Source organism: Sapajus apella, unplaced genomic scaffold, assembly GCF_009761245.1.
Source record: "Sapajus apella isolate SASKATOON/1434 unplaced genomic scaffold, GSC_monkey_1.0 scaffold90, whole genome shotgun sequence".
In the NCBI taxonomy this organism is placed as follows: domain Eukaryota; kingdom Metazoa; phylum Chordata; class Mammalia; order Primates; family Cebidae; genus Sapajus; species Sapajus apella.
The window spans coordinates 2,445,144-2,574,029 of record NW_022437030.1 but is presented as its reverse complement, the minus strand read 5'-3'; the positions used below and the strand labels follow the sequence as shown (position 1 = coordinate 2,574,029).

Sequence of the window (128,886 nt, the reverse complement as noted above, 5' to 3'; positions counted from 1 at the left end):
GATGTAGGAGAAGTTGTCACCTATGAACCAGAAAATGGGTTCAGCACACACAGAATCTGTCAGAGCCTTGCTTTTGGACTTTCTAGCTTCAAAACTGTGAGAAATAAATGTTGTTTATAAGCTACCTACTTTGTGGTATTTTGTCATAGGCCTAAGTGGATTAAAACAAGGGCTTTGGACCAGAGACATATGCTTATGCAAAGGCCCTGTGGCAGGCGGGAAGCATGACACTAACAGCAGAAGGTGAGGGTGGCTGGAGTACCAGGAGGTAAGAGGCGATGGTACAGAGGTGGGCAGAGGCCAGGCCACACAGGAACTTGGTGGCCACAGGCTCAGCTCAGACTGAGAAGGGAAAGGGAGCAAAAGGAAAACAATAAAGGAATTCAAAGAAAGGGGAGGGAGTGGCATGGCCAGGCTTCTCTTTTTTGCTCGAGTAAACTTCTATTGAAGGAAATTATGTATACAGAAATGTGCTAGAATCACAAATGAAGATATCTAAGTAAACAGTACCCTAAAATCTCCCCTACAGCCGCTGGTAGTTATTACTTCCCTCCAAGGGTACGCATCATCTTATCATCCAATTCAAACTTTTTCTGCCTGTTTTTGAGTTTTATGTAAATGAAATAACATACATGTAGTATTTTCCATCTGGATTTATTAAATTTGCAATCTATTTGTAAGATTTTAGAAATAACAAATTATTTTGTCTTTGTTTATGTGGTAATGTCTTTATTTTACCCTCATTCTTGAAGAAAGATTTTCTGGATCATGGAACTCTTGGTTAACAGTTTTTTCAACACTTTGTATATGTCGTTTCATTGCTTTTAGCCCTCCATTGTTTTATATGGGAAGTCGGCTGTTAATCGTATTGCTATCTCTTGTAGTAATGACATTTTTCTCTTGCTTGTTTCTCTCTTTGTTTCTGTCTTCTGACTGCTTGCTATGATGTGTTTAGGGGTGGATCTCTACATATTTGTCCTACTTGAGGTTTACTGAATATTTTGGATATGTGTTTAATGTTTTTTTTTGAGTCAAATTCTGAAAGTTTTTGGCCATTTTTTTTCCCCATATGTTTTCTGTTCCTTTCTTTCTATTTTCTACTTCTGGCTTTCCCATTATACATCTGTTGGCTTGATGTTGTTCCACTGGCTCCTAAGGTTCTGTTTATTTTTCTTCAATCATTTTTTTTCTCTCTGTTCCTCAGATAGATACTTTCTATCACTCTGTCTTCAAGTTCATGGATCCCTTCCTCTGCCGTATATAATCTGCTATTATAGGTCTTTACATAAAATTTTAATTTAAGTTATGCTTTTCAACACATTTCCATTTCTTTCCTTATCATTTCTATCTCTTTATTTAGAATCTTTCCCTGCTGACTCTTTATTATCATAATTTTATTTAAAAATTTAAACAGTTTTTTGAACATATTTCAAATAGCTATTTGAAACCTTGGTTTGCTAAATACAGAATCTAGGGAAACTCAGAGACAGGTTTTACTATCTGCTATTTTCCTCAGTATGTGTCACACTTTCCTGTTTCTTTGCATATTTTGTAATTTTCTATTGAAAACTTGGCATTGAAAATATTGTGATGGATATGTTAATTGATATATAATGATAAGGTGCTCAAACACCTTAAATGTGTAAAGCCATCTGTGATCTGCTGATGAATCTATGTGTGGGTAGGGGAGCTGTATCAGTTATCTTATTGCTGTTTAATGTTATCCCAAAGTTTAGTGGCTTAAAACAAGAGTATGTTATCACAGTTTTTGTGGGTCAGAAATCTGGGTGTGCCTTAGCTGGGTTCTCTGATTCAGGAAACAATCATTGTGGTGGCTAGGTTGCAGTCATCTGAAGGTTTGAATGGGGAAGGATCCTCTTCCACATACGTCATGTGATTTGTGGCAGGATTGAGTTCCTTGCAGGCCATTGAACAGAAAGCACTACTTCTTTGCTGGCTGTTGGCAGAAGGCCAGCTTTTATTCCCTGTGACATGTGCCTTTTCATAGAATAGCGCATGATATGCAGCTTGCTTCATCAGCACAGCAAGGGGGAAGAACCAGAGACAGAGTGAGAACAAGGCAAAAGTCAGTCTAACCTTGGAAATTACATCCACCATTTTTGCCACATTAGAATATGATTTACTGGAAGCAAGTCACTATGTCAGCTGCACCCAAAAGGAGGGGATTACACAGGGCACTAATACTGAGGGGAGCATTAATGGGAGCCATTTTACAAGCAGCCTACTATAGGAACACATTCAAACTTCAGGACATTTTCATGCTTTCTCTATCTTTTGCTTTCTAGTGGTCTCTTTCTCATCTTCTCTGTGTATCTGTGCAGCCTCAGAGTTGGCCGGCAGAGTCTGGCTAGACTGGGCCCTTGATGGTTTCTGCTGTGCAAGCATGTGGCTTTAGCCAGAAACATTTGCCCAAGTCATGGCAACAACCTCAGTCTAAAGGACCTTTTGGTCCTCCTGCTTTTCTGCCTTGGTAACTTTTACTTAAACCAACATGGCTGCCAAGAGGGGATGTTGCCCAGTGCTCTAAGTTAAGTAAGCTCCCTTTAACCATAGCAGAGAAACTGCCCCTCCTCCCAGTCCACCCCACCCAGAGGAGCCTCCTTACTGACTTAGCTAGGAGCAGGAGATGGGAGCAGCTTTAGGCTAGAATGCCACAGATTCTCACTGTTACTCAGATTTCTGTAGCTCTCAAGCATAAATGTTGCTCTAACTGTTGTGTGCCTTCGGTTGATTTCCAGAGTGCTGCATGATGGTTTTAATCAATTTTGTTGAGCTTTATAGTTGCTTTTGGGGGAGAGGATTTATTGTCTCTTTACTCAGCCATAGACAATGTCCCTCGCTAATGCCCTTTGAATACCCTCTTTGCTATTTGGAAATAAAATTCATGTAAAACTTATTTGCATACATACATTTTTAAAAGATTGCTATAATCCTCTAAACTAATATAAAAAAGAAAATTTTTAAAATACAGTCTCCCTTTGGATGTATTTAATTATTATAATGTCTGGTCACAAGTAAAATAATAATAATTTAGTCATTCCACAATATATCATCATGTTATTTATTATTAGCATATACAGGTTTATTTGCCAATTTAAAAATATTGTAGCAAATTTGGATGATGATTTTCCCCTAAATAGAATCTTAGGATCTCTATTTTTATGTTAACGCTGGTCAGTTGTGTTGACCAAAAACAGAAAACTCTATATTTAAAGAGGTTTATTCTGAGCCAATATGAGTGACCACGGCCCAGGGAACAATCTCAAAAGATCCTCAGAACATGTGCCTGAGGTGGTCAGGTTAGTTTGGTTTTATACGTTTTAGGAAGACAGAAGATATAGGCAAAGGCATAAATCAATACATGTAAGATATATATTGGTTCGACCCAGAAAGGTGGGACATCTTGAAGCAGTGTGGGGTGGTGCTTACAGGTCATAGGTGGATTGAAAGATTTTCTGATTAGCAATAGGTTGAAAGAGTTAAGCTAAAGTGTGGAAGCCAAGGTCCTTGTTATGTAGATGAAGTCTCCAGGTAGCAGGCTTCAGAGAGAATAGATGGTAAATGTCTCTTTGTAGACCTTAAAAGATATCTGACTCTTAGCTAATTTCTTCTAGATCAGGGAAAGGTCTGCTGCATTAATTGAGATTCTTTACAGATGCAAACTTTCCCCTACAAAAGATGGCTTTGTAGGACCATTTCAAAATATGTCAAATAAAAACCTCTTGGCATAAAATAGTTTAATTTCCTTCGGGGTCTGCTATCTGTCATGTGATGCTATATCCGTGTCAGGTTGGAATTTGGTATCTTATTGCTAAAGAATCTGTTCTGTGAAACTTAGAATCTCTATTTTAATGTTAATGCTGGTCAGTTGTGCCTAAACTCCATAAGGGAGAGACTATACTGAGGCGTATTCAGTCTTCCTGTTTGTCAAGTCCAGGAATTCAATTTTCAGGTATTTTTTTTTGTCCCAGAGGGGTCTGTATAGTGAATTAGGGGGACTTAGGATTTTATTTTTGGCTTACAATTGTAATCCGCCCAAATTTCCTAAATGCTCCTTAGGGAATGGTACAACCCCACTGAAAACTAACAGCATAATCAAAACTGTCTAGACTCTATTTCTGCAGGTCTGGTGGGGGGCAAATTCTGTTTTAAAAATTTTCCATGGCTGAAAGTTTATCTTCCAAGACCTATTTTTTTTCCCTGAACATTCATACAAACAAATCAACTTCGAAGGAGAAATATACTTTCCTCAAAGGATATTAACCTTGGGCTGAAAAGCTTTATTACATTTTTTTCTGACTGGAACACCTCAGAGACTGGTCGTGGAAGGGAAACAGAAGTCCCGGTAAGTTTCCCAATGGGAAGGAGAGGCAGAGGGGGTCTGGAGTGGCTTGGCCCAGGGACTGGAAGGCACTATTGATGGGTTCCTGGCATCCTGGGATGAGGGTGTATTTAGAAAGCATCAAAGTCAAACCATGATGTTAGTTATATCTCCAAGAGTAGAAACTTTCTTCCAATGATTTGGGCTCTTTAATCTCTCAGATAACCTCCCATTTCACAAATGGCTGCTAGCATTAAAACTTGAGAAATATCCCTGACTTTTCTTATTTTCCTTTCTTTTTCATTTTCAAATTCAAACTCAAGTAGAAGCTTTTATGGCCCAGTTTCTCCAAGAAACGTTTTCTAATTTTTATCCTGAAATCCTTTCCTTCTACTGAATGCACAATGCATATTGATTAAAAAACAACAACAACAACAAAAAACACAACTTCAGCTGAATTAAATTTAAAAGCATTTAATTGAGCAATGAATGATTTGTGAATCAGGAAGCTTCCCGAGTGAGAGTAGGCTCTGAGACTCCAGCACAGCCGCATGGCAGAAGATTTATGGACAGAAAAAGGAAAGCAACATACAGAAAACAGAAGTGAAATACAGAAACAGCTGGATTGGTTACAGGTTGGTGTTTGCCTTATTTGAATCTGGTTTGAACAGTTGGCTACATTTGATTGGCTGAAACTCAGTAATTGGCACAAGTGTAGGCTACGGTCTGTTTACACCTCCATTTGTTATAGTTCATGATGTACAGAAAAATCTTTAGGCCATAACTTAAAATATGTAAGGAAGCAGCTTTAGGTTAAACTTGACTTGACAATATTGGTATTTATTAATGTCTACCTTATACTTAGTTGCATTGCATCTGTGTTATTATTTGTGAGACTTTAAGAATAAAGACCACACCTGGTTCATTTCCACATCACTTAAGGTGTCAAGCACAGGGTCTACCACATATCAGGTGCTTGACAACTATTCTTTTGCGGTAATAAACAAATAGCAAATCAATGTGTAAATGAATGACTGAATTATTCAAATGAAACATTGAGTAGATAAAACCAGTAAGGGCATCGATCAATGAGTTAAGGTTAGAATGAATCACTCTATCAGTATCTGTACTAGTTACAGCACTTTTACATGCAGAGAACAGGAACCTACTCAAACTAGCCCAAGTAAAAATAGCACTAGGAGAGGACAGGCTATTGCTTAACAGCTCAACACAGTGTTTCTCTGTTGAGAAGGAAAGAAGTTTCCACAAAGACATGGAAGTAATGATGCTGTGTGAAATGGGTTGGAAAGCCCACACCTAAAATTTCCACTAGCAAATTTTGTTGATAATCTTAGAAGACAAGACCTCAGGGTACACAGCTGGGCCTCAGGGTAGTAGAACCAGAAACAGAACAGATGGGAGACAAGGCTGGGAAATCCACGTCCCTCTCATTCCTGTCTGTCTGTCTGTCTAGCTCTTTTGCCTTCTCTCCTTTTATTCTGACTTTCTGCTTCTATCTGTATCACAATCAGGGTCTTCCAGATCATTTTACCTGCCATCTTTTCTTTGCAAGGCATAAGTGCCTACCACCGTAACGGTGAAAAAGAGGTCTAGCATGACTAACTCTGCTTTGCTCCTAATCTCCCTCCTCATGTGGTGATTATCTTTTGCTTAGCTCTGTATGTAGGCCAAGCCAAGTATGGGAGGAATTTTAGCTTATAGTTTACCTTTAAAGCTAGGATGACAATAGCCCCTTCCCAAAACTGACCCCTGAGAAGATAAGGAGGGTGTACACATGAGTAATACTGTTATGTGGAAGATTTGCAGGAGCATTGTGACCTAACCAAGGACAAGGAAAGTTACCCTTGCTGCTGCACAGATGTCTGTAGTCATCAGTCACCTTTTGACCTCCAACCCCTCTTCCTCCTCACTTCCCCTAACACTAAAGGAGCCCCAAATTCCTATGAGCTTCAGATATCTCTAGGACACTAGTCCATCATCTTCTTGGTCTGCTGGCTTTCTCAAATAAAGTTACTTTCCTTGCCCCAAGACCTTGTTTCTTGACTTACTGGCAATTGTGCTGTGAATGGTATGAGCTTTGGACCTGATGGCACCAAAAATTGCATTTTTTCTTGGTTCAAATCCTCCCCCAACACCTCCTGAAAAGAAAGAAATCTAAAGGACTCAGTCCACTCTCTTTGGCTTGGACCTGGTTTTCCTTGGGGCAGCTGTTATACCAATCTTATCAAAAGTAGTGGGGATAGGCAGAGGCTGGCAGGGCGCCGTCACATGGTCTGCTCCCATTCAGCAGTTCTGTGGGTGAGGGAGGGGATAATAAACAGGCACAAATACATCCAGCAAGTGAATGAATGAGTGAATGAACAAGATGTCGGAGCAAATCTCAGGCTCCATCACCCAAGGTTTCTCTTTCTCAAACCTGCAGTAGAGGCCAGCAGCTACATGTTCTAGAAGCCCTTCCCCTGTCTTCACAGAAGCCAGATAGAGGCTTTGTGGAGGGATGGGGTGGGTTATCAAAATTCCACTCTTGCAAATACAAAATATTAGCTCTCTCTTTCACCTTTTAGAGACAGAGTCTTGCTCTGTCATCCAGGTTGGAGTTCAGTGGTGCAACGATAACTCACTGCATTCTTGGACTCCTGGGCTCAGGAGATCTTCCCACCTCATCCTCCTAAGTAGTTGGGTCTACAAGCATGTGCCACCATGCTCAGCTAATTTGTTTACTCCTGGCCTCAAGTGATCCATCCACCTCATCCTTCCAAAGTGCTGGGATTGCAGGCATGAGTAACTGTACTTGGCCTTTCTCTGTTATATTAAAAGACACCAAAGGCCAGGTCCACCAGGCCCCAGATGGTCATCTGGTACTGTTAGGCATGAGTGGGGCAGGAGCAGGCTCTCCCCCCATGCACTACGGATGTTGAGTGATGGTTTGGCAATGATCACATTGCCTCTCTATAAGTGATACATTGGCAGCTGGCAGTAGGGAAAGGATTTCTTGATGGTCCACACTTGTTGCACTAAAGTGTTAACTGAATGCAGGCACCAGGGAGAAGCAACTTCCTGGGCATGTGCATTAAGATAAAATGGTAGAGTGTAACCTTCCAGGGGCACACCACCAGAAAAGGGAAGAAAGCCTCAGATGGGCATGTGTACAACTTCCTAAACATACTGTGTGTGCTCACCTCCCAAGAGTAAGGGGGGACGGTGCACATGGGCAGCCCACCCTAAGGGAAAAATCATGGGAAAAGGGTGCAAGATACTGGAGGTGAGCTATATGAAGACTTTTCATATCTATTTTGCTAGGTAATGGGTCTCAAATTCAAGTGTGAGGCAGGTGACATAGAGGAGTGAAGCTGGCTGAGTATAAGGCAGTAGGGAGTGTGTGGAGTGGAGTAAACTGTCAATCACATGTCCTTCCTAAAAGGGTGGCTGTCGCTTGGTCAGGTGGTTGTGAGCCTGTGGGAAGGTGAGCCCAGTGTGACCAGATCTTTTGATTTTTTTTTTGAGAAGCTAGAAATTTTGATTTTTATGTGACACTAATTGGAAACTGTCTTAGTTCATCCTGTGTTGTTATGAAGGATACCTGAAGCAGAGTAACTTATGAAGAGATTTATTTGGCTCACAGTTCCGCAGGCTGTACAAGAAGCATGTCAGTGGCATCTGCCGGGCTCCTGGTAAGTCCTCAGGAGTGGTGGAAAAAGGGAAAACCAGTATGTCACATGGATGGTGAGAGAAGGAGCAAGACAGAGAGGAGGAATGTGTCAGGCTCTTTTAAACACCTAGCTCTGCGGTGAATCAATAGAGAACTCACTCATTAACTCAGGGGTGCCACCAAACCATTCATAAGGGATCCACCCCCATGACCCAAACACCTTTCACCAGGTGAAACATTGGAAATCACATTTCAACATGACATCTGGAGGGGACAGGTGTCCAAACTGTAACAGAAACAAATTTGAAAACAAATGTTGGCCAAGAGCAATGGCACATGCCTACAGCACCAGCACTTTGGGCGGATGAGGTGGGAGAATTGCTTGAGGCCAGAAGTTTTGAAGGCAGCCTGGGCAACATAGTGAAACCCTTATATCTACAGAAACAAAAAAAGATAAAAAAATTAAAATTAGCTGACTGTGTGATGGTGTGCACCCATAGTCCCAGCTACTCAGGAGGCTGAAGCAGGAGGCTGAACACAGGAGTTCAAGGGTATAGTGAGCTATGATTGTGACACTGCACTCTAGCTGGGCAATGGTGAGACCTGTTTTTTCTTTTAAAAAATATATGCTTATTTAGTTTTTTCTTTGGACAAAACTCGTGATCCTGCTCAGGCCCATAGGTAGTCTTTGCCTTGTTCAACCCTCACCACAGCTAGGAGGCACATCAGGCCAAGTGACCGCAGATGAAATTGAGGCACAGAGACGGGGAGGCTACTTGTTCAAGTCTTCTGCTGCGACTAAGAACAGTCAGGACTTGAACCCAGTTCTCCTGGCCCCCAGTCCAGTGGGGTTCCACAGGAGAAGAGTTCGAGAAACAGGGCTTAGGCAACAGTCATCCCTCAAGGATGAGGGGGCCTTTGAACACATCTTCAGCCCTGGGGTGTGCATGGGGGTGAAATCCACCGGATTTTTCACCTTGATGCTGCACAGTTCCTAAAGATGGGACAGATGTCTTGTTTTTATTTTGTCCTGCTTTTTGCTGTTTTAATATCCAGTATCATTGCAATACACAAAAGCCATCTAAACAATGTACAATCTTATTGGCGAGAAATGGTTTCCCTGTGGCTGGTCTAAGTTCCAGAGAAAAGCCATTGGTGCCCTGTCTCAGCAGGGCATCTCGGGGGGGGGGGTGGCTCTGACTCTTAGAATGCCACATCTGCCCTATTTTCTAGGACATTCCAAGCAAATGTCTCAATTAGGCCGCAGGATGGATGTGCTGTGGAGTGTGCTATGATTTACATATTCAGAGCCCTGCAGCCTCTTTTGCCCTGGAAATGTCCTTCCTTTGCTCAGCAGGGCCCCTGAGGAGGCTATTGGTTTCCCAGGAGGCACAGGCCTTGGGGCTGGATGCCTGTGAGGATGATGCTAAAGACCAGGCAAGTAGCAATGTGCAGCTGTGGAGGTCAGGCTGATCCAGGAGCCAGGGATATGATATGGAGCCCTGTGTCCATTCGCTGGATGACGTTGGGTTTGCTATGTGGCCTCTTTAGTCTTGCCCTCCCACTATGAAGTGAAAAGGACTCGATTAGGGGTTGCAAACTGGTGCAAGTTGTATTAATCTCTTCTAATGCTACTAATAAAGATATACCTGAGATCTGGTAATCTATAAAATGAAGAGATTTAATTGACTCACAGTTCTACATGGCTGAGGATGCCTCACAGTCATGGCAGAACATGAATGAGGAGCAAAGTCACGTCTTACATGGATGGTGGCAGGCAAGAAAGCTGGTGCAGGGGAACTGCCATGTGCAAAACCATCAGATCTTGTGAGACTTAGTCACTACTATGAGAGTAGTATGGGAGAAACTGCTCCCATAATTCAATTATGTCTACCTGGCCCCACCCTTCACACATGGGGATTATTACAAATCAAGCTGAGATTTGGGTGGGGACACAGCCAAACCATATTAATGTGACAGCCCACACATGTCTTTTATTCAGGCTGCAAAGTGTTTTAGAAATCAGGGAATTTCACACACACACACACACACTCAGATTTCTGATTTGTTTAAGTAAATGAATAGTGTTACTGGTATGACTGGGTCTAGGTAGCACCAGTCCCCGTTAGTGGTGGGGGTGCCACCCGCTGCTATAATCCCACCTGGCCAGCTTCACCCATCTATGCAACCTGCTTGTCCTTTGAAGATATTTGAATTTGTTACCCCTGGATTCAGTAATAATCCTACCCACTTTACTGTTACAAAGACAAATTTGTAACTCCCTATCTTTGATTTGGAGAAGTAGAGATTCTTATCCCATTTCATAGGTTTAGAGCCCGAGGCTCCAAGACAGGTGCTCACCCAGGCTGTCAGTTACTATGTGGTGCAGCTACACTCACACCTGCCTGAGCTCAAGCCCCACCAACTTCCAGGCTCTCATTAGGTGGGGGATTTATCCCCAGTGCATACCTGAGCTGACTGAGGCTAAGAGTCCTTCTAGGTCTCATTGTCAGTGAAACCCTGATACTTCACTGCTTGCTGCTGGGAGGAGAAAGGAAGGGCTAAGGGGTTGGGAACACCTGGAAAGTTCTCTGGTGCATCTGTTCTTGCATCCCACAGGGGGAATAGAAGGGAGAGGGTGGCCTTGGGGATGAGGGATTTACAGAGAGGCTGGGCAGGGCAGTAGGCAGAGTGCAGTGCTGGGCATCAGGGGATTCACTGACTCCGTTGCTTTCCCTGTGGCCTCCTGATCACATGACTATAGGGAGGCCAGTTTTTCGTAGACCTCAGCTTCTTCATCTGTAAAATGGCACTAACATCAGCCTTGCTTCTTTTGTGGAGGTGCTCATGAGACAACTGAGGGCTTTGCAAAGTTGCAGAAAGTCAGGTCACATGACAGCATCATGACCATAGCGTCAGAGTTAAGGCACAGGCTCTGTAGGCAGATCCACCATGTGCCAACTGTGTGACCTCAGGCAGCTTGCTTAACCTCTCGGGTCTAAGTTTTGTGTTCTGTAAAATAAAGTCAATAATAATCCCTATTCTGAGCAACTGCGAGCATCCAATGAGATATCTCTATCATGTGCCAGGCACACAGTAAATGCTTCATATGAGCCTATGATGACCAAGGGTGGGAGTAATGCTAAAATCCACAGAATGATGGCTCTGAAAAGGCCAGACCAGGGAGCCAGTGAAGGAGGATAAGCACAGAAACAGCTTCAGCAAAGTCCAGGCAATGGCCTCACCCTGGTTCCTCCTCCTGCAGGTCATCAGCACTACAGCTGGAGCAGTGAGGCAAGAATCCAGGAGGAGGTGCTTTGGGGCTGGGCGCAGGCTCTTGGAGGGTTTGTCCTGCTGGGGACAATGACTCAGGGCCCGTTTCCCTCTGTTGCACTCTCCTAGAGAAAGCCCAGCCTGGTAGCCTACAAGTCAAGCCCAGTGGGTAACAGAGGGTGGCTGACCCCAGATTCTGGGTGACTTGGTCAAGCAGGGGCGATTTAGTCTGGCCACCTTAAGCTAGTCCTGCTTCATACTAGTGGCCTGATTGACAAGTCCCAGCCTGGTTATAATCAATGTAATTTAAATAGTAACAACCCCCCACCTTCTACTGCCCTCAGGGGAGTGGTCACTTACAGTGCACACTGCAGGAAGGGATGCTGGTGGCTGGCTTTCTGTTTTGCAGGATACCACCCTGCAGAACCAGTTTTGCAATTCTCTCCTTGAAAAGAGAGAGCCCTGGGTGTGAAGTTTTTGTGCATAGCGGTGGGAGAGGAGGCTGAGCTGACCCCTGCTCATAGGTGTCCCAGTTTTCTGGTCGTTTGACCCTAGGATATGAGTGTTGGGTTGAGGGTGAGGGTTAGGACTGGGATTCAGGCTGCCAGGCCCTGGAGGAAACATCTAGGGTGTGATGCGGGGCTGATACTGGTTCTCGAGTGCTGGGGTCTTATCCGCTGCCAGGCGCTGGGCTAGACGTTTCCATGTATTTTCTTATTTAATTATCCCAATGAACTGGCCAAAGAGGTGTTATACCCCCCACGTGATAGCTGGACAAATCAAGTGTCAAGGGGCTGAAGTTGCTGGCTGAGGTCCCACCTCAGTGGCAGGGAGTGGGGTCCCCATTCCTCTCTCTTGCTTCTCAGGAAACTGGAATTCTTTTCCTCATTGCGTAGATGAAGAGACTGCAGCTCAGCTCGGGAAGAGAAGCAACAGTCCCACAGCCAATCAGTGGAGTCAAGAATTTCACCCACCCCCAGGCTCGAATCCACAGCTCTTTCTAGTTAGCCCAGTGGGGAAGGCTTTCATGGTGGAACTGCCGGCCCCTTGAAAAGCGTCACACAGGTGTTTGGTCACTTCTTGTGCCAAGAGGCGTCTCCTCTACGCAGTCCTGCAAAGGACAGGCCAGCTTCTCTGTCCCCTGGCAGGGGCCATTGGAGTGTAACAGGCATGTGTATGGACTCAGGGGCAAGGTCACTGGGATTTGAATCCCAGCTCTGCCACTGGGCATCTCTGACAAGTACAGAAATAGCAACAACAAAACCCTCTCTGCCTCCCTCTCCTCCTCTATAAAATGGGGTAAAACAATATTACAAATCTCATAGATCACTGTTTAGAGTTCTAAAATCAGGCTATAGGTGTGAAGTGCTTACAGCAGTGCCTGGCCTCTGAAATTGCCAGCCGCCATTGTTCTGGTGCATGTGAACAGCGGTGTGGGGCTGTTGGGAGAACATGGGGGGCTGGGTTCCCATCCTTGAGCCCCCTCCACTCCCTGGGTCTGAGTTTCCCTGCTGCTGCTCAGTTTCTTAGCACCCACTCGCCTCCAGGTCCGAGTCTGGGATTTTGATGCCCCAGAGGGGTGTCTCAGTGACCCAATGTAAGCATTCATCTTTTGAGTGCATGGGACACACAGCATCACATGGGCCTCCCTCTGTAGCTCATGTGCCCATGTGCTCAGCTCCCCCTAGCATTCTTATGGCTGAACTTATTTCACCTCCTCCCTCTCACCTTTGTCGTCAAAGCATCACTGAAACCCTGTGGGTGCCAGGCCCTGCACCAGGGATAGATGCTGTCCTGCAGGAACTCTCATCCAGAGGTGGTTTTGCCCCCTCCAACCTCCAGCGGACAGTTAGCAATGTCGGAAACATGTGTGGCTTGGTGGGTGCTACTGGCATCTGTGGAGGTCTGCTAACTTAGAACGCAACCTGGAGGAAGCTCCTACCTGACTTTTTGTGCTGCCCCAGCCCTCCCTACCCCAAGGACCTGTGGCTGTCAGTCCCCAGCTTTCTTCACCTAGAAAGATCACCTGGTACAGGGGAGCCTAAGCCACAGCTCACATTTCTGGCCCTTCCTTTCTTTCCTGTGAAGAAGCGTCTCTCTGCTTTGCAAGTTAACAGTGTTGTTAACATTTCCCACATGCTTACTGTGTTCAAAACCTTTACATGGAGTAGTCCTCATCACCACCGTGGGAGGCAGGTGTTATGATTAATCCCAATTTTGCAGGTAAGATAATTGAGGAAGAGAGGTTAAACTCTTGCCTGTGGTCACACAGGCAATAGGAGAGCTGTGGTGTGCACTCCAGCCAGGGCTGCTGCTAAACACCCCACCAGGCATGAGACTGCCTCCAGGACAAAGAATTACTCAGCCAAAAATGTCCGTAGTGCTGAAGTTGGGAAATTCTAGTCTGTTGGACAACACAGACACGTGGCAAAATGGTTAAATTAAATGTGAGGAGGCTATGGCAGAAATAGGGACAGGATTATTTCGAGGTCCAGAAGTGGGGGGAACAACCGCATCAGAGGGAAGCAAAGGCAGTGGCCGTGGGGGAAGTGACAACATCCCTGTCTCCTCTGTGTCTGTGATATGTTCCCCAGCTTCAGTTGACTTGTCAAGCCTGCAAATACAGCCCTCCTGACAGTTCAAGCCCCATCTGCCCTGGTAATTTCATTTGTACCCCTGGATCCAGCCATGCCTGAAGCCTTGTACTCTCTGGTCGGTGCCTCTAGGTGCCTTTATTTCTTAGACTTGTTTGAGTTTAGTTCTAATAAATAGATAAGCGTTATATTAGAAACACACTCACAGATCTTGGGCAGAGTTTGCCTCTTCCCGACGTGCCTGATGGCTCCAACTCATAGCTGCTCTCTTCCTCCTCCTTATAGTGCATTATTTATCCTATGGTTTGTGGCTTCTGTTAGCGGCAGCTGCCATCCCTGCAGCATCAAAATACCCCAGCATCAATGGAGCGATTGAAGTGTTCCATCAGCCCGGACTAGGGGAGCCACGATCAGATGTGGTTCGTGGAACAGCTGCCCGTGCAGGGCTGGCAGTTAATTAAAAGCCCCACGCACTTAGTGATTAACTAATCACAGCATGGTGGCAGTCGGCGACGAGGCGGTGACTTCTCTGCTGGAGTCAGCTGAGAAGCTCCAAATGTCTGCCTTCCGGCGGCCAGTAGCAGCAGGGGGCTTTGGGAGCCCTAGTGTAGGCGTCCCAGCAGTTTACGGAGCAGATTCCCAGCTGTGCCTCTTGTTTAAAGCTTAGGGGAGAAAGAGTGAAAGGAGACTCTGGTGGGAGGAGGAAGGCGTGGCGATCACTGCAAGGGCTGGGCAGGGTGGGGCTGGAGAGGAAAGGAGGGGGTGCTGTCAGCATTTGGAGACACTCTGCAGGCAGAGGCTGAGCCTGATGAGATGTCAGGATGGTGGCAAGGAGGGAGGCAGTTGGCTGTAGGTCCTGGGCAGGGTCTCGGGTTGAGCTCAGGGTTGGGAGAGAGGACACAGGACTCTTTAACTCAGGGCAGTGTGGTCCAAAGGTTAAAGGTGTGCTAGAACCAGACTGCCGGAGCGCACACCGCGGCTCTGCCTCTTACTGCCCGTATGACCGTGGACAGTTTTTAACCTGTCTTGCTCAGTTTCCTTGCCTGCAAAATTTGGGTTAATAATAACACCTAGTTCTCAGGTGGTGGTGCAGATTAATCCACATAAAGATTTTGAACACCATAAGCATGTGGGAAATAGTAACGACGCTATTAGCTTGCAAAGCAGAGAGACGCTTCTGCCCAGGAAAGAAAGGAAGGGCCATAAGCCTGAGCCGTAATTTTGGTTCCAATGTCCCAGGGGCTCCTTTCAGATGAAGGAAGCTGGGGACTCAGAGCTATGGGACCTTGAGGCACCGAGGGCTGGGGTGTCAGAAAGGAGGGTGGGAGCTGCCCCCATGTTGCATTCTAGGCAGAGCTGCAGGGAGCTGCTCAGGGGCTTTGTCCCCACGGAAGACCCTGGGCTGGTGCCCCTGGAGCCATGTGGCGTAGGCAGCTGGCTGCCCCTTTCCCACTCTGTCCTGCCCTCAAGCCCAGTTCCCTGGCTCCTGATTCTGATCAAGCATCACCCTACATGACTGGGAGTAGCTGTGACTTCAGCATCATGAGTGCTGCCTCCAATTCTCCAGGGTCCAACAGGAAAAGTTCATACAAGGCTTGTGCCCCTGTGGCCTGCTGAGTGTGAACTCCTCCAAGTCTCCTTTTCATGGGCCTGGCTGGGCCATCGGGCAGGCACTGGGGTCGCAAGCCTCAGCCACTGGCCCTGACTCACCTGGACCAGACATTTGTTGGAAGGAGCTGGACTAGCTCTTGGAGCAGCAGGAAAAGTGGAAATCTGGGTGTTGGGAAGCCTGAGCTGAGGGTGGAGCCACGTGCCATCTGCCTCCGCTCACTGTGCCATCTGTGTGTCCCTCTGATCGACTTTTGGTGGGGAACAGAGCTGACCAGCTGGGCTGCTGCTCACAGGACACCCCTCTGCCAAGGGAGGGCAGGACCCTTGACAAGGGACTCAGAGTGTATCCCATGAGGAGGGATGATTCCCCAAAGCAGGATTGGGGTGCCAGCATCAGAAGAGGGAAGTGGATACTGAGGCGTCCCCTCCACTGAGCTGCGTCCAGGATTCTGGGAGGGGCACGTGGTGGGGCCCAGAGCCCAGGAAGATGCCCTCCCTCTACCCTCTGAAGGGCCGGGTCACAGCAGGGCAGCGGTCAGCAGGGGCATGCCCCTTCTCGCCCTTGCTGTGTCTACCACCAAGGGCCCGTGTATCTGGAACATTTTTCACATTCTGAAGAATGTTGAAGGTGGGTGGACACAGTGTCCTGCAGTCAGAAGACGAGGAACGACACCACCACTCTCAGTGCTGCGTGACCTTGGCAAGCTCTCTGAAGTCTCTGAACCCTTGTCTCCTCCCTGGGAATAAGGTGGCAGTGTAGACAGGGAGTGCTTTGACAAGTGTGAAGTGCGTGGGTTTGGTGACACCTTAGGAGGGAGTTGCTGGTGTCGGCCCCACTCCCCACACTGTCCTCCCTCTCCTCCCTTTCCGGCCCTTCGCCCTGGGGGCAGGACCTTGTCCCTGCATTCCTGCTGAGGAGGCTGCTCTGGGAGCTGCCCCAGCACTTTGTCACTTCTCTGTCGCCCAGTGAGGAGACCTGGCTGAGAAGTCAGCAGAACTGGTGGCACACAGGGTGCCTGCAGGCAGAGGCCAGGTGGCTGTGGGTGAGGGTGTGGGGGCATCCGGGGAACGGCTGATGTGATGATGGCATTGGTGCAGGGTGCTGCAGGCAGCAGCCAGTGGCTGCGGGTGAGGGTGTGGGGGCATCCAGGGAACGGCTGATGTGATGATGGCATTGGAGGGCGGGCAGGTCCTCGCCACCTCAGACAAGCTGGTCCCCACAGCCTTGGTGCTGCACAGAGGACATTCAGGGCATGTTCCCTATAGAAGAGTCTGAAGGATGAATCTTTCAGCCAGAATTGCTGGAAATAAATACATGCCCTGGGCTCAGAGACCGTCACTGATTTGGTGAGGAGCTGTAGGTTTTAAAGACTGGTCACTCACTAGATCACACAAATAAGTACCTTGCCTTAATCACTTTGGGCTGTCACAAAAATGCCATAGGCAAAGTGGCTTACACAACAAGCATTTCTCACAGTTCTAGAGGCTGGAAGTCTGAGATCAGGGTGTCAGAGTGGGCGCTTCTGGTAAGGGCTGGCTCCCTGGGGTGCAGACTGCCACCTTCCCTCTGTGTCCTCACCTGGCAGAGGGCAGAGAGAGGACGAACACTCTCTGTATCTCTTTTTATAAGGACGCTAATCCCACTCACCAGGGCTCCACACTCATGACTTCATCCCCTTCCACAGCCCCCACTTCCTAATCACATCGTGCGGTTAGGCTTTCAACACGGATTTCTGGGGGGACAAACATTCAGTCCATGACATGCCTCTACACTTGACATAAAGTGTTCATGTCTACTTTCTCATTTGGCTTTATCTGCATTTCACAGGTGAGAAACTTAAAGCCAGCGAGGCCAAGAGATTTGCCCCGAGCACACAGCAGTGGCTTAGTGGGGGTTGGTCCATAGCCGACCCTCAGCTGTGCTGGACACCATGTGGCTTATGAAAGACCAGCTAGGGAGGGGAGGGAAGTCTTAGAATGGGCTTCCAGAAATCCACCCATGGAGGACTTGTGTGAAAGTGAGTCACTGGGAAGGGTTCAGGGAAGACCAGCAGGGACTGGAGAATGATCTACATGAGAAAAACGGCTTGTCCTGTGGAGAGGGAGGCCAGGGTGGCTGCTGTTACGGGGCTTATGGCCTTGTGTCCTGCTGGGACCCAAAACTCAAACAAGAGAGCAGGTTGGTGGTCAAGCGGGCCCGAGCCCCCTTTATCCTGGGCTCCACGGCCCTCAGTACATGGCTTCTTCCGATGTGACAGCACGTGCACCAGCTATAACACCTGCCTTCCCAGCCAGCAGGAATGAGGGAGGGAGAGGAAAGGGGGCACCACTCCTCATAAGGACACTTCCCTGAAGCTGTACATGATGTTTTGACTTTTGGGTTTTTGGCCAGATATAAGTTCGCGGGCACCCACATCTAGCAAAGGAAGCTAGGAAATGTGAGCTGTGTCCCCTCCAGTTTGTGTCTAGCTAGAAAACGTGGGTTCTGTTAGTGACGGAGGAAAAGAGATGGATGAAGGGGCACAAGTAGCAGCCATTGTCACACCGGAGAATGCAAAAATTGGACTTGACGCAGTTCGATTTCCCCATTTCCACTGTGTTTGCCCAGAACTTTCTCTGTGGGGTCCATGTGGAGCCCATCTTCAAAAGGGCTGGGTGCAGCTGGACTCTAGAAGCTCTGGGTCCACTGAGGGCCTGTCCAGTGGCGTCAGTCTCCCTGTGAAGGAGCAGCAAAGGATGGTGGTGTAGACAGAGCTCCCTGGAAGCTTCTTAGGGGTGGGCAGCAGGGGAGCTGTACCAGACTAAGCCCCTAGCTGGGAGCTTGGCTCTTGAGTTCCTGGTTCACCTCTAGTTTGGTAGGTGGCCTTGGGCAGACCTCTTAACCTCTCACATCCCTCAGGCTCAGCCCCATCCTCTGTAAAATGAAGACGATATGGGGAATTCAGGGCTGGACAGGAAGCTCTCAACTCATGCATAACATTCAAGGAGGCACCAAAAAACTCAATAATGAAGATTAATAATCAAAAGGAAGAAATCATGCAGTATTTTTTATTGTGGCAAAGTATACATGACATACAATTAGCCATTATACCATTTTAAAGTGCACAGTTGAGTGGCAGTAAGTACATTTCTGCTGCTGTACGGCCGTCACCAGCACCCTTCTCTACAGCTCTTTCCCTTCCCCGTTACCCAAAACTCTGAGCTCCCCCTTCTCCCCAGTAACCACCATTCGACTTGCTGTTTCTATGACTTGTACAAGTCTAGGTACCTCATAACAGTGGAATCATACAGGATTTGTCTTTTCGTGACTGGTTGATTTCATTTAGCATAATGTCCTCAAGGCTCAGCTGGGTTGTTGCCTGTGTAAGAACGTCCTTCTTTACAAAACTGCATATTACTCCGTTGTATGGATAGACCACCTTCTGTTGATCTCTTCATCCGATGATGGGTACTTAGGCTGTTGACCCTTCTTGGCTGTCATGAATAACAAACACTGCCAGGAGCATAGGTGAATGAGTATCTGTTTGAATGCTCACTTTCCTTAATGCAATATTTTTTAAAAAATCAAAATTTATGCCAAAAATCCACAATGAATAAAATATCATTTTTTGAGAAAGAGTATTGCTTTGTCACCCCAAAGAGATGAAAACCAATTCAGTCCCCAAACCAGAACTGCCCCTTTAGTCATTGAACACTTGGTCTGCTCCTACCGCGTGCTAGGCACCGAGAGGGTGGCAATGAAGGCTGTTAGGAGAGGAGTCGACTGTGGCCCTGACTTTAAGACGCTTGACAGAAAAGGAGTTTTGCTCATTCATCAGGAATTGAGGTGGGTGGGGAAATGTGGTGTGCAGGAAGGCAAACCCGGGGGGTCGAGAAGCCAGCTTGGTGCATCCTTGGCCGTGTGAGATTCGTGAGTGGGATGGATGGTAGGTGTTTGTGTAATGTATGTGTATTAGTGTATATGCACATTTATGAGTGTGTTTGCATGTGTAAATGTGTGAGTGTGTGTGAGAATCTACATGTGCGTGTGTGCCAGTGTGTGATTGTGTGTGTGTTCACATGTGCGAGAATGTGCAGGTGTGTGAGTAATTGTGTGTGGGCATGTGTATGAGTGTGAGTGTAGGTGTGTGCGCACAAGTGTGTGTGCATTGTGTCTGTATGTTTGTGTGTGCATTGTGTGTGCGTGTGAGCGTGTATGTGTGCCTGTATGTATGTATGAGTGTGCGCACGTCCATGTGTGGATGTGTAGGCGTGTGTGTGCATGTGCATGTGCATGTGTATATGTGCGTCGGGGGTGGGGATGCTGGTTGAGGAAGGGCCACGCTTGGCTTGGGCTGCGTTAGAGGAGACCGAGCGGCTCCAAGGCATGGACCTTGCCTGCTATCTTGAGATCGACCAGCAGATGGCGGAATTGCAACGGGAAAGTCCGGGACCGCTGGTGCTGGGGAGGCGGAGAAGGGAAGGAACGAGAGGGAGGAGGCAGAGCATCTGAATCTGTTGGAGCTGCCATGACAAAGTACCATAGACTCGGGGGCGTAAGCAACAGAAATTTATTTATCACAATTCTGGAGGCTAGAAATCAAGACCAAGATACCGGTGAAGCAAGGCAAAGCAGTTGCCTCGGAGGCGTCTTCTGGGGCGTGTGGGCAGGTGCTGCCTGGCTGTGGTGGTCCCTGCATGGAGAGCGACGACTCTTCCTTTTCTCATAAGGAACCCAGTCCCATCGGATCAACCTCATTTAACCTCAGTCCCCTCCTAATGACCCTGTCTCCAAACACAGTCACATTGGGGGTTAAGAATGCATTCGTGAGGGATGCAAACATTCAGTCTATACCATGGAGTGGGAGAAAGAGACGGGGAGAGAGGGAGATGGGAAGGAGAGGAGAGGGAAGAGAAGGTGGGGCAGAGCCCTTGGCAGTGGTGCAGGTCCGGTCACCCGTGTGGGCAGCCTGGCCATGACTCCACTGTGACGCTGAGAAGCTCCTTCTCCCTTTGGCAGCTCATCCTCACCTCTAAAGGAGGTGATGGCCTACCTGCACCTGCTGAAGTAGAAACAAACTTGCAGAGAGCAGCTCTCAGGTGTGTCCCCGCTTTTACACCGAGTGACGCAGCAGCGTGGAGGGGGCACTGCCACTGTCTCCACCTGCAGATGAGATTGGGGAAGTGAAGCGGCTGTCCAGGGCCCCACAGCCTCATGTGGTCTAAGCGGTAGGGCGGGAGCTCTGAGGGAGTGGAAGATACAATACAGACCCAAAGGAAGCTCAGAACTCCTTGGCACAGCCCATGTTGACAAGCTGGGTCCCCAATGAGGGCCTTTGCTGAGGCCTGAGAAAGGGCTGGCTTGACGGGTGCCCCTTGCAGTGAGCACAGGCCCTGGAAGCCGGCCCAGAGATGGAGGGTGCAAGAAAACACTCCCGGACACACAGTTGCTGGACAAAGCTGCCTGAGATGGGGGCCTCTATCCAGCTTGGGTGGGCTGGTGGAGAAGCCCTTCTAGCACTTAGCTTTCACTGTTGGGGTGTGCAGGGCTGAACCAGGGAGAACAGTCTACTCCTCCTCTCTTGGAGACACACGAGGGATGCCTAAATCTAATAAGTTAATCTAGACTCCTAGAAACAAGATTAAATTTTCAAATAAAGGCAGGCTCTGACAGCTAAGGCATAAATCTTTTATTTAAAATAGAGACTAAACCCATTCAAATGCGATCAGCAATGACAGATGCAGATATAAACAAGCTCTGATGGAATAGATGTGGTGCGGGTTTGTCCGCTCCTGGTGACAGATTGCCAAGGGTGACCTTAAGGACAGTGTATGATTATCAACTGACAGTGGCACCTCTGCATCCATTTCCATGGGGCTTGCTGGCCCAAGGTGGTGCCGGGAGCAAGGAAAGTGTCCTAAGGAAATTGCCCATGTGGTGTGAAGGAGCCCGCCGTGGACGTCTTGGTCCCGCTCTTGCCTTGGATGTCTTGGTCAGCTGCCACAAGAGGGTAGGGGAGAGAGGTTCACCACGTTTGGAGGTTCCTGGAGCACCAGCAGAGGAGCTGGAGCTGTGGGGAGCTGTCAGGATCAGGTGGGATGTGTAAAGGCAACAGGAGCCACGAGGCAGCATTTCCTGGAGCTGCCAGGGCAGAGGGTAAAAGGACAAAACCCAGATGGGCCATCTAATAATGCTTTGGTTGTTTATGGTGGATACTTCCAAGTGCCAGACATTGTGTTCCCTGCATGATCTCATTCAAGCCTCACATCAAGCCCTTTTTACAGATGGTGGGCTGAGGCTCAGAAGGGTTAAGTGCTATGCCCAGAGGTGCATAGCCACTCAGCAACAGAGCTGAGACTCAGCGCCCAGCTGCTGGTTCCAGTGTGCACGCTCCTCCCTCTAACACTCCAGGGCTCCCAGGCATCAAGACACACCAGCGACCGTGTTTGTTCTAACTCAGACCTAGTGATGTCTCCTAAATATCGCCCCCTTTTGGAAGTGTTCAGATGCTTGCTGCCAGAATGCTTCACAACGGCACAAACTCAAAGTCACCACCATGAACACACATCCCGTGAGGACAAGGGTTCGATAGCCCATGAATCCGCCTTCAGGAAATGTGTAATAAGATGCTGCAAACCAAATGAAACTCCCGCAGAAACAAGGCTTTTATTAGGTAAGTCTGGGAAACATTGCCTATGCTAATCCCTTCTAGAGTGTCACAAAGCACGTTAGAATATTAAAGGCTCTGAAAAGTCCTGCAGAAAAAAGAATCCCTTCAAATTTCCCCAACTAATTTGAACATGAACGTGTTTTTGTTTCCCTCACTGGGCATCATATCATATCAACCTGTATTCCAAACGTTGATCTGAGACTTTCATCTCAAGTTGGCCTGTTGCTTCCTGCTTCTTCAGAATGCGTAATACGGCACATAACATTTCACCTTAAAACCTTGAAGCTATTTACAGATGCCCAGAGGAGCCAAAATTGATGTTGGTGGTTCTCAATCTCTTTAGAATAAGTCTCCCTGAGTAATTTCATGAAAGTTGTGGATGTTTTCCTGTGGGGAATGGAGAGGTACTCACGTAGGTGTAGACTGATAAATTCAGATTCAGGTGTTCCTGGGTTACCCTGAAGCCATGAACCCCTGATTCAAGTCACTGTCAGCTAATGTCCTTGATGCCATTGACAGCCAAGCACTGCGCCCTGCCAGAGTGGGGTTGGGGCAAGCCTGTGGGGGCAGGGTCACTGAGAGGGTCTGAGCAAAGGGGTCAAATCCACTCCTGGCCTTCAGACAAAGGAAAGCAGGAGAGCAATGGCAATCACACATGTTCAGTGGATTGGCACCTTCCAGCGGCCCGTGGTGTAGGCCGAGGAGGTTGAGCCAGTTGGCGAGCAGAGACCCCCATGAAGGTCTGAAAGACCAACCCACATCCTGTGAGGGCCTCAGGGCTCCCATGCCTTTCTAAGCCCTCCACAGCCTAGTGCATATTCTGCTACTGATGCTGGCCTGGCAACCATTCCCTGCTCCCTTCTTCTAGGAAGAGCACCCCAGTTGTCCTTGGGGCACCACCATGCCCACATCTAGCTAATGTGCATTACATGAACTGGACCTAATTCTGGACTCAGGGGTGGGCTCATGACTCAGGCCTGGACAATCAGAAGATGCCACCTTTTTGGTCACAGTGGTTGGTTCAGGGATAGGAATGGGACCAAGCCAGGACAATGAATGCCAGAGGATACATTGTGGGATTTTACTGAGAAAGAGAAGTTATTCTGGAGCTGTTTATAAAAAGATGTATCTGGAGCTACTGGTGGCCACCTTGATCCATGAGAGGAGCCTGCCTGAAATGGTCAGAGGTGGGAGAGAGACTGGGTTTCCTGATGAGACTGTTGGTGTCTGCATTCAGCTGTACCTGACAGTGGCGCACTTAAAGGAATCAGTACGTTTCCTTTCTTGCTTAAGACCATGTGAGCTGGATTCCTGTCACTAGCAGCTGAAATAATCCTAATAAACACATTCCCAGGCCTGTGCCAGGTGGCTGAATTAGAATCTCCATAATGTAAAATACACCTGTCTTTCTGGGGAATCTCATGATCTAACAGCTCTCACTTCAAAAAATGTCCTCTGACTTTCTACCACGGAGCATGCAAGAAGTCCAGTTGGAAAATCCAAGATTATCCACAGGTAGGGGTGGCTCAGGCTGAATGCATCCAGCAAGCCCAGGAGTCAAGGTATTTTATGTGATTCGTTCTTAATCTATTCCTGCTCTTAAACTCTCAGATGGAACTCACACTTTCTGATTGTGGCAACTTCTCAGCTCTGACAGGAGGGAGACACAGTTCTGTAGTTCTGTGTTCAGTAAGACCCATTTCCTCATCTTTCTGCACTCCCAGCCCTCCATGTATGAGCTGAAGTGATGTGTGCCAATTTCAGGCTTAACTCGTACAAATCTCCCTGGGTTTACTGAGTCATGATTTTTTCCTCTGGCTTGACACAGATAAATACAGTGACCTTAGAAGCCACGTCAGAGGTGGCAGGACAACAAGGAGCAGGGTGCCTGGGTGCCCCGTGACAACTGCCAGGCAAGCCTTGTGACAGGCAAAAATCTTTGTTTGGGGCTTTACACAAGTCAGAAAAAATATCTACTGTATTAAACCACTGATTTAGGGGTTTGTCTGTGATCGTTGTCTCCTTAACAGTGAAGTTTTATGAATTCCAGATAACTTTCTTACCTATTGATTCATCTGTGCCTTTTACAAACTCTGGGTGGCAGTCTGAGAATGGCACTTTACAGATGACAGTGTTTGTCCTGCACATCCTTGGTGGGACACTAGAAAATGGTTCTAAACAGAACTTGGTTTGATGCAGAGGTAAAAAGATGACCATGATGTGTCCTTCCTGAGCTCTGGCTCCTCCCTCATCATTCAGGTCATTTGGTGGATACATCTCTTCCCTGGAACTCAGCACCCGTCTTCCCACCGTCGCTGCCCCATCCCACCTACAGGAAAGACTGAGGGCTCTGCCTCTGTCCGCAGTGCTGAAATGGGTGATATTTAAAGAGCAGTGTAGCTGAATGGGCTGGGATTTAAACACTAGACAGAACTGGGCTTTCTGTCTAAACATATGTTCCCTTGGGTGGTCTTTCCACCTCTCTAAACGTTATTTTTTTGGTCTGTAGAAAGAGAATGTTGTACCTTCTTCATGGGGTGGTTCTGAACATCAAATAATGTAGAGAAACTATTGATGTAGTTGTGTTGTTTTCCATCCTCTGTCCTCCTTTTTTTATATTGAACTTCCTCCTCCTCTCTACCAAAAGTATCCTTCAAGGGCTAGACCTCTCATTCCCAAAGATTTGAGTGAATTAAGAGAAAAAGCAAACAGTCTCTAGAGAGATTGTCTCTCATGAATCTAGCTGCGATAGACTACAGGGGGCTATAGGATATCCTAAGAGTTTAAAGGGAATCTGAAGCTTGAGGAAAATATGGGTTTCTTTGTTCCTCGGGTTCTCATTCTTTTGTAAAATGATGGGTAGTGGGTGGTGGCTTAGGGGCTTTCAACCCTGCAGAATGAGAACATCTTTTAGTATTCTTGCAACCCATTGATCCCCATCTTTGTAAAAATTTTGTCAGTAAAACACACTGCACTTATTAAAGAATAACAAATTCATTTCCTCAATTTTATTAATAAAAGACATTTAGAAATGATTGTGCAATAAAAACAGTATTAAGCTTCCCAGTTTAATGAGGTGGCTGATGCTTTAGTTAGTCTGTGTGGCCTCATTATCAGCTAATGCATGGATTCCCTTAGGTTTTCTGAATTTTTGCCAAGAATTCACAGGCCCCAATGCTACTCCTGTGAACCTCAGCACAGGAATCATTACTTCAGGGGGCTCTCAGGATCCTTCCAGTTTTGACCTAATCCTGTTGAACTCTGATGTACTAAGAGGGGCGGAATGGAACCACAGGGATCTCCCCTGGTACACAGTTTAATCCACACCTGGGAGATGGAATTCATCATCCCCATGACTGCCTTCACAGTGAATGGAGGATCTGGAGTAGTAAGAGGCTGAGTGTGTATGTGTGGCTGGAGAGTTAGTTTATTAATGAAAGATATGACAGCCAAGGGAAATAATCATTTGGCCCCATTTCTGTCCACACACACTCTCCCAGTTGCACATGGCATAGGAAGCCCATTTGAAATCAGAAGGATGCTTGGTGGGCACAAAACTGGAGTTAGGGAGTTATCTGGATGGTCTTAATGACATTATCTGCAAACTATGATGACTGTTGGGATCCAACTTACCAGAGTTAGATCCATTCAAGCCCATTGAGGAACTAAGACCCCACTGTGGCCCAAATAATGCTGGAAGCAATGTGCTAACACTGCCTCTGGGCTCTGAGATGCTCAGGCTGCAGCCCTTGTTACCTGCGTTCTGGTTCAGTGACAGCTGAGTCTGCTCCCGCAGTGGGATGGGCATCTTGGGCTGGTCTTCCCACACTGGCACAGGGGACAGCAAGCCCCTTCTTCATGCTGCCAGCCTCCTCTTAGGATAGCTTGTCAGTTTGCTTTTGCCTCACAAGTGCCACCCTCAAGTTTGGATGACAGCTATGGACAACTAAACTGTATCAGTCCTGGTGCAGTGAGAGAGGTCAGGTGTTTACAGCAAAGGGCTGATCAAGCATGTTCATCCCATCCCCATCCAAGGAGTAGAGGAGGTCGCTGTGAGAGAAGTGAGGATCCGGGGAGGGGACATCAAAGCTGACTCAGAGGGTACTGCCTGTTGCCAGCAGGCGACGTCTGCATCTGAAGCTCAGGTTCTCTTGCCATGCCCTGGACCTTCAGCAAGGAATTTTTTCATGCTGCCTCATTTCACAAAGGATATGCGATAGTTTATACAAGGAACACACAAAACAGGACAAAGCAAATAGGTGAGTAAACCAGGGTGGGAATAAATTAAGAGTCTTCTGCAATGGACTGAAAATTTGGGTCTGAGCCTCCCAGTAGCCAAAGCATAGAAGAAAACATGATTGGTCCCAGAATGACAATGCAGTGAGGTAGAGGATTACATGGAGCCTTAATGTGGACACATGGAGAAAAGCTCCTGACTTGGCCAAGAAGGCTCAGGAAGGCTCCCTGGAGGAGGCGATACCCAAACAAGATGCTATCTCTTTCAGGGATCTTTGGCACAAAAATAATTGACTTCTAATGGGTTGGACAGAGCCTGAAGGCCAGAGCTGCCTAATTAGTGGCCCCACCCTAGTGAGAAATTTTCAGTTTACTAATTGTATTAATTATCTATTGATGTCTGACAAATCACCCCAAAACTTAATGGCTCCAAAAAAGAAAATGAACATTTGTGATCTCACACTGTTTCTGTGGGTCAGGAATTCAGGAGCTTAGCTGGGCAGTTCTGGCTCAGACTCCTTCATGAGCTTGCACCTGGGGTGAGGGGATCTGCCTCCAAGCTGCCTCATTCACAGAGCAGGTAAGTTAATGCTGGCTGTGGGTAGGAGGTCTCAGGTGCTCACTGTTCAGACTTCTCCATGGGGCTGCTGGAGTGTCCTCATGACATGACAGCAGCCCTGCCCCAGAGCGAGTGACCCAAGAGAATCAGGTGAAAGTCACAGCATCTTTCAGGACCTATCCTTGGAAGTCACATTCTGCCATCCCCCCAATATCCTATTAGTACATAGATCAACCCTATTCAGGTTAAATAGCAGGCATGAATACCAGGAAGAAGGGATCATGGAGGTCATCTTGGAGGCTGGTATAATTAAAGTGTTAATAATAATAAATGATAAAGATAATAACCACAGCCAATATGCAGTGGGAGTCTAGGCCTTGATCTGACTCTCAGAGAAGGATCTGATGTGTATGATTCTCATTGAATCCTCTCAGTGACTTATGGTTTGGGTACTGTTATCAACCCTACAATATAGAGGGGAAATGATGGCTCAGAGAGGTTTTGTGAGTGGCCCAAGATCACACAGCAAATAAGTGGTGAAGTCTGAATTTGAACTGATGTTTTTATGAGTCCAGAGCCCATTCGTTTGACTACAACCCTATTCTCCCTCCCTAAGGTACCTTTCCTTTCAAGTCTAGAGGCACAGTTCGTCTAGACCTCTCTCTCTTCAGAAAGCCAAGCCAGAGGGCCTTGGGAACTGGAGCAGGAGAAGCCACTTTCCTAGGCAGGCTGGTCCTGAGCGTAGCTTTGCAGGCCTTGGCAAGGCAGAGGATTTACTCATCTTCTGAGGAAGACTCAGGCTTTGCTTCTTCCCTGACTTGTGAGCTGTGTAGGTGAAGGGCATGTCTGACATTTTCAGTTACTTCTTTTCATGATCAGTATAGCTGCTGCAGAGAAATGAACTTGGTTCATGTTTTCCCAGCTGCTGGGACCCCACCTTCCTGCAGCCTGATGGCTGTCATGGCCCAGGTGCTCAGCAGACGCAGGACAAAACTGCCCAGGCTCAGACTCAGGAACTCCCAGGAGGGTCGAAGCTAACGGGGCCACATGGGGTCCACGGAGGCCACTTAACTTTAAATCCGCTCTGAAGACCCCACTCTCCTCTCCAACTCCCACCCCCAGCCCTTGGCCCAGGTTTTCCCCAGGGAACTTGCCCCACCACCATCCTAACCCGCTGACCCCCAGAGAAGGCACATCTCTCCCTGCCTCAGGGGGTCAGCGCCTCCTGTGTCCTCCCAGGCCCCACCTCCTCTCATCTCTCCACTGAGAATGAATGCTCCCTCCTTGCTATGCACATTGTGTGGTCTTGTTCTGTCCTCTACTTTGACCCCCTTTACTTTCAGCTGTACTTATCTGCAGACTTTTTTCTTTTAAAAAACAAAGGGTCATGGTTCTTATCTGGAGGAACCGTAGAGCCCTCCTCATCTTCTTTTTGCGTGGCTCAGTACATTTCTTGTCTCTACCCAATGATCTGTTAAGATGAGAATGTTAACTTATCTGAGTGGGAGTATGGCAATATCACCCCGATATAAAGGTGCTGGCCTTCTGAGATGCACTTAGAATAAAACCCCAAATCCTTGCCATGGCTGTCAAGGCACTGCAGGGTTTGGCCCCAGCCCACCGTGATCCCACCTTCCATCACTCTCGCTCTGGCCCACTGAGCTTTAGCCACACAGCTGTGACCCTGACCCTGCTCCTGCCCAGAGCCTTTGCCCTGCTGCTCCCTCTGCCAGAGCACACACCCTGCTTCTCTGCAGGCTGGCTCCTCCCCGCCACTTGCATCCAGCTCAGCCCTCCCTGACTTCTCCGTCTTGCTCCACACTGCCCAGCATCTCTTCATTGTAGTATCCCACTGTATTTTCCTCACTGCATTTATCAATTTCAGAAATCACTCTTTTAAAAATGAATTTCACTTTATTATCTTTTTTTTTTCTTTTAGAGATAGGATCTCATTCATTCTCCCAGGCTAAATGCAGTGGCATGATCATAGCTCATCATCCTCGAGTTCCTGGGCTCAAGTGGTCCTCCCACCTCAGCCTCCAGAATAGCTGGGACTATAGGCACAGACCACCATGCCTGGCTAATTTATTTCTAATTTGTTTTTTGTAGAGACAGGATCTTGCTATGTTGCCCAGGTTGGCCTTGAACTCCTGAGCTCAAGAGATCCTCCTGCCTTGGCCTCTCAAAGTGCTAGGATTACAGGCATGAGCCATCATGCCTGGTCTGTTATCTTTATCCACCCGCAGGACATAAGCTCTACATGGACTGGGATCTTGCCCGTCTTGCTGGCTGCTGTGTCCTTGGAGCCTCAAAGAGTGCAGGGCATGTGGGAAGTTCTTACTTCATGTTTGCTGAATGAATAACAAGTGGTTGCACACAAAGTAGTCACATGCAAACCTCTGTCTTTCCCCTGTTTGAGAAGTCTCCATCCTAGCCTCTAGTGTCTTGCCTTTACCATGGAACACATAGTGAATGAAATGAATTAAAGAGTCACTTACCCAGTAGGGTGTCTTCTTTTTAAGGAGACAGACCAAATCATGTGTTTCTCCAACCCCTTAGCATCTTGAAGGGCCACTGCTGAAAGCGCTTGTTGAATTGAATACAATCCTTTGAAACTGCTGTATCACCAACTTTCGTAATTGAAGCAAAGGGGCCTGTCTGGTCCTTCTAACGTAACTTGTTGGGGAAGCTAACACCTGGAGTTCTCATTCTCAGGTGTGGGTTCCGGATCCTGTGAGTGCAAAGGCCACACCTTACACAGCAGATGTGTTGATGGAAAACGGGGCGCATCTGCCTAAGATGCAGGTGTCAGAGGAGCGGCACAATATCCTTCTGACACTTGAAAATTGTGAATTTGAAAGGTTCCTTCTCACTTGTCAGCTGTCCAGGCCTCCCCTGCAAAGATGGATTCCTCGCCCTCTGAGGCTGAACGCCCCACTGCCCCAGGACCAGCCAGCAGACACCGTTAAGATCCCACAGTGGGCACAGCAGCTCAGGTGTCCTGGGCATTCGAGTCTTAGTGTTTTATCAGGATTATTTCAGTTACAAGTGATTTTTAAAAGGGATTATACCACTTTGAGCAATGAAAATATGTTGGGTAGAAGCTGCTTCTGGCATAGCTGGATTGAAGGGAGAAACTGGATCAATTTCTGTTTAGTTTATTCTTCTTATGGGGAGAAGCTCGCTGTGGGGCAAGGTGGCCTCTGAAATCTTCAGATTCACTTGTTTAATTGTCCAGTCACTATACACTCACTCCATTCTAGCCATTCATTTTATTTCCCCCTGAGATGGAGTCTTGCTCTGTCTCCTAGGCTGGAGTGCAGTGGTGTGACCTCGGCTCACTGTCACCTCCACCTCCCGAGTTCAAGCGATTCTCCTGCCTCAGCCTCCCAAGTAGCTGGGACTATAGGCACGTGCCACCACTCCCTGCTAATTTTTGTATTTTTAGTAGAGATGGGGTTTCACCATGTTGGCCAGGCTGGTCTTGAACTCCTGACCTCAAGTGATCCATCCACCTCCCCCTCTCAAAGTGCTGGAAGCAGCCACTCCCGGCCTCCAGCCATTCCTTTTATTTCTAGTCCTCAAGTAAACCAGGCACACTGCTGCCTTAGGATGTTTGCACTGGCTAGTCCATGTGCCTGGAAATTCCTAACACCGCCCCCCCCCCCGCATTGCTGCTCTCCTCATTCCCTGACCTGCACAGCTTTGCTTGCATTTACCTTCTCAGTGAGGCTGATCCTGACCCTCCTATTTAAAATTAGAACTCCTCAGCCCACCCAGTCCTTCTTACCATGCTCACTTTCCACTCCCTCATAGCAATTGTTACCTTTTTTTTTCTTTTGAGGTGATTTCTTGCTTTTATTGCCCAGGCTGGAGTGCAACGGTACAACTTCGGCTCATTGCAACCTCTCCCTCCTGGGTTCAAGCGATTCTCCTGCCTCAGTCTCCTGAGTAGCTGGAATTACAGGTGCCTGCCACCACGCCTGGCTAATTTTTTGTATTTTTAGTGGAGATGGGGTTTCACCATGTTTGCCAGGCTGATCTCAATCTCCTGACCTCAGGTGATCCACCAGCATCGGTCTCCCAAAGTGCTGGGATTACAGGCGTGAGCCACTGCCCCCAGCTGCCACAATGACTGCTTTCTAACATTCTCCATGTGGCACTTTTAATTATCTCTATTGCCCTATCACCCACTAGAGTGTCTGTTGTGTTTACTGATGTATCCCAAGAACCTGAAGGGCCCTGTCACATAGTAGTTGCTCAATTTGTTAGTAGAATGAATGAAACAGAAGGAAATTAATTTAACCTCCAGACATTGGAAATTCAGCAGTGAACAAAAAGTACCTCCTACTCCAAAACCTCCATGCTTTTGGACCTTACTTTCTGGTGGGAATGGAAGACAATAAATGAGATTTTAAAGAAGCACTACATATAGGGCGTTGCTGGTGGCAGTGGGGGCTGGGCAGAAAACACAGCAGATACACAGTCGAGATGAGCCCAGTCCCTGCTGTACGCCAAGAACCCAGCGAGGATGGAGACCGCTCTTCTTCTGTCATTTTAAGTTTATTCTTTTTGGAAGCAGCAGAGGACAAGCACACTGCTAATGATGGTAATAAAGCTTCTCCCAGATTTGTTGACAAGTTGCGTTGGCTTTATTTTCATTCCCTTCTCAATTTGGGAGTGGGTATGGGCGGCCTTCTGCCAACCCACCATTGTCTTGCCATTTCCCACTCTCATAATTTAAATGAAGAAATATGCAGATTGGCTGGGAGCTGCTGGTGTTTGGAAACCCCGCTTGGAGCCAGCTGCTGCGTGGAGAAGAAGCAACCCAGACCAATAAGCGGGTATTGATTTGCATTGGCATTAATGTCTTTTTGTATTGACACAAGTATCTTATCAAAATTTACCTGGGGGGAAACATCCATCTTCATATTGACATAAAATAGAAGATACTGCAGGGTGGGAATTCTATCTCTATAGTATAGACCTCTGCATACAATTGCATAATCAATATTTCATCATCAAATTATGATCGGGCTTTCAATGTTTTGCAGAGGACCTGGAGATGAGTCATAAAGTGCAATAATAATACTGAAATGCAAAGGCTTTTTTTTCCATTTTAATAAGAGTTGGGGACATTCTACGTAGGCAGCAGAACATGTAGGCAGCAGAAAAGACCCACCTAGCTGCAGGAGAGATATGGTGGAAGCGTTTGTAGACGAGAAGCTGCCTACACGTTACCATTGCTAGAGAATTAACGATATGAATTAGTATAGTTATTGTTCAGCCACATTGCTGTGCCCCACCTGAATCCTCTCTGATCCCTTCCATTGCTTCACTGTACCAGTGCCTTCAGTGGTCGGCAGGTGCCGCTCTTGGGGAAGTGCTTGGGTGATTAAGTCCCCTGGGGGCAGCGCTTAGCCAGAGACTGAGGAGCGGGGGATTAGGAAAGCCCAGCTCCCTTGCCTCCAGGACAATGCTGAGGAGTCATTGACATCCCAGAGTTCCCCTGGGGATCAGGTGGAAGCTACTCCCAGGGGGCTTTGTTTGGATGACTGATTCCCTGTGCTTGGCTCCCTGGCCTCCTTGTCCCATTTCTGCTACTCTGTTATTGTCCCCTGGGAGCATTTCCTTAACACAACACATGTACCTGAAGCCTTGTCGCCCACTGAACATGCACCATTCATTCTTCAAATGTTTATTGGCTCTCTACCATGTGCCACGAACTGTGGTCAGAGCTAGGGATGGAGCAGTAAGAGAAGCAGGCATGGCTCACATCTCTGTGTTCATTTTGGTGCTTTTGGCTATAAAAAGAGAGGAATTAAACAGTATCTTATCATCTCACATTGGCGGGAAGTCGGAGGGCTCTGTTGCTAGAGCTGCTCAGTGGTGTCATTAGGGTCCTTGTTCTTTCCATCACTCTGTTGGCTGTGTTGGAGGTTTGTTTAGTCTTCAGGCTGGGCTTGAATGGCTGTAGCACTTCCAGGCACCACATCCAGTCAGGTTTCCTCTTGACCTGGTAGTCGGGGTAGTTTCTCCTGAGGCTCACGGGGGTCTTGAGTGGGACTGAGATTGTGTTGGGAGGAAGAGGGGAACTTTGTCCTGGGCTTTCTCCATCACCCTGCCCTTTTGGTCTCCTTTGTGGCACTGCCGTTGGGCTACAATCAGGCATGCATTCCTCTGTGAGATTTCGTCTGTCTCCCTTACTACCTGGTAACTCCCTGAGGGTGGAAGCCCTGACTGTTCTGCTCAGCAGCGGTGACTATGCCCATGATTATAATTAGCACAATGCCATGCAGTTAATGATGCTCAATAAATACTTGATGAATAAATGGTTGGTAATATAAAGGGAATGAATGCATGAATGAATGAATGTGTGCGGTTTAAAGAGAAGATGTGAAGAAAAGGTGGGAGTGGAGCTGTTCTGTGACAATGGCGGCAGCAAGGGGCCCCTCCTTTCCAAGGCAGCCCGAGGATAAAACAGGAGGGGTCTTCCTTCTTCCCAAGGCAGCAAGGGTGGCAGCTCTGGGTCAGAGAGACCAAGGCTCATGCTTTGGCTCTGAGGCCAGCTGTGTGGCTTCAGGGGTGACTCCTCCTCTCTGAGCTTGCCATCTTCTCTAGAGATATTGTGAGAATTCAGTCATTGGACAGTTTGTTGAGCACCTATTGTGTAAAGATGCTGGAGTGCATGTAGGAAAAGCGCAGGGCGTTGTAGAAATAGTTATGGGATCCAGCTGCACGCTACAGGGTCGGTGCTTAAGCTGAGGTCTGAAGGATGCACAGGCATCAGCAGGTGACTGGGGTGGAAACGAGGGGACGGGAAGAAAGCAGGCCCTGAGGCTCTGAGCCGGGAGCCAGGCTTGTGTGAGGAAAATGAGGCCTGAGCTTAGGGCGAGAAGGCGGCAGTGGCATGAGAGGAGGCAGCGAGGCCAGCTGGGCCAGACCGAGGAGGCTGTGGAGGCCACAGCACACCTTCTACTGTGTGGTTCTTTAAAAAAATATATTTAATTTAATTTAATTTATTATTTTATTTTATGTTTTAGATAAAGTCTTGCTCTGTCACCCAAGCTGGAGTGCAGTGGCACAATCCTAGCTCACTGCAGCCTTGAACTCCTGGGCTCTAGTGATCCTCCCACCTCTGCCTCCTGAGTAGCCGGGACTACAGGCACACCCACCACACATGGTGCTGTACCTTACTCCATGTAGTGGGCACTACAGAAGGGAATGGCAGCTGATGAGATTCAGCTGTTAAATGGAGGAGACACTCAGCCACGTGGGACCACGAAAGGGGCTGCTGCGCTTTCCCAGCAAGAGTCGAAGTGGCTTGAACTGGTGCAGCAGCAATGGTGAAGGAGAGGGATGGGCCGATTTGAGAGATGCTGTGAGGCAGATCTGGTAAGCCAAGGAGAGTCAGAGATCCTGTCCTTGCTGGCTTCAAGGACACTTGTTCTCGCCTGCTCGCTGAAAAGTACGAACCAGGTCCCCCCCATCAAGGAGGATAAACCCAAGGGTTTGCAGAGGGAAGCTTTCTTTCACTCTGAGTCCAGGGTATGAGAGGAGAATCAGGTGTAATGCAGTTAAGAAATACCATGTAATCAATCACACTAGCTCAAATAAAATGCAATGTCCAAACGCGTTGCCTAGCATTTTTCCACATCAAACGGAGACCCAGGTGAATCACCAGCATCGCTAGAATATTATTTGAAGCTGGAAAGGGGATCCTCATTTTTGGTGGATGGAAAGGTTGGTGGGGGGCAAATATAAGAAGTGTTTAGGGGTCTAAGTTCTAGAAAAACTAACGCACTTGTGAGAAGGGGCTGTAATGCCATCAAAAGTGTATAGGATTTGGAGTTGGAAGGCCTGCCTTTGAATCCCACACACATTAGCTGTGTGACCTTGGCAGGTCACTTAGCCTCTCTGATTCTTTTCCTCATCTAGAAAAGGGAGCTGATCACAGTTGCTTCAGAGGCTACTGTGGAAATAAAAGGAAATAATGATAGTGAAAGTGCTTTGTCAACTGCAAAACAATATCAAATATTGGGGATTATTAAGAAAGTATTTTTTAAGCAAAAAAGTCTAATTGGGTGATATTATTGAATTGATGTTAATTGTGGAGTGTTAGGAGAATGTCTTTATCCTTAAGAGAAGCATGTTGAAATATTAGGAGGGAAATGTCAAAATGTTTTAAACATTCAAATGGTTTGGAATAAAACAAAATTGTACAGCTCAATGAATGAGCTGTCTACCTATCTGTTTATATCTATATTTTAAAAAATGTGGCAAAACATTAACCACTGGTTAATCTAGGGAAAGGTAGTAGTGTTTTTTAAGCTATTTTTAACGTTTCAGTAGACTTGAAAACTTTCATAACAAAAATCAGAGGGAAAATCACTTCCAGGTGGGCAGCAGGTCTAAATCTGGAGGCAAAAAAATGCCTCAGAAGGTGACAAAGGGCAGTGTCTTCATGGCCTTGGTAAAGGTGGCATTTGGTAGGCAGGAAACACCCAGCCTCTCCCCCGGCCCTCCCGTCATCTTCTCCTCATTCCTCCCTTTGGCTGAAGTCAATGATAAGTCCAAAGGCAGAGCCCAGTGATGAAATACAGGATTGGCCTTCAAAAGCATGGAGCCGGGAAGAGGTAAAGAAGGACAGAGGATGGACCTGAAGGGATAACTAGAGAAAATCCTCTCCTTTTGTGGGACATGGCGGACGGAAGTTCAAATGCCAGATAATCATTTTTCCCAGCCTCCCAATGCAAACCCGGCTATGCCTTCTCCTGTAAAGTCTGTGGCTGGATCTGGCAAGTCTTTTCCTTTCTAACTAGGGAACAATGCATGATGAGAAGCTGTCCTTCCTTCCCTGATTTTGAATATTATGGTGTGAGGATATGATGCCAGGAGCTGCTGCAGCCACTCTGCCACCAAGAGGATGGCAGAGCAGCCACCAAGAGCCCTGACATCGTTGAGCAACAGGGCCAACGCTGGACCACCTGCTGCTAGACTTTCTGATATGTGAGAAAAAGTCTCTGGTGCTGGGGTTCCCTTGTGGTTGGGTGTCTTGTCTTTTGCTGCCACTAACATCTTAGTCACAGGCGAAGTATCTTCTCTGCCTCTTTTCCCTTGGTCACACCCTTTCCCCAACATGCTAGATTTTCTGCTGTGATAGTAATGAGAAAAAAAACCAGCAACAATGAAGGCAAGGAATGGGAGCCAGACACAGTGGCTCACACCTGTAATTCTAGCACTTTGGGAGGCAGAGATGGGCGGATTGAATCACTTGAGTCCGGGAGTTCAAGATCAGCCTGGGCAACATGTCAAAGCCCCGTTTCTACAAAAAATGCAAAAATTAGACAGTGTGGTGGCATGCACCTGTAGTCCTAGCTACTTGGGAGGCTGAGGTGGGAGGTGTGGGAGGTGGGAGGATTGCTTCAGCCCGGGAGGTGGAGGCTGCAGTGAGGTGAGATTGCACCACTGCAGTCCAGCCTGGGAATGGGCCCTGAGGAACAGAAAAGCCCTGAGGTGCCATCTATCATATCAGAGGTGGGAAATGCAGAAGCACACATCACGGTTTGCATTTCTATACAGGGTGCCGAGCTGACGGATGGAGGAGGCAAGTCTTCCCTTCTGGAGTACCTGCCGCAGTGTTCGCCCAGACCCCTGGATCCCTAGCATCAGCTCTGCGCACCCATCTTGCAGCTTCTAAGTGCTGTGCTGCTAAGAGCTCCCCACCCAGGACCTCAGGGGCTGCTCTTTATTGGGCTCTGGAGCCGCATCACTCTTACCAGGAGCGCTGGTAGCCGATGACTAACCCATGTAGAGAAAAATGCCTCATAGCTCCTTTGCCCAGGCTGCAATAACTCTGAAGGATAATTTATGCTGCAAAGCCCCTCATGGGATCAGGCTGAGGCTGGGGTTTCAGCCCAGTTGCTTCTCCACCCTCTTACTCATCTGTCTTGGGAGAGCTCTGTAGAAGATGCAGTGTAAAGTCACGTGCAGTGGCAAACAAAAGACTTCATGGGGCCTTTGCCCTGAGATCCTTGGCCATGGCACCCTGATCCCGGCATAAATCACCCAAAATCCCTCTGCAGGCTCTCCTGTAAGGCAGAGCTTACAAAGCCCACCACTGTCTGACTCTTTCAAGGATTTACTTCATTTGCAAGTGGCTTTTCCCAACACAATGTCATTAACTTCTGGAGAGACCTGAAAGCCGGCGTTTATGTGAAAGTGAAGTCTAAGTCCTCAGACTCCCTGTCCTGCTCAGTGCCTTTTCTGCAGGGCAGAGACAGCCAGGAAGCTGACAGCAGAAAGGGGACATTTGCCTGGACACATACTTATTTACCCTCTCCCACTAAACCTTCTACTTTTGCAATGAAGTCTTTGCCCTCTGCTGACCCCAGGACCTGTCAAGACCTTGAGCTTGGTAGAGTGTGCTGCCAACACTGCTTCTCTTATTACCCATTTCAGTCACTAATCTGGGGCTACATCGATGGTTCCCAACCATGGCTGCAGTTCAGATTCACCTGAGAGCTTTTCCAAAATACACCGCCCCTCCTTCCCAGGAATCTCTGGCATAGGTATGAGATCCTAGTAGGTATGAGAGAAAGGAAAATAAGAGAATCTGCCTGGTAACCATCAAGGGGAAGGAATTAACATGTTCTCTAAAACCATGTTAAAAGGTCAGAGCCCAGCACAGTGGTGCATACTTGTAATCTTAGCACTTTGGGAGGCTGAAGCAGGAGAATCACTTAAGCCCAGGAGCTCGAGGCTGCAGTGAGTTGAAGTCATGCCACTGTACTCCGGCCTGGGCGACAGAGTGAGACCCACGCCGCTGTACTCCGGCCTGGGCGGCAGAGTGAGACCCACGCCGCTGTACTCCGGCCTGGGCGACAGAGTGAGATGCTCAGGCATCAGTCTTATTCTAGCACCCCAGGTGACTTCAATGAGCAGCAAGGGCTGAGAACTGCTGCTTCACAGAAGGGAGCATGTCCTGGGGGAGCCAGGGAGGTCTTCTGAGACCCGATCCTGTTGTTTAACTTCATTTCCCAACAAAGGGCTGCTAGATCCTCCTGCAGTTCTCAAGTCATCCTTGTGTTTTGTAAAATACTGCTTTCTTTAAAAATGTAAGGATGTGGTGCCTCTGAAACTGTGAACATTTCTGAAGATCATCATTAACTCTTGGTAACTGTAAAATCCAAGGAGGCAGAAGCAGAGGGACAGGTATCTGGAGATATGGGTGGCTGCTGCTCCCAGCATCAAAGGCACTCATCTGCATTCATCCTGTAGGTGGAAGCTGCTGCTCCCCCGTGGAGGGCCGTAGAATGTGCTGGAGTAAGTGTGGCTGAAGTGTGCAGTTACGCACTCTGTGTACAGACTTTCACAGAGCATGTTAAGTTTTGCAAAGTGCTTACTAGATCACAAACTTTGCTTAAAAAAAAAAAATCAGAGTTTATCACTTGACAAAAGATGTAATTTTCTGCCACACACTCAGAAGTACCACTCAGTAATAATTTGGTCCTTACAAAATTATCATTTTCCTGTTATTTTCACCTGTGTTCAAGCAAGGGAAGGAGCAAAGTTTGATCTTCAAATGAATAATATAAACATCAATTAATTACCCAGAAAGATTTGCTTTTTTTTTTTTTTTCCCAATCTAAACCTTTTAATGCCCACCTTCAAAGGCAGAGGGTATCTGAGGGAGAGAGTTTCACATCAACTTTACTGTTCCACTTCAGGAAATTCTGACTATTATTTTTCAGAAAGGGTCTTGCTCTATTGCTTAGGCTGGAGTACAGTGGTGGGATCATGGCTCACTGCAGCTTTGATCTCCTGGGAGTAAGTGATCCTCCTGCCTCAACCTCCCAAAGTGCTAGGATTACAGCATAAACCACTGTGCTGGGCTCTGCCCTCTTAACGTAGTCTTAGAGAACATGTTAATTCCTTCCCCCGATAGTTACCAGGAAGATTCTCTTATTTTCTTTTCTCTCATACCTGCTGGTTAGGAAAGACATTATCTTTCCATTAAATTCTTTATTTGACTTAGTATACAACATCCCATTTTGGGTATATATAGAATACTAAGATTATTTGTTTGACCTCACACAGGAAAAATAAACATTTAATGAATGGTATTTGCCATTTCTAGTCAGGTTTTTTTTGAGGGTGGTGATGACTAGATGCAGCATTTATCTACTGCTTAATACCAGGTCACTTAGCTTCCTGATCCCTACAAAGATTTTGTTCTGAGTAGCGATTATGCACTGAAGAGAAGTATCACCACTTCCAGCCCACACACCTGCCACGCAGCTTGACCTTTGCCCATTGGTCTGTGGTTTTCTTACTTGTGTACCATCCTTCTGCTCCAGCAGGGGTCTCAGCCCTGACTGCCCATGGATAGCACTTGGGGCTTAAAAAAGACGGGTGTGCCAGCCCTAGGCCCAAAAATTCTGATTCCATTGGCTTAGGACAGGGCTTAGGCACAGGTATATTATAGCAGACCCCCAAGGAAGTCTAATGTGCAGGTGCTTTTGGAAGCACAGTTGTTGACTGTCAGGTCTTCCTGATAGCTGCCAACGTTGTGTCCTCTGCCTGGTATCCCTAGCACCTGCGATGGAGTCTGGTACAGGACAGAGACTCATGAGTCTGCTGTGCATGATGCACCAACTGTATCTGGAATGAATTTGGAATCCTGGTATCCTTACGCCACAGTATCACCCTCTTCTGATGCATTCGTCAGATGCTGTGAATTAAGCAAGAAGCCAGAATGTCAATTCGAAAGAAGCAGGACTGCTGGAACACGAGTTCGCCATGGTTTGCCCTGGGCCCATGTTCCATTACCTGTTAATATTCAAAGACAATGCCATAGCATTTAGTCAGTAAAAACAAAAAAGGAAAAAAAAAAACAAGTCAGTATACTGAAAAGGAATATTAAGTTATTCAGAAACGCATGGCAATGGATTGCAGACATGTGAAGCAAAATCAGTGCTACCTAATTCCTCCAGAGAATGCTGTGCAGAACAAACATCCCTTTCTTCCATGTGGCTTAAAAAAATAGCTACCTAAAGAAAAAATTTTAAAATAGCTGAATACAAAAGCAGAAACCCAACTCTCAATTTTTCATTTTATTTTTGGCTAGTTGTCTGATAGATTGATCCACTCATTCATTCATTCAATTTGGGCATACTGAACCTCTTTATACCAGGCACTGTTCCCCATGATGGGATACTGCAGTGAGCTCAAGTGACCTGTGCCTGGTCACATGGAACTCACATTAAAACGTGGAAGGTAGGTAAGAAACAAGAAAGCAGACAGCACAGAATTCAGGCAATGAGGGTGGTGAGGATCAAATCACAGGGGCCAGGGAACAGGTGCAGCCCTGGCAGTCATGGAGGGCCTCTGTGATGTGGCCTGGGAGCTTAGTTCTGGATTTCTGAGGGTAGGAGATAGCAAATGCATGGGTGCAGAGGCAGGAACGAGCTGGAAATGTGAGCAACAGAAAGTCTAGGGGCCAGTACTTGGCAGGAGAAGGAGGAGTGGTAGGAAATGGGACGCAAGGGCTGGGCGGCACGGGGTTCTGCATGCCATGGGAAGGGCTATGCATGGAGATAGTAAAAATGGCAAATGATGCCATCAGTTTTCACCTTAACAGAAGTGCTATCACAAGAGAGGTCTGTAATAGGAAATGGGCTGAGTAAATTTTCTAGCCCTGGGAAGCCATTCCATTATTGGATCAAGCCTCACAAAATCACTTGAGTAAAAAAATAATTGCAAGAATTTTCTTTTCTTCCTGAGTGTTGAGACGAGAGAGGGGGCTGTGGAGTCAATTCTTCTCCCAGATGTCCATATAGCCTTTTAATTTTATTTTTCTTTTATTAGACAGAGTTCCAGTCTATCACCCAGGCTGGAGTGCAGTGGCACGATCTCGGCTCACTGCAGCCTCCATGTCCTGGGCTCAAGCATTCCTCCCACCTCAGCCTCCTGCGTAGCTGGGACTACGGGCGTGCACCACCACGCCCGGCTAATTTTTGTATTTTTGTAGAGACGGGGTTCACCACGTTGTCCAGGCTGGTTTCAAACTCCTGGGCTCAAGTGATTTTCCCACCTAGGCCTCCCAAAGTGCTGAGAATACAGTCAGGAGCCACTGTGCTTGACGCCCCCTGTCTTTTTATGGTCTTCATTAATACCTCTGTTCAAATGTCATTTCCCCAAAGAGACCTTCTCTGCTTTTTGTGGTCTTCAAGGTCTCTACTACTACAATATATTACACTGCATATCTATTTGTTCATTTCATACTTCCCCCTCCCTACTGGAATGTAAATCCCTGAGGTCAAGGGCTTCATTTATTTTATTTTCTGCTGTACTCAGTACAATTCTTGTACTCAGCACATGGTAAGTGCTCAACAAATATCCGTCGAATGAATTAGTTTGAATAAATGCCATTGGGTTTTGCTGCATTTACTTGGGCACAAAGGACTTGGGAAAGCCCTTGTGTTGCGATGCTTCTGTTTCCCAAGCAATTCGTGTCCTTTCTAATCTTTCTGCCTTAATCACTTTAAATGTACCGACAAGCACAATTGACCAATTAATAGCGCTTATGCTCTTGTTACATCATTTGTAATCCATGATGCTCCTTCTATTCGTAATGGCCTTTCAATTTTTCATGACTCAAAATGGACGACATGCATAATGAATACAAATAGCAAATTGATTAAATGTAATGCATATTCTACTGCTTGCTGGGCTTATGCCTGTTATTAATGACAGAAATCCTGCAAATTCTCATGAAAACACCGATGACATACAGCCTTTAATGCAAGATGTTGGAGCACTAGGGGTCCTAAATTTTCCTAATTACTGAGCAACAGCAGACATTATTTTCCCAGATGGCAACCTTTGTAAATAAGAACATCAGCATGGCTGCTTTGTCCAAGTTCTTTTTGCTGAGCACAAAACCCATCATGCAACACATTTTTACTTCATTAGACTATTTGTGTTGTGTTTCAAACAAAAATACACTTGAGAGATTGCCTTATGAGCAAAGTATAAAGGATGCCACTTGTGCAAAATCAAATTTATTGTCTGCTCAGGGATTGCATGTTTTTTTGGAATCCTAATACACCATGATACGGATGCCACATAGCTTCAGTTTGTGCACTGAGCATTAATGCGTCACAAAAATGATAACACAAAACAAGAAAGAAGACATAATGCAATGGACACTATGGTAAAGGACATGCTTTGAAAAGACCCGCCTGGCTAAATGTGCAGTCTTGGTTTCAGATTGCCAAAGAATGAGCTGGTTTACAATAAAAGGCTGTGTGAACAAGTTCTTTCCCCATTAGTGGGAAACTTCTGGGAAGCAGGCGTTTTCTTTGACACGCTGGGGCACAAGATGACTGGTTTACCTAGGCTGGCGCTGGAAAACAACGAGCTCTTGTTTGATGGGTCTATTAAGAGGGAATGAAGTGGACAGGAGCATTTATCGAGACCCACCCATGCTCAGAAAGTAACGTTCACAGCATGCTGACCACTGCTCCTGCACTCTTCCTCCTAAAGCACAAATGGGCCACTCTGCAGAAGATAGGTGGGGTGAGAGAATGGGCAGCTGTGATCCTGGTCCACTTCCCTAGCAGCTCCTCTGATGAGACCTTGACAGGTCTGCCTCCATGACAAATCAGGGTCTGAGTCAGCGGAATTCCAAACCTGGGAAAAGCAGAGCTCTGCCAGAATGCATGCTGCCAGTTTGGGGCCCAGCGTAGTTTTGATGATACCTGGGTCTAGACTTAGTAGATTCCCTCTACCTCTGAAAGTGCGCACATTGTCTGGGGTTGGAAACTCCAGAAGTGACCCTGAACAAGTGAGTGGTATATCGAGAGACACAGAGAGCCTGGGTAGTGAGGGAGAAGTGAGACAGAGAAGGAAAGGTGGCCACACAACATAGGATGCATTATTAAGTGAGCTACCACAGCTGGTGACAGCAGTTGAATCTCACAGGGTAACTCTGGAAAACTGCAAAGTATGTGGCTTGGAATTACTTTAGCCAAGTGGTGAGGGAGTTCGGGTATTTATACCCATATAACCAACAGCCATTGCTTAAGAGTGCCCCCAGAGAGATATGAATTCCTAGGCACTTTCACCTTTCCATGCCTATGGACAAAGTGGGTTCCAGGAGCCTAGGGGCCATATGTCTGACAAAGATGCAGTGGATATGGGTGGAGCGCCCATAGAGACTGCTCCAAAGTCACCCAAGGACTTAGGGACCCTTCCAGCATATATAAAACCCATGCCCCCACCCTAAACTTCTGAAGGCATCACCATTACTCAAGATCAAAATGTCCGATTAATGTACATCGTGTATTAAGTACACTTTTGAATGTGATTTGAAAGGGGAATGACATTAGCAGGCTCTACCTGCTGAATTTTCCACTCTATGGAGATGGCAAGACAGACTTCCTGCTAACATTGAGGAAATGCACATGCCCTCCTCCCCTACTGTCATATGTCTATGTGAGAGAATAAAGAATTCACAACTAGTTGTAAAAAAAGAAACTAGGAAGAGAAACACTGACTATAGAGTAAGAGAAAGCAACAGCACTGGCAGAGAGACAGACAGAAAGGAATGAGAATTTTATTTGCTGAAATTGGAAAAAAACACAAAAATTCTTGGTACCTTTAAACATGTTCCCTAGATGAAGCCTGAAGTACTGTGCGGGAACTTTCTCATTGTCATATGGAATCTGGTTGTCTGACGGCCTCATTTTGTATGGAATTCATCTTGTAAAGCCAAAGAATTCCTTAGCATCTTCACTTCTTTTGATACTTTAGTTGCAAAAATCCTTTCTTAGTGCATAACAATGATGATAATTAGAATTTATTTCATGCTTACTATGTGTGAATTGTTTTGTATGTATTAACTCATTTAATACAATAAACCTATGGTTATCTATTAGTTTCCCCACTTCACAGGGAAAAAAGCTGAGGCTCAGAGAGGTTCAATGACTAGCCCAATATCACTCAGCAAGTGGAGGTAGGATTTAAATCCAGAGGGTCTGATTGCAGAACCCACAATTTTTACGTCTCCATATTTTCTTTCTTTCATGTACCCTAATCACTTACCTTGATAGGCACATGTTTTTACAAACACAAATCCTTTAATTTTTTCTATCCCAGGGATGTGATGGCTTGACATTTTACACCGCGGTAAGTGCAATATTTGCACATGAGCAACATCCTAAAACAGCTCATTCAAGGAGCAGAGAGGCCTCGCTTTCCCAAGGACGGCAACTGGTTTTTCCGCCGCATGCCCAGGTCTCTCAATAGCAAAGCCTTGCGAGTTTTATTTCACATCCGTCTTAGAATCACCTGCTCTCTAAATCTAGGGAAACTCACTGTGGGCTACAGGAAATCAATTTTGTTTGCTTCTCTTGGCTATCAGATGAGTCTACTCAACCACTGGACTCCATAATGAGTAAAAATATGAAACATGCAAAGGGCACTCTATTCTTGTTTGTTAGCTTTTTACTAAATAAAAGAAGGAAGTCTGATCATAGATAGAGCCAGTGCTTAGAAAGCACTTAAGTGATTGTTTATATTCACATTTATTATGGTGTGATCTGAGTCTAAAAAATAATCGACTTTTTTTTTCCAGCAAGGCTTATAAATACACACCCAGAGAGGCTTCCCATTCTCCTAAACATCTTTCCAGGTGGAGATGAGAGGGAAAGAGCTCATGCCTGACAGTGCTAAAAGCCTATGGTTTGCTTCTCCATGATGTATCTATTACAGTGTAAGTGTGTATATGGTTTAAGTACATATGCACAGAAATGCTATCTGCTAAATTTGAAAGAAAGATGGCTTTCCCACTTCTAACACTTAAGAACTCAGAAAAGAGAATGCTTTAAGAGGCAGCAAAATCCACGACTACACACAGATAAAAGACTCTCTTATTTTTCTAAGTATTTAGAGAATTAGTCTACAGAAGGACTACAACAGGAACTACCAAAGTGAGATGGGATAAAATGATAAAAGTGCACCTAGGGAACCGTTTCATATGCAAGAGTGTATGTGGAGTGTGTGTATGTGTCCCCATTTACACACATACTAGAGAATGAATAATTTTAAGCAAAAGCATTTAAGAATTTTATCATCCTGTCTTGATTTATTCTTTCCACATGTTCATGTTCAGTGATAACAGCAGCTTTGAAAGTGTCAGAACCAGATCAGTCAGGAGGATTCATTTAGGAATTGTGACCGGTCACAATGTGCCTTTATTTAGCCAACCCTCATAATAAGTGATTTCTATTACACGGGGCTGCTGTGTGATGAGGTGGAGAGCACGTAACTGAGGCTCTCTAGTCAGACACCCGCAGAGCCTGTGCCATCCACACGCTCACCACAGCGCCTGCCCCGGCATGGGGGAGCAGGTGGAGGGATGAGCAGTAAGTATTTCAAATGCCCTTTTGGTTTGCGGCCTGTCAAGTCTCCTGATTCTGGACAGGACTGGGCTGTACTGAAAATTACTCTAATTATGAGATGTGAATTTTTGATGCATCATTGTTTCTATAAACTCCTTGTGAGCCTATCTAACCTCAAACACCCAGCTAGAAACAAATACATGGAGATGATAAGAGATTGTGCACAGAAGTCTCTCAAAGATGGCATTAAACATACTAAAACTATTAAGTAAATAATGCCCCTGTAAATTTCAAAGAGTGATTAGCTGAGTCTTATATTTACAAAATACAGTCAACCATCTACTGCTGACTAAGCTTTCTTAACTTCTTAATAATCTGGACAATGAGATGCTAGGACATTAATAGTAACCCAGAGAGATTGATGAGAAATTGAAAATTCTGCAAACACAAATAAAAAAGACAGATAAGCTTAAAAATGGAAATGAATGCTAAATCAAATGTCTGTCTCTAACAAGTTGACAAATTCTGCAAGTCACAGATGCTCATAATTGGAACACTATAGAAAATAAGGATGTTAAATTAGAAAAGAACTCAATAAGGTTAGAAAACATATTTATGGTATTAAAGTGTCCTGGGTAATAGACAACATGAGATAAGAGGAGATCTTGGGCCAGGCACGTGGCTCATGTCTGCAATCCCAGCACGTTGGGAGGCCGAGGTGGGTGGATCGCCTGAGCTTAGGAGTTCATGACCAGCCTGGCGAACATGCAGAAACATCATTTCTACTAAAAAAATACAAAAGTTAGCTGGGTGTGGTGGTGGGTGCCTGTAATCTCAGCTACTTGGTAAGTTGATGCAGGAGAATCATTTGAACTTGGGAGGCAGAGGTTGCAGTGAGCCAAGATTATGCCACTGCACTCCAGCCTGGGTGACAGAGTGGATCTCCGTCTCAAAAAAAAAAAAAAAAAAAAAAAGATCTTGAACATCATGATGGGAAAAATCTCTAGAATCAACTTGGTGGTGAGGAAGGGGACGTTCAGAGATGGAATTTAAGGTTGAATCATGGACAACCGAAAGTTTAGACTGAAGGAAAAATAAAGGTACCAAGTGCAAAACCTTGCTAAAATCGACCCTGTGAGAAAAGTAGCAAAGCCTTGCAAGTTTTATCTCATACCCATTGAGGCGTCACTGTTTTGTAGAAGATCTTGAAGGAAAACTAGAAGTGTTCTTTATCCCCTCAATATTCAACTGATTTCCAAAAATGCAAGCTATTAAAGTATGACATAACTTCATAAAGAGTGTAATTTTTACTTCTTGGGAAAGTCAGAAGAATTAAATGCAGAAAGATTTATAAAATAACACTTTAGTTTTATTTTATTCAATTTCACTATATTTTATTTTGCTTAAACTAATGCTTATATAACACTTACCATGAATATCATGCACCATTTAAAACACTTTGTAAACATTAACCAATTTAATCTTCTTAATGACCCTAGAATGTACTATTATTAAGCCCTTTTACACAGGGAAAGACACCCTTGGAGAGATTTAGTGACTTGCTCAAGACCACACAGCCAGTAAAAGGTGGAGCTGTACACAGTCCATCGGGCTCCACAGTATTTGGAATCACTACGCAATGCTGCCTTTATAAGTAAAGGAATCAACAAGTGACATATTCTGATGATCTTGCTCTAATTTCTCAGCTTCTAAAACTTTGAAAGATTGAGAGAACATATGATACAATTGTACACTCTTTAGAACAGGAGAAAAATTGAGGAAATTTGAACTTAAAATATACCTATTTGTATTTATAATTATATATGGAACCTTAAGGTTCCTTTAAAAGATTAAATTGGTATTTCACATACACCCTAAACAAGAGAATAGATGGATTGGAAACATACATCTTTCTGTTATTCCACAATAACTTTTACATTGAGATCAGGTTAGAAAATGACCAGGATAAATGGCCAAGAACAAAATTCCCCCAAATGTTGCATATACATTCTACCAGAAAATGTGTGACAACATTTTTAAGAAGTGTTTCCTGCCACAAAGGCTGAAGAGGGTGCTAATGTTAACATTAAAAGCTGCAGCCTGAAAAGAATAATGTCCTGAAGGGTAAATTGCATTTCCCTACAAAGGTTTTAATTAAAAAGCACTCTTACCTTCAGTCTTGACTCTTTTAACTTGCAATTTTACCAATAAGACAATAATAGTATTAACTCACTAATCCAGTCAACAAACATTTATAGAGCTTCAATTTAGCACTGAGACTATCCCAAAGTGAATGAGACACAGTTCTCACTTCTCAAAAAGTCCATTTAGAGAATATAAACTTGGACAAATAATTAACAAAACCATGAACTAAGTGTTAGAGGCTACAATGCCAGAAGCAGCAGCATTTTTTAAAAAAATGTACAATGTGCTTGTGGGTCAATACAGTGGAATGAGCACATGTATTATTTCTTATCCTATCTAAAACCCCACTAAAATGAGAGTAAATGCCAAATTTCCACCTCTGGCCAAAATGGAGTAATAGGAACTTGATTTATCCTCCCACCTAACCTCCCTCCCCGCATCCCAGGACAAAATATATGAAACAAAAGTACACAATACACCGGACATCAGCCAACACTCAGTGATCCTTGAGAGAAGGGAAGTAAATGAGATGGGCCTGGTGATTTTTGAGCTTCCTGCCTGGAGAGAAGTTCCAGTCTACAGCATGAGAGGGCAAATGCAGGCAGAGCCCAGTGGACTCCTCATGTTGAGTAGATGAAGCTGAGTCTGAGGAGACCGAGGCAGCTGGAGTTTACAGAGAAGAGTACTGGAGTTGACAGTGCTTCACAGAGAGAAAACACTAGGACTTTCTCCCTGGGCATGGTGGCTCACCTGTAATCCCAGCACTTTAGGAGGCTGAGGAAGGTGGATCACTTGAGGTTAGGAGTTCGAGATCAGCCTGGGCCAACATGGAGAAACCCCATCTCTCTCTCTCTCTCTCTCTCTCTCTCTATATATATATATATATATATATATATATATATATAAATACAAAACAAGTAGCCAGGCATGGTGGCATGCACCTATAGTCCCAGCTACTTGGGACGCTGAAGCAGGAGAATTGCTTGAACCTGGGAGGATGAGGTTGCAGTGAGTCGAGATCATGCCACTGCACTCCAGCCTGGGTGAAAATAAAAATAAAAATAAATAAAGATAGTCCTTCTTGAGTGTTCAGCAGAATACTGAAAAGCGTATGTATGCATGTGAGTAAACTACCTAAGGCCAGGTGGAAACCCGCACAAAAGGACTGAATAACAGTGCCTGCTACTCACATAGACCCAGAATTGGGAAACCTTAAGATTCTCGACATACACAGAGCAGTTTGCCTCTATTGTAGGGGATAATAACACCTAAACCAAGCATTGCTTTGGTATCACCTAACAAATCTTAAAAGTGAGGACAAAGGATAAAACTGTTTCTAAGCAATGAGATTGTGTCTCAGATCAAAGCTTGAGAATATTGATAGGAATATAAAAATGTCAGGTACCAACACAGTAAAATATACAATATCTGGTACCCAGTCAATAATTAACCAGCATACAAAAAGCAGGAAAATAGGACCGTGAGAGGATATCTTATCAATCAATCAAAATGGACCCCCAATTAACACAGAATTAGCAGCTATTATAACTGCATTTCAAATGTTCAAAAAGTTAAGTAGATACATGGAAGATATTTCTAAAGGCTAAAATAAAAGTTCTGGAGGTGAAAATTACAATGTCTAAAATAAAAATTACATTGGATGGGAATGATGACAAATTAGAGACTGCAGAAAACAAGATTAGTGAACTTGAGGACATGGCTATAAAATATTTAAAATGAAAGACAAAGGGAAAGAGAATTTATAAAATGAGTAGAGCATCAGTGAGCTGTGGGCTAACTTCAAGTAGTCTATACTTAGGAAATTGGAGTCCCCGAAACAAAGGGCAGGAAAGAAAAAACTTAGAAGGCATAATGGATATAAAATGTCCAAATGTGATAGAAAGAATAAAACCAGAGATCCACGAAATTCAATAAACTCCAAGTGCAAGAAATATACAGAAAATTAAAGCAATGTACATCATAATCAACTTGCTCAAAACAAGTCATGAACAGAAAATCTTAAAAATAGCTTCAGATAAGGTACATTATATAGAGAGAATCAAGGCAGGGATTATTGTATAATATATTTCTAGACAGAAATAATGCATGTGAGAAGATAATGATGCAACATTTTTAAAATACTGAATGGAAAAAACTGTCAAACTAAAATTTTATATTTAGTAAAAGATCTTTTAAAAATAAAGGGGAAATAAAGACTTTTTCAGACATACAAAAGCTAAGAGAATTCATCACTGTCAGATTTTGCCATAAAATTAAAAAAAATTCTTTAAGGATTATGAAAATAATACCAGATGGAAACAGAAATCTATACAAAGGATGAAGAGTATTGGAAATGGGTATGTGTGTACATATGTGTATGTATACGCATGTACATATATATACAGATGTGTGTGTGTATGTTTTACTTCTAACTTAAAAAATTGCTTTAAGAGACAATTAACTTTATTTATTCTTACTGTACTTTAGGTTCTGGGGTACATGTGCAGATCATGCAGGATTGCTGTATAGGTACACACATGGCATTGTGGTTTGCTGCCTCCATCCCCCTGTCACCTACATCTGGCATTTCTCCCCGTGTTATCCCTCCCTGACCTCCTTACCCCCCTCCCCAATGTCCCTCCCTTGGACCCCACCAACAGACCCCAGGGTGTGATGCTCCCCTCCCTGTGTCCATGTGTTCTTATTTTTTAACACCTGCCTATGAGTGAGAACATGTGGTGTTTGATTTTCTGTTCTTGTGTCAGTTTGCTGAGAATGATGGTTTCCAGATTCATCCATGTCCCTACAAAGGACAGGAACTCATCGTTCTTTATAGCTGCATACTATTCCATGGTGTATATGTGCCACACTTTCCTTGTCCAGTCTATCGTCGATGGGCATTTGGGTTGGTTCCAGGTCTTTGCTATTGTAAACAGTGCCACAGTGAACATACGTGTGCATGTGTCTTTATAATAGAATGATTTATAATCCTTTGGATATATACCCAGTAATGGGATTGCTGGGTAAAATGGAATTTCTATTTCTAGGTCGTTGAGGAAGCACCACACTGTCTTCCACAATGGTTGAACTAATTTACACTCCCACCAACTGTGTAAAAGTGTTCCAATTTCTCCACATCCTCTCCAGCATCTGTTGTCTACAGATTTTTTAATGATTGCCATTCTAACTGGCATGAGGTGGTATCTCAACGTGGTTTTGATTTCCATTTCTCTAATTATCAGTGGTGATGAGCATTTTTTCATGTTTGTTGGCCTCATATATGTCTTCTTTTGAAAAGTGTCTGTTTATATCCTTCACCCACTTTTGGATGGGTTTGTTTGTTTTTTTCTTTTAAATCTGTTTTAGTTCTTTGTAGATTCTGAATATTAGCCCTTTGTCAGATGGGTAGATTGCAAAAATTTTTTCCCATTCTGTTGGTTGCCAGCTCACTCTAATGATTGTTTCTTTTGCCGTACAGAAACTCTGGAGTTTAATTAAGTCCCATTTGTCTATTTTGGCTTTTGTTGCCAATGCTTTTGGTGTTTTAGTCATGAAGTCCTTGCCTATGCCTAATGTCCTGAATGCTTTTGCCTAGGTTTTTTTCCAGTGTTTGACAATTAACTTTAAATAAAAATAATATCACAATGTGGGGTTTATAAAATCTGCAGAGGTTAAATATTTTCCAATAATTTCAAAAAAGATTGGGAGGGGAAAAATGAAAATATACTATTGCAAAATTATTACACTATATGTGAGCATAAAATCACTTGAAGGTAAACTGTGATAAACTAAATATATGTACTGTAAGTCCTAAAGTAATAACTAAAATACAACCAACGAGGAACACAAAAAGGAACTGTAAAAACTGTTCATTTAATCCAAAATCAGGCAGGAAAAGAGAGAGAGAGAGAGAAAAAAAGAAGAGATGGGACAAAACCCTCCCACAAAAATTAGCATGTAAGCCTAATTACATCACATATCACATGAAATATAAATGGTCTAAATTACCCAATTAAAAAGAAGAGATTGTCAAATTGGATTAAAAAGCAAGACTCAACTATATGTTACCTACGTGAAACACATTTCAAGTGTGATGGCACAAACAGGTTAAAAGTAAAAGGATGAAAAAATATATACTATGCTTGACACCAATCAAGGAAAGCTATAGTAACATCAAACAAAAGAGGTTTCAGATCAAAAAGTATTACCTGGGATGAAAAATATCATTTCACAATGATAAGGAGTCACTTCATCAAGAAGACATAAATAATCACAAATCATGTGTATGCACCTACTAACAAAGCTTCAGTAGACATGAAATAGAAACTGGTATAACTAAAAGAACAAACATGCAAATCCAAAAATATAGTCAGATTTTCTTTTTTTTTTCTATTTATTTTTCCATTTATTTATTTTATTGCATTTTAGGTTTTGGGGTACATGTGAAGAACATGCAAGATTGTTGCATAGGTACACATATGGCAGTGTGATTTGCTGCCTTCCTCCCCATCACCTACATCTGGAATCTCTCCCCTTTCTATCTCTCCCCAACTCCCCACCCCGCACCGTCCCTCCCCTATTTTCCCCCAACTGACCCCAGTGTGTAGTGCTCCCCTCCCTGTGTCCACGTGTTCTCATTGTATAGTCAGATTTTCAAAACTTCTGTCTCAATAATATATAGAACAAATAGAATGAAAATCAATAAGAAAATAGAAGATCTGAGCAACATCATCAAGTAATTTTTAAAACGAACATTTATAGAGCATTTCACTCCAAAAACAGCAGAATACACATTCTTTTCAATAACACATGGACATCTATAACAATAGATCATACAGTGGTCCATAAGTCTTTTTAAATTGAAAATGATTAAAGTCACAAAAATGTATTATCTGACCACAGTGGAATTAATTTAAAAATGTCAAAAGAAAGATCTCTGGAAAATCCTCAAATATTTGGAAACAAAACAACATACTTCTAGATAACTCATGGATCAAAGATGAATTCAAAAGGGAATTTAGGAATTATTTTGAACCAAATGAAAATCAAAATACAATATATCAAAATTTGGAGGATGTCACTAAAACAGTTTTTAGGGGAAATTTTATACTACCAGCTTATATTAGAAAAGATAAAGAGTCTTAGTGTTTCCCTTAAAAAACTGTAAAAAAAAAAAAGAGCAAATCAAACTTTAAGTAGAAGGAAATAATGAAGATAGGAACAGAAAACAATGACATAGAAAAAAGAAAAAAATAGAAAAAAATTGATGAAACAAAAAGCTGGTTCTTTGAGAAGAGCAATAAAATTGATAAACCTTTAGCCAGATGTTGTTGGAAGGAGGGTTGGCAAGATAGCCAAAAAAGAACAACTCTGGTGTGCAGTTCCCAGAGAGTGGGATGCAGAAGGCCGATGATCTCTGCATTTCCAACTGAGGTACCTGGTTCATCTCACTGGGACTGGTTAGACAGTCACTGCAGCCCAAGGAGGGCAAGCTGAAGCAGGGTGGGGTGTTGCCTCACCCAAGAAGCACAAGGGGCTGGGGAACTCCCTCTCCTAGCCAAGGGAAGCCATTAGGGACTTTTCCTGGCACTCTGGCACTTGGGCTCAGATACTGTGCTTTTTCCATGGTCTTCACAACCCACAGACCAGGAGATTCTCTCTGGTGCCTATAACACCAGCACCTGGGGTTTCCAGCTCAAAACTGGGTGACCATTTGGGAAGAAACTGAGCTAGCTGCAGCAGTCTTTTTTTTTTTTTTTCCATACTCCAGTGGTGCCTGGAATACCCGCAAGACAAAACAGCTCATTCCCATGAAAAAGGGGGCTGAAACCAGGGAGCCAAGTGATCTGGCTCAGCGGGTCCCACCCCCACGAAGACCAGCAAGCTAAGATGCACTGGCTTGAAATTCTTGTAGCCAGCATAGCAGTCTGAGCTCAACCTGGGACAGTCGAGATTGTGGGGAGGGGTGTCTGCCATTGCTGAGGCTCCAGCAGGCGGTTTTAACCTAGTCTCTGTAAACAAAGTCACTGGGAAGTTTACATAGTGGCTGGGCAGAGCCCATACCAGCTCAGCGAGGCCTTTGCCGGCAGACTTTGTCTTTAGACTCCCTTCTCTCTGGGCAGGGCATCTCTGAAAAAAGGCAGAAGCCCATCAGGGACTTATAAATAAAGCCCTCACCTTCCTGGGACAGAGCACCTGGGAAAAGGCGCGGTTGTGGGTACAACTACAGCAGACTTAAAAGTCCCTGCCTGCCAGCTCTGAAGGAAGCAGACGATCTTCCAGCACAGCATTACATCTCTGATAAGGGACAGATTGCCTCCTCAAGTGGCTCCCTGACCCCTGTGTAACCTGATTGGGTATACCTCCCAGCAGGGACTGACAGACACCTCATACAGGAGAGCTGTTGCTAGTCTGGGGCAGGTATTCTTCTGGGACAAAGCTACCAGAAGAAGGAACAGGCAGCAATCTTTGCTGTTCTACTGCCCCTGCTGGTGATTTCTAGGCAAGCAGGGTCTGGAGTGGACCTCCAGCAAACTCTGGCAGATCTGCAGAAGAGGAGACTGACTAACAAACAAATAAATAGTTTCAATGTCAACAGAAAGGACATCTCCTCAGAGACCCCATCCAAAGGTCACCAACTTCAGAGATGAAAGGTAGATATACCCATGAAGAGGGGAAGAACAAGCACAAAAAGGCTGAAATCTCAAAAAATCTGGACACCCTTCTCCTCCAAGGGATCACAGCTCCTTACCAGCAAGGGAACAAACTGGATGGAGAATGAGTATCAAACTGACAGAAGCAGACTTCTGAAGGTGGGTAATAACAAACTTCTCTGAGCTAAAGGAGCATGTTCTAACACAATGCAAGGAAGCTAAGAACCTTGAAAAAAGGTTAGATGAAATGCTAATTACAATAATGAGCATAAAGAAGAACATAAACAACTTGATGGAGCTGAAAAACACAGCATAAGAACTTCCTGAAGCATACAGAAGTTTCAATAGCCAAATCAATCAAGTGGAAGAAAGGATATCAGAGATTGAAGATCAACTCAATGAAATGAAGCAAGAAGGCAAGATTAGAGAAAAATAGAGTGAAAAGAAATGAACAAAGCCTCCAAGAAATATGGGATTATGTGAAAAGACCAAATCTACGTTTGATCATTGTACCTGAAAGTGACAGGAAGAATGAAACCAAGCTGGAAAATACTCTTCAGAATATTATCCAGGGGAACTTCCCCAACCTAGCAAGGTATGCCAACTTAGCAAAGCAGGCCAACATTCAAATTCAGGAAATACAGAGAACACCACAAAGATACTCCTCAAGAAGAGCAACCCCAAGACACATAATCATCAGATTCACCAGGGTTGAAATGAAGGAAAAAGTGCTAGGGGCAGCCATAGAGAAAGGTTGGGTCCCACAAAGGGAAGCCCATCAGACTCACAGCGGATCTCTCAGCAGAAACCCTATAGCTAGAAGAGAGTGGGAGCCAATATTCAACATTCTCAAGGAAAAGAATTTTCAACCCAGAATTTCAAACCTAGCCAAACTAAGCTTCATAAGTGAAGGAGAAATAAAATCATTTATGGACAAGCAAACGCTGAGAGATTTTGTCACCACCAGGCCTACTGTATAAGAGCTCCTGAAGGAAGCACTAAACATGGAAAGGAAAACCAGTACCAGCCACCACAAAAATAAACCAAATTGTAAAAACCATCGACACAATGAAAAAACTTCATCAATGAATGGGCAAAACAACCAGGTAGCATCAAAATGGCAGGATCAAATTCACACATAACAATATTAACCTTAAATGTAAATGGGCTAAGTGCTCCAATTAAAAGACACAGACTGGCAAATTGGATAGAGTCAACACCCATCGATGTGCTGTATTCAGGAGACCCATCTCACGTGCAAAGACACACACATAGGCTCAAAATAAAGGGATGCAGGAAGATTTACCAAGCAAATGGAAAACAAACAAACAAACAAACAAAAAAACAACAAAATAAAAACCAAAAAAAAAACCAAAAAAACCAGGAGTTGCAATCCTAGTCTCTGATAAAAGAGACTTTAAACCAACAAACATCAAAAGAGACAAAGAAGGGCATTACATAATGGTAAAGGGATCAATGTAACAAGAAGAGCTAACTATCCTAAATATATATGCACCCAATACAGGAGCACCCAGATACATAAAGCAAGCTCTTAATGACCTACAAAGAGACTTAGACTCCCACACAATAATAGTGGGAGACTTTAACACCCCACTGTCAATGTTAGATCAACAAGACAGAAAATTAACAAAGATATGTAGGACTTGAACTCAGATTCTGGACCAAGCAGACCTAATAGACATCTACAGAACTCTCCACCCCAAATTAACAGAATATACATTTTTCTCACCATCACATTGCACTTATTCTAAAACCGACCACATAATTGGAAGTAAAACACTCCTCAGCAAATGCCAGCAAATGCAAAAGAACGGAAATCATAACAAATAGTCTCTCAGACCACAGTGCAATCAAATTAGAACTCAGGATTAAGAAACTCATTCAAAACTGCACAACTACATGGAAACTGAACAACCTGCTCCTAAATGACTTCTGGAAAAATAATGAAATGAAGGTAGAAATAAATATGTTCTTTGAAACCAATGAGAATGAAGACAAAACATACCAGAACCTCTGGGAAACATTTAAAGCAATGTGTAGAGGGAAATTTATAGCACTAAATGCCCACAAGAGAAACGAGGAAAGATCTAAAATCAACACCCTAATGTCACAATTAAAAGAACTAGAGGAGCAAGATCAAAGAAATTTAAAAGCTAGTGGAAGACAAAAAATAACTAAGATCAGAGCAGAACTGAAGAAGATAGAGACATAAAAAACCCTTCAAAAAATCAATGAATCCAGGAGCTGGTTTTTTGAAAATATCAACAAAACAGACCACTAGCCAGACTAATAAAGAAGAAAAGAGAGAAGAATCAAATAGATACAATAAAAAATGATAAAGGGGATACCACTACCAAACCCACAGATATACAAACTACCATCAGAGAATACTATAAATACATCTATGCAAATAAGCCAATAAATCTAGAAGAAATGGATAAATTCCTGAACACCTACACCATCCCAAGACTAAAACAGGAAGAAGTCAAAAGTCTGAATAGATCAATAACAAGGTCTTAAATTGAGGCAGCAACTAATAGCCTACCAACAAAAAAATGTCCAAGACCAGACGTGTTCACAGCCGAATTCTCCCAGAGGTACAAAGAGGAGTTGGTACAATTCCTTCTGAAAATATTCCAAGTAATACAAAAGAGGGAATCCTCCCTAACTCATTTTATGAGACCAATATCATCCTGATACCAAAACCTGGCAGAGACACAACTAAAGAAGAAAACTTCAGACCAATATCCATGATAAACATTGATGTTAAAATTCTCAATAAAATACTGGCAAAACGAATCCAACAGCACATCAAAAACTTATCCATCACAATCAAATCGGCTTCATCCCTGGGATACAAGGCTGGTTCAACATACACAAATCAATAAACATAAACCATCACATAAATAGAACCAGACAAAAACCACATGATTATCTCAATAGATGCAGAGAAGGTCTTTGACAAAATTCAGCAGGCTTTATGCTAAAAACTCTCAATAAACTAGGTATTGATGGAACATATCTCAAAATAAGAGCTATTTATGACAAACCCACAGCCAATATCATTCTGAATGGAAAAACGCTGGAAGCATTCCCTTTAAACACTGGCCCAAGACAAGGATGCCCTCTCTCACCACTCCTGTTCAATATAATATTGGAAGTTCTGGCCAGGGAAGTCAGGCAAAGAAAAGAATTAAAGCATATTCAATTAGGAAAAGAGGAAGTCAAATTGTCTCTATTTGCAGATGACATGATTGTATATTTAGAAGACCCCATCATCTCAGCCCAAAATCTCCTTAAGATGATAAGCAACTTCAGCAAAGTATTAGGATACAAAATCAATGTGCAAAAATCACAAGCATTTCTGCACACCAATAACAGACAAACAGAGAGTGAAATAATGAGTGAATTCTTGATAACAATTACTTTAAAGAAAATAAAACACCTAGGAATACAACTAACAAGGGATGTGAAGGATCTTTTCAAGACTAACTACAAGCCACTGCTCAAAGAAATAAGAGAGGACACAAACAGATGGAAAAATATTCCACGCTCATGGTTAGGAAGAATCGATATTGTGAAAATGGCCATACTGCCCAAAGTAATTTATAGATTCAATGCTATCCCCATCAAGCTACCATTGACTTTCTTCACAGACCTTAAATTTCATATGGAACCAAAAAAGAGCTTGCATAGCCAAGACAATCCTAAGCAAAAATCAAAACAAAACAAGAAAAAACAAAGCTGGAAGCATCATGCTACCTGACTTCAAACTACACTACAAAGCTACAGCAATCAAGACAGTATTTACTTGTACCAAAACAGAGATATAGACCAATGGAACAGAACAGAGGCCTCAGAAGTAATGCCACATATCTACATCATCTGATCTTTGACAAACCTGAAGAAAACAAGCAATGGGGAAATTTCCCTATTTAATAAATGGTGTTGGGAAAACTGGCTAGCCATGTGCAGAAAGCTGAAACTGGATCCCTTCCTTACAACTTCTACAAAAGTTAGCTCCAGATGGCTTAAAGATTTAATTATAAGACTTAACACCATAAAAACCCTAGAAGAATACCTAGGCAATGCCGTTCAGGACAGAGGCATGAGCAATGACTTCATGACTGAAACAGCAAAAGCAATGGCAATAAAAGCCAAAATAGACAAATAGGGTCTAATTAAACTAAAGAGCTTCTACACAGTAAAAGAAACTATCATTAGAGTGAACCAGCAACTATCAGAATGGGAAAAAAATTTTTGCAATCTACCCATCTGACAAAGGGCTAACCCAGAATCTACAAAGAACTTAAACAAATTTACATGGAAAAAACCAACAGCCCCATCAAAAAGTAGGTGAAGGATATGAACAGACACTTCTTAAAAGAAGACATTTATGTAGCCAACAAACATATGAAAAAAAACTCATCATCACTGGTCATTAGAGAAATGCATAACAAAACCACACCGAGATACCATCTTATGCCAGTTAGAATGGCAATCATTAAAAAATCTGGAGACAACAGATGCTGGAGATGATGTGGAGAAATAGGAACACTGGGTGGTGAGAGTGTAAATTAGTTCAACCATTGTGGAAGACACTGTGGTGATTCCTCAAGGATCTAGAACTAGAAATATCATTTGACCCAGCAATCCCATTATTGGGAATATACCCAAATAATTAGAAATCATTCTAGTGGAAAGACACACGTATGTTTATTGTGACACTGATCACAATAGCAAAGACTTGGAACCAATCCAAATGTCCATCAATAATAGACTGGATAAAGAAAATGTGGCACATATACACCATAGAATACTATGCAGCCATAAAAAAGGATGAGTTCATGTCCTTTGCAGGGACATGGATAAAGCTGGAAATCATCATTCTCAGCAAACTGACACAAGAACAGAAAACTCATAAGTGGGTGTTGAACAATGAGAACACGTGGACACAGGGAGAGTAACATCACACACCAGGGCCTGTTGGGGGATGGGAGGGCTAGGGGAGAGACAGCAGGGGGTGGGGGGATAGGGGAGGGATAGCATTAGGAGAAATAGGTAATGTAGATGATGGGGCAATGGATGCTGCAAACCACCAAGGCACATGTATACCTGTGTAACAAACCTGCACGTTCTTCACATGTACTCCCAAACTTAAAGTATAATAATAATAATAAAAAAACCTTTAGCCAGACTTATCAGGAAAAAAAAGGGAGAAGACAGAAACTGCTAACAGCAGAACTGAAAGAAGTGGAATCACTCTACTGTTCCCAGATGCTGAAAATATAAAAACGGGGATGTTGTGAAGAATTTATGCCAACGAATTCAAGAACTTAAATGAACAAATTCCTTGAAAGACATAAATTACCAAAGTTTACTCAAGAAGAAATAGATAACCTAATAGCCCTTTATCTGTTAATAAAATTGAGTTTGTAATAATAATAATAAAAAAAACCTTTTCCAAAAAAGAAAACTCCAGGCCAAATAGCTTCAGAGGAGAATTATTTCAAGTATTGAAGAAGAAATAATACCAATTCTACACAACTGTTACATGAAATTGGAAAGGAAGGAATATTTTCCAATTTATTCTGTGAGGTCAGCATTGCCATAATACTAAAACTGGACAAAGACATTATAAGCAAAGAAGACAGACTAATATCCTCATGAACCTAGAAAAATTCTAAACACAATTTTAGCAAATTGAATCCAACAATATGCAAAAAATAATATATCATGAACAAGTAGAGTTTATCTCAGAAATGCAAAATTGGTTTAACACTCAAAAATCAATCAGTGATCAATATAATCCACTATATTGCTAAACTCTAAAATACAACCATATGATCATCTTAATAGATGCAGAAAAGGCATCAGAACAAACCCAACATACCTTCCTGGAACAGCTCTCAATAAAGCTGGAATTAAAGGGAACATCTTCAATATTACAAAGGGCATATAAAAAAAATACAGCTAATATACTCAAGTGGCATAATACTCAAGACTGAATACTTATTACTTAAGCCCAAATTTCCCTCCCTAGGATCAGAAACAAGACAAGGATGTCTGCTCTCAACACTTCTATTCAATAATGCACCAGAATTCCTAGCCAGTGGAATAAGTTAAGTAAAATAAATAAAAGGCCAGATTGTAAAAGAAGAAATAAAGTTTTGTTTATTTACATATGACATGATTGTCAACATAGAAAATCCAATGAAGTGTACAAAAATGCTATAATAAATGAGTTTAACAAGGTGCAGGATACAAGATTATTCTATAAACGTTAGTTGTATTTCTATATGTTAAAATGAATAATCAGAAAATGAAATTTTAAAAAAGATACCATTTGCAACAGTGGCAAAATACATGAAATACTAAGAAATTACAGGAAATAACTGAGTTGGCATCTTTATAAAAATCCAAGCTACTTGGGCATAAAATCTTATATATTATTGTGAAATTTCAGAATCACAAAAATAAAGACCCTGAAAGTTTCCACAGGATTAAACAGATCACCTATAAAGAACTGAGAATCAGACTGACAAGAGACTTTTCAATGGCGAAAACATAATGAAGCTAGAGGAAAAGGTTAGGATAGTAATATTAATTATCATCTGACACAGTAAAAATTTGATATTGTTTTAAGGTGGCAAACTGCCAAATAAAGGCATATTATTCATACATGTGGAGCCAACCACCAGAAGGTCTATCAATAGAATGGGTTAAAACTGGCTGCCTTTGGGAGTACAATGAGAGGAGAAAAAAGATGGGGTAGGAAATAAATTTAATGGACAATCATTTAATGACCCTATTAGTATTCCTTGGTTGTTTTTTAACTATATGTATGATTTCAATGTGTTTTAAAAAAACACAGTAGGTGCTTGGTAACATCAGAGTCCAAAACAAAAGAAATGGACCCTTGAGTAACATGGCTGCACTTTACATATGGCCATGACTGTGTACATTACAGCTAGTATCTTGCTGTTTTCTTCCCAATATAAGCTTCAATTCCTCTGGATTCATTGTGCTGTCTCCCTCCTGCCACTTACCCATCTCTGTCTCTCTTTGTCTCCCTCTCTCATGGTAACAAAAAGCCTTGTTGCTCTGTGACTCTGATGGAACAGTGCTTACGTGTGAAGCCAAATGGCATGGAGACAGATGGCCTGGCAAAGTATGTGCCCTGAATACACAGATGATGACCTCGTACCAACAAAAACACGCAGGCACCCAAAGTTCTGTATGTTTCATTCATTCTAAGTTGATGCGTGATTTTAATCAGTAGGGCCCTGAGTCTCATAAAAAAAAGTTATGCCTTTTTCAACCTCTTTCAATTCTATTTATATCAAGGAGGAAAATCTTAGTTTGGTAGGCTTTTAAACAAGAACTCTTGTTAAAAGATTTCATTCTCAGACCTCTGGCTCAGAGTATTTCGCTAATATTTCATTGTTGTATTTGTGTTTACTTTCATGGTTACTGTCTATTTTATATATGACAAGTGAAACTGGTTTTCCATCTATGGCTAGTGACAAAGGTTAAATGTATCCTTTTAAATAAATTTGCAAACAATAAGTAGGTAGTTTAAGAAGAATATTAAGCAAACAATAGCATAGGAGGCAAGTTGTTACAGTAACATTTGTCAAGATGGTTTGCAAATAACTGAAGTTTGGGGAACACCAAACTGGTAAAAGCCCTGTCCTGGTTGAACTTTTTCAAAATTTGTTTTTATTTATTTTATATGTGTATATTGTGGGGTGCGAGTGCAGATTGCTTACGTGTGTGTAGTGTGTAGTGGTGAAGTCTGAGCTCTGGTGTACCCATCACCCGAACTGACTTACCTTCTTCATACGGCTCCTGGCAGGACTGTGAAACAGGAAGGGAAGAATGTCCTCATTTAGGTTGGACACTGGCAGCATTTTCTGGGCGAGAAGCTCTGCATTTGCTCATGGTTTTTAATAATCTCCCAATTAAATGCAAGTGTTTTGAGATATCTCCCAATTTGAAGTGCACGATAAAACCTAGAATACAGCCTTGGGAGTTGTGGGCCCATAGTTTCTGAAAAGTAGATGGCAGGGAAACTGCTGAACTGTTTCTTTTCCTTCCCAATTATTAAAAAAAAAAAAAAAAAAAAAAACCACCAAAAAAAGTCAAAATGAAAAAACCCTCCCACATTTAATGAATGTGCTCACCCTCTCCACATATATGTTGCCCCAAACTTCAAGCCTTCAATCCACATAAATTTGTGAAAGAAAAGATTCAGATCAAAGCTGTTTTATCATCCCAGGCTGCTGAAAATGGATTTTAGTAGCTATTACCACACCCTCCCCACATGAGGCTCCCCTACAACTGAGGGATGGACAGCAAGGAGTCAGCACTGAGTCTCAGCTCCAAACCTCAAATGAATCCGGTTATTTCTCTAATAATAAGTTTAAAGTGATAACTGCAGCATATTTACAAGGAAATTTGGAGGGAAAAAAAGAATAAGATTGAAAAACATAAATCTAGGTCAAAAACAATGGTGACAAAAGACACCATAAATAAATTGAAAAGACAGGCCATAGTCTGGAAGGCTAACATATGGAACACATACATACAGTGTGTATATGTATATATATATATGTGTGTGTGTGTGTGTGTGTATGTATTCATATGTATATGTGTGTGTATGTGTATATACACACGCATATGCACATAACTCCTACAAATTAATTCGACACTAGAAAAATGGTCAAAGTGTTTGAATAAGCAAATAATAGGGAGGAAACACCAATAGCCAATAAACATACGACAAGTGGTTCAATCTCAGTAAGAAGAGAAATGTACATTAACTCCATTTTGGAGAGCCATTTGACTCTATCTAAAATGTGCATATTCTGTAACCCAGAAATTCCATCTTTAGTATAAACCTAGAGAGGCATTCATGTGCATAAGAAGTCACGCACCACAGTGGCATTTTTAATAGTGAAAAACTGGAACTCAATTGCCCCTGAATAGGAGAAAAGCTACATAAATTACAGCACAGGCACAACATGAAATGTTATGAAACAATGAAAACAATGAAGTAGATCTATATGAATTGACCTGGAAAGATCTTAAAGAAATATTGGTAAAAAGCCAGCTACAGACACATTCGATGTTATACCTATACAGGGGAAAAAGCCTTTTTAAAACAATGCTATCTAGTTGCTTAGTGCTATAGATTCACGCTACTGTGCTTAAATGTATAAAAAATATTTCAGAAGATTCAGGCTAAACTGGCAATTGTTACTGGGAGGGATGAGGATCTTAGGGAGAGGAGGGAGTATAGGAACTTGTATGGTGGTAGGGGTCCAAGGTGATTTTTAACTTATCTGTAATGCTTTGATTTTTTCAAGGAGTTGATATTTATGTATTACTTGAGTAATTTAAATAATACTTGAGTAATTTATATAATGCAACAAAAAGTTGATTAAAAAAACCAACATTAATGATCTAAGAAGGACTGAGAGAAGGGGACAGAGAAGTTAGCCCAGCAGCATAGGGTCTGTTACTGTTTGTTAGTTTACTGAAATTCGCGAGAACATGAGTTGTCATAAATTCATCATGTGGAAGGCCATTCACGATGGGGTCCCCTCCTATTTGTAAGTGAATTGCCTCTGTGGCTGTCCAAGGCTCACAGGCTCCTGGGGCCCATCCCTTCCTCAACAGGAAAAAGGGCTGAGACCTCACTAATAAGACTCAAAGCTACAGTCTAAGAACCCTTGGTCAGAAGAAACTCAAGAAGAAAATAATACATATGCAGTGTAAAGGAATCTTTGTCTGCTTCTTTATTAAATTGTTATATCCACATATTGCACTTTAGCAGCCAAAATGAAGCTCCCTAATGTGGTCTCATGGCAATAATACTGTAAAACAACACAAAATGGCAATAACTCACCAGTTTCTCAAGGTGGAGGTCTGAAATTGACAATGCTTTTCTCAAAAACCACAACTTGGTAAAAGGCACAGCTATTAGAAAACAGATTCTCTTCCTAAATGTCTTGAAATTCATGTCCTTTTTAATTGCCCAGAATTCATGTCACTTGTGTGAAAAAGCTATAAACATACACAATCATAAAAACACACTTAGACATCCTGAACAAAATCAATGCCATATTATTTTAGTTTATTATTCCTTGTAGAATTCACTGGTCTTCCTACTTTGATATTTATTTATACCAAAGAAGCAAAAGAACATAAATGCCACACTTGGGACAGCACTAATGCTAGAATTGAGTAGAATACATATAGCTTCTACCTTAATTTAAAAAACTAAAGCAGTCTTTACGAATCAACCTCACATAATATAGGACAAAGCTGAAGGTCACTGTATTATTCATTTAAAAAGGCACTGATAAGGATTAAAATTAAGGTTCATGAGGTTTGAAGGACTGTTAGCTTGCAAAAAATGGCTTCTTCCTTCCTAACAGGGGATGATAGAGGGGGCGTGAGGGGGGGTTGATGATAAATAGTATAAAAAAGGATATACTTTTTTCTACCCCTCCGGGCTTTGTTATTCATCTCTTATTGGAACCTCTAAGCTCTTTATTCAAGAGGTCCTCTGCTATTCACAACTTTGCTGCTCTTATGAAAAATTAATGATTGCTTTCTCTTCAACAGAAAACTGCCTTATTTTGCAGAAGATTAACAAAGAGGATGCAGTGCAGAAGTGACTCCCTCAGCAGGAGAAGCTTCTCTCACACCAACCCATTTATGGCTGGGGGAAAATACCCTGTTAGTTCAAGGATAGCAAATAAATAGACGCTGTGTAGCCTGGTACAGATGGTAGAACAAGGACTACATCCGTCACAAAAGGGATGTGCCAATGAAAACAGCCTGCCCCCAACAGCAGGCTGACCCCACGCCCTGCTCGCTGACTCCTTTATGCCAGCACCGAGTGCCACGCTGCGTTTGCAAGCTATTGTTCAGCAGGCGGATTTTCTGCTGGGGGTTAACAGGTGAGAGCAGTGATCCCATATGCAACAGCAAGAGCAAAATAGAGAGGATGCTTTTAGTTAAGCTGCCACTGCTCAGCAAACACTTCTGAAAATATCACAGCTCAATATTGCATCATACACGAATGGAAGGGCTGCAGGGTAGGGGAGGGGTGTTTGTTTCAAAATGATTTACCAAGGTAAGGAAAGAGTGCAGAAATGTAAACATAAAATAATGTGGCTTATGTTCGGTCCTACGTATGTATCGGTTTTCATTTTAACATCTAGTTGTGGCCATCAAAGTAATTTCTGGTGAAATTCCACTTTCACTATTTAAAGTCCCACGTTGTTACATCATTTCACATTTTAATTTCATTCAGTCTTTAATGATCACATCTCCCCTAGAGTCCCTAAAGCCAGAGAGGTTATATTAATTAATAGTTTATTAGTAAGGGACCAGGCCTGAAACTCAGCTCTTCCCACTCTGAGCCCAGCACTCCCGGGAAGCTGTGAAAGGGCATTCACACGCCCTGATCCTGGCATCCAGCTAGCCAGGAGCTGCGGGCAGAACACATGAAAAATGCTTGGAAAAAACAAAGGGCCCCTTTCCCTCACACCTGTTAAAATCGCTATTATTAAAAAAGATGGAAGACAAGTGTTTCTCCATGGCTGTGGAGAAAAGGGAACCCTTGTACACTGTTGGTAGGAATGTAAATTAGCACAGCCATAATGGAAAGCAATGTGGAGGTTTCTCAGAAAACTAAAAATAGAACTACCATAGGGCTCAGCAATCCCACTTCTACGTAGAGATTCAAAGGAACTGAACTCAGTGAGCCACAGAGACATTTGCACTTCCGTGTTCACTGCAGAATTCACAGTGCTGTTATGGAAGCAACGAAGGTGTTCATTATTGAATGAATGTATAAAGACAACGTGTGTACACAATGGAATACTATTCAGCCTTCAAAAAGAAGGAAATTCTGTCATTTTAGACAACAGAGATGAACTTGGAGAACATTACACTAAATGAAATAAGATGGACACAGAAGGACAAATGCTGCATGATCGCACTTGTGATTCTCACATGTGGAATCTAAAACATCAAGCTCACAGAAGCAGAGAGTACAATGGTGGTTCCCAGAAGCTGGGAAAGGGGGTTGGAGAGGAAATGGCGAGAGATGAGGGTGAAAAATTTTAGTTAGACAGGAGAAATAAGCTTTAGTGATCTATTGCACAGAATGGTGACTATAATAAATAGTAATGCACTGTATATTTCAAAATTGTTAAAAGAGGAGATTTTAAGTATTGTCACCACAAAAGATAAGTATATGAGGTGATGGACTTTTTAGCATGATTTGATCAATCATTCCACATTGGACATATATATCAAAATATCACATTGCACCCTATAAATATATAATTATTATTTATCCATTAAAACAAAGAATGAAGGCGGCACCCACCTGACGCTAAGCACCTAGAAATGACTGAATTTCACCAACATGTGTTTGGCATGGACACAGCCTTGGCCCTCACAGAGCTTCATGGACTCCTGGGGCAGGCGGAGTCAAACACATTGTCACCTAGATAACTTTACCATCACACTTGTGATGGGCCAGACTTTTGGAGTTGTGGTTGAAGGATATATCTTTTGTGAGTTTTTCTGGTGTTTTTAACTTGTATTTTAAGTGTTTGTAGTAAGAAAGCACTGAACTTGAGTGGCTGAAAGTGTGTGAGGGAGAATCTGTAAAAGATAGTTTTGTGGCCAGGTGTGGTGGCTCATGCTTGTAATCCCAGCACTTTGGGAGGCCAAGGCAGGCAGATCACGAGGTCAAGAGTTCGAGACCATCCTGGCCAACACGGTGAAACCCCATCTCTACTAAAAATACAAAAATTAGCTGGGTGTGGTGGCAGGCACCTGTAGTCCCAGCTACTCAGGAGGCTGAGGCAGGAGAATCGCTTGAACCTGGGAGGCAGAGATTGCAGTGAGCCGAGATTGTGCCATGGCACTCCAGCCTGGCTACAGAGCAAGACTTTGTCTCAAAAAAAAAAAAAAAGATAGTTTTGTATTGATCAGTTGTGCTCGGCACTGTCTGTAATTCATCTATTTTTTGGTGTCACTAATGGCATATGAAACGACAGTTAGAGACGTCAGCTGTTCTTTGACTTGAATATACTTTCCAGAGAGCACTAAATCTACACTGTTTCTCCTCATTTGTAAGAATCTTAAGGTAGTTGAGGGACAATGACTGCTGGCCTTGTAGTGTGTTTTCTCTATGCCAAGCACTGCTGCAGGACCCTCTGATGTGTTACCACTCAGTTCATCTTCACAGCAGTCCATAACACTTGCAATGCTATTTTATAGATAGTCCATTTTGCAGATTAAGAAACTAAGAAACAAAAAAGTAAAGTGGCTTGCCTAAGGTTTCCAGCTAATAGTTGGGAAGGCTGGGATTCAAAGCTGGTAGACTGCCTCTAGTCTGCTATGATTTCTGTCTAAAGACAGATGATATCTAAAATAATTTTTAAACATATGAAATCATTTTCAGCATAATTATAGATAGCAGATCCAAATAACTAGAAAAATCCAGGAAAAAGAGCCATGAATATACGCTGTCAAAGAGTGTGCAAAGAAGAGAAAAATCAATTTTTGCTTTATAAGCTATTACAAAGATTTTACCACTGTCAACATTTTATTGTTAGATATCAAAAAATCATTACCCCCACAACAAAACATTCACAATGATATAAAAATGGACTTTGCTCCTTAAGGAAATGCTATAAATATGCACAAGAAAACGTTTTTCTCTGAGAAATGGCAATCGGCCAATAATTCAGCATGTCACACACGAGTCTCCTCTCTTTTCCTAGAATTTAACACATGACAATTTAACAAGGCTTGTAATCAGTTCAACAAGAATGAGAAAAGAAATTTTAGAAGCCACTATTAAATCTAAAATTTAAAACTTCTACCTGACAAAATAAATCGTAAAAAGGTTAAAAGACAAGCTGTACATAGGGAGTAAATATTTCCAACATGCTCGGTAAGAGGTGACTGCTAACCAGAAATGATAAAGAACTCCTACAAATCAGTAAGATGAGCAACTCAAAAGAAAGCAGCATAATGAATAGGTTCAAGGATTTCACTGAAAAGGAAATTCAAATGGCCAATGAACATGGAAGGATGTTGAACTTCACTAGCAAATAGGGAAACTCAAAATAGAACCACAATAAACTACTTACTTCAGATGGGCAAAATTTTTAAGTTGTTTGGTATCAGATGTTGGTGTAAGTGTGGGGAAATGAGTGTGTTCATACGCTGCTGGTGGGTGTCTACACCATAGCCAAGCTGGAAGTGCTTCAGGAGTACCTAGTAATATCGAAGAGGGGCGAAGTCTATAATCTTAACATTATCTGCACAGAGAAATATTTGCACAGACGCACTGGGGGATATGTACAAGGACATTCACTGCAACATAATTGGAAATAATGAAAAACTGACGCAACCTAAATAACCGCCAGCAAGAAATGAATAAACTGTGGTGTGTTCCTAGAAATTAATAATTATAGAATGACTTCTAGATGTAAATCTATCAAAATACACACAGCTCAAAAATGACAAGTGGAAAGACGCTGCACAACACGCAGTGTGATATCATGTATAGAAATTTTTTTAAAAAATTCCCACATCAACAATATTATGTGCTTTTAAGTATATGTGAATATACATGTAAAAGTTTACAAAATGCACTGAAAGCATACACACCAAGTTCAGAATAATATCTATTTTTTGAGAATAAGGAGAGTTACTGTGATTAAAGTGATAGACAAGGTGGGGAGGATTAAGTCAATAATATGGTTTTTTTTTAAAAAAAGGGGAGAATTAATTCACATAATTTAAAAAATAGTATATACATAGGAAAAAAGACTGACTCAAATATGACAGTGATTAATTCCTGTTGGTGAAGATTTCTTGGATTATTCTTTCCTCTTCTTTTTAAAAAAGTTTTATACATTTTAAATTTTCCAAAATAAAAAAAATACAATAAAAAATCAATAGAAATAGAACTTGTAAATTTCAGCTAAATCTGCAATGTCATGCGCTACCTCTTATGATTAGATTTTCTTTATTTTTATCTACACACCTATGCCCTTACGTAAGGACAAATTAGAGTCAGAACACTTTGGTCGTCCTCCATTTCTTTCAATAAAAAGGAACATAATGTATTTGGATAACTGTTTTTGATCTGACAGTGCTTTGAAATTAGAGAGGCATATGTTTCATAGATTATGGATGGCACCATTTAGAAGACTTCAAATTCATGGGTGGTAGCCAGAATCCCATAAAGATGTTGTATCTTTGGATTTAAATAACAGTTGCAACTAAGAGTTAAATAACTCTGTGCCATTCTTCTAGTCATATCTAAAAAGCACAATAATATAGTGGTTTAGAGCTGAGCTGTTTAATACAGTCACAATGTGTTCTCATTTAAATTGAAATGAATTAAAACTAAATACAATTTAAACTGAGTTCGTGGCTGACAATGTGTTCTCATTTAAATTGAAATGAATTAAACTAAATACAATTAAAAACAGAGTTCATGGTCAGGCACAGTAGCTCACACCTGTACTTCCAGCACTTTAGAAGGCTGAGGAGGGCTGATAAACTTGACATTGGGAGTTCAAGACCAGCCTGGCCAACATGGTGAAACCCTGTCTCTACTAAAAATACACACACACACAAAGAAAAAAAATAGCTGAGTATGGTGGTGCATATCTGTAATCTCAGCTACTTGGGAGGCTGAGGCATGAGAATCACTTGAGCCAGGGAGGCAGAGGTTGCAGTGAGCTAAGATAGTGCCACTGCACTCCAGCCTGGGCAACAGAGCAAGATTTTGTTTAAAAAAAAAAAAAAAAAGTCCTCAGTTGAACTAGCCATATGTCAAATCCTCAATAGCTATTTGTGGCTAGAGGTGACCATATTGGACAGCATAGATACAGAACATTTCCTTCATCACTGAAAGTTCTATTGGATAGCACTGGCTTAAAGCCTGGACTCTAGAGCCAAGCTCCCTGGATCCTGGTCCCAACTCTACCACTTGTGAACTACCTGGTTGCAAGCAATTTTCAAACCTATCTGTGTCTCAATGGCTTCATTTCTAACATCAGGAAAATTGTGAAACCATCCTCACTGGGTTGTTGTAGGGATTAAAGGACTTAATTGACATATACAAAGCTTATATTAACATAATAAACATCATATAAACCACAAGCGCTGATTATATCTGTCAGGTGTCTACCTGATGGAAGGAAGTACCATACGACCCTCATCATCTCTTACTTTCAGGGCCATCGACACATGGCAGAGGAAGAAGCAATGCTCTAGTCATGGTGAGAAGATCCTTGCTCTTCTGGGCCTGATGGCTGCTGTACTGAGAACAAACCACAGGGCCCAGAGCAGGGGAGATACAGACAATGGTGAGGAGGCCACTGTGATAATCTTAGCAGGAGGTGATGTCCCTGGGTCATGATGGTGGCAGTTAGGCAGTGAGAAGGGGTCAGGTTTTGGAGTTGAAGTTATATCCTGACAGACCAGCTGTGGCATATGAGAGAGAGGAGTGAGAATCTGCAGGCTATCTATACAATGCTTGTTCGCTGTCCTTATTTAGTACTTAGAGCCAGAAGCCCAATACAAAGACTTGCATTTGTCACCATGAGGTCGTTGCCAGGATATACCGAGTAAGAATGACACAGAGGAGAAAAGTATGTCAACACATTTTCTTATATAAAAAGCGAAATGATAAATCATATATTTAAACGGTTACTTACAGGAAAAGAGGGGGAAGTGAGGGGATGCTAGATCTTGAATACCTCATTTTGTGGTTTTGACTTTGCAATCATGTAAATATTTTTATAATGACAAAATTAAATTGTTTAAAAAGAAATTCTTAAAAATTTAAAGAAAAATAAAGCAAGTGAACCCAACTATATAAACAGTTGGTGGTATAGCTACACACAGAGGACCTATTCTAAGTAATTCTATAACACAATAATTTGACTGTACATCCTTGGTGGGGTAGATCTGAAAGACAAAGAGAAAAAAATTGAACTCTTTTCTCTAGCCATATTGTTATCACAATTTTTGTATAATTACTCTGAGGCTGATTGTGTGTCATGTGGGATGTAGCAAATCAGTAATTACATTGAAGTTATTTACAATCAGGATTTTCAGCATAGGAGAAGGGATATATTTACAGGTGTGATGTCCATGAAGTAAAGTAAAAACAAGGTTGTCCTGAATTAGAATTGGACATATCAGATTGGATTAATCTTTTTGTTTAAAAATTTGTGTTTTGTCCACTGTAAATAATAACCAGCCCAGAAGCAATGAGCACACTTACTGCTCAGAATGTGGTCTCTAAATAACATTTCCCATTAAAGGAATCAGGAATCCTAAGAGAAATGGCTGAATCCCAGTCTGGGGTGGGATATATACAAGATGAACCTGGAACATACCAGAAAGCAAGGAAGCTATCAAAGACAATTAGGGCCATGTCAGAAATAGTCCAGAGCTGACTTGATTGGGTTCCCACTGGTCAAAGACTGAACAATTTAAATATTAATAAATATAATAACTGCAATCACCATATAAAACATATTTGACACACAAACTCTTAATAATATTAATTATAAAATTAACAAGTACACATTCATTCACCACCTTTGGAAGATGCCAGGAAACACCTCATTATTTGAAAACTGGTATGTACAGGGAAAAATAAATTACATATCCTACCTATTCTGTCTGAACTATACCCCAAGGTAGCCAAATGGAGGAAGAGGAAAATTTTATCTTTACAGAACATTTAAGTAGACAAATGAGAAAAATAGTAATATTTATTACAGGTTGCTGTTTTTACAAAATGTAATTAATGAACATATATAGGCAATAATCATCAATAGCTGTTAATGTCACAAAAATAAAGATTACAAGACATTATGAACTTTCTGATGGAGATATAAAGTACTATGAAACAACCTTGCTGTCCCCTTCCAAAGGCAACCAAACAAGGAAACCCCTGTGTCTGATAAAGCGAATTCACAGGAAATAGAGGAGACACAGGAACAGGTTAACAGCACCGTAAAGAAGCAATCAGAGAATTTCTGACACCTTATAAAATAAACATCCAGGTTTCTTTAACACAGTAACAATGCTAATAACAACAACAAAAATAGGAAAATGAGTGAGGGAGAAAGAGGGAAGGGCAAAGAGGGGAGAGGAGGAGCAGGGGAGATATGATGGGGGATTAAAACAGACTTAAGGAACATAGCAATGAATCAATATACACGGACAATTTAGATCCCAATTCAAACAAACAAACAAACAACAAAAAATAAAATAATTGGAAAAAAGAAGACAAGGAGGAAACTGTAAACACTAAATGTATACCTGGTGATATGAAGCTATATTATTAATTTTTCATTTGTTCTTTCTTCATTAATATTTTTAAGAGCGGCATTATATGCGTTTTGTTTTTTTTTTGTTTTTGAGATGGAGTCCCACTCTGTCACCCAGGCTGGACTGCAGTGGCGCAATCTTGGCTCACTGCAACCTTTGCCTCCTGGGTTCAAGAGATTCTTCTGCCTCAACCTTTCAAGTAGCTGGGATTACAAGCACCCACCACCATGCCTGACTAATTTTTTGTATTTTTGAGTAGAGATGAGGTTTGACCATGTTGGCCAGGCTGGTCTCAAACTCCTGACCTCAGGTGATCCACCTGCCTTGGCCTCCCAAAGTGCTGGGATTACAGGGGTGAGCCACCCGGCCCAGCCTATGGTTATGTTTTTTAAAGAGTCTTTTTATTTTTGAGATGGGGCTGGAATATTTACAGATGAAATTATGAAATGTCTTGGACTTGTTTCCAAATAATCCACTATGTGTGTAAGGGTGGGCAGGGGGAAGAAGCAGGTAAGAGTATAAAGAAAAAAAATCAGCTCAGGAGTTGATAGTTATTGAGGTTGGATAATGGTATGTAAATATTTTTCCTTATAATTTTGTTCCTGCTGTGGTAACTGCCTATTCTGATTAGGATTCCTCCTGGATCCCTCCCCTCCTCTCACCCCCACATCCAATCCTTTGGCAGGTCCAGAAAACTCAACATTTAGAGCATGTCCTAGGTCTTCTCTACTCCCTTCTCCCAGCTGCTATCCTAGTCTCAGCTGGACCATATCAGTAACCTCTAACCAGACTTCCTGCCCCATTCCTGTCACAAGGAACAAAGCAAGTGTAAAGAGAATAACTTCATTTGAACTTGAAGGGTGAGAAGTTTGCCAAATCATCTGAGGTGGAGGCATTCCAGGCAAGGGGACATGGTGGTGTCTATCAGCACCACGTGGTTGGTGTGGAGAAGGCAAGCAGCTCCCTGTGACTAGAGTTCAAGAAGCAATGAGACATAAGGCTGGAGAGCAAGACACGGGATGAGGGACACAATGCCTTGAATGCCATGTTATGTTTCGCTGTTAATCCAAGGACAATAGCCAGTCATTGGGGAATTATCTACAGAAACTGACGTGGTAAGATTTGCACATTCAAGAAAGAACTCTTGGGACAATTCAGGGGAGGTTGGGCTGGAGGTTCCTAAATTTGGAACTCAGAGGCCAATTAGGAGATTACTGCAATCCTTCAGGCGAGACAAAATAAGTGACTGCACTAGCATGATGGCAGCAGGAATGGAGAGGTGGGCAAGGTATTTGTTGGGCAAATCGGTGGGATTTGGTGGTTGTTAGGCTGTGCAGTCAGCAAGCAAGGAATCTAGCTCTTGATGGGTTGTAGAGTCATTAACTGGGGTACTGCAATGAGAAAGAGATCAGAGTTTTCAGGGGAAGGCATATAATGAGTTAAGTATTGCATATGTTGGTTGGTAGGAAATCCAAGCGGAGGTGTCCAGCAGGCAGCTGAGTATTTGAGTCAGGCTGAGGAAGAGGATCTACATGACAAACATTTATTTTTATACACGGCATGTAGTCCAAAGGAAGATATTAAAAGAAACTGATTTTAGCAAATTCCACAGCAAAACTGCAACAACAAAAAAGCAATTTTAAATAGCAAGTGTGGAAGCACTTGAATAGTTTTAAAAGTAGGCACCTGAGCTAGTGTTTTAACAATCTTTCAACTTTCTTCTCACCTTCTTTACTCTGTTCCTACTTTCTGTTCCCTCCCTTCCCTCTTTCCCCTCTTTACGCATTTTATATTTTATTATTTTACATTTCATTTGTGATTTTATTTACTTTTAAGAGCTGAAGTCTCATTCTGTTACCCAGGCTGGAGTGCAGTGTTTTGATCAAAGCTCACTGCAGCCAAGTGCTCCTGGGCTTAAGTGATCCTCCCGCCTCAGCCTCCCAAATAGCTGGGACCACGACAGGCTATCTTTCGTATTTTCTGTAGAAACAGGGCCTTGCTATGTTGCCCAGGCTGGTCTTGAACTACTGGCCTCAAGTGATCCTCTTGCCTTGGCCTCCCAAAGTGCTGGGATTAAAGGCATGAGCCACCATACCTGATCTCTTTCTATATTTTAAGATAATATTTATGAAAGAGCTTACCATATACCAGATGTGGTGCAGCAGACATAACGATGAATAAAAACTGGATCCAAATACAATGGATTTGGCATATGCCCTCACGGACCTCAGTCTTATAGGAAAGACAGATATTAAACAAATGCTCAAAAATAATTGCTTAATTATCAACTGTTGGAAATCTTAAGGACAGGTGCATGGCTAAGCTATTCACACACAAGGGACCTTAAAGAAGGTTTCACTCATATAGTATTGATTTAACAGAGAATGATGAATAGGAAATTTTACTAATTGAAGGGGACTGGAAGAGCCTTCCAGGTAGACTTAGCATGTGCAAGAGCCCAGGGGCAGGGGAAAGCAACGAAGAACTGGAAGAAGGCCAGTGGGACTGGGGGGTCAGAGACAAAGGGGAACTTAATATAAATGAGTTAGAGAGGCAAGTGGGGTCAGCCCATGCAAGACCTTCTAGGCTCTAGGAAAAGTGTTGTCTTTCTTGAATGGTAAATAGGAAGCTATTGAACAATTTTAAGTAAGGAGTGATACGATCAGATTTGCATTTTAAAAATGTAACTCTGTTGTGTAAAGGACTGATGGGAGGCCTTCAGAATGGATGATGGGAAACCAACTGCAGTAACCTAGGAGAGATGACAGATTCATTCCACAGTGTGTGTGTGTGTGTGTGTGTGTGAGAGAGAGAGAGAGAGAGAGAGAGACAGAGAGAGAGAGAGTGAGAGTGTGTGTGTGTGTGTGTGTGTGTGTGTGTGTGTGTGTGTGTGTGGTTTCAGATGGAGTCTTTCTCTGTTGTCCAGGCTGGAGTGCAGTGGTGCGATCTTGGCTCATTGCAACCTCTGCCTCCCTGTTTTATGCAATTCACCACCTCAGCCTCCCGAGTAGCTGGGATTACAGGCATGTGCCACCATACCCAGCTAATTTTTTGTATTTTTGGTAGGGATGGGGTTTCACCATCTTGGCCAGGCTGGTCTTGAATTCCTGACCTCGTGATCCACCCGCCTCGGCCCCGCAAACTGCTGTGATTACAGGTGTGTGTCACCATGTCAGGCTGTATGTGTGCATGTGTGTTTAAGGAGGTAACATCTGTGGTGAATAGGCTATGGGTGAAAGAGACGGCTGCCAAGCGTGGGCATTTGTATTTGTCCAGCATGGATATTTGCCATAGTTGTAATGAAGACAGAGGTTTAGGGTCTTGTAGGAAAGCTACGGAAAAGAAGGATGGAGGAACTCAGTCAAATGGCTATTTGTGTCATCCTGGAACAACTTCCTTGCCCTCCAGGAACTTAGAATCTGCTCAGATGAGCCTAGTACACAAAAGCCAGCTCATTAACAGTACTTGTGATCAGATGAGTACAGGCTATAATGAGGGATACTGACACCATGTGATCTAGGAGTCAAGCGAAGAGAAGAGCCAGGGTGGGCCAGGTCAGGGAGTTCTTCCTGAAGGACAAAGCACAGAAAAGCAGCTTTCAAAATCCTTGCAACACATCCCTAAAATCCATATAGAAAACTGTGTTTGGTGTAACACTGGAAACAAGCATTTCTTATGCTCACATTAAATATCAATTATATTCATTTCATGACACTGTAACAAAAGCATATATATTCTGCTCTTGGCAAAGAATTGATGTCTACACATGTCAAAAATCATGCCTAGAAATTTCAGATATTTATTATTAGTTGATTCTTTCACTTTTTTTTTAAAATAAGACAGCAAGTTCCTATTTTAGAAGGAGAGTGGTAAATCAGAAATGTACAATTAATATTTAAGTAAACAGAAGTGGCTCTGGAGTCCCCTGCAAGTGGCTGTCGTGGGACGCCACCCAAGTTTACAGCTTTGCAAATGGGTTTTGTTCTCCCAGAGTGAGACATGGTGTACTTTCTGTCTTGGGCTTGAAGACCCACCGGCTGCCTGGACCTTGAAGGAGAAGTAAATACTGTTCCAAGACCACATCCTCAGCAATCCCTGAGGACACACTTGTAATCATGCAGTTAGAAAAATCTTTTTCTGCCATATTGTTAATATTGAGGGGGGACCAAGGGAAGTGGGCACACAGAAAGGGTGACTTTTGCCCTTTGCGGTGTACTTCTCCATCATTTGCATCTTAAAAATAATTCTATTATTGTAATTTTTAAAAAGGAAAAATGAATATTCTTTTACTTAAATAACACAGGATTACAATTCTCCCGGTTGAGGTTTATGAGAAAACAATCAGTTCCATATTCTGTAAAGGAACCCATCATCCATGCAAAGACAAAGGATGAAGCTTTCTCTTCAGTATGCTTTTTCAAAGTAAATGGTTATTTTAGCACAAGTTACCAGATGTTTTGAAAGGATCAGGGGTTATAGTGCCTGAATCCTTGGGGAGACCTACAGCTGCTAGTAATTGTATGGGGTTCAACTTTATGACCATTCTTCTATATGCCTTATTTAGGAGGGTAGCTATTAATGAAGAGGAGGCAGAGATGAGCAGCAGGGAATCTCGTGTGCTGACACAAATCCTGGAGAATTTCTACATGGAGACTTACAAAGAGAGATTCTTGACACTGTGTTTGTGCAGGTCACATGTCACATCCTCTTTTCCCAAGCCCAGGAAGGAAAAACATGAAATTTTGGCTAGCATTTGCTAACCGTTAATGGTACAAATTGTTGAACCATACGATAGAGCATCCTAAATAGCAAATGAGGCGGGAAATAGCAGCTTGTTAAATTCAATAGGAGGACACTTTAAGATCACATCGATCTTGTGGGCTCAGGTTCTTAATATGTGAAGTGACATCCCCAAAGGAGATATTGAATAAAATGAATAGAAAAATGTTGGTGACATATTGATAAAGTCTCATAGGCAGCTTGTCTTCTACTTGTTCCTCCAGATCCACTCTCTGCCCTTCTTCAACATGCTCTGTGCTCATTTAGAGGACTAGGGGCTCCCTGGCCCTCTGGCTTCCACACAGGGCTTTTGAAAAGCCCCAGCAGGGGACCATGGGGAAAGAAGGAAGAATTGGAGTACTTAACTCCCGACTGAGGAGTTGCCCAGGCTGGCTGTGTCTTTCTAATGCAGTCTTGGCTCCTGCCAGGGACCTCTTCATACACAAAACCTTGTGTTTGTCTCCAGGTCTGATAACCACCCTTACCCTTGCCTCTTCAGGCCTGGGGTGGTAAAAGCTCTCCAGTGCTACTGGCCCTGGAGTGCATCTGTTCCTGGTGGCTTCCCTGCATCCTGCCCATCCTTTGTAAATGTTCCCTTTATTCAATTATCCTCCAGTCACTCAATTTGAGTATGCCATGGTTTTCCTGCTAAGTCTCAGGCATACCATCAAAGGAAGCTCTTAACCAGGGTTCTGGTGTGCTGAAAGAAAGTTCTAGTGGACATCTGTCATTCTTTTTGCATCTTCTGTCACCCCAGCCCCCCATCTGCAGCGCCACCCAGTAACTGAGCTGAATCTGGGGATTTCCCACCTCATGAGTATGTTTGTATGTATGAATTTATCAGTGGGGTGGGGACAGGATCTCACTCTGTTGCCCAGGCTGGAGTGCAGTGGCACCATCACAGCTCACTACAGCCTCTACCTTCTGGGCTCAAGTGATCCTGCTTCAGCCTCCCCAGTAGCTCAGATCACAGGTGCATACCACCATGCCTGGATAATTTTTGTACTTTTTTCTTTCAGTAGAAATGGGGTCTCACTGTGTTGTCCATGCTGGTCTTGAAGTCCTGGCCTTAAGTGATCCCCTTGCTTCGACCTCCCAAAGTGCTAAGTGCCGGGATTACAGGTGTGAGCCACTATGGCCATGCCCAGTACCTCATGAGTCTTGATGAGGGGCAGAGACCAACAACTCCACAGAAGCCAGATGCCTGCTTTACCAGCCTCCCTTGCAGCTAGGGCTCAGACATGTGATACAGGCTCAGTCAATCAGATAGTGTTGACTCTTGGCATGACATGCGGTGAGGAGGGGCTGCAGGGAATCCATTTGGGCTGGGGTGGCAGCTGCACTGGGAGCCACATTCCTACTCAGAGGGAGCAGCAGAGTCTGGCATGAAGCTTGGGCTATGGGAGGTACAGCTAGAGTCTGCACCCAGCAGCAGTGGGAGAATGGGTTCTCTGTGGAGGGTCTTTGTATTGCTCCTTCCTCTGGGGCCACCAACATCTGTCTCCACGAACCTCTCAGAGCCTGTGGGCAACTCAACAGCCTTGAATTCTTTCTCTTCCTGCCTTAATGAACTAAGGTTGTTTTACTACTTGAAACAAAGAGCCATGCCTGATATAAAAACCAAGCCACATCTTTTTGACCCAAAGATTCTGGCATCCTCAAATATTCACCTCATTTTGAGTTAAAAATAAATCCATGTTTGAGCATCTACTCTGTTTCAGTTACTGTGCCAGGTGTTACAAAGCTAACTAAGAGTGACAAGTAAATAACTATCATCGCCATGATAAACAGAGAATGGAATCTTGGTTTTAGAAATACAAATACAAAATGATTAATTCTGCCTGGAAGGGGCTGGAACATTTCAAAGAGGTAGTGAGCTGGGCCAACGGAAGAGCATAGGCAAGGAATAGTGGTGTGAAATTGCCTGGCGTGTTGAGAGAAGAAAGATGGGCTCAGAAGGATTGCAGTAGGGCAGAGAAGGGGGTCACTGGAGGTGAGGCTGGGAAAGTGAGCCAAGGCTCGAATGCAAACTGAACTTCATTTTCTGTGCAAGCAGGAGAAGCTACTGACATGGGTTTGGAAAATGGATTGAAGGTGGGGGTGGGGGAGAATGGAGGCAAGAAACCCTCTCTCAAGAGGCTATAGCCACAGACAAAGCCATGAGATTGAAAAGGAAGGCAGATATTTGAGAAATATTTAAAGAGATCTGAGGGGTTGCTGCCCTGCGGGTGTGGAGAGCCGAGGAGAATTCAAAGATGGTCCTGAAGTCCCAGCTGGAAGAAGCAGGTGGTGGCAATGTTTCTAATAGAGGCAACTCATCACATAGCACAGGTTTGGGGTGGAGAGAGAAAAATGGCATGGGCTTTAGGCATGCCCAGATCTTTCCTCATCTTAGGCATTTACTAATACATGCATTTTCTAAGCTGATACCTTGCATTTATTGCTAGGTTGGAACATATAATTCTTTGGAAGGGCTAAAAGTCAGTTCTTTACATTCTCTCCATATGAACCTTCTATCCACACTAGGCTGGATCCACTTATTTAGTCCACTGCCAGTACCGCACTAGAACCTGGGCAGTCACTGGACTTCAGGAACAATGCTAGCCCTCTCTCTGTTCTGTCTGCTGTTGACTATCCCTGTTCCATTCCTGACCCTGATTTCTCCTGCCACGCTCAATTTTTTGAGAGCTGATGGCAAGCCATGGCTTCCCAAAACATTATTTTTAGGTCAACTTGTAAATTTCAAGAACATATTTGGCTCCGCTTCCTGTGATACTAAGCCTACTTCTTGACAGCATTTGCCTTTGTTGTAAATAGCAAAGTTCTTCTAGTTGAAGTGTGTGGATGTGGCATCTGATGACATCTTTAGTTTGGATTCTAAAAAGGCACTACCACTGTGCATTTGGCTAAAGGGAACACATTTTACCCATGAATGCCTTCCATTTACAAATGCTCAGCTAGCACACAAAGCAGAGGCAATGCAATAAGTACTATCCTACAATGTTACTCATTTCTGAAAGCACAAAATGATGACTGGTAAAGCTTTGGAGATGTTTTCTGGAAACCAAATAGAGGAACAGCTTTGTTATTCCACACCTACAACGTCAGAAGAGGCAGTCTTTTATTCATGTTTGAACATGCTTCCTTCTTGAACAATCATCTATAAAGTGATATGATTCTCTACTAGACCAGGAGCAATTTGAGGACAGAATCAGTTTCTAATCCATATTCTAAATCCACACTACCTGGCACAATGCATGTTACATGTTAGGGTCAAATAAGAGTTGGTTGAATCGATCAATAATACACAATAAGGGAATTCATAAAGAGAGGGGAGTAATTCCCTCAGCTTCAATCACTGGGCAAGTGGAATTGCTTGGGTACTGGTAGTGCCTGAGACAGAGCTGGCAACTATTGCATTGCGATGCAAACATTTCAAATGAACGGGAAACTAGACTCACGGATAAGCAGTGTAGTCATCAAGGCAACACCATCTTGGAGGTTTTTCTGAAGTTATAACCATGCTACATAAGCAATAAATTATGAAGGCTGAGCATGTGAATAAAATTTAATGTTGTCATAAATTTTACAGCAAAGTTAATCTGACATATTTAATGACATACATATCATTAGTGTGCAGCATTGTAATCAGACATTGATAATGAGCAGTTCACACCAGTGACTGTAAGTGTCTTTACTTGTGTTCAGCCAAACCAACTGCTTGGTATTATTTTCTCCCTTCTTAGTCATTAGTTTCCATACCTACAATAACCATCAGTGGTGCATTCAAGCTCCCCGAATACCAGCCTGTTGCAGGTAGCAGAGAGCTGCACTATAAGCCCAGGCTGCTCCCAAGAGCCACTCCATCTGCACTTGGGCCCCACGAAGGTGAAGGAATGCAATCATTGGAAGGATGGAGAATGTTCTCTGTATCACTGACAAGCTGGAAGGAGTGGAGGGCAAGAGTCCACCTGGTTCAAGCGGAGAGATGGAAAGAGCGAGAGAGCCTGGGCTGAGAAGGCCATTGCTCAAAAAAGGCAGCTTCAAATGCCAAATCTACAGCAATTGTATAGCCCAAACATCTCTGAGCAATAGGTCTCTGGTACTTTGGATGTCTAGACCAACAATTCCCAGTTCATTATTCTCAGGGAAGAAGCCAAGATATCCAGAGACTCTCATTCTGCTATTAAATTCTAATCTAAATTAGATTAAAAGGATTAGGCAAAACAGCCTTGGCGAAATCAGGAAGGCACATTCACACTAAAGTGAAAATGACTCACAGCTCTTTTGCTATTTTTGGGGTGGGGAGGTGCTTTAGAACATAAGGGGAACTAAAGAATATTCCTGTTAAATACAAGGCCGAGAAAAGGGAAACTAGGGGTGACCAAGACAAATCATCTCTTTTACCTTTGGTTGGCCCTGCCTATTACAGCTCCGGGGGTGAGGTGGGAACAAAAAGATGCTGTGTATTGAAGCATCTTATGCCATTCCTGCTGTAGTGGGGTGTAGTTTAGAGGGGTCACTGATCAAGCAGAGACCCACAGAGTGTTTTGTTCCAAGCTAGAAACAGAAATGTATAAAATACATCCTTTCCAGCAGCAGGAGAGAACCGAGCAGTGGTAGTGGAGACCTACACAAAACAGAAAAGAGGACCATGAGAGGTAGAGTAGCAAGACCCTACATCCCAGTGCCACTGCTCATGACTGTAATTTTGGGTAGGTCACTTAGAGTCTCTGGACTTCAGTTTTGCCATCGGTGAAATGGGGATAATACTATCCATCACAAAACTGGTTATGAGGCTCATCATGTAGGGCATGCCTGGGATGATGTATTGCTAATGGTTAAGAACACAGCTTCCAGGATCTGACTGAACAGGCTGAAATCCCTGCTCAACACGTTCCAGCAAGGCCCTGGGCGATCTATTTAACTTTTGTTTTCTCACCTGTAGGCCGAGACAAAAGTACTTACTTTATAAGATTATCCCAATGATTAGTTGTAATAATGCATGCAGAGAATAAAGCATGGTACTTGTTATTTGTTAGACTAGCTATTAAAATGTGTAAAATATAGAGTACTATATGGATTTTAGGATATTACAAAGACTCTTTTGATTGCCGCAATAGTTCTGGGCCCTTTCAGAAGGCTAAAGGCAGAATTTGTATATGTAAATGTGGTGTGCTAGTCTCTGCTCTGGATACAGAGGGCTTACTCTGTTATTAAACTTGCTTAGTAAATGTTGAACTGTCATGAGGCCTAACATTTAGTTCTAGTTACTAGATAAAACATCTGCTTTGAATAGTATTTGAATTGCCAGGTTCCAGGTTATTCTGGTTGACAAACTCTTCTTCGTATTTTACAAAGAGGCTAAAACCGGTATGCTATCACAGAATTGATGTGCCATTTTCAAGGTGTATTAAACCATGATTCACGATAACATTGCTCCTATTGGCAACAAATTCGGAGCAAACTGGACTTTATTTGGTGAAGAAACACTGAGTGGAAGAGAAAGGACATCATTTTAGGTATTTTCATTTTCAAATTACTGTGGTTTAAACCTGTTCAGCCATCATCACCCATCTTTGGTCTGCTAAATAAAGGATTCAGTACATTTCTCATTTACAGAAATTTTTTTAACAAAAGAAAACTGAATTTGATGGCCAAATCAACATTAAACATTATACACTTAAAAAACCACAGGCAAAGACACAAACATGATGGCACTAACTTTTGTTACAGTATGCTTACCTGTGGTCTCCTTTCAGCCATGTTCTTTCATGTTAAGCTTCCAACATAATGTGAAAATGAAGCTGATACATTTTGCAAAGCAAAGCATACCTTTCAAAATACTATACATCTCAAATTAACATTGTTACAGAGTCTTAAAATTTAATAAGTTCATTAGTTTAAAAGTTTGGATGTCTGAACCCTTCTATCCCAAAACAAGATCTCTGACAGACTTCCATAGCAGTGTAATACCAAGGTCACATGATCCTTTCTAAAATTACAAACATGAATACACCATATGAGGATAAACTCCATCTTTTTGAAAACATTCAGGAAAATGAGGTTAGTATTTATAAAATGAAACTGTCTTTGGGTGATATCCTAAGACATGTCAAGCCAATCAGCTTGTAACTGTAAAAAAAATATTGGTAGTAACAAAAGTTGAGTGGGAGAGGAACTTTCTGTTAAGTGATGGGAAAGAAACAGTAATGCCATATCTCAATAAAATGAGATTTAAAAATATTTAAAATACTAAATCACCGAACTGACAAAGAAATATAAATCATTCAGAAATAAACTCATTAGGTCATCAAATCCTGTTAAATCTCCAATTGGGAAGATGCAAGGTGTACAATCCATACATTTAAACTCATGGGCTCCCTTTGCACACTGTCAATTTACTCCTTAGCATGTTATTAATACACATTTTCCAAAGGATGTATTAGTAAATTGTACATATCTACTTCTTGGCACCATCATACAACATATGCACTCTTCTCATAGTTAAAACATGTGGATGGTTTGAAAATTAGAAAAATAACTGCCTATTATTATGTCATGGGCAGGCTTAAGGCACATGAATTTTATCTTCATACAAAAGATTAAAATCTAGATATTAAAAAGTAGTGCAGTATCAGTGACGCATTACCCCTCAGTTCTCAAAATGTCACATCACAAAAATATCCCGTAATTGCTTGTAGTTTATTCCTTGGCTTTCCTCTTTTTTCTCTGCATCTTTGTAACAATTTTTTAAAAGTGGAAATATAATTGTTGGCAATGCTAACAGCTGCAGAAATGATTACAAGGTGTGGAAAAGCCTAACGGGAACGTCAAGAATCTGTTTTTGGCAGTAAAACATATGGAACATCATTCAGGACAAGAGAGAAGATGAGAAAAAGGAGAGGGGTTTATCATCTTTAAGAATTTTCAAACTAAACCTCATTGCTTAAGAGGAAAAAAAGATTCCATATTTAAAGTTAAGTCACAGCTAACTACTAGCTAAAGCCTGATATCACCATCATTAGAGTCAGTGGAAATGTCTTTTTGAAGGATGGTGTTGCAGGAGAATCTGGACAGGTTTTTAGAGCCAGAAGATAGAAAACAATTCTACCTCTGTCAGTTGAAAGACCTTAGGCAAATCAGTTTACCTCTGCTAGATTACATGCCAAAGTTTGGACATTCAAAAATGTGATATTAATAACCACATGAGAGTCGCATGTTGAGGTGAATACGTATTTGTTGCTGAAAGATATGTTGGTTCTTAAAAAGACCACACTCTGCAAATGTAGGCTATTGTTTTTTGTCAGTTGTCAAATTCTATCCAGCTATATACACCTGTGTGGCCTCCTAATGGTGTCTTTCCAATGGTTAAAGGTTTATCAATAAGACAGTTTTTCTAATGGAATTAACCTGATCCTTTTCTTAAACATGTAACCTTGAGTTCACCTCACAAAAAGATACTTTGATTAGAGCAATGTACATAATAAAGGTTACCTGATTTCTTAAACACTACACATCATTCACAAAAAAGAGAACTGCTTTTGAAAGGAATGTATTTGCACTGAAAAGAAAAGTTTACTACTTCTAATTGTGAATGATTTATTGGTGAAAGCAAAGTAACAGCCTGTCTGAGAGGCACTTCTATGAGCTTCCTCACGTGTGATTTGCAAGGCTGAAAAAGAGGGAAAAATGCCTCGATGGTACCAGTGTTGATGGTACCAATGGTACCAAAACTACAAAGCAGGTTTCAAAAACCATGCTCATAACCAAGGACAATAATAAAGCAATACGTTGACATATATTCTACAAATTTTCCTCCATAAATAGTTTTTGCATTTTATAATTTCTGTGAATGCATCCTATAATAATTTTGCATCTTGCTTTTTTTTTTTACATTTAATATCAAATAGATTTTTAAAGGGCATTTGAAAGTTAAATACATATGGAAACATACATCAAATGGAAAAATGCAGTGGGTGATGGAGATATCATGAAGCGCCCCAAATATTTCTCATCTCATTGAACAGAAACAAACATGTTCTCATTTAGAATGAGTGGGAGTAAACAGATTTAGGCCTCTATATTTAACTTCTAGGCAAAACAGGTAGTCCCATCTAGCAACAATATTATGGGGAACAAAAGAAAAAAATAACTCTCTAAATTTGCAGTAGGGTTTTTTCTTTTGGAAGTTCCAAATCCCATCTATTATCAGCTCCATGCTTCAGGCCGAAAATGGATCTCCCTGAAGCAGTGACAGAATTTTTGCCAAGTGACTAGGATATATACACCATTTTATTTGCACAGTGAGACATATGCTCTAAAGAAAACTGGTTCAAAACAGGCAAGTGGGTTTCTACAGAATAAATGAGAGCCCTATCAATGGTTTCCTCTTCAGGGCTTTGTGTCTGCGCTTGCGTGGTGGCTCTTTGTTTCATCTATGGGTAATGGCGCCACACAGTTTTCATAATTCCTTACTCTAATGAACTGCTTTAAATTTGTTTTTGGTATTCCAGAGAGTCCTAACTTCAGCTTCTGGGCAATGCTGAGGAGGCACCCTATATTCTAGACTTACCTTTTGCAAGGTGTACTCTCAGCATTGTGGACGTTTTCCATGGGAGAATATTCTATTTAAAGAACTACTGTCCAAGCATAAAATAAAAAATCATCTATGAAGATGCAGGAGACTCGGAAAACTTTCAGTTATGTTTGCACAAGCACAATGTCAGAGCCTCCTTTCCCCACTCCACAGGGGGGTCAGGAAGAGAGTACTCACCTGTGAGAAAAGACATACAGAAGAATTCATGTAGTCATGGGAGCAAGGGCATGGTAGATCCTTCAAAAAGGATGTGTCAGACACTTCATGAGCCCAAGTGTGCTGTAGGGTCTGACGGGCAAGATGCTGGTTCACTGATGTAAAGGAGAGAGGGAAAAAGCTTCAACTAACTAGAAAAACAGTCTCTATGCATGCTATTTTTGATTTCAAACAAAGGTATCAATTCCTTCTCTCAGGGAGTACATTTTAAAATAGGACATATTTTAAAAAAATATTTAAAGGGCACATTAAAATTAAAAACTTTTCAAAAGACATAAAAGGTATGAATTTTCCTTAATCCTTGAGGAAAAGTTTCTTTTCTCATCCATGTAAATCATTGATTTTGTTTTCTTTATCTCCCCTGTTAATCTACATTGGAAAAATAAACTTTTTCTACACTAAGAGCAAGGAAACCACTCTCAGTTGACAAAATGTACTAATGCAACACAATGATTACCTTCACCTTTAATTTATAGGCAGCCAAATTCAAAATCCCTAAAGTGGCTTAAACTTAAAAAATGGCAATGACAACCTAAAAGGTATAATGTTGATTGGAACAGAGATTTAATTGGAAAATTGATAATTTTCCATTTTCAATTAAATCGCTAGATAGAAATTTAAAAAATTAAAAATCATATTTAAGAAAAGCCAAATATTGAGTTGTGAGGTATCTTTTTAAGGATGCTTCAGCAGAAAAAAACAAAGGCATTCACAATTGTGTAGCAGCCTGAATTAGGTGGGTACCCTGACCAAGGAGAAGGGGGATGATCTGGCTTTAGTATTCCAATGATAAAGTTTATAATGAGAATAACATGTTGCTATGAAATCTGGTCTCTTCCTCAGATGCCTTCCATAGAGGGCAGGAAGCTTTGTCAGTTTTGTTTGCTGATGATGCCTGATTCCGCCAACAAATAATATCTGTCACATGGTAGGTAGTCAATATACATTTGCTGAATATATATAGAAAAAAAAAAGAAATGTATGGTACGTTTGTGAAGCTGTGCCAACTATGTGTACATTGCTATTGAGGTACACGAAGAGTCTTTGTTTTAAATTTGAGAATGAGGGCTTTCAGTGGACTATATCTATAAAAATAAATGACAGACATTATTGTCTGGAATTTTGTACAGCAAGAGAAGAAAAACCACCAGCAAAGAGCCAACTCATCTGATAGGCCTGGATCAAGCATGTAGCCGTGGAGAACACCCTTGGGACTCTAACTCCGGCACTCCTGTGAACTGGGTACCTGGGCAGGAGGACAGTAGCAGCACTCATGAACTGGGCAGCATCTGTCAGTGAGGGCTGATTGCATGGATTCTCTCATCCCAGCCTTATAATCAGCCCATCAGGTAGATACATTTTCTGACTTTGCTGATAAGAAAACTATGCACAGAGTTATACAGCTTAACAAAGGGCTCTCAACTGATGAGCACTAACATGGGATTTTAGCCTTTATTTGCATCTGGTCTTAGAGCCAATACCCAAGAATCACTGCACTGAATGCCTTGTCTCAGAGAAACTTACACTTCCTGGGCCTCAGTCTTTAAAAGGTGAGCAGTTACTTAATAAAAATTAAGGATCAATGATTAAGGTTCAAGGCACTCCAGAATTCTGGTCTTTATTGAAAAGGCTATGGAAGCCTCACGTTAATAATACCCATCATCTTGATATTCTTGGTTCATTAAATATTGGAAACCAACTTCATAGTAATTGAGGTCAGAAAAAAGTACTCAGGACATTTTAAAATGTGGTGACAAAGCCGTAGATACATTTCAACGTACCCGTAATTACTTAAAACTGTTACAGCATGCAGTATGTTACCACAACAGCCAAAGAAATACTAATTCACTCAGCCTGTTTTTCTAGACCAGTAAACACTAGGATTAAATAGATATTTTCATTGAATTTATTCTAGCTTTCATTGCCATTTATAGATAGCTTACTTGTCAAAGATTACTTTCTAATTGTTTTATGTTTCCTAACTAGCCTGTAATACTTTGGTAAGGACCTCAAACAATAGTAGACAGTAGGCGTAAAATAGATGGTTACCCTGCATGTATAACTAAAAGGATGCCTCGTAAGTATCTATATCTTGAAATCTACTTTATTGTGTCTTGCTTTCAATCTGTGACTTTAAAATCTAGAAATCACCTATTTTATGTAATAACAATAAAATCCTTCTTTGTTGTAAACATGCACAAATAAAGTTTACAAGCTTAAAAAATTAAATAGGAACACTTTTACACTGTTCGTGGGAGTGTAAATTAGTTCAACCATTGTGGAAGACAGTGTGGCGATTCCTCAAGGACCTGGAAACAGAAATTCCTTTTGACCCAGCAATCCCATTACTGGGTATATATCCAAAGGATTATACTATTATAAGGACACATGCACATGTATGTTCATTGCAGCACCGTTTACAATAGCAAAGACTTGGAACCAACCCAAATGCTCAATGATGATAAACTGGACAGTGAAAATGTGGCACATATACACCATGGAATACTGTGCAGCCATAAAAAAAGATGAGTTTGTGTCCTTTGTAGGGACATGGATGAACCTGGAAACCATCATTCTCAGCAAACGGATGCAAGAACAACAAGAACAGAAAATCAAACACCGCGTGTTCTCACTCGTAGGCGGGTGTTGAACAATGAGAGCACATAGACACAGGGAGGGGAGCATCACACACTGGGATCTGTTGGGGGGACTAGGGGATGGACAGCGGGGGTAGGGAGTTGGGGAGGGATAACATGGGGAGTAATGCCAGATACAGGTGATGGGGATGGAGGCAGCAAACCACATTGCCATGTATGTGCCTATGCAACAATCCTGCATGTTCTTCACATGTACCCCAGAACCTAAATTAAATAGCAGTAATTGTCAAGCTTTCCAATAGTGAAACACATTTTGGTAAGGTTTTCATTTTACAAAAACTCAAAATGGCTTTATGAGTTCCCAAAATAATATGGCATTCCTTCAAAATATTAGCACATTCTTGTACTGTAAGAGCACAGAATAAAATTTACTTGGAGATTGAGCATTTGCTTAAGAAATACTGCTTTTAGTATTTTTACTTTAGTATTATGAAAGCTACAATTTACTTTAATATTATGAAAGCTATAATTACATTCAGATTTATTAACTATTCCAGTAGTTAATTTTTAAAACTTATGATGAAGTTTTGTTTAAAATATATAACTTTGGTAATATGAAAAGCTGAATTTGTAATAAAGAAGAGTTTGCATTTCTGATTTTTTTCTGATACACCAGTGATGAAATAACTATTGGTTCCACAGATGACAAAATGTCTCAAATCTGTTGGTTCTGAAGGTGAAGCGAGATTTTGTACTGATACTGTGTTCCCTGAGATGCCAGGAGGAAAAGGAATTAAACTCACATAGCTCAAATGGAGAGGTTTTAATGAAGGGACAACCTACAGAGGTGTTGGCAGGATCAGGGGGAATCAACAAGAGATGCTTAGAACCCGCAACTGGCAAACCTCCCCATGAAGATGGAGAGCGAGGAAGGAGTGTTACTGGAGTGAGAGCTTGAGCCCAGGGGAGGAGGATGGGCCATGGAGCAGGAGGCACTATCCTGAAAGAAGAATCCTCTGCCAGAGACTTTTCAGGGTCATTTCTTCACACTCTCTGCAGGGAAGCAGAGAGACAGCAGGAATAAATATCCTAACCTTGCTCTCTTCTCTCTGCTGGTGCCTTCCATTGGCCAAATCCACCCAGAGGCCAGTTGGTGGCAATTAGCTTCCAGGGGCAAGAGGAGGGAAGAGGAGGGCAGAGACTGGCTCAGGGGTGGGGGAGCACGCACATTAGGGGGCTCAGTTGTTCAAGTACCTGTCACTGAGGCCTGATGTGGGTGGGAAGACCAAGCTCCTCTGACCTAATTTCTAGAAATCTACTAGAAATAACATTTGGGGATATTTTCCACTTAATGAATTAAAAAAAAAAAAATCCCCTCTCTTAGCCCCATTTCCCATGCATTTTCCTCCCTTCAAGCTGTGTTTAAATTCCTTCTTTCATTTTCCTTCTGGTAACAAAGAAGTCTGTGGTTCAAAAGACTTTTCTCTAAGACTCCATCCTGTTAGTTCTCTGAGCTGTGGGAAGTACTTATACAATTGCCAGTGAATACAAGATCCAGGAAATTTCCTTAAGATCCCTAACAAAATTGCTGATAACCTGCCCCACATGTTAATCCAGCCACTCATGGATGACAACACTTACCATTTCTTTGATAAATGCCAAAAGCATTTCAAGTATATACCTGAAATATTTGTTTAAATGCTTTCTAACCTATTAATTCTATATATGTGTATGTGTCCGTTTTGTATACCTTCTGATTATAGGACAAATGTAAATAAATCCAAAGAATAATCAAAGCTACCATTTTCAAGAAGCTGTCTTTGTAGAACTAGAAGAGTCTTAAATAGGCTTTTCAGGTATGCATCTCTTCTTATCGCTAAACACCAAGTCCTGCAGGCCAGGCATCGTGTGGGTCATCTTTACAGTGGGCACAGGTCCTAAATCAGCGTCGGGTACATTGCAGGCACTCCATAAATGTTTGCTGAATTGGCTAAACCTTGGTTTGTCCCCATAATCAACCACTGCAAACAGCACACAGATAATTACTTCTTGGAAAGATTCCAACTAGTGTTTGATGTTACCTATGTGGTTTTCTCTCAAGAGCAGCTCTGTAGGATTACATTATTTTCTGTTTTTTTTTTCTTTGACCTTAATGTCATCTACTTCAATAACAGCTTCATACAAAATTTCTACCAGCACATACCACAGCAGATTCAAGGCCTTGTTTTAAAAATGGTGCCAGTAGCTCTTAATTTAGAATATATATAGTCTCTCCTGAACATGGGCTAAGAAAATGCATAACTTGGTAATAACAGAAGACCTGAAGACACTTTAAATATATTGTTTCATTTCTATAAGATAAAAAAAATTTAAGAATCAAGATGTTATCAACAGACCAGTCCTTAATTAAAAAGTAAAACTGCATTTTCCTACATCTTATAAAAGTGTTCAATTACAAACTATTTTGAAATGTAACTTTTAAAAATGTAAACAGCAAAAATGTTGTATTTAAAATGAATTTGAACAGGCAAAAAAAAAAGAAAAAAAAGATATACCCAGAAGATAAAGGTTTTGGTGAAAGTTAAAATACGATTTCATATTTGGACAACTTAGAATAATTCCTGCATTTTATAGTCTAGTTTAGGCATTGATTTGAAATAACCTTGAACCTTGAAATCCTAAATCTAACACTCTTCAGAACAAAGTAGCCTTTCTTTTCTGCTTTATGAGCAAATGTACTAAATACTAGGGAATGGTACTGTCTGGGCTTTTGAAACAAGACTGAAAGAGATGAAATCCTGTTTGATGTGTATAAACATTAGAGAATCCATTTTGAATTAATAAAAGGATAAATTTGTTCTATATCCTGTGAGAAAATGGTTCCCTTTTCCTGAAAATGTTCTCTCATTCCAACAACAGAGGGTTGGTTTTTTCCAGGGTGTGGTGTGGAGAGCGGGGGGTGGACAGAGTTGCCACGAATATGGCATCTATCAAGACGGCTGTTATATTCATTTCTCAAAATGCACTGTGGTAGGAAATTTAGAACGCAGTGAGAGAAAATAAACCTTTGACTTCAAAATAGGAGGCCACATTTAAAGCAGCAGGTAAAGTATAAACAGTAAGAGTATAAATTCTTTATCTGCAATCTTACAGTTCCCTAAATCTCTGTAACACATCACTTTAAAAGCCTCAGAGAAGTGGTTCTATAATTATTTGCCAATAATTCAACCCCTCAAAAGCCTTAGCAAGTTAAACCTTATAGTCTTACATTTTAGAAATGACCCAGCTTGATCCTTTTATTCTTCAGAATCTCTCTCTCAAATTTTCATTTGTTTTTCATTAATTGGTGAATAATGAGAAATTTTAGGTACCTTTCCACAAAGAAATGAAATTTTCACCTTACCAGGAACCTAACAAATGAAGAGATAGAAATCAATTCCAACAGAATATTACCAAAGAAATCTTTTAGAATAGACTGTTACAATTATTTATTTATATTTATCTGGCTCTACTGTTTGAGGTACATTTACACTTCAAAGCTAAACCTCAAATAACATCATAGTGATGTTTAGCTGTGGTCTTGAAGACCGAAAAAAATCATGACAAACACACATCTATTGTCTTGACTACTGTATCTGTCTTCATCACCATTCTGATAGTCTGCAGTGCATTGCAGCTCACCCTTTGGAAAGGACTAAAGGAGACATCTGTTGGTTCCACTTGCTCGACATCCCTCCCCTAATTTTCCTTCGGAGAACCCCTTTATTCTAGACCATGTGAAGCTAATGCCAAACCCCATTCCAGGGGATGCACCTGAATCCAACTTTGGTCATCTAAATAGTCTCTTCTCCATGTTCAGAGAAGAGCAAGTGACTTAAACTGCCCTCGTAAGAACAGACCTGGGACTTCTGCTGCAAATATTGAAGAATACGTATTCTTTTTTCTTTCTAGGACTAAGCTGGTAGTACGTTCTACGATGCTATCATATGTAAACAACTTGTCTGAGAATGAAGCCACAACTGTGAAACTGATCCTGGTAACCTTGATTGATAGATCCAGACCTACCTTAAATGGCAGGACCTAACTTGAGGCTTTTTGCATCAACCAAATAAAGTCCTTAAGCCAGTTTGAGTTGGTTTTGTCACTAGCAGCTAGCTAAAAGAATTCGGACTCTAACAATGTGACAATAGCAAAAATGAACATGACTGCTTTTGAGGTTTCTAATGGATTTTCCTTCCTATATACAGAATTTCATTTAATCCTCACAATTCAGAAAAGCACATGTCTATTAACATTAAATTAACATTCATTATTTTGAACACATACTATGTGGACAAGGGACAGGGAAAGCCAAGGGAGTAATCAATGTGAAATCTCACTTATATAGGAAGGAAGTGGAAGTTACTCACGGCGCTCAACAGATATCAACAAATGAAAGAATAAACAGTGTATGGGAGAGCCAGGAGGTGATACTTCACCAATTCCTGGATGAAAACTTAGGAGATGATGAACTCTGAACAGGCGGCCTAATGAGAATGGCTCAAGCAACAGGACACAGAAAGGGAGTTAGGTTAGACATGGAGTTCTAGAGTTTTCACCTCTGCGTGGGTGCAGCTGTTGTCCGTGGGGTAGGGAAAAAGGCAGGGAGGGAGGAGACTGTGAGTCAGTGAAACAGGGCCCTTAGAATGACAAGTCTGAACCAGAGAGGCTAAGACTGAAAATACGAGATGGGTAACCACTGGCATAGAGATGGCAGTTCAGGCTTGGGCATTAACCACCAGAGCCTCAGCATGAAAAGAAGAGGGAGAGGCTGGCCACCACCTCCCTCTGGGTAATCGTAACCCTGCTTATGAGCTCCTGAAAACAGATTCTTTCACTGACCCCATCTCTTGCTCTTGATTGCAACCCAGCATTCAGGAGGCACCCAGTAAATACCTTGGAGTGATGGACAACGCAGCACTAGGGCACTAAGACCCCAGGGCGCCAGGGGCTGGTTCTACAAGGGTGTCCCTCACGGTCCCCTTCAGCGCGCGCGGCCAGAGCTGCCAGTCTTGGCCGCTACCCAGGATGCGGTCTCATTATTCAGCTCTCACCTCTTAAATTAGTTCATGCTCTCACATTAGGTGTAATCACAGCTGGCAATGCTTTCTGGGGATGTCTCAGAAAAATCTGAGTTGAAAAAATATTTTTGTGTCATTTTAATTTAAAGTAAAGTAGAATTGCTGCTTCTTCCCCGCCCCTTCCTTTCCTCCGGGTCCATCCATCGACAGGGCAGGGCTCACAACGGAGGCAGGGGACGGAGGAGAGATTTCCTCCATATAATTCCTTAAACAGCTATAATGAAGTCTCAAAAAACCAAAAGAGATCTAGAAGCATAGACTTGGCTGCTGGCGATCCCAAAGCTGGGGGACAGCGTACCCTGGGAATGGCCATCCGGGCCAGACGCGAACCCCTAGGGCGAGGGCAGGAGCGCTCTGCCTGTGTCTCGCGTCTCTACAGCTCCCGAGGCTGTGCTGGCTTCGCTGAGCACGCCAGGTTCAAGGTCGCCCGGCGGGCACCCAAGCGCCTAGAGCCGGTGGGCAGCGTTCCAGCCGGCCTCAGTCTGGGGTCCGGAGCCGCATTTCTGCTTTGTACTTGACAGACAGGTCCGCCCGCCCTCCCGTTGCCAGGTTATCCGCCAGCGTTCACCCTTCAGGGCTACCTCTCCCGCACCCGGGCTGGAACGCCTGGAGCGCGCCCTTCCTCTCCCAATCTCCGCAGCTCTCCACTCTCCCCGAAACTTGGCAAAGCTGCATTTTGACTTTCACGTTTTTGACTAGGTGTGTGTAGTTCCAAGTCCATGCGTGGGACGAAAATCCACTTAGGGTAAAAATTATTCTCGAAAAATTGCCCATAAATCTCAGGATCTGGTGTCTACACTCAAGAAAAGGCTGTGCAGGTACGTGCGCATAAAGCGCGCCTTAAGGGTGCACAGTAAATAAAAAGTATAAATGCAAAATGTAAATTTTAAGTGCAAAATAGAAAAGCAGTACTTGTTACCGCCCCGCAAGCTGGATTTTAAGGGGCACGAAGGCTAGGCTCGGTTGCTTTTGCTCAGCCCCGCGTCCTCAGCGCCCAGCTCAGTAGCCGGTACTCCGTACCGGTTCAGTGATCTCTCCTGAATAAGTGAACAAATGAAGAAATGAATGACCGCTGGATCTGACTCCCGCGGCCTGCGGGGCAGTTGCTGCGGGAGGCGGGAGAGAGTGACAGGCCAAGTTCCACCGTCGCGGCCGCCGGCTGGGGCAGGGGGAGCGGAGACGCCTGGCGCCCCGGCTCCGCACCGAGTCCCTGCGGCGAATGCCAGGCCGGCAGCTTCTGGGCACCACGTGCGCCCACCCGGAGCCGCGCAGGCCCCGCCCCGCCGCGCGCGCACGCGCCCAGCAGCCCGGCCGTCGCTACCCTGCGCTAGGCTCGCCCCCCGCGCCGGCTGCCCTCGCGCCCGCGCCCGCTGGGGGGCGCTCCTCTCCCACCCGGCTCGCCCACACGCGGGCGGGCGCCTAGCAGCCCTCAGCGATTCCACTCCCGACCCGGGCGCGCGCCGCCTCCTACCTGAGGGCCGACGAGGGGGGCGGGCAAGAGGGCCGAGGGGGCGGAACAGGATCGAGGCGCCAGGCGGGAGGCGAGAAAGCTAGCGGCCACGGCGGACCCTCCGGGAGCGGACGCGGGCGCGCGCCCGCGCTCCCCGCCCGCGCTCCCTTCGTCGACTCCAGGCCAGAGCCCAACCCTGCTGCCGCGCGCCGCCCGCCTCGCCGCGCCTAATAACAACGGCTCCCGGGGTCAGGTGGCCGCGCGCGGACAGCGCCACTATTGGCTCGGTGGGGAGCGCGGGGCGTCAGGATTGGCTGCGGGGCGTGACCACTGCCGGGGCGGGGGCGGGGCCTCGGAGGGAGGCAGGCCAGAAGGCGGCGGGGGCGGGGCCAGGCCGCGGTCCGCTCCTTTGTGCCCGGCGCGCGCTCTCCGCCCGCTCCGGCTGCGGCGCTGGCTGCATCAATAATTCAGAGCGGTGGTGGCGGCGGCAGCGGCGGGTGCGGGCAGGAGGCGGCGGCAGCAGCGGGACCGAGCAGCAGCGGCTATGCATCCAAGTGCGGCTGGGCAGCCGCGGTACCCCTGAGGCCCGGGCGGGGCTCCGGGAACACAGCGCGAAGGGGACGCTCGTCCCGGAGTGCGAGGAAGAGCAGTAGCGTCCAGAGCGGCGGCGGCGGAGCTGCGCACGGAGCCGAGGAGGGGGCTTCGGAGCGGGACTGGGGCTGGGGGGCGGCTGGCGCAAGCAGCCCCGGGGTGGGGGGCGGGGTGGGCGCCGGCGGCGAGATGCTGGGCGTCGTGGAGCTGCTGCTGCTGGGGGCTGCGTGGCTGGCGGGCCCGGCCCGCGGGCAGAATGAGACGGAGCCCATCGTGCTGGAAGGCAAGTGCCTGGTGGTATGCGACTCCAACCCCACGTCGGACCCCACGGGCACAGCCCTGGGCATCTCTGTGCGCTCCGGCAGCGCCAAGGTGGCTTTCTCTGCCATCAGGAGCACCAATCACGAGCCGTCCGAGATGAGTAATCGCACCATGATCATCTACTTCGACCAGGTGAGTGCTCCGTCCTCCCGCTGTGTGCAGATTGGGCTGATTAGGGAGGGGTGGCTGGAAGACCGATGCCCGGTCCTCTCCAAGGGCTCTGCAGAGGCGCGGGGACGACAGTCCGGGACCGATTCCTGCCCGCTCCCCTTCGTTCCTGTCTCGTTGTAGGTGCTAGTGAACATTGGGAACAACTTTGATTCAGAACGCAGCACTTTCATCGCCCCGCGCAAAGGGATCTACAGTTTTAACTTCCACGTGGTAAAAGTCTACAACAGACAGACCATCCAGGTCAGCTGCTGCCTCGGGTTGGGCCCTGGCCCCGTAGGGGGTAACTGGCCGCAGGGGTGCTCGGGCTGTCCGGAGGTGGGAGGCAGGAGTGGCGGCTGCATGTGCTTCGGGCTGCTTGGAGGGACAAATAGCTGGGCCTCTCAGTTCTGCGGCTTCAGCTGCCCTCTACTTTCCTTGTCTCTGGCTCTTGGGATCCAGCCCTATAACCCCCAGAGGCAGAATTTTCTGCCTCCGCCTTCTGGGCCCCTCCGAAGGGTTCCTGGATTGCAGGGACTTCTTTGTAACCGCTGTTGTTAGCGCCCCATACAGCTGCCACTTAGGGAACCTTCCCGGATTCCCGGGGAAGTACCGTCGACTGTACCCCCTATCCCTTGCCCCAGCTCAGAAGCCAAAGAGGCTGCTAGTGTACTTGTCTTCAGCACCACGGACAGGGCACCTGTTTTCCCCGACTTGCCCCCAATTCTCACCCCATGCTGATTCTGGGTTTGAGCTAGCAGCATTTGGCCCTGGAGGGTGAGGGATGGAGAGAAGAGGGAGGGAGGGGGCGTTAGTGCCACTCTCTCCCGGCTCCAGCCTTGTCCCAGTAAGCACTCGCCTGCTCTCCAGGTACCTAAAGGTGTCCAGGTTTCCCTTGGGCGCTGAGAGAAGCGGGACACACAGCTGGGGAGAGGGCGCGGGCCCTTGGCTGACGCTGCCACCACAAGGGCAAAACCAGACAGTAGCGGGCGCGCTGGATGGGGGCGGGAATTGAGCCCCTGCTTTGGAGAGGAAATACGGAATGCCGCCGAGAGCGAAATTTCTAATCAGAAAATCACAGTGTCTTCTCCACCGCGTCCTGATAACTGGGACCAGGAGGGATCAGGGGCTTTTTGTTTATTCATTTTTGTTTTTCCGGGAGCGCTGGAGGGACCCCGAGTTGCTGGGTGTTTTTGTTTGTTGTTTGTTTTTTGAGGCTGAGGGGAAACAGGAGAGAGGTCAAAGGTCTCAGGGCGCTAGAGCCACCTCACAGGTTTATTAAATTGGATCACAGAGCACAGTCGAGATTCGCTTGGAGCGCTCATTCGAGAATCTGGAATAAGAGCAACTCCCGTTTTGGGAACAGACCCTTACTCTCACCCAGGTGTTAGGTCTTTCGCCCCACTGGTGCCTCAGCAGTAAGCTGCAAAGCCCCCTTTCCTCCTTTCGTCCCCCGACCCTCCGTGCTTCCAGGCCTTACAGGATGTCAGCCGAGTGCGGGGAGGTTCGCTCCACCGCAGCTTCGGTGCCTACCTAGGTTGCGCCTCTGAAGCGGGCCTTTCTCTTTCTCAGGTGAGCCTCATGCTAAACGGGTGGCCGGTGATTTCAGCCTTCGCTGGTGACCAGGACGTGACACGGGAGGCCGCCAGCAACGGAGTCCTAATCCAAATGGAGAAAGGCGACCGAGCATACCTCAAGCTAGAGCGGGGAAACTTGATGGGGGGCTGGAAGTACTCGACCTTCTCTGGATTCCTCGTGTTTCCTCTCTGACTGGCTCAGCCGGAAGGGAGGCAGGGAGAGGGCGAAGGCAGGAAGGGGAGTGAGAAAGAGGCTGAAATTAAGAGGGCGAGAAAACAACACGACTTGAAACTTCTTACACGTTCCCTAACTGTATCTGGGTGAAAAGGTGCAAGCCCAGCGGTGGGACAACTTTGTCCCTTTCCTTATTAGGAGAAATAAATTCCGCTTAGCTCTGTGCACTCCCATTTCCAAAAATAAACTCGCCTCCCCATGCCAGTTGCAGTAATCAAGAAAGAGACTGCCTTGTCATTGTTTCTTATCCCTAACTTCATGTTCCCTGCAAATTATTTGAAGAAACTGTATTTCACTACAGATTCTGAAATCTTTCTCCCTAACCCCCTCTGAATTCTTCTACCTACTGAAATCTAATATATTCCCCGCCCCCAACCTTTTTTTCCGTTTGGAGAGGGAGTTTTTTCTTTACTTATTTTTTATTTGGATGGGGGAGGTAGTTTTAATTTGACAAGTGTTGCTCTTCTTAAAACACCGCTCAAGTTAATTAGCTGAAGATACTTTGAATCCTCGGCTACTTGTTAGCAGAGAAAGGACTCACCCTTAGTGGTGACTGGTTTAAAAAATACGAATATATATCATTTGTACACGAAGAACTCTTCCCAGTGGAAACTGGCTGTGTTTCCGTATTTCTATGTCCTATTCGGAGTGATCGTGAAATCTAAGGCTGCTTGATGTTCTGATGCTTGTCAATGCCGTCGTGCTCTGTGGCTCCATGAAACGCCAAGGAGCTTCTTCCGGACGCTTCCTCTTCCTCTGTAACATACGTGTGAATAGCCAAGATTTAATTTTGCTTTAATCCAATAAAGTCGAAGTGGGACTTTTATTTTTCGGAAATGGCTTTCTAAACTCCGCATCTTCTCCAGCTGCGAGGTTGGGGGTCGGGGGTGCCAGAGGGCGAGGTTCCGAGGGGCAGGAGACTTCGGGGAACGCAACAAGAGAAAGGCCTGGGCGCGAGGGCTTCGTCTCAGAGCTGCCGCCGGCCCGGGAGCTAAGTTTGATTTTTTTCTTTGCGTTCCAAATGCATCAGGAATAGTCCCAGCTTGAGAACCCAAACCATCTTGCCTGGACCGGCAGACTCCACACGCCTCCTGTCCCCGGATGCCTCCTACAGCGTCTGCCCTGCAGTTCCCGAAGCAGCGAAGCCGCGTAAGTTTTATACACCGCCTCTGAATCCGGAGTCCACCCGCCGCATACTCTGGCGCCCAGGACCTATGATTCCGCGCATTCACAGGACTTTATTCAAGAGGTTCGTCCAGGAGTCTTGATTGTATCGGAACATAATGTGAAAGCAAAATTGAAATAAACGACTTCGTTTTAAGTCTGGAAGCCTGACCCAGTTGCTTCGGCAGCGGGGAGGTCGGGAGCCGGAGCAGCCTAGAGCGAAGGGCCGGGAGCTGGGAACCGCAGCCGGGTGGGTCCCTGCAGTTGTGGTTCCTTTAAGAGAAACTTTTTCCTGGCCCAATATTTAAAAATGAATTTAATTTTCTCTAGGGGCGTGGGGAGAAGGGAGAGTTAATAATAAAAAAATAAGCAACGTTTCTCGGATGGATTTATCCCAGTGGCTCCTTCGAGTTAGAAATTCACGGAGCACAGGGCCTCTGTTGAAACCCGGGATCTGTTGAAACCCGGGCTCGTTCTTCTGCGCGTGCAATCGGGAGAGACTCCGAGCAGCTCTAGCGGGCGCCCTCGTAACCCAGTGGCCCCGGGTCCTCTCCTATCTCTGGAAGGGACTTCGCCAGTGAGGAGTGGACCCGGGTACTTTTCTGTTTCGGCCCAATAGTTTCCCTTCTATCCTGTCAGGCCCCAGGGAAGTGGGAATGAGAAAGAATAAGGGGCCTTAAAGGGATTTAAAAGAAAAACTGTGATTTTAATGAAGAGACGTGCTTTCTCTGCACTCTCCTGGTTGGGAGGGAGAGGTTGGAGACAGTTGGAGCCTTTGGCAACAAAACTAGCTCGACCCAGCAGCTCTGCTGGTGCAGAGTCAGCCCTCCTGGCACGTGGAGACCCTACGATCAGTAGGGTGAGTGTAGGCGCGAAGCTCTGGGGTCCTACAGGTTGGAGAGGCACTGCTCAAGGAAGCTGTCCCTGAAGGCTTTGGTGCTCGCTGGGCTGCAGGTGGGTGGGTCACCTCTCTTCCCTAGGGTGAGAACCACCACGGTTCTGGTCTCCATGACTTCCTGTTCTGTGGGACCACCAGGCTCTGTGTGGGTGGAGTGACTTTGGCAAGTCCACTCTCAGGCCCTAAATTTGCCTATCCATATCAAGACAGGGAGAAATCTAAACATCTCCTCCTGCTCTGTGGATCCAGCCCTCCTCTACTCCCAGACCAGGAGTCTGCAGATTCTTTTGCCTGGGTGAGTCCCGGCTGCAGTCTGTGGTTAGTGGCTGCTGAGTGGCAGCTCCTGAGTGCTAGGCCTCTGGCTGGGTGCAGGCCAGGGGAAACCTGTGCATCCCGGAACTGGGGCTCACTCCTGATCCCCAGCTCTGGAGCCTGGAAGGTGAGTACAGTGGGAGAAAATTGTCCCCAAGTTGGAAGGAAAGGGGTTGATTTTCCTTTGATTCTGCTGTAGCTAAGCAGACCTCCTTCCTGGGAAAGGATTCCTGCCTCCCACAATGTCCAGACTTGGTAGTGGAGACCCTTCTTAATTGAGTTCTAGACTCCCTCTTCTTTCTCCACCTGCTGACTCCTTCCCTTGCCATCAGGATGACTTCATTTGCCATTGTTGTCTTTATGCCTCCACACCTGCTACTCTGATTGAAGTTCAAGCATCCCTTCTCTCCTCCACTTTGCAAAATCCTATCCTGCTGAGGACCCAAGAAGCCCAGCTGAAAGGCTACCTCCTCTGGGAAGATGTTCTGTCCACCCAGCACAAGCATTGCTTCCCTGAGTTTCAACACCCCTTTTACATCTTCCAACCAGGTCTTGTTTCATGCTGGTTGGGAAGGGAGACATCTGGGGCTGGGCTTGTCTTTTACTCTGCGTGGGTTCCGCGGGGCAGAGACAGCCCACACAGCACTTAGGTGCTAACGTGGCGAGTTGCCCCAGAGGGCTTTTGGAAGATGCGGGGCTCCATATCTCCCCAACTGCCCTTACCATCAGGCCTGAACCTCCCAGTGGCCTGAGTGGGGCTGTGGATAGCTCTCACCAGGGACCTGGAGGTTCAAGGCCTTAGGGGGATGGAAAAGGAGGGGCACTAGGTAGAGACTCCCTTCCTGCCCCCAGTCAGAGGTTAGGGAGGGGACCGATTCTGAAACCCACACCTCACAGTGGCATTCTGTCATGCTTAGAATCCTTTGGGCCCTTACGGATCGCGGCCCCACCTCTTGCTTTCATCTAAAATAAAATTATACAGATCAGAGCCTGTAGGGGTTCCAAGGCCACTTCCTCATTCAGCCTTACCCTGGTTCCAAAGGCTCCTCCCCAGCTCAGGTCATCTTGGTCACCTCCTCCTAGAAGCCTTCCATGCCTTTCTTCTCCAGCCTCCCTCTTCGGAGTGCGGCCTCTATTACCAGCCTGCCTCCTCCCTCCCCGCACCCCGCCAGTTCTCCCAGGGGCAGAGGCTATGTCTTACTCTGTGCAGCATTTCCGGCACCCAGCCAGGCTTAAAGGTACGGTGAGAGGAACTCAGGGAGGCTTCTAGGACCCAACGACCCCAGACCTGGCTACTCCGCCCGGTTCCCCACACCGCGCTAAGCGCGAGGGAGCCGCGCAGGCGAGAAGTCGAGGGTGATCGCTGTGGTCTCTGCTGTCTGCGTAGCAGCGCCGGGATGCGCTGGGCCCCGCGCTGGCCCCCCAGCTCGCTTGCTCCCCAGCTGCTGCTTCCACCACTAGCCGAGCTGGGAGCGCGCCTTCCAAGCTGCTCTGGAGCGCTAATGCTCAGAGCCCAGGCGCATCCGCTCCTAATGAGAACATAATTACCCAGATGGAGAGGGAACCTCACCCCGTTCCCTAATTGTTGCCTTAATGGAGTGGTGGTAGGGGATGGTGCGGGGCGGAGGGAAGGCGTGGGACTCTGTCACAGGTTGTAGGTTGGGTCTTGGGCCGCGCGGACCCAGTGGAAGACGAAAGACCCTACGCTGCGGACGTGTGCCCTGCACGTGGCCTCTGGCTTCATATGAGACCTTAGAATACTCTTCCCGAATCTAAGCCTTACTTCAGGGGACTTTCACAAATGCGAGAGGGGGAAGACGTTTGTGTTACTTCCAGGCGATCTTACTTTTCGGATCAGCGTCGGTGAGTCTAAGTATTCCTCCTGGTGTCCAGCCACCCACCTTCTGCAGGTGCTGGGCCTAGTCACCTCCACAGGCTTTCAAACAAAACATTGAAACCTAATATTGACTCTGGGTGAGGAAGTTGGGGAGGGGAGCAGTGGTGCCCTGGAACCCAAGGTCAAACAGACGGAAAACTCAGGCACGTCCGTTTGAGCTAATTCCGGGGGAAAAAAAGAAAAAAGAAAAAAAAAAAAAAGAAAGAAAAAGCGGAGACTGGGTGGGATTGCCCAGGGGCAATTACAAAGGTCTCTCAATCTCTTTGCACAGCCAATACATAGACACTCCCGGTGATCCTCAGCGTCCTCGCATTTCAAATGGGAACAATAATGCCTTTACAACAGAGTAATTGTGAGGACTGTGCTAAAAAGTCCAGAAAGTGATCATCACTGCCTGACACACAGTAGGTGCTGAATAAATGGAGCAACACTAAGGAGCAATTGATACCTGGCATATCCCAGTCACAGAAATAGGATATACAGGAGCATCTGGGCAGATTCCCAGCTGCATCAAACAGATGTGAAAACTGAAACCAGAGAGCAAGGGAACCTGAATGGGGAAAGTAGGAAAAGGACCCTGTGTTCTTTCTTGTTCCTGCACACTATCCTATCCTCATCCACGTCAACCACAATAACAGGAGATTTTACCCCTTAAATGACTTTCCTCTTCATCCCTTTGCTTTTATATTTGCATTGACCACTGTAGATGAATGTTCTCTGCGTGTTTGTGGGCTCTCCCATCAAGGACTCTATTGGCATGCCTGTGTCCCTGTTGGGGGTGAGCCCTCCAGAGTAAGAACTGCATCTTCCTCATCTTGCCTGTCCCTGTGCCTCCTACTCAGTGCCTGGCACAGAGCAGGTGTCCTGCAATTGTGTCATGAGCTAACCCAAATTGTGCCTGGCACAGTTGCTGCATATGAACACGGCCAATGAAAGTGCCCTTCAGGGGGCTTCCTGAACCTCTCAGTCCCTCCTGTCTCCCCATCCCTCTACATCAGTAGCAGGAACAATGCTGAAATGGAAGTGCTCCCAGACCTTGGGCAGAGAGGGAAACCTTTCTAGGTACCTGAACTTGCTTTGATCTCTTCTTCCCATTTCACTCTGAGCCCAAACTGTCCCCAGCAAGTCCCAGTTGTGATCCTGAGAAGGCAGTGAGTAGGGACAATGAGAAATAGGCCAGGATCAGATGTATGGGTTGGCGTTTGGATTTGTTGCTATGTTTTCTCACTGGGAAAATGCTTTGCTGTGCATCGATGAGGCTGCCTGCACTTCAGGAGACAGTGAGGAAACACAGCGCTGCTGATGTCAGGAAGGAGAGCCTTGTGAAAAAACGGAGGTCTTCAGGTCATGTGGCCATAGCCCAGAGCCTAGGGAGATCTTTGTTCATCTTGCTAAGCTCTGAAGACTTCAAGGAGGGGGGTGTAGGGTGAGGGATCAGGGTGATTCATCTGAGCAGACTCCAACCTGACCTCAGTGCTCTGTTTGAGCTCTGTATAACCCTTCCTATACCCTGTATTTCATTGGCAAAGCCCTCCCTGACCCTTACTCATCAGTTTGTCCTCTGCTGATCACCTGAATTCTCCTATTCAGATCACGCCCGACCACATCTCTGCTGCATGCTAAGCTCCAAGAGGATCAGACCCTTATCTGCAGGCTCCCCACAGTGTGCCCAGTGCCTGGCGCAGTGCCAGGAGTAGTAAATGCTCTTTCAGTGTTCCTTGAATACATGAGAAAGTGAGCACATGACTGTGTGGACAGATGGATGGAGGGATTCCTGGTTGCATTGTGAGTACATCTGCCTGGCCCACCAGACTGGGTACTCCACAAAGTATCTGTTTTCTCTGCCTTGTTTATAGTTGTGTCCCCAGTGCGTAGCACACTGTTTAGAATACAGTCAGTATGAAAAGTGTTTCTTGAATGAATGAATGAGGAATTACATGTATAATACTTTGGAAGTGTGACTCATGGGATTCTGAGATTCTAGGGTGCAGGCTTGGCACTCTGCTCCTCTGTAAATCCTCGCTGTTCCCCTGAATGTTTATTTTGGAATGGAATTGCATTGTACCTGTTGTCTGGAGTCAAGCCTATAGTACCAGTTGATTTGTATGCTGTTTGTCCCTATGCCCAACATACTGTGAGCGCCTTAGAGGGCAGGGCTCATATTTTATTTTCCTTAAAGAAGAGGGATACTCTCCTTTCCCCACCAGCATTTAATAATGGGATTCAGTATTGGTTGATTAGTTGTTTAATCCAGGATCAAGCTGTTCAGCCTATGGCGATGAGTGGTCATTGCAGCCTTAGTGATGGTGGTAGGTGACAAAGATCACAGGATGCTAACCAGCAGGGTTTCCCATGGTACTGGCACACTGGCCAGATGTAAACAGTAGCCATACAGGGTCTTGACCAGTGAGGGGGCTGGTAATTCCTTGTTCATGGATGGCCATAAGGTCACTGGGTTTTTGTTCTAGCTGGAAGCAGAATGGACTCTGAAATCCCATCACAGCTTTGGGTTCTGCTGCAGATCATGGAGTGGAATGGGCTCAGGTGGTTTCTTCTAAAGAAAATCTAAGACTCACCCACCACTCTCCATTTCTCAGACCCAGTGTCCAGCTGGGAGTTCAGCCCAACAAAGGGTTCTCTGGAACACTCTGCGAGCTGCAGCAACTTGCTTACTCAGGTGAGGCTCAAGAGCCTTTTCTTCCGTCATCAGAAATTACTGCACACTTTCAGGGAAACTTTCAAAGAGGGAAGAGGGAATTACTAACAAAGGAGAGGTAACTGGGCATTTTCTTCCTCCTCATTTACAAGGCAGCTGTGTGCTCTGCCCAGATCTTATATTGGAAAGACTCTCCTTTGTATTCTGAGAGACTCAAAAATAAACTCCCCAATGTGTACTTCTGCTGAGAAGTTCAGATGATTTTATAATGACTGAGGGGCTCCAGATATGGCATTAAAACACAGTCAATGAGGAGCCTGCTATTTTACTAACTCATCTTGATCAAAGTTGGTCAATTTAGGTCTCAGCAATGTTCCAAATGCTCTCTCTCTTTCTCTCTTTTCAGAGTTCATTTCAGGTAGATGGATTATTTACTTATTCTGAAGGTGCTGAGGGAGAGGGCATGTTAACAATACCAATTGAGCTGTGGGTGCGAACTCACGGTTCATCCTCATGTGGCATCTGGGTGTCTGGTGTGTTTTCTTCCTCCACATCTGAGCTTTTGATGCTTCCCAAGTGGGGACTTACTTGGGAGGTTCGGCAGCATGTGGGCCTCAATGATCCCCTGCATCAAAGTGAGTGACAGTGGTGCTCTTTGAGGCTGTGAAGCTTGCAGCTGTTTTTCTTGATTGTATAAATATGTCCCTGTCTCTGTCATGAAAAGTTGGGATCCAGGCTGAGAGCAGAAACAAGTCTGTTCTCCTAGGAGTGACACTATACAGCATCGAGGGGCCCATGTTAATTGGAAGTCTATGCAATGCAAGACTCCACAGACAGCATTGAGGGTCTTTGTGTCTGCATTTCCAGCTTAACATTGTCACTAGCATCCTGCCTTATAGCCCCAGCCCATAGAAAAAGCCATTGGTGGCTAGCTCTTAGAGATCTAATGGGAGTCGTCTTTGTTTCTTTGGAGGAGGTGGGTGGGGACATAGAGTCTTGTTCTGTTACCCATGCTGTAGTGCAGTGTCTTGATCTTGGCTCACTGCAGCCTCCGCCTCCTGAGTTCCAACGATCCTCCTGCCTCAGCCTCCCCAGTAGCTGGGACTACAGGCATGTGCCACCACGCCTGGCTAATACACACACACACACACACACACACACACACACACACACACACACACACGTAGTTTAGTACAGATGAGGTTTCACTGTGTTGGCTAGGCTAGTCTCAAACTCCTGACCTCAAGTGATCTGCCTGCCTCAAACAACTGGGATTACATGCATGAGCCTGACTGTGAGTCTTGTTTGGACTCTTCTTAACCCATTTTTTCCTCACTTGCCAGAGTGAGCTTCTCAAAATGGAAACGAAGCCAAGTGACTCTTCTGCATAAAACTATCCAGTGTGAACCAAAACTCCTTATAGTAGCCTCCACGACTTCCATCATGGGGCCTCTGCTGTCCTCTGAGACCTCATCCTCTATTGTTTTTCTCTATTGCAAAGTAGCTCATTCTGGATTTCTGTTAGTTCCTAGAATATGCCAAGCTGTGTCCTGTCCCAGAACATTTGCATCTGTTGATACTTCATGGACAAGAGATACTCTTCCATTTCCCACTTACTGCTGTGGCCATTTCCTTCTCTGCTTTTGTATCTGAGCTACAAAGTCATCTTTGTAGTGAGGATCCATCCTGATCACTCTGTCTAATATTAAGACACCTCTTCTACCAGCTGAGCTCTATCATACTGCCCTGCTTCATTTTCATTATAGTAGTTATGACCCTGGGAAACGCTCATTTATCTGTTCACTTGTTTACTGCCTCTCTCCCTCCCTGGGGACAGGAACCTTGCTGTCTTGGGCCTTAATGTATTCCCAGTGGTTGGAAGACAGTTTAGAATAGTAAGGGCTTGATTCGTGTATGAATGATGGAATGACAAACCAGCCATCCAGTCCTGATTCCCAGAGCTCAGAGCTTCTGCTCCATCAAAGCAGAGTTATCTCCTCATTAGTCCCTCTCCTCGGGAGCTCAGGAGGAGCTGAGGTCCATGGGAGCCATTAAGTGTGTCACCAAGAAGTGCGCCAGGAGCTGTGAGCTCAAGGATGGGGCTGGTAAACTGGTCTCTTAGCCACATGCCCAATAAATGGGTCTTTTGCTTGTTAATATCTGCTGTTAAAATTGCATAATTCAGCTCAAGCATGTGATTGAGCTAGGGAAAACTGAAGTTAGCTGTGAATTATTGAATTTTTTTCTTGCAGAAGTTATTCTGCAACAGACAAGCAGGAAATAAGGAGAACAAGGAGCAGAGGGACTTTGGTCTGGGGCAGAGGTGAAAAGCAGCCTGGATGTCATTCCTGGAACGGTTGCTCAACACGGAGCAGAAGTGGGTGATGAGGTGAGGACTCAGGGATGAGAGTGAGGCCTGAAGAGTCATGCACCAGGCAGAGGCAGCTTCTTGACTCTCCCTAAGATGGGAGAAGGGAGCAGTGGGGGCAGAAATAGCAGCAATGCGAGTCTAAAGCTGCTGAGAAAAGATATTTATCCTCACACTGTAAAATAGCCACCACAGAAATACACAGGTGGTCTGAAGTTGTCAATCAAAACATTGGTTCCACAATGCTGACCTCAGAATCACTGCATGCCTGCCCAGAAACAGCTCTGCTCTGCAGGTCTTGTAGAAAAACCAGGTGGGGAGCCTGCCTCACCCACAGTCCAGCAGAAGAGAGTGCAGTACAGAGAAGGATAAGGAAGTAGAATTAGGGGGTTGGCTATTTCCCTTGCATTAAGCCACTCCCACACCACTGTAAGTGCCTCATGGTCCAACTCAATTACATGACCTTTGGATTTCACCCCTGTTGGATGGGAGAGTAGCAAGCACTGATGAAGAGAACACACTTTGAAGCAGAGCTGGTTTTGAAGACTGACTTTATAACTGTACTCAGGACTCTTGTGGTTTCAGATGACTGAACATCAACTCAAACTGGCTTTAGTACCACCCTCCCAAAAGAATTTACTCCCAGAACCAAAAAATCTAACGGGTGTTGAATTCAGATGTGGCTGAATCCAGGTGCTTAAACATGTTATCAGAAATCAGCCTTTTTTCACATGCAGGCTTATTTCTAGGTCCCCAATTGTGACAATTTGACTCCAGCAATCACAGGCTCACATTCTCCTTGGCTAGTTTCTCCATTAGGAAAAGAGCACTTTTCTTCCCCGCAGTGCCAGCAAAAATTCCTCGGCTGATTGATATTCAACTAACTCGAGTCATGTGCGTTCCCACAACCAATCCCTATGGTGACAGAAAAAGAAATGAGCTAATTGGCCAAGCATGGAGCCAGGTGGACGTGGAGCTGGAGTTGGGAAGACGTAGCCTTATCTGGGAGCATCTATTATCAAAAGAAGGGGGAATACATGTGAGGCTGGCTACTTCCTGGCTGTGTGACTTTAGGTGGAGAACTTAACATCTCTGAGCTTTGGTTTCCTCATCTGTTAAAATAAATTGAGCAATAATGTCTAGTTCTATTAAGATTGATAAGTCATTACCTATGAAAATGGGAACTAGAATTTCCACAGGGGTTCAAAAGCAAAGGTCTGTACTTCACTGAACAGTGTAACATAATTTTGAGCATGTCTTGGTCTTTGTCAGAATTGTGAGATGCCTCGGGAGCACTCTCCAAAGGCTCTTCTTTGCTCACAGCTGTATGCCAGCTATGGCTGGATCCATACCATTAGTCAGCTGATGTCTCTTTGCATTGGAGCCAACTAATAGTGCGATGGGCAGCTCCTTCTCAGAGTTAGTGCACAGTAAATAGTAGAGTAGTTATTACTGTTGCTCCCAAGGCAATTTTTGCCAATGCTCGTGCACCCTGGCACCGTTATTTAATTATATCTCAAATGTATCTTTTTTTCCGCAGAAGAGCACAAGCTCCTTGTGGCCTAATAATGCTTATTCATGCATACAGATCATCTGGAGATCTCATTAAGAGGAAGATTCTCAGCCCTTCGATATGGGCTTGGGCCTGAGATTTTCCAACACTAACAAGCTCCCATGTTATGGGTTTGTACATCACGCTTGCGTAGTGATGGCATAGGACCATATATAGACCATGGTTATTTCCAAATACCAGTCCACAGACCTGTTATATCAGAATCACCTGGAAGTATTTTTTTTTCCTTTCGGAAGAAAATGTACTGGTGGCTCATATAACAAAAAAGTAAGTATGAGACACAAAGATCACTGCAGACATAATTTGATCACTCATGCCTGGTCTCTATCTATCTCATGCACTCAGCTCCCTTCACTCCTCACAGTCACAATGTAGCTGCAGAAGCTTCAATCCTTTCATTGTCTCTGCTTCAAATCCTCCATCCCAAAAGTCTTTAGAAAGTTCTCATACTCATTAATCCTGGTATTGTTATTTAACTATATCACAAATGTGTCTTTTTTTTCTGCAGAAGAAAAGGAATCTTCTGAGGAAGGAATTGTGAAGGAATCTCATGCCGATCTCTAAATCCATTTCTATGGAAAGGCAATTCAGGTTCTGATCGGCGGTTTAAGTCATTTCCTCTCATGAAGTTAGAGAGTGGAATCCATTTAAGCATCAGGGATTGTTTGTGGGGTGTGTGTGTGTGCGTGTATGTAGAAGGTAGAGGATTTTCTAAATGAAAATTGCAAAATAGCACAGGAAGTTAAAGGACCACGCAGCCTCAATCCTAACCCTAAACTCTGACACCCAACTCTCCATTCTGCACATTCACTCACAGGGCTAACATGCATCTCAGATATACCATGTTTAAAATGGAGCCCTTGGTCTTCCGTCTTCGAAGCTGCTCCTGCCAAAGCCTTTTCCATCTCAGTTAATGGTAACCTCATTCTTCTGGTAGCCCAGACCAGACACTCTGGCATCAACCTGAAATCCTCTTTCTCTTTTATACTCGATATCCAATCCATCAGCAAAGTCATATCAGCTCTATCTTTAAAATAAACCCAACAGTCAGCTGATCCAGGACACCATTGCCTCCCCCTTGGACAATGGCAGTCACCTCATTTGTCTCCTGGGTTGCTTTCTTGTTGCCCTACATCTGTTCTCCCCACCGCAGCCACAGCATGTGAGTCAGATCATGGTGTTCATCTGCTAAACTTCCACGTGGCTTTCCTGCTCACTTACAATAAAATATAAGCTATTTGTCATGGCCCTTTATGATCTGTCCTGCATCCCACCCTACCTTGCTAAATCTCCAGCCTCGTCTACCCTTCACCCAGTAGCTTCACCCACTAGCTTGTGTGAAATGCACTTGCTGATTCCTGCTCCTAATATTCTGATCCAATAGCTCTGGGCTGGGTCTGGACCCTCTGCAGTTTTACAAGTCCTATGTGTGATTCTGATTGCAGCCCAGTTTTGTAAACAATTGCTCCCAACAAGTGGCATGATGGCATAGAGGTAGTGGATCAACATCTGCTGAATCAGCATCTCATCTTTCCCTGATTGTGGTTTTCAGGATGGAGTGGAATGTGGGAGGGGAATGAGGTCACTTATTATTTCCCATAGTGAAATCTGATTATACAAATGGTGTTACTTCCATAATACTGAGGAGTTGATCTGAGAAGTGTAATTAGCATCAGTGCATATTGCAGGAGAATTGGGCATCCTGCTTATATTGGCTAACATGTTCACCTCGCCATAGGATGCCTGGGAGGCAGGCTATCTGGTGACTGACTGCATCCTTCACTTTCTGCTGTAATGGTGACAGCCATTGTAGCACACTGTGTTTCTGCCTGACTTCTGCATGGATGATGAAGGTGGCTTCACAAAGGCCCTTATACAAACTGTACCCATTGGAGAGCCTGCCCATTTGACTCTTGGACTCATTTTGATTTGGCCTTTCACCCTGCCAAAGCCCCCTTGTCTGCTGTCTCTCCTTGCCCATTGCCACTCTTGAATCTGCTTGCCCCCTTGAATGTGAGCATCCACCTTCTTGTCTTTCTCATGCCCATTCCTGGGCTGTTCATCCCTGATCCCCCACCTGGTTGAGGAGGCCCCTGTCCACCCTCCACTACCTCCTTCAGTTTCCCTGTGACAGGCACTGAGCTCTCTGCTGCCCCTTTTTTGTTAGAATGTTGGCTTAATTTCCAAGTATAAGAAAACCTATCATAGAACATCAAAGGCCATAGTCCATTATTTGAGCCTCAACTGGGAGTTCTATGAGAACTCTGGTTGCAAAGAACAGAAATTGGCTATTTTAGGCAGAAAAGGAATTTCTTCCTATGCCCTTGGGCAGCACACAGCATCGAAGTGAGGGCTAAAGAAGTGAGCTCAGGAAAAGACAGGGAGCAGGAGGACAGCACTGAGCTAGGGGTTCTAGGGGACAGGAACAGATGACAGTGCCTTTGGGATCCCACCTTCAGAGGCACTGACGATAGTGACTTTTCTTGTGTCACTAGGTTTGACATTTAATGCCCCTGGAGAGGGGATTCTTCATTTTTCACATAAGAAAACTGAGGCCCACACACACACAAAATAAATGACTTTATGAAAGCTGCACAGCTAGGATACAAACACAGACAGCTTCATCTAAGGGCAGACTGGGCATCTTCATTGCCCAGAGCTGTAGACAACACAGCCAGGTATGTTCCTTCAGTTGAAGTCATGGCTGAAAATGTGGGCTCTTGAAGCATAGCCTGCCTGGGTTTGTATTCCAGCTCTGCCCTGATCAGCTGTGTAGCTTTCAGCAAGTTATTTACTTTTTTGCGTGGGCCTCAGTTTTCTCCTCTGAAAAATGGAGATAATATCAATGTCCACGTCATCAGATGGAGGTGAGGCTTAATTAAAGGAATATGGGAGACACTTAAAATGGTGCAAGGCACACAGTAGGCACTCAGCAAATGTTAGTTATTATTCTTAATTTTTTTAAATCTCTGTAGGTTATTGGGGAACAGGTGGTGTTTGATTACATAAGTTCTTTAGTGGTGATTTGTGAGATTTTTGTGCACCCATCACCTGAGCAGTATATACTGAACCTGATTTGTAGTCTTTTAATCCTCAACCTCTTCCCACCCTTTCCCGTTGTGTCCCCAAAGTCCACTGTGTCATTCTTATGCCTTTGTATCCTTACAGCTTAGCCCCCACTTATGAGTGAGAATATTCGATATTTGGGTTTCCATTCCTGAGTTACAGGTATTGATCGACTTACGACCTATGCAACTTACGACCACTCAACTTTACGACCACAATTGCTAGCCACGACTGCTCCGCGTCTGGCAGCACAAATGTTGCCCAGCTGGGCATACGACAGTGCGGACCAGCTTCCGGCCGCACTACCATCTCCGCGTGCATATAGCCTACTCAACTTAACGACCAAATCGTGTTACGACCGGTCTGTCGAAACCAATAGTGGTCATAAGTCGAGCACTAGCTGTACTTCACTTAGAATAATAGTCTGCAATTTAATCCAAGTTGCTATGAATGGGCCATTAATTCATTCCTTTTTATAGCTGAGTAGTATTCCATTGTGTGTGTGTGTGTGTGTGTGTGTGTGTGTGTGTATATATATATAAATTTCTCTCACAGATTCTTTATCCACTCATTTGGTGGGCATTTGGATTGGTTCCACATTTTTGCAATTGTGAATTGTGCTGCTATAAACACGCGAGTGTGAGCATCTTTTTCGTATAATGACTTCTTTTCCTCTGGGTGAATACCCAGTAGTGGGATTGCTGGATCAAATGGTAGTTCTACTTTTAGTTCTTTATGGAATCTCCACAGTTTTCCATAGTGGCTGTACTACTTTACATTCCTACCAGCAGTGTAGAAGTGTTCCCTGTTCACTGCATCCACGCCAACATCTATCATTTTTTGACTTTTTGGTTATGGCCATTCTTGCAAGAGTGAGGTGGTATCACATCGTGGTTTTGATTTTCATTTCCCTGATCATTAGTGATGTTGAGCATTTTTTCATATGTTTTTTGGCCATTTGTAGTAAATGTTAGTTATTTTTCATAAGATCAACAAAAGGTGTGTACATATGGTGATGTGCTAAGTGGGCAATAAGGCAAGTGCTTTCTCCATGGGATTTGTGTATATCTTAACATCTACACCCTGGCTCTATGGGGTTTGTTACCCTCTCCTCCTTCATGAGTAGTGTTTAGTCAGGAGGAAGGAAATCTCAGGACATTCCTGGCCTATAGGTCCCATGAACGAAGAGGGACAAGGCAGTATAAATACTGATCAGGAGCATGGGCTTTGGAGGCATCCAGGCCTTGTTCAAAGCTTGTCTCTGTTACAAACAGTGTGTGACGTGGGTAAGTCATAGATTATTTCTGAGCCATGTATGAAGGAGGATAATAAAATCCTACTTGTCAGAGTTCTTAGGAGGTCCCAGGTATTTATATAAAAACAGCTATTGAGCCCCTACAATGAGCCAGACATGGTTCCAGGGGCCGAGACTACAGCAGGAACCAGACACAGCCCCTGCCCTCAAGCTAATAGGCATACCTTAATTCAACAATCACATGGTATTACATAATCACAGAGTTATAAATACTATGAAGCAAATGCCTACATGAAGAACAATGAACTCTCGGGGAGTGTGATGCTGAGCTGAGATTTGAAGTTAAGAATTAGCCAGGCCAAGATTGGGTGGGGAGAGAACATTCCAGGCAGAAAGAACAGCATGGGCAATACCCCAGGCTGGAAAATATCATGAATCTGTGGAAGCACTGGAAGGACTGAGGAAGGGAAAGCATTGCCCCAAAAGTAGGAGCGGGAAAGAGGTCAGGATGGGGCTGCAGAGTGGCAGGAATCAGACTGTGGAAGGCCTGGCAGGCCAAGGGGAGGACTTAGGCCTTCATTTTGAGAGCAGTGGGCCCTGTGGGAAGATTGAAAGCAGAGGAGTGCCACGGTTGTCTGTACATCTCCAGAATGCCATGGGGCTGTGGGGAAGGGGGAGGCCTGGATGGGAACAGGAATGGAAGCAGGCAGACGCTGGCAAGGCTGTGATGGCCACCAGGCTCAGGGATAAAGGCAGGTGGATGAGGGCTGTGACAGTGAGATTAGATGACACTAGACGGATTTGAGAGCTATCTGGGAGTGAAATCCTTAGGACTTAGTGATGGATTAGGATGCATAGCGGCGAGAGAGGTGTGGAGGGTGGTCTCGGATTTCTCTGAGATTTCTGGTTATGCTATGCACTGCCACTGCTCGGGGAAGAACTGAATGGTGGGAAGGGGTAGTGAGGTCAGTTGAGGACATGTGGAATTTGAGGTTCCTTTGAGATATTACATATCAATGGCAAACGGACAGCAAGATATCAGGGTCTGGAGACCAGAGGACAGGTCTGAGCTAAAGGGATAGACTTCGGCCTCAGGAGCATTAAGGTGGGTCAAGAAACTTTGGCAGAGATGAGCTGACCAAGATGATTGGGGAAAAGCTTTAGCCTGCACTGTTTTATTATAAAGACTTCAGTGGTTGTTCTGTGTGTGTGTGTGTATGTGTGTGTGTGTGTGTATGTATGTATGTGTGGGTGTGTATGTATATTTTTGTATGTGTGTTTGTGTGTGTATGTTTGTGTGTATGTGCGTATCAGTGTATGTGTATGCGTGTGTATGTGTGCATATCTGTGTATATGTATGTCTCTCTGTGTTTGTGTATTTGTATGTGTATATGCATGTATGTGTTTGTGTGTGTGTATCCGTGTATGTGTATGCATGTATATGTGCATGTATTTTTGTGTAGGTGTGTATGTATATGTGTGTATGCTACATGTGTGTATGCATGTGTGTGTATGTTTGTGTGTGTGGATGTGTGTGAGTGTATGTATGTGTGTGTATGTGGTGTGTGTGTGTGTGTGTATGTGTGTTCCTGTAACCACATCTATCCTGTTGAGGCTGCTGCTATGACTGGCTTCTAATAGAGGATTGGGACTAGTTTATTTGATTATCTCCTCTGGTCAGCTAATAAAGGTTAAGATCCAGAAGGGCCTACAGTATGGCGGGGTAGGGGTGGGGAGAGAAGACAGGGAAGACTGAGGCACAGAGGTAGTCTTATTAAGCTCCTCTCACCTGCACCTCCACACACAAACAATTCAGACCCGACACTTTGATTGAGCTTAATTTCTTTCTTTCTAATGCCTTCCCTGGAAGAATTACAAGCCCAGCTTCCCTGACGGCTCCAGGGGGAGGATGATATTGGTGATGGCATAAAAGCCGAGGAGAGAGAGAAGAGCAAAAGATGGAGCATTTATCCTGAGCAGAGTCCTGGAGCACTAGTCACCCTCTGAGCGAGACAGACAGAAACCAAGGAGTTTAAAAATAGAGTCTCTTAACTGCTTCAGGTGGGGAAAACAATCCCAACTAAAGCGAGCATTCCTGATTCTAGGCAACTGATCGCCATTGAGGCAGAGAGGGTCCCCGAGCCCCAGAGAGGAGGTGGAGAGCAGTTGGGCAAGAAGCAGGGGGTGTGGAGGGTGCTTAACTGGATTCTGGTCCTGGAGCTTCATCTTGGAATGGGCCACAGCCATCCCTGTCCTCTGAAGGGAGGGTATCAGTCCCCATGAGACACCCAACTCCCTTAATGGAGACAGCAGTGCCCCTGGAGTTGGTGACAGGCAGCAGGATGGGCTATTTCAGGAACAGGTCAGGACATCAGCATGCAAGCCCAGGTTGTTGTCTTCAAAGCAATTCTCAGAAAATGCAATCCTCTTTTCCCTAACGATGGCAGGGGTGGTGCTGTGGTGGAGGTTTAGGGACTGCTGGGGATTGACATGCGCAAATTTGATCAGTGCCACGGTAAGCAGAGGTACCAAGACCCACAGAATCTTGGGGCAGGCAGATGACTTCAGGGAGGAAGTGATTTTGTTTTCTTTTTTTAATCTTTTTTTTTTTTTGAGAGGGAGTCTCGCTCTGTCACCCAGGCTGGAGTGCAGTAGGGTGATCTCGGCTCACTGCACCCTCTGCCTCCTGGGTTCAAGTGATTCTCCTGCCTCAGCTTCCTGTGTAGCTGTGATTACAGGCACCCGCCACCATGCCCGGCTAATTATTTTGTATTTTTAGTAGAGACTAGGTTTTACCATGTTGATCAGGCTGGTCTCACCTGACCTCGTGATCCACCCACCTCTGCCTCCCAAAGTGCTAGAATTACAGGCATGAGCCACCGCCCCCGGCTGTGATTTTGTTTTCAATAGACTTTACTTTTCAGAACAGTTGCAGATTCGCAGAAAAATTGAGAAGATAACACAGAATGTTTCCATATATCCCTTCACCCAGCTTCCCCGTTATTAACATCTTACATCAGTATGGTACATTTGTTGCAATTAAGTGCCAATTTTAATAATCACAAATTATAATTAAAGTCCATGCTTTTTCAGGTTTCCTTAGTTTTTATCTAACAACTTTTCTGTTCCAGGATCCCATCCAGGACACTAGATTATATTTAGTCAGCATGTCTCGTTAGGCTCCTCTTGACTGTAATGGTTTCTCAGAATTTCCCTTTTGATGACCTTGACAGTTCCAAGGAGTACTGTCAAGTGGTTTTCAGGATATCCCTCTATGAGAATTTATCTATATTTTTCTTGTGATTATAGATGAGTTACAGACTTTTGGGAGGAAGATCGCTGAAGTAAAGTGCGACACATCTATTAATGGTACATGGTATCAGCATGACTTAGCACTGTTGATACTGACTTTTGTCATCTGGCGAGGTAGTGTTTTTCAGTTTTCTCCACTGTGAAGTTAATCTCCACCTCCTTCCCTCCTTTCTGTACTGTATTCTTTGGCAGGGAGTCACTACGTCCAGCATATATTTCAGGAGTGAGGAATTATTCTTCCTCTTGTTGAGAGCCAAGCACATAAATTATTTTCAATTCTCTTGCAAGAAGAATTTGTCTCTTCCCTTTATTCAATAATTTGTTTATATCAGTATGGATTCATGGATATTTATTTTATACATTAGATTATAAGGCAGTACTTTTTATTTTGTTGCTCAAATTTTTCCAGTTTGAGGCATTAGGAATTCTTTCAGTTAGCTGCTGTGTCCACTTAACATACCCCTTTCAATGCAGTTTTTTAACTTCCTCACTTTTTGGTACTTCAAGACACTCCAGGATTGTTTTAAACATCTCCTGCCCCAGTCCTAGAATCAGCCATTTCTTGAGGAATCATGTTTGTTTGTTTGTTTTTAATTAAAGAATGGTGTTAGAAACAACCTTTGTATATACGTGTGTCAGTAAGTATTTCTGTGCATAAACATCTATATCTATATTAGGCTAAAGATGAGTTCATACTGATGTCTCTTTTACCACATGGATCACTCTAGCCTCCTCCCCTTGCTTTTCTGTAAATTCTCACTCTAACAGCAAGAAAACTAGCTCCCAGCATCCACCATTCATTTACTCAATTGTTCAATTCCAGTATACATGTATAATGGTTTCAGAGTGATTAACCTGTACTCATGTAGAAAACAACTTTATCAACTACAGTACAGAGCTCATGTGAAGTTCCTTTTGCCCTTAATCTTACAGTATGCTCATTTCCGTAGTTACTTAGGTCAGCACCTTTTCTCCCACTCCTTACACTGTGATTGCTTCATATACTTCTATTACACATAAGATTCTCTTGTCACGTCTGCATTCTTTCCAGGGATTCCCAAACCTCCTAATTTAAAAAAATGTGCATACATTAAGAACATTCCTACGAAGGGTATACAACGGTTCTCTTTTCTCCATGTCTTTACTAACACTGGTTGTCTTTTGTCCTTTTGATAGTAGCCATTCTAACAGCTGTGAGGTGATATCTTGTGGTTTTGATTTGCATTTTCCTGATGATTAGTGACATTGAGCACCTTCTCAGGTACCTGATGGCCATTTGTATCTCCTTATTTGAGAAATGTCTATTTAGATCCTTTGTCCATTTTAAAATTGAGTTATTTATTTTCTTGCTTTGGAGTTGTTTGAGTTTCTTACACATATTGAATATTAACCTCTTATCAGATGTATGGCTTGCAAATATTTTCTCTCATTCTGTAGGTTGTCTCTTAACTCTGTTAATTATTGTCTTTGCTGTGCAAAAGCATTTTATTTATTTTTTTGTTTTTTTCCCATTTATTTATTTTATTGCATTTTAGGTTTTGGGGTACATGTGAAGAACATGCAAAATTGTTGCATAGGTACACACGTGGCAGTGTGATTTGCTGCCTTCCTCCCCATCACCTACATCTGGCATTTCTCCCCTTGCTATCTCTCCCCAGCTCCCCACGCCCTACCGTCCCTCCCCTATTTCCCCCCCACTGACCCCAGTGTGTAGTGCTCCCCTCCCTGTGTCCATGTGTTCTCATCGTTCAACACCCGCCTATGAGTGAGAACATGCGGTGTTTGATCTTCTGCTCTTCTGTCAGTTTGCTGAGAATGATGGTTTCCAGGTTCATCCATGTCCCTACAAAGGACCCAAACTCATCACTTTTGATGGCTGCATAATATTCCATGGTGTATATGTGCCACATTTTCCCTATCCAGTCTATCGTCAATGGGCATTTGGGTTGGTTCCAGGTCGTTGCTATTGTAAACAGTGCTGCAATGAACATTCGTGTGCATGTGTTCTTATAGTAGAACAATTCATAATCCTTTGGATATATACGCAGTAATGGGATTGCTGGGTCAAATGGAATTTCTATTTCTAGGTCCTTGAGGAATCGCCACACTGTCTTTCACAATGGTTGAACTAATTTACACTCCCACCAACAGTGTAAAAGTGTTCCTATTTCTCCACATCCTCTCCAGCATCTGTTGTCTACAGGTTTTTTAATGATCGCCATTCTAACCGGCGTGAGATGGTATCTCAATGTTGTTTTGATTTGCATTTCTCTGATGACCAGTGATGACGAGCATTTTTTCATATGTTTGTTGGCCTAATGTATGTCTTCTTTTGTAAATTGTCTGTTCATATCCTTCACCCACTTTTGAATGGGCTTGTTTGTTTTTTTCTTGTAAATCTGTTTTAGTTCTTTGTAAATTCTGGATATCAGCCCTTTGTCAGATGGGTAAACTGCAAAAATTTTTTCCCATTGTGTTGGTTGCCGACTCACTCTAATGACTGTTTCTTTTGCTGTGCAGAAGCTGTGGTGTTTGATTAGGTCCCATTTGTCTATTTTGGCTTTTGTTGTCAATGCTTTTGGTGTTTTGGTCATGAAGTCCTTGCCTACACCGATGTCCTGAATGGTTTTGCCTAGATTTTCTTCTAGGGTTTTTATGGTGTTAGTTCTTATGTTTAAGTCTTTAATCCATCTGGAGTTAATTTTAGTGTAAGGTGTCAGAAAGGGGTCCAGTTTCTGCTTTCATGCAGAAGCATTTTAGTTTGATGCGATCCCATTTGCCTTTGTTACTTGTGCTATTCAGGTCATATTAAAAAAAATCTTTGCCCAGACCAATGTCTTGGAACTTTCTCCTATGTTTTCTTCTAGTAGTTTTATAATTTCAGGTCTTATGTTTAAGTCTTTAATCCATTTTGAATTGATTTTTTACATGCTGTGAGATAAGGGCCCAATTTCATTGTCTTGCATGTGGGTGTTCAGTTTTTTCAGAACCATTTTTTGGAGAAACTATTATTTTTCTATTGTGTGTTCTTGGCACCCTTTTAGAAGATCAGTTAACCATAAATGTGTAGATTTATTTCTGGGCTTTCTATTCTGTTCCATTGGTCTATGTATCTGGTTTGAATACTATAGCTTTGTAGTATATTTTGAAGTCGGATAGTGTGATACATCCAGTGTTGTCCTTCTTTGCCAGAGATTGCTTTGGCTATTTGGAGAATTTTTTAGTTTCATATACATTTTAGGATGGTTTTTCTACCTTTGTGAAAAATGTCATTGAAATTTTGGTAGGAATTGCATTAAATCTGTAGAACACTTTGGGTTGTATGGACATTTTAACAACATTAATTATTCTAATTTATGAACACAGGATATTGTTCTATTTGTGTGTTCTTTGGCTTCTTTCATCACCATCTGATAGATTTTAGTGTATATATTTGTCACCTTTTGGGTTAAATTTATTTCTAAGTATTTTATTGTTTTGTAAGCTATTCCAAATGGATTGTTTTCTTTCTTTATTTTTCAGTTATCTCATTATAGTGGAGAAATACAACCGAATCTTAAATGTTGATTTTGTATCGTGCTACTTTACTGAATTCATTTATTAGTTCTAACAGTATTTTAGTGGATCTTTAGGGTTTTCGCTATATAATATCATGCCATCTGCCAACAGTAGACAGTTTTACTTCTCTCTTTCTGATCTGGATGCTTTTTATTTCTTTTTCTTGTCTGATTGCTCTGGGTAAGAAATCCAGTGCTATATTGCTTAGAAGTGGTGACAGTGGGCATCCTTGCCTTGTTCCTGATCTTACAGGAAAAGCGTCCTGCTTTTCACCACTAAGTATGATGTTTGCTGTGGCTTGTCATATATAGCCTTTATTATGTTCAAGTATGTTTGTTCTATTCCTAATTTTCTCAGAGTTTTTATTATCAAAGAATGTTGAGTTTTGTCAAACATTTTTCTGCATCTGCTGAGGTGATCATGATTTTTATCCTTCATTCAATTAACGTGTCTTATCACATTTATTAATTTATACATTTTGAACCATCCTTTCATACCAAGGATGAATCTCATTTGGTCATGGTGAATAATCCTTTTAATGTGCTGTTGCATTCTGTTTGCTGTTTAAAACTATGTTCATTAGGGGCACTGGCCTGTAATTTTTCTTATGGTGTCTTTGTCTTGCCTTGGTATCATTTGGTATCCATTTTTGTACCTATTTCCTTTCTAAAAAGTGCCTTGAAAGCATTTTTTAATTTTTGGCAAATAGCAATTGTATATTTATGAAAACAATGATGTGTTTCAAACATGTATACATTGTGGAAAGATCAAATTAGGCTGATTAGCATGCCAGTCTCCTCAAATAGTTATCATTTCTTTGCATTGAGGATATTTAGAATTGTCCCTTGTAGCTATCGACATACACAATACATTATCATTTTACTTTTAATCTATATGTGTGTTTTTTAGTTTTCTTTTTTTAAAAAACAATTTAGCTTTTTACATTTCTGTCTTTTAACTGGTATACTTAAAACACTCACATTTGAAGTATTTATTGATATCTATCTACCAAGTTTGTAAATGTTTTTTATTAATTGTGCTTGTCCTTCTTTTCTTCCTTCTCTGGTTTTAATTGGCATTATTCATTATTTTATTCTCCCTCTTCTTTTTTCATATCAATTGAGCTTCTTTTTCAAATTTGTTAGTGGTTGCACTAGAGTTTGCAATGCATCTTTACAAATAATCCAAGTATATTTTAAATAAAACTATACTATTATAAAGTACCTATACTACAGATAAAATTGAGAGACCTATCTCAATTTTATAAGGGATAAGCAGGAGGAATTAGGCAAATTGTACTTTAAAATAGAATTTGCCCAATTTCTCCCCCTTATCTCTTATAAAATTGCTGTGATTAATTTCAATTATCTATATGTTTAATCACATAGTACATAATTACTATTATTGCTTTGAGTAAACACTTATTAGATTAAGAATAAAAAAATAAAAGATTTTATTTTACCTTTATTACTTTTCTGATACTTTTCCTTTTATCATGTAAATCTGCATTCCTGACCTACATGCTTTTCCTTGTTTCTGAAGAGTCTCTCTTAGCATCTCTTTTTTTTTTTCCCATTTATTTATTTTATTGCATTTTAGGATTTGGGGTACATGTGAAGAACATGCAAGATTATTGCATAGGTACACACGTGGCAGTGTGATTTGCTGCCTTCCTCCCCATCACCTACATCTGGCATCTCTCCCTTTGCTATCTATCCCCAGCTCCCCAACCCCACGGTCCCTCCCCTATTTCCCCCATAGGGCATGTCTGCTGGTTATGAATTTCCTGTTTTGTTTGTCTGCCAAAGTCTCCATTTTCTCTTCACTCTTGGAGGATTTTTTTTTTTTTTTTTTTTTGCTGGATGTAGAAGTCTAGATGTGTGTTTCTTTCTTTCAACACTTTAAATATTTTACTCCACTCTCTAGATGCTTGCATAGTTTCTGATGAAAAGTCCACTGTAATTCTCATCTTTGCTCCTCTCTATGTAGCAGCAAAGGTATTTGTTTTTCTTTGGCTTCTTTCAAGATTTTCTCATTGTCTTTGTTTTTTTTTCTGATGTTTGAATATGCCATTCCTAGGTGTAGAATGTTTGGCTTTTATACTACTTGATGGTCCTCTGAGCTTCCAACGTCTATTGTTTGCTGCCTGTCATTGATTTTGGAAAGTTCTTGGTGGTTATTACTTCAGATATTTTTCTGCTCCATCCTCTTTGCTCCTTCTAATTCAAATATTGTTAAAACTTTTGAGATTGTTCCACAGTTTTGGTTTTTCCCCATTATTTTTGCTCTTTGTATTCTAATCTGTAAAACTTCTATTGACACATCTTCAAACTAATGAATTATTTCCTCCTTTATGTCCAGTCTACTGATGAGTCCATTAGAGGTATTCTTTATTTCTGTTACAGTGGTTTTGATTTCTAGCATCTCCTTTTGATTTCTTCTAAGAGTTATCATCTCTCTGTTTACATTCCTTATCTTTTCTTGTATGTTAACTACTTTTTTATGAGAGATCTTATTAATTGTCGTTACTTTAAATCTCTTATCTGATAAGTCCAAAATATGTGTCATATCTAAGGCTGATACTAATGCTTGCTTTGTGTCTTCAGAATGTATTTTTTTCTGTCTTTTAACATGTCTTGTAATTTTTTGTCAAAAGCCAGATATAATGTATAGGGAAATAGGAACCAAGATGTAAGTAGACCTTTAGTGTAAAGTTTTATATTAATCCAAGTATTGGTGTATGTTTAATGTTTGCTGTAGCCATAAGTGCTAGGGACTTCAAATTCCTCTTGTAACCTTTTTAAAATTTTTTTATTATTATTATTTTTTTGTCTCTCCTCATGTTTTTGAGTTTTCCTAAAATTTACTTCTTCAATAAACAGAACCTGAGCATTGCAGCTCTTTCAGCTATATTCCACTGCTAATATACTGACACTCTGTTATTGTGGTCGTATGGTATGGATAGGGGAGGCATTCTTAATCTTATGATTAAATCTTAGCTGTGACCTTCTCAAGTGTTTCTTATTGCAACTCCTTTCTCCACCTTTAGGTGAGACAGGAAGGCTAGAAGGGGCTGAGATTGGATAATTGCCCTTCTATTTACGTGAGATGATAAGATTCTAGTAAAGTCTTTTTCAGTGGAGAGTAGGGCTTTGCTATGGAGGGTAGAGTGAGTATATTTCAAAATGGTTAGTTTCCCCCCTCTTTGCCCGAAACACAAGGGACTTTTCTTGGCTCTTCATGTAAGAATCTGGTGGGGTTCTTGGAGGTAAAACCCATGAAAGTATGGGAGTATTTCTGGGACTATGGCCCCCATGATTTTCTCACTTTCAAGCTAGTCCATACTCAACCTCCAGCAATTCACCAAAATTACCATTTAAGTGTCCTACTAGTTTATAATCCAGTGGCTTCTGCTCCAAGTAAGCTGGTTTTTACTGTTTCTCCATATTTGCTTGGGTTTCCAGATTTCAGGACGTCAGGCTGCCCTGCAGCCTTAATTCTCTAATAAACCCAAGAAAAGCCATTAATTTTTAGTTTGCTAGCATTTTTGTTGCTGTAAGGATGAGAATGATGACTTAGTAAGAACTAAAACCAAAAGCCCAGGAGGTGACTTTTGAGCTGGGTCCTGAAGGATGAGTATGACTTTTCCACTAGAAAAGACCACTCTTACCACACCTTGGGACCTGCTGTCATCACTGAGGTGTCCAAAACAATGGGGTCTGAGAACATTGGCAATGCCCTTTGAGTCTCTGGCTCCCAGGCCTGGTCTTCTCCCTTTTTGGTTTCCTCACCTCCGGAGGGTGATCCAGATCTTCCATCCAGGCTGGTCTTCCTTGAACAATGCCTCTATCTATTTTTCCTCCTCTGAATTTGGGGTTATCACTCAGAAATTTACTTGTGAAAGAGTGATGTCATTGTGGATATTGGTTGTATTTTGACCATCCAACCATACATATGTTCTACCTTTTGTTGCAGCTCACAATTTTCCATTAGTGATACAACCCAATGCCTAGGCAACAATCTGTGTGCTTCAGGTGAAGCCAATTCCTTCTCTGCAGCAAGGCATGTGACTCTGGCCAGGCTAATCAGTCTTGAGTTTATCTAAACATAGTGATTGGTTCAGAAATGTTCCCATTATCCCACTGGAGCCAATGAAATGTGACAGGAATGATGATCTGGTGCTACTAGCAAGCATTATGAGATCAGAAGGGAGGAGCTTGATGACAATCACACTAATATGGAGAAAATGACTTGAGTAATACAGAGGAAAACCATGTCCTAGTGACATTGCTTAAGCTTCTGCTTCCAGCTGTTCCTGAAAACTCTTCTACTTGTGAACTTTTCACTTACAGGATCCTCTTGTTACAGGATTCCCTTTTGTTCAAGTCATGTGGGCTGGGTTTACTTTTGCTGTCTACCAAATAAAAGTTCTGAGTGAAAGATAAATCTGTGGTCAATAAATTCTATTATGCCAGAGAACAATGCCTAAATGCAGGAGATGGCCCTTTAATGGAAGAATTTCAGACCTCATAAGGGGAGATACAGTTCATCAAATATGTCCCCAAGACCTGGTGACTGTATCATAGTATGTGGCATCAGGGTGTGTGCTTATTTGCTGAGGCTCTTTTTACCTTCTTATTACCTGCAGTTTACCCAAAGTTTCCTGGGAAGTGTTCTCTGTATCTGATTCTAGGTGGGCCATTCTTGCATGGGATTTTGGGATTCTAAAATACTTTATTGAAGATGATTCTGCCTTTTCCCTCAGCTTCTTCAGATACAGATCCCCAGCTAGTGTGGGGTTTAGCCTACCTCTGCACCTTTTTCTCTGAGGGAGCCAATCAGAGCCATTTATGCTCATAGGACTACCAGGGGTCCTGCAGTGTGTGAAGCAATGGGCTGGTGGGGGATCCTGCCTCATTTAAGTCAGATGATGAGAGGGAGATTGAGCAAGTGTACTTACAGACTTTCAGAATTCCCGCTGGCAACTTGGAGAGCACTTAACCCAGGGTTTGGCAAACTTTGGACAAAATCCCGTCTATTACCTATTTTTGTCAATGGCTGAAAACAAATAAAAGAAGAATATTTTTTCATGACAGGTGATAATGATCCGAAAGTCAGTTTTCAGTGTTTATAAATAAAGTTTTACTTAAGCACAGTCATGCTTTGGTAAATATCATTAACATAATGTCTATGCCTACTTTCATATGACAATAGCAAAGTCTCATGAGTAGTTGTAATAGATACCATGTGGCAAAGCCAAGTGCAAAGCCAAGAATATTTATTATCAGGTTACTTATAGAATAAACTTGCCAAATCTTGGTTAAATAAATGAACTATAGATACAACTGGCAACATGGGTAAATCTAAAAAACATAATGTTGAATGAAAAAAATCAAGTTTCAAATAAAGAGTACAATGATAGTATTTGTGTAAGATTAAAAATATGTAATCTGGGAAACTTTTTATTTTTATTTTTTGGGTACATGGTAGGTATATATATTTGTGGGACACATGAGAGACTTTGATTCAGGCATGCAATATAAAATAAGCACATCATGGTGAATGGGACATCCATCTCTTCAAGCATTTATCCTTTGTGTTACAAAAAAAATCCAATTACATTCTTTTTTATTTTAAAATGTACAACTAAGTTATTATTGACTATACTCACCCTGTTAGGCGATCAAATAGTATGTTGTGTTCATTTGTTCTGTTGTTTTTGTACCCATTAATCATCCCCACCTCACCCCAAATCCTCTACCACCCTTCCCAGCCTCTGGTAATCATTTTACTCTCTACCTCCATGATTTCATTTTTTTCTGATTTTTAGATTCTGCAAATAAGTGAGAACATGCAATGTTGGTCTTTCTGTGCCTGGCTTATTTCACTTAACATAATGATCTTCACTTCCATCCATGTTATTGCAAATGACAGGTTCTCATTGTTTTCTGTTACTGAATAGTGCTCCATTGTGTATATGCACCACATTTTCTTCATCCATTCAGTTGGTGATGGATACTTAGGCTGCATCCAAATCTTAGCCATTGTGAACAGTGTTGCAGCAAACATGGGAGCCCAGATTGATTTGAGATTATGTAGGACACATATATATATTATATGACATATTAACATCATAAAAAGTATAGAAACATGAATATAGGAATAATACATACCAGCTTTAAGGAGTGCTTGTCCTGGGGAGGAGAATGGGATCTGAAAATATACAAAACCTACAACATATTCCTATGATATTTTATATCTTGAAAGAAAGCAAGATTTGAAACTAATGTTGCAATGTACTAAGATTTGTTAAGCCAAAGGTAATACACAGTGTTCATATGTTAGTTTAAATTTTTTGTCTGCAAGTTTGAAATATCACACCAGTTAGAAAGACGATCACTAAAAAGTCAGGAGACAACAGATGCTGGAGACAATGTGGAGAAGTAGGAATGCTTTTACACTGTTGGTGGGAGTGTAAATTGGTTCAACCATTGTGAAAAACAGTGTGGTGATTCCTCAAGGATCTAGAACCAGAAATACCATTTGACCCGGCAATCCCATTACTAGATGTATACCCAAAGAATTATAAATCATTCTATTATAAAGACACATGCACACATATGTTTTTTGCAGCACTGTTCACAATAACAAAGACTTGGAACCAACCCAAATACCCATCAGTGATATACTGGATAAAGAGAATATGGCACATATACACCATGGAATACTATGCAGCCATAAAAAAGATGAGTTCATGTCCTTTGCAGGGACATGGATAAAGCTGGAAACCATCATTCTCACAAACTAACACAAGAACAGAAAAACAAACACTGCATGTTCTCACTCATAAGTGGGAGTTGAACAATGAGAACACATGGACACAGAGAGGGGAACATCACACACCAGGGACTGTTGGGGGTTGGAGCCTAGGGGAGGGATAGCATTAGGAGAAACATCTAATGTAGATGATGGGGTGATGAATGCAGCAAACCACCATGGCACCTGTATACCTATGTAACAAACCTGCATGTTCTGCACATGTACCCCAGAACTTAAAGTACAACAAAAAATTATTTTTAAAGGAAAATATAGTGAATACATCAAGCCTATAGCTTCATGGTTATTAGAAGGCAAGTAAAAAAGGGAACTGGTTTAAGGTCAATATTATACAAATATTTGGCTGATATAGTGAGCTGAATAGTGTCTTCTGAAAAGATATATGCAAGTCCTAACCCCTAGAAGCTGTGAATGTGACCTTATATGTAAATGGGGTATTTACAGTTGTAATTAAGGATCTCAAGATGATAAACTGGATTTAGGGTGGGCCCCCTCAAATGACTTGCGTTCTTATAAAAGAAAGAGAGGACACAAAAACATGCAGGCAGGATTACATGCTCTGTGCCACTTACTGTATGGGGTATTTTGAATACAGTCTCTTTTATGAAACTCTGAATTAAATGGGTAATGACAGTAAACTACATAGTACAAACTAAGCATAGTATACATGACATACATAGGGTTGGGCTCTTAATCCCATATGACTGACGTCTCTATAAAAGAGTGCAAGAGGCACGGGAGAGAAAGCTGTCAGAAGATGGAGACAGAGATGGAGCTGATGCTGCCAAAAGCCAAGGAACTCCAGGAACCACCAGAATCGAGGGGGAGGGGGAGGAGGGGGAGGGGGAGGGGGGATGGGGAGGAGGAAGCACCAAGATAAGCCTGGCGCAGGGATACACAGCTGGTGGTGGCGGAACTAGGAGTTCAGTTCATGAGCAGTGATCTATTGACTTGCTAATTTTTTCCCTCTGCTGGACAAATGCATTCCATGTCTCCCACCTCATAAAATGGGGAGAAATTCCCCCGTAACACCTGAATTGACAGCTAAATAGAGAATATAGGTGCATTCCAGTGTCTCTCAGAGGCAGCCCCACACCTACCATTCCACAAGAGCAGTTTTGCTTCCTGACAGCTCTTTCTATTCCTACCTAAATGTGTTCTGGGCAGTGGATCAATGAATGTCCCATCCACAGGAGGACATGGCATCAAACCTCTCCTCTGTCTGTCTTAGCTCAGGCCGCCACACAGAATACTGCAGACTGAGTAGCTTAAACAACAGAGATGTACTTCTAACAGTCCTGGAGGCCAGAAGTCAAGATCAAGGTTTTGTCAAGATCTACAGATTTGGTTTCTTCTGAAGTCTCTCTTCTTGGCTTGCAGATGGTCACCTTCTTCCTGTGTCCTCACATGGCCTTCCTCTATACATGCACGTGTCTGGTGTCTCTCCTTCTTATAAGGCCATCAGTCCTATTAGATTAGGGCTCAACCCTCGTAACCTCATTTAACCTTAATTACCTCCTCCAAAACCCCATCTCCAAATACAGTCACATTGGGGATGTGTCCCCCAACAAAAATTCAAAAAGAATTTTGAGGGGACACAATTCAGTCCATAACACCACCTTTAAGTCAGTCCCAGCAATATCTCTTAATTCCAGATGGATTTTAATTGCCTTAGAGGAATGATGATCCGAGAAGTTCTAGTGTTGAAAATGTTGCTCAGCAGACATTGGTTAAGCACTTCTCTGTACCAGCTGTTGCACTCAGCCAGAAGGACTGCATCTATCCCGAG

The 128,886-nt window shown here is 43.4% G+C and overlaps 1 protein-coding gene and 2 long non-coding RNA genes across 7 annotated transcripts; 1 reads left to right on the top strand and 2 right to left on the bottom strand.

The window, feature by feature from the left end:
• Positions 1–41,984: 41,984 nt before the first annotated feature.
• LOC116534905 lies at positions 41,985–69,756 on the bottom strand. Of its 2 annotated transcripts, none has more exons than XR_004261943.1 (3): positions 68,354–69,756; positions 43,599–43,768; positions 41,985–42,631 (listed from the first exon to the last, which is right to left on the bottom strand). It is a non-coding gene; the product is annotated as an uncharacterized LOC116534905 (long non-coding RNA). The 2 variants fall into 2 exon arrangements; XR_004261944.1 differs by having other exon boundaries at positions 41,985–42,586.
• A 262-nt stretch (positions 69,757–70,018) lies between these two features.
• On the bottom strand, positions 70,019–95,488 carry LOC116534904. Of its 4 annotated transcripts, none has more exons than XR_004261940.1 (6): positions 95,352–95,488; positions 85,924–87,546; positions 81,111–83,183; positions 76,076–76,138; positions 71,512–71,615; positions 70,019–70,706 (listed from the first exon to the last, which is right to left on the bottom strand). It is a non-coding gene; the product is annotated as an uncharacterized LOC116534904 (long non-coding RNA). The 4 variants fall into 4 exon arrangements; XR_004261942.1 differs by having other exon boundaries at positions 85,924–87,409; XR_004261941.1 differs by lacking the exon at positions 95,352–95,488 and having other exon boundaries at positions 81,111–81,319; positions 83,094–83,183; positions 85,924–88,438.
• A 281-nt stretch (positions 95,489–95,769) lies between these two features.
• Positions 95,770–99,027, top strand: CBLN1 (cerebellin 1 precursor). Its single transcript, XM_032255641.1, has 3 exons — positions 95,770–96,374; positions 96,534–96,653; positions 97,962–99,027. Exons 1-3 carry the CDS (start codon positions 96,111–96,113, stop codon positions 98,157–98,159), a joined length of 582 nt encoding a protein of 193 aa, XP_032111532.1. The 5' UTR covers positions 95,770–96,110; the 3' UTR covers positions 98,160–99,027.
• The last annotated feature ends 29,859 nt before the right edge of the window (positions 99,028–128,886 follow it).

Excerpts from the sequence above, each read along its gene's own strand:
- CBLN1 (XM_032255641.1), top strand. The coding sequence starts at position 96,111 with ATGCTGGGCGTCGTGGAGCTGCTGCTGCTGGGGGCTGCGTGGCTGGCG. Across the intron at positions 96,375-96,533 it reads TGATCATCTACTTCGACCAG|GTGCTAGTGAACATTGGGAA; the intron begins GTGAGTGCTCCG and ends GTCTCGTTGTAG. Across the intron at positions 96,654-97,961 it reads ACAACAGACAGACCATCCAG|GTGAGCCTCATGCTAAACGG; the intron begins GTCAGCTGCTGC and ends TCTCTTTCTCAG.